This window comes from Buteo buteo, chromosome 4 (genome assembly GCF_964188355.1).
Source record: "Buteo buteo chromosome 4, bButBut1.hap1.1, whole genome shotgun sequence".
NCBI classification, from domain to species: Eukaryota; Metazoa; Chordata; class Aves; order Accipitriformes; family Accipitridae; genus Buteo; species Buteo buteo.
This window is the reverse complement of record NC_134174.1, coordinates 60,135,092-60,254,696: the sequence shown is the minus strand read 5'-3', so window position 1 is coordinate 60,254,696 and position 119,605 is coordinate 60,135,092. Positions and strand designations below refer to the sequence as shown.

General features: G+C 39.7%; 3 protein-coding genes across 11 annotated transcripts; 1 reads left to right on the top strand and 2 right to left on the bottom strand.

Moving 5' to 3' along the window:
* Positions 1-4,156: 4,156 nt before the first annotated feature.
* CASP7 (caspase 7) lies at positions 4,157-26,980 on the bottom strand. 4 transcript variants are annotated; one of them, XM_075026436.1, is made up of 7 exons: positions 26,879-26,980; positions 24,995-25,107; positions 9,720-9,868; positions 8,701-8,829; positions 8,027-8,202; positions 6,397-6,535; positions 4,157-5,765 (listed from the first exon to the last, which is right to left on the bottom strand). In XM_075026436.1, the coding sequence occupies exons 2-7, from the start codon at positions 25,105-25,107 to the stop codon at positions 5,542-5,544; spliced, it is 930 nt and encodes a 309-aa protein (XP_074882537.1). In that variant the 5' UTR covers positions 26,879-26,980; the 3' UTR covers positions 4,157-5,541. The 4 variants fall into 4 exon arrangements, with proteins under 4 accessions (XP_074882537.1, XP_074882538.1, XP_074882536.1 ...); XM_075026437.1 differs by lacking the exon at positions 26,879-26,980 and adding an exon at positions 26,340-26,381; XM_075026435.1 differs by lacking the exon at positions 26,879-26,980 and adding an exon at positions 25,245-25,493.
* A 5,774-nt stretch (positions 26,981-32,754) lies between these two features.
* NRAP (nebulin related anchoring protein) lies at positions 32,755-85,916 on the top strand. 6 transcript variants are annotated; one of them, XM_075026428.1, is made up of 42 exons: positions 32,755-33,016; positions 33,283-33,377; positions 34,071-34,149; positions 37,266-37,370; positions 37,915-38,019; positions 38,656-38,763; positions 39,583-39,687; positions 40,249-40,356; positions 41,884-41,988; positions 44,726-44,830; positions 46,727-46,843; positions 48,596-48,700; positions 49,632-49,739; positions 50,446-50,550; positions 52,954-53,052; positions 53,573-53,677; positions 55,290-55,397; positions 56,215-56,316; positions 56,824-57,021; positions 57,245-57,349; positions 59,641-59,739; positions 61,789-61,893; positions 62,348-62,455; positions 63,096-63,407; positions 64,469-64,573; positions 66,723-66,821; positions 68,644-68,748; positions 69,143-69,250; positions 70,024-70,137; positions 71,582-71,779; positions 73,635-73,739; positions 74,784-74,882; positions 75,554-75,658; positions 76,018-76,125; positions 77,793-78,104; positions 80,098-80,202; positions 80,890-80,988; positions 81,105-81,209; positions 82,725-82,832; positions 83,502-83,813; positions 84,061-84,213; positions 85,479-85,916. In XM_075026428.1, exons 1-42 carry the CDS (start codon positions 32,945-32,947, stop codon positions 85,578-85,580), a joined length of 5,205 nt encoding a protein of 1,734 aa, XP_074882529.1. In that variant the 5' UTR covers positions 32,755-32,944; the 3' UTR covers positions 85,581-85,916. The 6 variants fall into 6 exon arrangements, with proteins under 6 accessions (XP_074882529.1, XP_074882530.1, XP_074882528.1 ...); XM_075026429.1 differs by having other exon boundaries at positions 34,071-34,158; positions 37,915-37,989; XM_075026427.1 differs by having other exon boundaries at positions 34,071-34,158.
* A 1,179-nt stretch (positions 85,917-87,095) lies between these two features.
* On the bottom strand, positions 87,096-109,215 carry HABP2 (hyaluronan binding protein 2). Its single transcript, XM_075026434.1, has 13 exons — positions 109,081-109,215; positions 100,952-100,988; positions 95,781-95,909; positions 94,505-94,615; positions 93,931-94,047; positions 93,444-93,563; positions 92,351-92,522; positions 91,816-91,910; positions 91,444-91,690; positions 90,409-90,551; positions 89,926-90,060; positions 88,262-88,407; positions 87,096-87,355 (listed from the first exon to the last, which is right to left on the bottom strand). The coding sequence occupies exons 1-13, from the start codon at positions 109,147-109,149 to the stop codon at positions 87,179-87,181; spliced, it is 1,698 nt and encodes a 565-aa protein (XP_074882535.1). The 5' UTR covers positions 109,150-109,215; the 3' UTR covers positions 87,096-87,178.
* Positions 109,216-119,605: the final 10,390 nt, after the last annotated feature.

Here is a 119,605-nt window from a genome sequence, read left to right as displayed (position 1 = left end):
ATTTTTGCAACATCTCCTCCAATATTACCAGGGAAATGGGACTCTTACTGTAAACCTAAGAAGAAGTTAAATAACCTACTCATTGGCGTAGCCAGGCTGGTGCAGAGATGGGAATAGAGGCTGGCAGGAAGGCAGAATGCACTGCTGCATTTTCATGGAATTCTCTGAAGTTTTGTTAAATAACCCTTTAACAAAACAAGCAGGCCGCAGTCTGTGGGATTTGATAAGTGCAGGAACACAGAGGCAGAGTATTTAGAAAGTAAAAGGTGGGTTAATGGGCTTCCACTGGGATTTTTTTTTTGAACTAATTTGCCTCTTGGTGCTTTCCTTTGAGAAGAACACCACCTGGGTGTCAGGATAACAGTGCCAGACCTCCAAAGCACTGCTATTTCTTTGCAATTTGTATGTGACCTCTGCACTCCTCCCAATCGACTGCATGCACAATACTACATTTTGCACACTTGACAGTTTATTATTATCTCACAATTGTTTTCTTGTTTATTTAAAATCAGATCTAGTTTCTCTCATATACTTACCTTTCTGGTTTGTAATTCCATGTCTGTTTGTAACATAATTTAGGAAACTTTTCAAAAGTTTCCCTTTGCCTTACCCCAAAGCTCTCATTCCTTGCAAAATCAAATACTTTCCTTTTAGTAACTTGGCTTGAAGTTGTCTGTTAGCTACAATGAGGTTACCCGGTCTCCAACGTGTGCCACCTGAAGCTGCAGAGCCTTTTCTGGGAAAATCTGAAGGATTGCAAGTGCTGTTCTTTAGTTCTTTGCTGAGCTCCCTGGCTGGACTAAGAGATTTAAGGTGTTTCCTTTCTTCTGTTTCTTCGGTGATTTACTCCATGGTGCCAGAAGTAAACATGGTATGGTCAGAAATGATTGGTTATTTTCTGGCCTCACTCACCTGACATGGGATTGGTTACACACAAAATTTTACCTCTGACACACAACTAAAGCTATAGACTTCCACACATCCTGTTCCAGGCAATACCATGGTATAAATGAAAATGACTCACTGCAAATTTAGGTCCACTGGAGATCTTTGCAGAGCATTTCTGCCTGTATTTTTGTTGTTGTTAGGTTTTTTTTAAGGAAACCTTTGTGATTTTGCCTTTTTGGGAAAAAGATTTGTTGTACAATGCTATGACAGACTGTTATAAAATTTACTGCTAGGGCTTTCACCTATTGCCTACCATAAAAAAGGACAAAAAAGCAACTTCCAAAACTAAAAATGACTGCACACAAAGTCAAATTGTTAGTGTCAATAGCAGGGGCACATGCCTGGGGTTGCAATGAAAGGCAATGTAATATTCTTTTCAATGTGACTGACAGAGTCACCGTGACTGGCAAATGATACAGTTCTTGCAAAACAACGTTCCAAGAGCCTGTAACAGGATAAAAGTCTCTTCTAGGTTTCAGTAAAAGTCAAGATTTGCAGGTGGGAAGATAAAAACCTGTGAGATTACTGTTGTGCTACCTCACTCTGCATTTTGGGAAAAAGTTTTTAATTGTTGCATTTAATTGCCTTTTCTCTTCAATGGAAAGCAACATTTTTACACAGGTTATGTCTAATTCAGAATAGACAATGCCAATTCCATGATTATACCCCCTCAGATTTTTGTATTCCTGGCATTAAGATTGCTTGATTGCTTTCAACCTTTTGAAAGGCAATGAGGCACTTCAGTAAAAATGCAAATAAAATGCTTCAAATTATTAAGATGTAGGCTATTATAAAACTTCAAAAATATAATACCAAGATAAGGAAAACAAACTGTGTTAATACTTACAGGCAAAATGTCTTTATGATGTAAGAGGTTTTAGAGAAACACACCTTTAAGTATTTCCAGATAACCTGTATTGCGTCCTGCAGCAAAACATGATGTGTCCTTGCCCTGTATCGTGACTGCCTTCTTATAGTCTGTGTATAAATACAAACACCCTGAAATATGACCCACAAGGAAATTCCTGTTTCTGCCATGGGAAGCAAATAAAAGACTGTTCTGAAAGGGGAATCCAGAAGATTAATATTCACTTACAAGCAATGAAAAAATATGCACATTTGAGGCAGCCATGAATGTCTCCCATGCAGAAAAAATGCCTGGAGACAGCTTGTTTTTTGTTGGTTCAGCTTTCTAAACAGTCCCTTCATTTCCCCTGAGCTGTGTCTAAAATATAATATCCACCCATGACTGGAAGATAAAGCAACATTAAGAACCCTAAAAGATAGTAAAATACTAAAAAATGTAATCAAGTTCGGAGTTAAAGAACAGCATTTACTAAAACATACAATGGTGAAGCAGGATTTCTCATGCTACCTATGTAATGACAATGTACTTTCATTGTAGGGTCAGCGTCTGTCTTGGTTATAGGTGAATTATTTTGATTCTCTCCAGAAACATCCAGCATATCAATAATGATAATGATTTTACACACTAAACCATTTGGCTAATCCTGCAGATGGCAAGGGAATTGCTTTTAGACAGAAAATAGTTATAAATTTGATCAGGAAATAAGTTAAAATGCCCTACAGCTTGTAAGTCACTATTCAGCTACCTGCCCTTGCTCAAGTAAAAGGGTCAGGCTTCCTTATTCTGAATGGGTTCCTTCAGGTCTTGGGCTGGCACAGCCCTCAGCATGTAAACATCACCAGTCAGACATGATGTCTGTCAGTGGGAAGTTTTCTTCTTAAATAATTTTAATGTTTTTTGGACACGATCTAAAGCAATGCTCCATCTAGCAGACACAGTGGTCCCCACACAAGGGAGTTTTTCTCTCTTTCTTTTACTGCTACTCTAAATTATCTTCCCAAGTTGCTTTCCTCTCTGGCAGTGTCTTCAGGTATTTTATGCTGATCTTTGTATATTTCATATACTAGAACTAGTCCAAAGGTTGTTTAAGATTCAGCCTCAACTTCTTCCTTTCATTGTAAGTCAGCAGGTAGAATTGCTGTGCTCCTTTGTGCCACACTATCATCTTTTTCCAGGAAACCTTTGGTCTACCAGGAGACCTCTTGCAAATGTAGAGCGTGCCTTGTTAGCTTGCCACATTAGAGCACTGAACAGCTTCAAATAACATTACTACTTTGCCTTTTTTCTTAGACAGACAGCTACCATTTCACCTATTAGTTGGAAATTCCCAAGCTGTGCTTACTTAGTGTCTGTCATGGTAAATGTACAACAAAATCTGATAAAGACCTGCTCTGTCCACCTTTTTTTTTTTTTTACTTTTAGACATTATGTCCAATAGGGCAAATAGTTTTTCCTACTGACAGAGGAAACTCCCTAATATTAACAACTCCTCTGATTCTTTCTCAGCACTCCCTTGTAGACTAGGGACTATTTCTGGTAATTTTTATATTTTCCCAATGCTTTTATGCTAAGACAAATTTGCTATAGCTTTTTTAAAAACAAAATATCATTCTCAAAGAACCTTTGAGAAAAAAGCACTACACAAAAGGAAATGTGCTCCTTACCTGTTATGCTGTTACATTCCTTGGCATTATATTAAAAACTTAAATGACCTGTTTCAGAGCCCCTACTTGCTCCTTTATTGTTCCCAAGGCTCTCTGGCTTCAGAGCTACAATGCATCTGAATAAAAGGATAGTTTTGGAGACAGGGGAATACTGTTAACAGAAATTTAAAAACAGGCTAAACCTTAAGCAAATAAACACCAACGAACTATAGAGACATGAAAGAGCTTCCAGAGAAGTAATGAATACTGAAATGTTGACTGGACACTTTTCTCACAGTAAAACAAGAATATCTCCAATGCCAGAAAATAGTTTAAGATGGAGCTATTTGCCAGAAGTAATAAGAAGAACATTTTCATACGAACTGCTAGACCACTGTACAGTTTACTGTATAAAGACATTTTATATACAGGGCAAGATTAAGCACTGGTAGGTCAGGATATTTCCATTAAAATATTTTCAATAATTTTGGTTTACTGTAAGAGAGGATGTGGCCTGCCTAACCTAAGTCACCCAATGCCAGCTTACTTTTCTAAACTACTTTTCAACTGACACTGTAAACCTCATCTTGAAAAGATGCTGAAGACCATTTGCATTCTTGGCTGAGAAAGGTTTTGGGATGTATTTTGGTTGGTTTTCACTTCACCAGATTGAGTGACAAACATGCAGATATTCATAGGAAATTTAAAAAAAGGTCTTTATTGATTTCATGCTCAAGATATCCATAAAACAGTCATTTATTTAATTCAAACAACTGTAAATTTGACTTATAAAAAAAAAAATGCCTCACTATGCCACAGTATTTGTAAGAAAATAAACTTTATATTTCGTAACTTGGCTTTAATAGTATGCACTTATTTTCTTAGAAGATTTCAAAAGAGTACAGAGTACATTAACTGGGAAAAGGGTGAACAACTAACCATTTATCAGTTTAAACAAATCATTAAACTTACTTTTTTGAGCTAGCTACCAACTTTAAAGAGAATATAAAAAGTAGGAATATAAACATCACCGACATAGCTCCAAAATACAAAATCAAGACTGTGCAGTAACTAAAAAGGCACTTCTGGTTTCTGATTCAAGTAAGTATTTCCAGTCTTGGCAAAATTCCTCACAAATAGAAGCTATATCTAAACATACATTTGTTACTGGAACATATAATTCTATGATTTCAACATTAAATTTTAATGTTTTATAACAAAGCCTTGGCATTAACTTTCTGTTGGTTCAAAACTTCTGAATCAACAAGCAGACGTTTTTATTTCTGCAAGCAGAAAAACTGCAATACCACTGTTTCAGGCTGTTCTGTCAGTCAATTGTCATTTGCAAGGCAAAAATCTTTACAATGACACTTTAATAAGGCATCATCCAATTACAGTTTGCCAATCTTTTACAAAGATTTTCATTTTAATTTTTCTATTTGTTACATTTCCATACTACTCAGGCAAATAATCTACAAATATTGATTTTTTAATTATTCATCTTATGCTAGAGTGATACCTAAGTAAATTGACTTCCAGATTAAGCACAGAGCAACCATTAGTCTTCATTAATAATGTTCATAAAAAGGAAATATATTAGACTAAGAAACACCCTTTTAAATAGCTACAAACTGTTTCATCACTGGACATACCCATAATATGATGGTCTTTGCAAATTTCTGAGGAAGTTATAGTTCCATGAGCTAGCAGTGAAAGAAAAGATGGAGTCTCACGATTAAATTTTTTTGTTCTTAATTTACAGTCTGTTTTCTGGAATAAACCTTTATGGGTCAGGTAGCTGACTCTCAGAACATCTTCAGTAGCCATAAATCATGACAGCCACACTAAGGGAAATCAAGATACAGTAATTAGTATTAGCTGTCAGGCTGGCCCACAGCATTTATTTATTTCTTTTCTAAAATCTTGCATATTGTCCATCCCTCAGATACCCCAGCTTATACAATATAAAAATCTAGTGTAATTACATTTCTGTTATTAAGAATGTGTTACTCCAGTTTATATCAAATCTCTACCCAAAACCATATCCTGATCTTTCATCACTGGCTGCCTTAAAATACACTTTCAGAAGTAAAGTTCCTTAGTGAGCATAGAGACCACGCAGGGAATCTGCTTCTTCTCACTGAAGCGTGGATCATCAGACTGTGATTCAAAATTTGTGGCAACCACATAGTTGACCCGTGTGAGGATCTGCATGATCTCAAGTTGTTTTCCATGCTCATTTAGTACAGAGCACAGAGACTGCACAAACCAGGAGCCTCTTCCAGGATTCCTCCAGGAGTAATAACCTTACAGGGAAGAGATCAGAAAGTACATGGGGTTATTTTTCCTCTTTTTTCTTATTATCTTGTGCTGAAGAATAGAATGGCAGAGAGATATGTACTAATTTGTGTGAAAGATTCTGAACAAAGAGTAACTGCACACACAGAAAGTTTAATTCTTATCATTTGTGTCATATATCCTACTTCATTGAAGTGGAGAATAATGTGTATTAACTCTGCAGACCTCACACTACTCAAGTACCATTCTGCATTTGGGAAAGTGCAAGGAGAAAGATTTCATGTTTTTCCTCTCTAAGAGTAAGTCCTGTGCTCTAACTGTTCCTCTTCCTGCCTTCATCACATATTCAACATACTCAGTGAACTAGGATATGGAAGGCCAGGATTCCCAGAAAATAGTAATGCCTTTGCAACCTGTAATGTCTGTGTCTTCTCACCTGCCAAATCTGGGCTTTCTTCTGTTTCTGCTATAGCTAGTGTAAAAGGGGTGGATTCAACACACTGGCCCAACATGCAGCGGGCCTTAGTGTTTTGTCCATCAGTGTACAACGTATCATCAATGAGCGTCAGTCTACAATCAAGTCAATATGAGTGATAAATTTTTAGGCTTCTATCCCCACCCTGACTCCCTTTTCTTTACCTGGCACTGTGGAATATGCAAACAGAAAATCTGCTTCTACTGGGATTTTGTATCTCGGATTGGCATCTGTTTCTAGAGTGTCATTTGCAGGTCCAGAGTCAGTTTGTATACCTTCATCAAATTCAGAGCCTCTGCATGCCTGAAAGCAGTGAAGACAAAGAGAACTTGTCCAATAAGGAGAAACGGTGTTATAAAAATAAATATTAATTAACATTTTTTAATGGATACAGTTTAAGCAATACTTTGCATGTATTAGAAGCAGAAATGCAATTCTGGGAGACATCTAATTTTCAGTGATAAAGTTACTAGCTTACCCATTTTAAAATATACATCCCGTACAGTAAAGGGAGTTAATGGTGTTGCAGGCTGTGGATCTCAGTGGATTGTCAAAGTGCCAAGTCAGCATTAGCTTATTCTAACCATGACTAATTTTACTAGTCTAGAGTCATCCTCAGCACTCAATTACTACATAATGTCTTTTGCAGTGTGACTTCTGGACATTTTCTTTACAGGCAACTACACATTGTCTTTGGTTCCTGACATGCATTGCTGTAGCACTACATTTCACAGAGTAACAAAATCACATCCCAAGACTATCTAGTCCAATCCCCCTTCTCAAGCAAGGATAGCTACAGCAGATGTTCAGGACCATGTCCAGCTGGGTTTCGAATATCTCCACAAACGGAGACTCTACAGTCTGGGCAACCTGTTCCAGTGTTTGACTACCCATTTCAAGCATATTGCATTTTTAACATTTTTCCATTTATCTCTTTTATTCTTAATTTCCTCTTAATCATGTGCTTTTGCTAAAGGGCACACTGGAAACACAGTCCAGGTTGGTAAGTTTCAGCTCTCGATCAGTAGCTTTGACCGACAGCTCTTGCAAAAGAAATAGCAGTCTGATGGGCTTAGTTGCTTGCCTTTCTTAAGATAACTTTAAAGGCAAAAAATACCCATTCCAAACCTACAGTTAAAAGAAACATCACTTTAGTAGTATCAAGAGCCTAAAATAGACACAGTTTTCACTTTGAGGTTGAGGATTAATTGATGGAACAACCTAGGGAAAACCACATCTGCTGCAACTCCCATATATACATAACACTATGATAAAAAAGTGCAATTCAGACCCATGGTATGTCAGTTAATACTGTTTGAAACAGCTGTCTTTAAAAGCTTAAGTAATATACAATTAATCATATGCTAATGCAATAATGCAATATAAATTTTTAGGCTACTGAGGGAGAGAGAAAATATTTCATTTAGCAGAATGCAGTGATTTGTAGAGACAGCCTTTATTCAAATAGGCCTGGACAGTCCTCAGCTCTGTCTACACAAGAGGGAGTTTATCTTTCTGCTTTGAAGTTTATATATTACCAAGCATAAAGAGAAACTATGTACAAAATTACAATGACAATATGTTCTTTACATCTGTGAATCTTGTGTATAAATTATCTTTTAAAAACAAACAATACAAGTCACCCATACTCAACTTCTCTCAACACATTTTTTCACAAAACCTCCAGCAAAGTTCAGTAAGTTAACCTACAGGGCTCTTCCAGAGCAGACAACCAACACAGCATGTTTTCCTCACTGCAGCAGTAGGATACTATATTTACCTTAGGGCTATTACCTGAATGAAAAATAATTTGGGTTTGCCTATAAGGCTTTTACACTTGTCTCCTCTGAATAGCGCAGTCAAACTCTTGATAGCCATGGGTCCATCAGTGCCATAGATGAGGCCTTCCTCCCCATGGCTTAGAAGGATACAGGCAAAACAAGCAGCATCACTGTGATTCTCCTCAGCAGCTACAAATCAAATATGTCTTAGCCAAAAGGAAGCAACATTTTAAATTAAAATTATATTTAGCAAACACAGTTTTCTGAGACTACATATACATTGGGCCTGTATTAAGAAGGAGTGGATAAAGATGACACAACCCACTTTTTAGTAATGTGGTGAGTACCTTGAATGCATGAATGCGTCCTTCACTTGACTCCAAGTCTAGCCCACAGGAGTCAACAGGCTGGACTCTTTATCTAATATGACAAGGCTCTTCACCTAATACACAGGACAGGTGCTTCACCTAATATGACAAGAAAACTGTATTTCTGAATTGATGTTGGCAGAAGAGGTGGGGAATTAAGCCTAATCCATTCAGAAACTTAATCCTTCTATCCAGAAAACTGTATGTAGTGGGGCCTAAGCAATCTGCTCTAATTTGACCTGCCTTGAGCAGGGGATAGATTTGGTGACTTCCAGGGGTCTGTTCCACTCTAAATTATTCTATGATTCTAAATTTTTACCTTGCTTCAGTAATTTTTCCATATCATCACGGCTTCGGTCATTGTATATGCAAACATCAAAACCTAAGTTTCTAAAACTCTTAGCTAGATCTCCAGCATCTTTATCAGTGCCATTGCGTGTACCCATTCCTGCCAGAAAACAAAGAATATGGTTGATTGCACATTACACAATTCAAAATAATTCACGTGTTCAAAGGTAAATTTTTAGGTTTATAATTAATAAAACTAAACAATGTCATGGTGACATGATTTTAAAACAATCCTCTAACAGTATTCTCAGCATTGAGAACAAATTGTGAGATTTGTTTTAAAATAAAATAATGCAAGGTTCAATGTTAACACCTATCTTACCCTGAAAAATGTTGGCATGCCTCCAGCACCTTGCAACATAGGACCTCTATGGATGATTCTATCTCTTTTTGGTTATGCAGTGTAACATATGCATAAAGCACCCCAAGACAAAACTGTTGAAAAGAGTCCCTGTGATACCCACATAAAAGAAACTAATGAAAATTCTTTGGAGTAAACACTTCATTTAGTGTGTTTGCCAAGTGTACAGGAAAAGACCTATAAAGTTGACTATAACACAAGTATCTGTCTGCTTTGAAACCATACATGGTCTGAAAAGTTAAATGCAGGAGTGTAAACAGAGCACAGCTACAGCTATTAGCTTTTGTAGCTCATAGCTGTAGCTCAGGGACAGAGAAGATATAGTATGGGCTGCAGATGCCAAAGTTCAAATTTTAACAACACAGCCTTAAACTCTGGGACAAAGGTTTATTTTGAAGTTGGTAGAGCAAGGTGACATGCTCTTTGAAAAATATACTGCAAAGAAGCTGCAAAGAGCTACTCTAATACAAGTGTTAAAGAACAGGAATAAATTGTAGGAACAACTACTTCTCAAAAAAGATAAATACATTAATTAAAATTTCATGTCCTAAAAATAAAATACTTATTGCTTAATGAAAGTATAAAAATTCTAAAGTCTGTAATGAGTATCATCAAAGAAAGAACATTACCTGTTTTGTCTTCAAAATTTTTGTTGTTTATAATAATACATTTGCCAACTTTCTTGTAGTCCATATTATACTGGAATGTAGGCGTAACAATTCGGTACTGATTACTGAGAGAAGACTTTGGCTGTTCTTCTTCTCCATTCTTCTTTTTTCTAGGTGAACCAAATGAAATTATTTTCAGTGGACAGTCACATGCAGTGTGCCTATTTATCTTAATTCAAACCATTCAGGCAGCCCTACCCAATGTTCCTTCTTCTCTAATGTTTGTTTTCTTCTTTCTTATTTCAGATCAAGGCATAAAGATCTTGTGATTGCCATGAAGTGATTATTGTACATGATTGGATTCTGATAATGGTAAAACAACTCTAGAGTGAACTGCAGCCAGCACTAGTATACCCAGATCCCACAGATAAAACAAATAGCCTAAACATGAAGTCAGGCTGACAGTAACCTTTTGCAAACTATGGTTCTGGACATATTTCACTTTTACTATAAATAATTCATGGAAGGACAGACAGATCTCCCTTAATAACTATTGCAAGCACAGGAAGATATGCAGTTTACCCAATGGCGTGATAGGATTTGTTTATTGAATCATCATCGTGCCTAAATTTTCTGGAGATTAAGACAGAGCAGTAGGTAGTTTCTACTGATAAAGGTTACAGATACAAACAGGTCATGTTAATTTGGTCTGCCAAACAGCAGTCTGAACCTATGCAAAAAACTAAGCACATTTTAGTGTAATCATCAATACCTGAACCTCACTTAAAAAACCCAAACCAAACCAAACCAAACTATAAATATTATCTGTTAATATGACTATGTACTGATGTTTCTGCAGAAGTCTTAGACTGGATTAGAAAGGGATGCAATTTATTTTCATTGAAGTATTAAGAACAAATCAATTACAGCCAGCATGCACACCTGAAGTACAAGCATGAGGAACTCAGCAGTACTTGCTTTTAAAGGTGGACTTTTTGGTCCAAGCAGGTGGCTTCAAATGTTGGCAAGATCTCCTCAAGCAGAACTGAAGCCAGTGAGAGCCTATAAAGGGTCTGATTCAACCTCAGAACTATAAACAAGCTTTGGAGCAAGCCCAGTTAAAAACAATGCTCAGGAAAGGGCAGAAGAAGTTATGAGTATGTCTCTTACTTATTTGGTCCAGCATCCTGCTTCTAATAGTATTTATTGCTGATGTCTGAGAGGAAAACATAACCTACTTTTGCAGCACAAATAACTGTATAATACAGTTTGCTTTTAACAAAATTAGATTTTTCCCACAATCTCGATTAATATAAGTACTTTCACTATTCTCACTCTGACATCTTTCTAAAGAATTACTAAGCTATTTGCTTCAATAATAGCCTGTAGACATGAGATTGCTGTGAACTGATTAAATGTTTAGGTAATCTACTTTCTTACCTTCCTGATTTAACGATTGTTGTCTTTCAGCTTTAAGTGTCCTCTTTTTTATTACTAAAGGACAAGACTAATTGTAAACTACAACAAACCTTCTCTAGATGATTCATAGTGTTTAAATGCTACTGCAATTCAATTTTAAAACAGCTTCTTTGAGTGTCCTCGTGGTCTGTTATAAAGGGCCAAATCAAATAGCTGCAGCTGGCAGGCTTTCTCTGTACTCTTTCTGTATGTGACCACCCTAATATCATCTCCTCTCTTAGACTTCTCTTAGAGACTACAAAACAAGGTATTGAATCATATCTACTTGAGGATTTTGTCTGATACTCTGGAAGTACAGTTTTTCCTGGCAAGTCGCAAGTATTGGTATTCCCCTCACATACTGCTTCTTGAGGGCTCTGGGAGCAATAATTAAACATGCTTTGCCTCAAGAAAAGATTTTAACCATTTTAAAGAATTATCCACAGCTGTATGATGTTAATATTACATTTGACTTTCAAAGAGGTCTTGGATTCTTATTTTAGCCTAAAATTCCCCCTGGTCCTACATCACTAGACAGCTCTCTGGCAAAGACAGAAAAAAGAATTTCAAAACAACAAATAAACACTCAGGTCAATGAAGAGGCTAATTTCCTCAGTCCACACTGGATTCAAGTTTCTACAGATTTACCTGGCTTCACTGACTTCCTGAAAAAGCTGTATGACTAACAATGGCTGTTACACACAATAGGATATTTTCAAGGGGATTGTACACAAATTTCTGTTTATGTTCAACCCCTGAACAGTGAACACTCAGGACCCCTGTGAACACTCAGGACAGATCCACATGAGCACCATGGTATCATGTTTGCACTGTCTGCTCTGCTAAAATGCTGGAAGTAATCTAATTCTAGTCCAGAAGTACGTAGCCATGTTACCCCACAAAAAGCCTCACTGAAAACAGCAACTAGGGTTAAGTGGCATAATAACGTAGCCACACAACTTCTCTGAAACCACTTCACTTCTGAGTTCAATAGTTTGCACTCATTCATGCAGAAATACTTGGGAGTTTAAGGGATGTAGCTACTACTGCTGGTATTCCCAAAAGTACGCAAGAAGCTCTATGCCAGTCAATGTCAAATGTCACAGACAAGCCTTGTCAGCACAGTAGCACACATAACTCAATCATTTCCCCATTTCTTTACAAAGGATAGTATATCTTTGTTCTAATGATTCCTTCCAAGCTGATCAGGCTAATGAGATACTAAGCAATCAGAGCATGCTTTGTAGGGTTACGCCTACCATTTCTTTACTGGCAGACAACAAAAAGTTCCAGAAATCTTTTGGTATCTGTCCAAACTGAACAAATAAGGAAGCAAAGGTTGTGCAGTATACATATCCTGGGCCTGCAGTCCAGAGAGAAATAGTTTTTTTGAAGATTCAGTTTTCTGTGCCAACACAGCGCAATATAGGAATTGCCTGACTGGATTAAATTGACAGTATAAGGTCCAACTCTTCAGTTTCAACAAGCTAAATCAGACCTTGTAATAATGACTAATAAAGTAATAAATATGAAATCATCAGTCCTTAAGGGAAACGCCCTGTCAGTGACAGGCTGGCTTATGACTGAAAGCCTAAAGCTTTCCAGCTAAATATTTATTTTCTAAGCTTTGAACTGGACACATGTTAATATAAATGTTTACTGCTGTTGTTCTTAGTAAGCTTTCTAATTACCGTATTTTCCAAAAGGGTTTCTACAGGTTACTTATGTGGTGTTATAAAATGTTTTAAACTATTTGCCCTCAGTTTTACTTCATCCTGCTTCTCTGACATCCAGTGTCTTTAATTTCCCTCTTTTGGGATTCAAACTTGCTCAGACTAAATAGAAACTTGAGTTTTATGACTGTTTACTCTTTCTTCAGCTTTTAATTACAACTGTGCCATAACTCCTCACTCCGCTAGTGGTCACTGATCTTTCCCTTAGACAGAAATATTCTGGCTATCAGTGCTCTCACATATTTCATGTTCTCTCCCTTTGGTCAAGAGTTCAGCAAAATTGAAACTCCACTCTGGCACCTTCATATAGCTTGCACATTTTCACCCTTACTGTGTTTGTAAATCCATGCCTTAGGCTTGACAAGAGTATGTCTGGGAATGTGATTTCATCAAGTCTAGACTTAATCGGTGTCAACCCTGGGAAAATCATTATTATCAAGTCTCACTTTTCAAATATAAAATTAAAGTTACTCATACTATTTATCATTTTGTTATTGAACTTTTAAATAGTAAAGGCCAAGCTTCTTATCACGAGTGGCTAAAATTCTGTCAGAGTCAATGGAGATACATCACTTGCACCAATAGTGAACTCGATTGTCTAAAGGACTGCTACTTATCACAACAAACCTTTTCTGTTACACTTTGGGTAAATTATGATTTCAGTATGTAGGGATATCAAGATTTAAGGATAAAAATATCACTGTTAACATTTAACTATACCTAAAGATTATTTTCAATAACAATTTTACTGAAAGCAATGCCTCAGCAGCTGCCATTTCCTCTCCTTTGGGTTCCTTTCTACTGGCATCATCCTGCACTTTCTTTGCTACCACATCTTAGTATGACACACCAACACACTAAGAATCCATGTGCAGGAGAATCTCTTCCTTGGGTGTTGCAGTCTCTCATCATCTCTTTCACCTGCTATAGCCAAGGTCTCGGTCTCAGGTCTGCCAACCCTCCAGAGTAACAAGTATTTCAGTGAGAACCAGCTGCTTAACTTAAAGTGTAGTGTGATTTATTTCCATGGGGAGGGTCTTCACTTCCCATCACATTACGTAATTAATGTCAGCTGTGTAGTCTGGTATTGCCTACCTTTGTGCAAGGTGCAAAGGCCAGTGACTGTAAAAAAACCTTCTGCTCTAAGCAAGCTGGTCTGCTGTAACTATATAGACTCCCCTTGGAACAGTACTAGCTGGCATAGTGCAGGGAAAGTTCTGAAAGGAAGAGTGGAGGAAAGGGAAACATTAAGAAGAAAGTGCAATCTCTAAGTAGAAACAGTTATACCAATCCATTTACTAAACCTCAACATTAACAATGATTAAAAAGAGGGTGATAGTAACTGACAGCCAATACAGCTCTTCTGAAAACATGAGCTGCTTGGCCTTAAAAGCAATGTGACAGCACATGGAAGAAACAGATCTGCCTAGAAGGATAGATGAGTAAAGACAAATTTTACAGTCATCACTTCCCAGTCACAGGATGGGAGGAGTTTCCTGTTTGTTTTTCTCCTGTTTGTTTGCTTTTCTAAGAGGAAATTAATGTGTCAATCCAAATAAACTCTAAAAATGATATTACAGAGGGATATCCGGGCTTTGAAAACAGCTATAATCCCTTTCTCGCCTAGGAAAGTTAGGGACTTTTGTTGCTGTACTGAAAAATGTAAGCAGATAAAAAAATTCTGCAATTATGATACTATTCAATTTAAGGAAGTTGACATTCAGAGGTGGGTGGAAAAGGCTAAAGTGATTACATTGATTTGTATTTGAAGTACACACACACAAAAGACGAGAACTCTGTCTTGCTCTATGAAGTTCAGTAATTTGGGCTTTACTTGATAAGGAATATCACAGAACATTGTGGTAGTTTTTACCCTGGCATGCTTCTTTAATACAATGTGCGATCATATATCATTTTTGAACGACTGATAACAGGTTTCTGTTAAAAAGAAAATTTGCATTAAAAAACATGCTATCTTTACAGAACACATCACCTCAGGATCCCTTCTGGAGTCCCCATGCTTTTTGACATTGGAGAACAGTTTTATTCTAGTTTCCGTCACGTTGTCAGCCTTTCTGTTGACTCTAGGCAAGAAGATTATAGCAGTGGTACAGTGACAAAGTCCTTAGTACAAATCTTCTCAGGTAATCCATCAACATCCACCGGAACTTTCATACACTTTATGTTGTGGGATGCAAGGTATCTTAAACCTGCAATGCTCTTTATTCTATTACAAACAACTGACATGTTTCGCTCATGACTTTTACATTTGGGGATCTCTTTAAAGGCTTCATTTGAATAAATTCCCCGTTAAGTTACAATACTGTGGAGTAAGTGTACGGGACAATACATGAATTTTAAGACCTCTGAAGAAACTTACATAGCCTATATTGCTGATTTAATTTTATGCAGTTTGTGTCACTCTCTGATGCTCTTTCTGTCTAAAAACCCCCACTCCTTCCATTATTGCATGCACAGTATAAATGGCATTTGCAACTACTGCTCATCACAAGTGCTATGTTTGCTCTCCTGGGGAAAAATCCTGGATTGGATTTATTTTTTTAAATAGGTAGTTAAAGGATAGATAGGAAAAAATGAAAATGAAAAGAGGATTGTGTTTGAATTCACAAAGCATCACCAAGCTATATGTAGTAAAACTGAGTCTGCTGGAGACCAATTCAGAGTTATTCTTCCAAAAGAAGTGAACAGGAAACAAAATTCATAAATTAGACAATCAAGGTTCAATATTTTGTTCTATGTTTCTACTTTAGTCTCAATAATTAGGGGTCTATTCATACGTCTGATGCTTTCTGATGATTATGCATTAGTATGTCTTACTCCTACATAACCTTCTCTCCAAACTGCCAGCTTTAATACTTCTATTCAGCTTTAATACTTTTATCCAGTCTAATTTCACAATATTTAGTACACCTCTAATTACTGTACACTCTCCCCTCTTTGAATTTTTTTTCTCTTGAAACCTATTGGCAATAACAAGCAAAAGACACTTGTTAAACCTGACTAGAGCTTTTTAGATCTTAAGTTCTTTAAGGCAGACTCTTTGTTCTTTGTCAGATTCATTTTGGTAAAGTGTCACGCAGATTTAGAGCTGCATGCAAATAATAGATTATCCTGTTGCCTTTTCCCATTAATATTGCATCAGGTTTGCAGAGCAGCAACATTTCTGGACAAGAAGAATGTGTCATCACTTGAATTGTCTTTTATAAAACCTAATATTCCTTTACTGTTAAAAATCAGAAAGCACAAATTATATGGGATAAGGACTATGCGTTAACCATAAGGGCTAGTCCAAATACTAAAACTGTATTATACTGCATTTGATGGTGTGATCCTGGGTCACACACTGAAAAGGCAGCATGCTAGAATACTAAGTGAAGCCTACAATAAACACTAACAGGAGCCACTGCAGAAGACGTTGGCATTTAGGTCTCAGTTCTGTTTCCAACCTGACTGTCACTTGCTATGGCCTCACAGACATTTTCTCCTGAATATACTCCAATGGCAGGTAAAATTTCCATCTCTCTCTTTTCAGACAGAAAACACCTTACCAAGGACTCTTTTGAAAGAGGTTAAATATAATTGTAAACCAAGAAAATAAATACTATCCCTCACAATCTTTTTTTAAACAAAGGTTACTCAGGCTTCCAAATTATGTGCCAGTAGATAAACTGAAAATCAGCTTAATAGCTGAAGCAAAAATCTCCTGAGGAAAAAGTGGCAATACTAATTATGTAGGAGGAAGTTCAAGAAAATATTGCATACTTTCAATTTCCCTACTGAAAGTTATTAGCAAATGACTGCCGACTTTGATAGACTAGCACCAAAAAAATAACCAGTCCTTAGAAGGCTATTTTTAAATATGCTCCAGATAAATGTCAAAAGAAAATTTAAAAAATTTCTAATATTAAAGTCAGACTCTTTTCAACATAATAGAAAGTCTTAATTTAGAAGAGACAAGAAAAGTAGTCCTAGAAAACTGAACATAAAAGTTCCCCCAAAAGCATCTAAACATTATTCCACCTATATTGCTTACTATGGCAAGGAGGTGTCTTACACAAAAGGCGTGAAAACTGGCAGTTGCAATTTGGAATAGCAAACATAAACAACACAATACAACATGCCCCCCACCCCCCAAACATTAAAACACAAAACCCAGTCAAACAGTCCTAGATTTCTGTTCCCTTTAATGGTCTTGTTTTTTTCTGTTAAAGAAATTTTAAATCATGGTGAAACATGCCAGACTGATAATACTGGAGTCTAAAATTCATATTTATCAATGACTTAGAATGTCTGTGCAACCCCTGCATCTTCATATGCTACTCTGCTGAAGTGCCAAAACCTTGAAAGTCATATTTGGAAGGAGTGCAATAAAAGGAAATGGCAAGTGTGCTTACTCGAACACCACAGACCCTAATGAAAGCACCCCGCTTTCCTTCTGGGAGCAGGCCTACTAAAAGCAACAGGACTAGTCAGACAGTAAAATAATGCCTGCTTGTAACTGTTCTCAAGATCAGGGCCATAGTAATTATTTAGCCTACAGCTTCTTTTTGAACCACCAATTAGTTCATGACTTCTTAAGGACATCTTTGGAATTAGATCGTCAGCTGACTAAACAAAGCCAGTTTAAAACTCACCAGGGGCAAAGCCTTTTGCTTGAATGAACCTGAAACTAGGAAGCTAATGAGACAGTGTCTCTTGTTTCTTTGTTTCTTGTTTCTTTGGAAACCCATGTCCCAAGCCCTCCTTATAACTGTAAACACACTAATTTTGAAAGGAAAATATTGCTGTAGCAGTCTTGAAAGAAAGGAGTTAGGTAAACAATGGGATTATTTCCTTGAATTTATAAAGATAATAATAGAGCTGGGGAAGGCCTAAACTACCATTAACAAATTCTTTGCCCATGACAGGACTGAGTTCATTCATCCATTAAAACAGTATGATATTAAAAACCCTTATTGAGCAGTTTCTACAAACCTTCAGCTTCTGTTTAATCTGCAAAACATCTTTTAGATTTATAATGAACCTTTTTTTAAAAGATCCATTTATGGATCCATTGGATTAATTTATGAATTCTTTTCTTCCAAAAAGAGCCTCCTATCTTCTGATCTTCCATCACCTATATATTTGTACAGTACACTACATATTTGTACAGTACACTACATATTTGTACAGTACAAGCAATTGTCTTTCAACTTCAGTTAGAGAAATTAAAGACATTTTAAATCCCTCATTATAAGATACTTTTCAGATCCTGAGCTACTCTTTTAGCTTTTTTGTCCCATTTTTGTTTCAGACCCTTCTCCAGTTAGGAGGGAGAATCCTCTCTAGGAACTTGGAAAACAGAGAAACCCAGTCCAGGACAACTGGAAACTCAGTGTGTAATGAAAGCAGTTGAGCTGTTTGAAAGAGCAAGCTTCAGACTACAACTTGTGGCATACTTTGTATGTTATATATATCTTTGCATGTTATATATATCTTTGGAGTTCTGACAGTTACACCTAAATATGTCTTCCTCTCCTTTTAACTGCATATTAGTGATGGTCTTAACATAATTAAAATCAAAACCATGGCTGCAATTTTATTTATTACATACAAATTAAGCAGACAAAGCGCACTGGGGCTAAGCCAGCAGCACTTTGTAAAAAAAGTTTCAATGCAGACTATTATGTCTAATGTTGTCCACATTTTGCATCAGTTAAAAAAAGAAAAGAGGGAAAGAAAAATAAACAGTATCAGTAAAGTAGCAGTATCCTAGTCTTTGTGCACTTAAAATATTAAGTATCATTTACAGCCTACATGACAATTTTGTGGTGTAATGCCTGCAGCAGAGAGGACCAAAACAGAGTAAGTTCTAACTCTCAACCGTCAATTTGTAATTCATCTTCAGCTTCCTAATTAGTTGCATGGTATCTGCTGTGCAGGCCTCACAATATTGCATGCAACATAATATTCAAATGGTAAAATTTTACAAATAAAGAATATTGCTTGCTGAAAGGCTTTCTGCTCATTTCTAGAAAACCTGCACATACATGGGTGTTCTGGAAACTGAAATTTTGCATGATCATATCCTAAGTAGTATAATGTACATAGGCAATTGCCAATTACATGAAAAAAAACATGAAGCCTCTCTTATCTATCATAGGTACTAAGAGCAATTAACAGGTATATATATTGCTATATGGACTGCTTGGAAAATGATTCAAAATAAAGCAACCCCCCTCAATACTATTTCTCAGAGAACACTCTGGCTAGGATTAGCAATTGCAAAATGCCAGTAGAGTTATAATTAGCTTGATATAAGCACTGAAACTACACTCTTTTAGGGTATTCATTCATGAGATTTCCAAACAGGTGTCAGAGAAGGAAGGAGATAAATAACATTCTACAGTACCTTGGCTCATCATCAAATGGTACTCCACACTGCATCTGAAAACAGCTTCAGCTTGTCCTCAAGAGCAAGTCTAACCTTCTTTGCTAATGCTAGGAGCCCACCATGCTCAGGGTTACATTGGAGAGTGAAACAGGATGCTCTCTGTGTTCAGGCCCAAAGATTCGCATGTGTCAGCAGTGGGTCACGCTGGACTTTTCTATGGGGGCTATTCAAACCCTCATAGCTATCACCCTGCAAGCTGAGGTCATGCAGGCCTGATCTACCTTTGCTGACAAGCGGAAAACACACTCCCATCGCTCTGATTCTATCACTGTTCCTATGTAAGAGTGTAGGAAAATACAGCAGATCTTGAGATGGAGGTGGGACAGCAGACTTCACTTTGTAATATGTCTGTCTGTCTTCTCTCAAAACCTGATCCACCATTACTACAATATTTACACAATGAATATTTCTCAGAAAATAATGCAAAGGAACACGCACAGTTTACAAAACCTCTTTGTATTCTAATTCATAGAACTATTTCTTGTATATTTACCCTTAAACAGTTTTGGTTTATTATAAATTTGGCTTAATTTGGTTTTGCTTACTTTGAAAGCTTAAAAATGATACTACTGAATAGCTTTCCTCCAAATTTTGTATGATGACAGCCCAGAGTTTGCTGTAATGAAGGAAATAAATTACTACACTGAAAAGGAATTAGGATACTTGACTCACTGTTGTGATTGCTACAGCTACAGTTCATGGTTAACCCAGTGTTTGCTATGCTTCACAAGACAAAGTCTCTAAGGAGAGTGGAAACAAATACTGACTGTGAATTAATGAGTTCTTATACTTTAGACTAGACACTATTTCAAGACACTTGGGCATTTCCTGTACGGTACCTCCAGTCAGTGTCCAAGGGAAAGTACAAACACTGACCACAATTTTCACTAATTGTTAAATACTCCTGCAGTGTTCTCCAGAAGTTGAGTTCCAGATCTAACAAAAACTGCAATAACAAAGAATAAAAAACCCACCAACCTCTGGCTTAAAAGAGAGTAATGAAAATGAAACATCTATGTTGCTCTTTGTTAAAATCTTTTCACTGTCTTTGTAGGAATTAACTTTAACAGACTATGGATGTCAGAACCTATTGCTTCCGAAATTTTAGGTTCAGCGCTTCAGGGGAAAATACACTGATATTTAGCTTGTGCAAAGCAGAACCCACAAACTCCAAACAAAATTAAAATTATATTGTGCTAGACTTTGGAGTTAGGATAGTAAGAGAAAAGATCACTAGCCATTTACAGGACAGACTAAGGCACACACTGATTTGCTTAGAGACATAAAGAAAATGTGAGGCTGAACCAAGAGTTTAGTTCAGACCTCTGAGTTGCAGCCCAGAGCATAACTTCAGATAATGATTCATCAGCTGTTATTTGTTTTACAGTAACTTGCTATTTTTATTCTAAGGATAAAAGAGATACTTTACTTAGCAATATTTATTTTTGAAAGGTCTGTAATATTCTGTCTCTGAAAAACCTGTAACAGAACTGCATTTTTAATTTTAAAACCGTAAAAGTTATGATAAAAAAGATGAGGTATCATTCAAGGCATCATCTGGATTTGAACACATTAATTTCAAGGCAAGAACAGCTGACATTCATGCAGTGGAGGCCAATATGGTTTCTTTGTAAGCATACGGTGCTAGCAGTAGTACTTTTTCTACAAAGCAAGCAATTATAATTTACAAGATCAGTGTACTGTGTTTGTGTGGCAAGGTTTTGGTAGCAGGGAGGCTACAGGGGTGGCTTCTGTGAGAAGCTGCTAGAGCTTTCCCTGTATCCAACAGAGCCAATGCCAGCCGGCTCCATGATGGACCCACTGCTGGCCAAGGCTGAGCCCATCAGCAACAGTGGTACCGCCTCTGGGAGAACATATTTAAGAAGAGGCAAAAAAACCCCCAGCAACTGCAGCTGGGAGAGAGGAGTGAGAATATGTGAGAGAAACAACTCTGCAGACACCAAGAGCAGTGAAGAAGGAGGGGGAGGAGGTGCTCCAGATGCCAGAGCAGAGATTCCCCTGCAGCCCGTGGTGAAGACCATGGTGAGGCAGGCTGTCCCCCTAGTACAAGTAGTACTGTTGGTAACTACATGTCAGTGTACCCTACAAGCCTCTCAAATTCCTCAACGGGATTTTCTTACAATATATTTCATGTTTCTGCATTAAGGGCACTACAGAATCACAGTTTCAATTGTAACTAGGTATATGTAAAAATTCTTAAATATATATTTAAATTATGTTTTCTGTTTCCAGATGAGAAGGGGAATATTGACTGTAAAACAAGACAGTAGAGCTGGAGTAGATAAAAGTAACCAGAGACCAAATGGTTCTATACAATTAAATTAGAATAAAACTGGTACCTAGATACTACTAACAACCACCCTTTTCTGCATTATGCTTCTTCACTGAAGCCCGCAGTCATGGTTATTGACAGCGCACGTGTGAGTCTACCAAGCCTTGGGAATTTTTAGATGGAGCATTTTAAAAAAAAACAACTTAGGAGTAAGAGAAATTTTAGCTTTGCTTAATACAGTGGAACCACAATTTTATTCTGTTTCATGTTACACTATGTTTCCTGGATGCTAAAATAGGTTTGCTGCTATCAATCTCCCTAGCAGACTTCCCCAATAAAAGACAAAAGATACCAAATGAAGATATTAAATCATCCTGTGGAGAAGTGAGAATATTTTTAAGGCCTTGAAAGTGTAACAGACGCACATACAGCACAGAAAAGAAAAATTTCTATGGGAAGAATTTTATTCATTTCTAACTATGACATAAAGAATTAAAATACATGTTTGAAATCCTCAGCTCAATCTTTGTTTAACCACGTTTTAAAATTTTATTGTGCACAGGCTTGCCAGAGTGTATTCTGCTATTTCTGCTTTCTAAACCACAACTTTTTGCTCAGCTGCAACTCTCCCTAATTTTTGTCCCTTTTGGCAATAAACAAAACTGATACCCTCCTGCCATCTAGTGGCTAAAAAAAACGCTAAACCAAACACCACCAGCAGATGCTAATTCAAAACTTACTTCTTTCAACTCTTTTCCCCACCAAACAGTTTTTCCCCACCAAACAGTTTTTCCCCACCAACATTAACTATGTACTAGCACTTTTTCAAAGAAAAAGAAATACATAGAAGATAATTTCCCTAAACTGGTGAAGCCAGAAGAACCTGCCCACTCCATGGCTTGTTCTGAGCATCGTGGCCTCCACAGTAAAGCAGGCTCACAGACTTGTCGGAGAGCAATACGCTGTAGTGAATAAGATTTTCACTTATTTCTACTTACTGCTCTTGCTAGATAAATTTCCGGTCACAGCCAGAGAATGGTGACTTGGAGCTGTGAAGCTACTAGAAACAGCTGGTCTTTCTGTACAGCTCTGAATTCAGTTTCTCACTACCCTGTTCTCTTAAATGAAAACTAATGGGCTTATTTAACAATACAAGTTACTTTTTTACCAATTGAGTTTATATATTTTAAGCAATAATAAATGAAATACAATGTAGAATTTCACTGAAAGTACTGCACAGCTGGTAAAAACTGGGTTGCCAAAACAAAACAAGGGACCATAAAATTGTAGTCAATCTAAAGCTTTCTAGACATCTTATTTTACAGCTATTAATTTCACGTTGCCAAAATTAAGCCTTGGCAATCAAGACATAGAGCCATGCTGGTTCCAGCTAAAAGTACATTTAGCCAAGTATCTGCTACTGACTAGTAATGAGTTTTAAGAAAACAAACAAAAGAAACTGGATATAGAATATATTCTCACAGAAACAGGATTCAGGAATGTCTTGCACCAAAGATTTTAACATCAATATTCCTACTGGACTTTCCCTACATAAATACATCTAATCTCTTCTGAACTCATCTAAAATCTTGACATCTGCATATCTTGTGACTTTAAGTTCTACAATTGCATTCTGCACTATGTGAAAATTACATCTCATCAGTTGTTTTAAACCTATGGCATGAACCTTTCATTGGATGTGCCCTAGATTTCCAGTGAGGCACAAGGAACGATCATTCTCTAGTCACTTTCTCCTCCATTACGGTCATGATTTAAAATCATATCCCATCTTCCTTTATCCTCTCACATTCCTCTCCTATCTTCCTTCAGGCCAAAGAGTTTTTGTTTCTGTAAGACAAAGACCTTGTCACTGTGCTTGGATTTTTAAGACCTTCGCTGTCAACCAGCTCATTCCTCTTTAGGCAATCATCACCACCTTCACGAAACTCTGGTAGATTTCTCAGACTTACTTTTTTTCAACAAAATCTAAGTTGAATCTTCCCAATTACCTCATATTTAATTTGAGCAATTTCTTACTTCTAAAGAAAAATGTTTCAAATTGTATCTTCAAGGAGTTCCCAAAAGATGAATGTCTCAAACTGATGCATAGCCAAATTATTTGAAAAATTTCTTATAGAAAAAAGTGATAGAAATGCTGATTATTGCCTTCCCTTCAGGAATTATTAACTTTGAGTTGCATAATTTAATAATAGTATTAGCATATCGCCTCTTATAAAGAAGACCAATTCAGATATTAAACCACACATTTTATAAAGTTTAAAAGAAACCTTTGAAAAATGTTTGGCAAGATTTAGAAACAAATGTTACATTTTCTATTTTGCGTGACGTGATTCTGTTAAAATTAATAATACACATAAGAAAACATACTTGAGGAATGATAAAATGAGACAGAGAAAGCAAAGTGATTTGCTTAACAGCACATCAAAAGTCTTCTAAGACTAAAGCATCTTTACTTCTCTTACAGATTTGTTACCCCCATTAGACTCATAAGCAGCTAAAATAAAATTATATTCTCCATGTACTTTCTCTGAACTATACTGTTCACTTGAATGTGAATGTCCAATAGTAAAGAAAAAAAAAAATCAAAACCTCTCTGTAAATCCAATAGTCTTTGTAATAAACACCTCTAATTAAATCTCTCTAAATCCATGAAGTTCAGAATGTGAAGTAGCCATTTGCTGACATTCAATAGTATTTGTAAATTTTGCATGTTCATTTTTCATCTTTTTCATTTTCAGTCACATTTATCTAGTGTTTTCAGCAGTACAGACAAGCATTACATAGTTCTTGCTTCCTATACATTTAACAAAATTGAGCTTATGCTTCAGTGAGACTACTATGTTTTAAAATTAAAGGCTTTTAATTTATTCTGTAATGGGTTACATCTCTAGACTCAGTGAGGCTTCTTTGTGCTACAACCTAGATGGCACATCCAGGCTTTAAACTAACTTAAATAGTCAGCAGGGGATTCCAATGATACAGGAGATTAGCTGAGCTGAATGCAGTAAAACAGGTAATTAATGGCATATTTAATTCTCAGCTCCACCAAAGGGCAATGTTTAAGATGAAGGGCTATAATTGGTGCTAAATGAACTTAGTGGTCTCTTGACTACCAAATAAAGCTTATGGGATATACTGTAGGTCTCACTATCGGGAGATACTATAGAGAGATGCTCTAAGGTACAGACCAGATACATTAAACCTATACAACATAAACCACCTCCCTATCCAGACCATCCATGACATTGTGGACATGGCAAACTGAACACCAAAATCCCATTAGAAGGGTAGCACGACAGCCAATACAACAATAACAGGAATAAAAGTAGTAACTTACTTTCCCAAAAGTGAGAATCTGCTGCTTCTGTCTGGCTTTGCATCAACTACATCACCGTGATCTTCATCACCTCCCTCTTGTGTAGAGCTATCAACATGCTGATCTCCTGACATCTACAAATAAAGGTACAAGAATGTAAGTGTCCCTCAATGAACTCTATCATTTTAGAAATACTTCTATAAACCAAACCATTAAATGAGATACATGTGGGGTTGTTAGTCAGTTATACTGTATAATGTATAATACTTACCTTCAAGTAAGAGTGGCTATAGGTTTCTGGCCCTGAATTAACATGACATTGCACATGCTCAGCCGTCTGTATTACCTTGTGGCAGTTACCAAAAGTGACTTGTCTAATACCACTCTCAAATATGCAGATAAGAACAAAAGTAAAAATTATTTTATGGGGAGAGATCTTACGACTAATTCCCAGAAAATTTTTCATGGTCTGGAAAGAAGTAGGTTGGGAAGAAGGCAAGGACAACTAACATCAAAATATTTGTAACTGCAATCCTACCCAGTACTGAGACACCAAGAGAGCTCCTGTGTTTTCATTTGCATATACACAGTCAATTGTGCATAAGAGAAAAACCCCTGTACTACCTTCCATGGATGGGATCTTAGGTTTTCATTTCTCCATTTTGTCTACATCAACACTTAATATGAATTTTATATTCTTCTAATAATTAACTAATATATGTGTACAGTTGCTAGGGAAAAAAACCCCAGTTGTGAAGTGTTTCTTGGAAATTAAAAGGTATTTTCATTACATGAAGCAGCCTCTTACACTAATTGCTGTATTTCTGTCAATTTTTTTTCCCGTTACCCCACTATAAGCTTGGAACATCTTCACTCATCTCAAAAGCGACACGGGGCACCGCTAGACAACAAGGCAGACCTGACCTAGTGACTTTTTCCTGACAAAAAAATGGCGTCTCTCTCCTCTTCTTCCAGGTACTGAGCTGCCCACTGAGGAAGTTTATTTAGATCATTAAGCCAGCAGAAGATGACAAGAAGAAAGGAGTCATTTTTCTGATAGCACAATGACCTGCACCAGCTCGGCGGAGGCCGAGAAGGGCAGTGGAGAAGGCAGCGCGGGACCCCCACCTTCGCTGGCGGTGGGATGCGCTGAGCCACCTTCTCCAACTCCAGCTCCAGGTTTTCATGAGGAAAACCAGCGGCCATTCTTGCCCCTTCCTCATATTTAGGCAGATAAAACTTGCTTTGATAATACATTTACTCAGAAAAGCACATGTTTACACCTAGCTCGAAAACCGCCCTGGTGACCTTGCCGCAGCTCGGAGGCCACCAGCTAGGCCCTGCAGCCGGCGGCCGGGTCACTGACCGGCGTTTCCGAGTTCCCCGAGAGTAACAGCACGTCCCGAAAGCTGGGCTCTAGATTCGGCTTTGACAAACAAATACATCTTTTTCAAAACGTGAGGATCGGAGGGCGCGCAGGCCTCAGGTGGGCAGTCAGGCGGCCGAGGAGGAGCGCGGAGCGGGGAGGGGGGGGAAGCAGCCCCACGCCGAGGCAGACGGAGCCCCGACGCTCCCAACTACACGGACCGCAAGCCCCGCTGCGAGGACTTCTGCCCTCGCTCGGGACACGGTTGCGTAGCCAGGGCCGCCCAAGCATCCCGTGCTGAGGGAGAGCCGCTTCCTTCCACCCCTCTGCCGCGGGCGTCAGGTAAGGGCGGCGGGCCGGGCCCGCGGGGTGAGTCGGGGACAGGAGGAGCGGGCAGGCGGGAAGGCGACGGCCGGCTGAGGGGAGGGCGGGAGGCGGGAAGGGAGCGGAGCGGAGAGGGCTTCTCTCAGGCGAGCAAGGGAGCGAAGCGGAGGAGCAGGGGGGGCTGGGAAGGAGCCGGGACCGCGGCCGGTGCTTGCCTTGGCGCTGGGCTCCGGCGACGCAGAAGCGAAAGCGAAAGCGGGCGGGGTGTGTGCCCCGCCGGCCGGCAGCGGGGCGGGACGGGACGGGACAGGCTCCGCCGGCCCGGTCCCGTCCCGGCGGGACTGAGGGCCCGTCCCCCGGGGCGAGGGGGGGGGGCCTCGGCCTCTGCCTTCGCCCTGTGGGGCGGGTGCGGGGTTGGGGGAGGCGAGGGCTCCTCCCCCCCCCGGCTGAGGGGCTCGGGTGCTGCCCCCGGGCCCTTCCTCGCTTCCCTGGTAATGACGGCTTCCTCGCGGCAAAAAGGAAATTACCGCTTCTTAACAGCTGTGCTCCGTCACACCCCCGCGAAAGAAGAGCCTTAAGTTTCATGGTGACACGAGACTGTCTAGATCTAAGGCAATATTTTCCCTTCTATAAACTTCAGTGGCGCTTCCTTATCTGTCCAATTATTCAGTGTGTTGCATCTCTGCTAATTACGATATCCTACTGTGTAGCCGTTGCATCAGGCCCAGCAGTCCAGTACACGGACTGAAGACTGGCACGGTCTTGCTAATTACTCCTGGATGCGGGCTCCAATCCTGCAAAATCATACACCTACCCAGCAGTGCGTGGTGTTTAACATTCACTACCTGAAGAGATTTACATCAAAGCGACATTTTTCAGTGTAACTGCCTCGTAATTGGCACAAAACACAGGCATGGTAACAAACAGCCTTTTGCTTCACGACAGGTCACTGCTTCAATGTGATGGAGGAGCATCTGAACGGCGCAGCGGCTCTTGCCGTGTGTCTGCATGCTGCTGCTGGGGCCGGTCTCTGCTTCGTGGGATTATGCCTGTAGCTCCTGGTTGGATACGTAGCCAAAGTTTTCTCCTGAAAATCAAACTAGCAGAATCCCATGGTTCCTCTCATGCCATCTGTTAGCTGCTTCTTTTCAAGAAGACAGCACCACTTCTAAATCCATAATGGATCATTATGGACAACAGAGACGCTGGAAATGTGTAGATCTTCAAGTAAATGCGTGTAGAGATGAGGGAGACTGTGCCATCACCAGCAATGACTGGCAGTGGCACCTGAACTTCAGCAAATCCAAATGTGGTTTCCTGATGATGTGTATGGGGGTTATCTAGGAAATCCAGAAGCTATTTGCCAGCTGTGACCTTCTATATCTTGATGAAAATGTTTATCCATTGCCATCTGGCTCTCACAGCAGAATTAGCAGACATAGAAATGGCTTTTTTCTAAAAGTCATTGTATTGCTATTGAAAAAGTGATACTGTATCTTGTAATGCTTGCCAATTTTAAAGAGTTTGCTAACAGAATTGTGTATGGGGAATTTCTGACTCAAACTGTTGATGAACCCCCTATTTCTATTTTCTTTTCAGGTTGATTGCTGGCATTTACAAAGAGAAAGGTTGATTCCTCCGTATGCTGCAATACTTTTCTTAACTACATGTTAGATTAACCAATTTTAATGCAGTGTGAGGTGCTAGATTTTTCAGAAAATCTTGCTTGTTTTCAGTAATGAGTAAGGGAGAAATTAAAAAGATAGTAGAAGGAAGTATCTTGCTTCAGGGCACAGAGTGATTGCTATCTGGGGAAGGGTCAGGAAGGAAAAAATTTCTCATGTATAACATTGCACAGCTGGCCGAATGCATTACTGGGCAGGGGGAAGAGCCAGCAATGTGATACCTATAGCATCAGCATTCCTTTTCTTATCCCCAGAGACTCACTCTACTCCCTAAAAACATTAATAATGAAGCCTTTGACTGGATATTTGCATTGTAGAAAATAAGTTTTTAACTACCACGTAAGCAGCTGCAGTATGACAATGGAGCGTGCCTTTGGGAAATTGAAAGGTAGATGGCAGGTACAAACTAGAAGGCTTGAGGCAACTAAATAGTACTTGTCTGGAATAATAACTGTGTGCTGTGTTCTGCACAACATCTGTGAAAGAAAGGATGGGGCTTTGCTGAGACCTGGGAGGCAGGTGTGGGGATACTTTGAGGATGGAGGATTTGAGCGACTCGCAAGGTGTTCCCTTCTAAATGACAGTTTTTAGAATTTTATATATTTTGCAAGAAAGGATGGATGGTTTTGATATGCTGTGGGGAATATGGGGGCTGCACAGTGTGATTTGGCACACCACAGTTTCATGAAATTCAGTAAAATAATGCGTCTCAGTTTGGTGTATAAGTTTGCGTGGGATTTCTCTAATCAAGCAGAGGTGATCTGTTGCAGATGCCATGTTTTACAAGTTTTAAAATTGGGTCTTTTTTAGGTTCTAATACATGATAAATGGACATCGACACTGAAGGTCTCATTGTAGGCACGTGGGCTCTGCTGTGCATGCTTTGCACACATTTCTTCAAGCTTTCAGCTTAAATTGTAGCACATCCTCACCATTTCTTTCTCTGCTGTGTAACAGTGATGCATTCTTGGCCTGTTGGTTCTTTTTTCCATTCCTCTCTACTCCCTCTCTTGCTTTCTTTGCTCTGGTAGAAGCACTTGCAAAATCTCCACACCCTCAAGTTTTCCTGACACTAGCAACAAAGGGAAAGTGTAAGCACAAATCCTTTTAGTCATGAAATGTAAACAGTTGTTGGTTGGTTTCCAAAACAGCAAAAATGTAAAAAGCTACTGTACAAGTTTGGAAGGCAGTTCCTTAGAGGTTTTTCTTCAAGTCTTGGGAGATCCTGGTGTTGATAAGTCTTTTCCAGCTTTCTTTCAATATTTTTGCAAGCTGGATTTGCTACTATGCTAAATTTGATTAGCATGGCGAGGCTATATGAGGCAAAAGGCCCTGAGACCAGGTAACTAATTAACCACGTAGTTCAGAGAAGGTTATGATGAGTCTGGTCTAGTGTTTGAACGTTTACAGGCAGCTTTTAACAGTGGATAACACCCCCAGTTTGTGTAGTGAAACGGAAGCTTTTTTTTTTTTTTGCAAACAGAGGGAAGATAGGGTTGCTGTAATTTGTGGTATCTGGCTTCCCACTAGTCATGTGGCTGGAAGGGCACAGCCACTATTCAGGAGTGACAGAGAAGGTGGCCCTGACTTGAATGTCTGTTGAGAGGTTACTTTGTGTAACTAATGTGTGCTTTTAAAATTCGCATTCAGGATGCAGACATGCTCCGTTTTCTATGCAGCTAATTCAATGAATTTAAGGAGGTTGGAGAGGTAACAATGTTTCTTCCTACTAATTTGCACTTTCAAGGTACTGTCTCCTTGTACTTTACACGTAACTGCAGTACTTTTAAACCGCATTGATTAAGGTTCTACTGTTAAGTAAAGCCTTTTAAGATTTTCATTGATATCAAAAGCCTTTATGGGGCCTTACTAAAGGAGGAAAAAAGCCACAATGAGCTTTTAACTGAAGAGAAAATGTCTTGCTAAGATTTGTCAAGATAACAAACTTGCACTGGTTTTGTGATTTAATTCCTTACATGATCAAAATGCAGTGCGCACTTTGTAATGAGACCATACAATGCTTGTTTTTCAATAAACTCTCTTTTCTGTTAGCAAATCAGTTTTAATCCTGGGTAGTGAAGAACAGACCCTGCAACAGGACAGTTTTGAGGTGCTCAGAAATGGCAAAATCTTCAATAGACTCCAGCAGAACTGTCACACAATGGATGTGAGGGAAGTAGCGTGGCTGAGAAAGGCAGTAGCTGTATAGGGCACTGTGCCTTACCATGCTTCTCTTGAACATGCTGTAACTTGGGAGAAGCAGGAGAACTTGGAAAATGTGTTTGCTGACTTCCAGCCGAGGTGGTAATATGTGTCACTGAAAAGAAACAAACAGGTTTTGTATATCTTGAAATGAACTAAGTTTTATCTGTGAAATAAAGGACTTCTAGCTGTCTGACAGGCCTCTTGGAAGGAACACATGGTCTCATTCTTCTCAAGGACCTCTAGTATGCTCTCTGGGTGCACAGTGCATATGGGCTGTATATACTGATGCTTCAGGCTGGAGTCCTGTCCAGATCATCAGTGTTCAGGTGACTCCTGGATGAATGATTTGTTCTGTAGTTGCCAAGTCTTTATGTTTTGGTGTGGTTCAGGGATGTCGTGCTTTCAGCACCTCTCAGAACTCATTTCAGGAGGGCCTTAAACAATGTATTGTGTGTGCTGGGACAGGAGCAGGTCATGCATCTTTGTTCTTGCCAAAGTGTGAGACAAGGGCTCTAGCATGGATTGAGACAGCATGAAGAGAACCAGGACTATTGAGAAAATATACAATATGGTGACTCTTGGAGTAGATGAGAGGCAGCAGCTAGTAGTGTGCCCAGTGCTAAATAAGGAGGGGACAGCCTGGCCACTGTGACCCTAACATAGGTCACTTGCATAAACAGAATGGCAGTCTGGGACAAGATGAAAACCTGTGTGAGAAGGGAACTGGAAGACTTCCAAACTATTTTGTTTCACAGGTGTGAGCAGGATGGATATTATTGTGATGTAACTTGGTCAACATAAAATAACTCCTGATCCCCAAAAGGTACATGAGGTAACTCAGCAGTTATTTTAATACAAGGAATTATGTTCTGTGAACGTGTTTTTTTTTAAATGAAAATACGTCTGTTTATATACTGATATTAATTACTTTGAAGGGCCTCAAGTGTTTTCAGGACTTTGTGCCATACCCATTGCTCTTCAGATTAGAGACTCTATTTTCAGCACACCAGTTGCTGACAGTACGTGGTGCCAGTACATTGTCAGCATTCAGTAAAAGTAGTAATAATAAGTTAAGCAGAACTGTGTATCTCTATGGAGAGGTGAATAGGAGGCTCTCTAAGCATACCAGAAGGTTTAGACAGAAATTATTTTGTTTTAATGGTTTGTAATTTATAGAAAAGGAAAGTGCTTAGCAATATCCCAGGACTGCTGCAGGAATGGGAAGTGGTGCAGATCCATGGATGACTAAGTAGACTTTTACCTGGATTGAGATAACTCTTAGCTCTGTCCCAGGGTTATGGAGCCCTGCAGCTGGAGGTATTATAATTAAGTGAGATGTAAGTCTCAAATTCTGACCATTTGTAGCGGTAGAGTTTAATAGCTTCTTTTGTTCAGAGCAGACTTCACAACCTTAATAATGTGCTTGAATCCTAATATCAAGCATAATAATTCCTTATCGTTATTTGGCAAAGGAATTTTTATATTCTGATCTATGCCAGCCTACTCTTTGTGAACACTGTTAAAGAGCTGCTTTGTTCATTCTATTCAAAAGTAAATGGTTCCTTTCTGAAGTTTTTCCTGTAGGAGATAGATGTTTGGGTTTGTACCCATCATGTTTAGAACTCTCGGAGATAAGAGGCTCTGCCCATTTCACTGTGTGTCCTCCTACACCTGGAGATGTAGTGATAGATTGATGAAACAGAAAGACATGAGAAATGAGTGTGCTCTGTTCTGCTGCCCATAACATACAAGGTGAAACTGAGCTGGCACCAAGGGAAAAAAGTAGTGACTTGGCTGGAACGATGGTGGTGTACCTCTTCTAGATCCAACAAAGGGTCAGGAAGCTCCAAACCCATCTCTGGCCTGTGTCTCTGATGGTACCTCCTTCTAATATGAGGCTGTTCCTAAACACAGAGTAGTCCTTCATGAGGTCACTTGCTGTATATCAGGGTGACGAGAGACTATGATAAATTGCTGCTGCTGCTTGTATATACTTTTCATCCTGGGCTTATGACAACTGGCTTTACAGCAAATCTGAAATACTAAATGATCAGACTCTAACGTTCACATGGACGTGATTTGTTTCTGTGAGTTCATTCTTCTATTTAGAGAAAGATATTGCTACCCTCCCTTATGCACTGACACAGTTGCCAAAATAACCGCTCTTACTAACTGGCAGCTTTAAAAGCCAGCCTGCAGCTGACTTTGAAACAGAAGGTCAGCAAACGGAGCAACAGACTTCAATTCAGAGCTTTAATGGGAGCCATTGACCACAGCAAAAGGCCTTGACTGGAGTGTCTAGAGTGTGCTTTGCACAGGCCAAAAAGTCACTTTCATACTCTTTGAACCTTTTGTATAAACCTATATATTTTTCACTCTGTGGATTTCAAGATGAATGTGCAGCCGTGTGCTAGATGTGGCTATGGGGTTTACCCTGCTGAGAAGATTAACTGTATAGATCAGGTCAGTTCTCTTTCTTTATTATTTTGGACTATAATAAATGTACAGATTGGCACTTTTAACACAGTGCAAATCTCTCGGTTCCAAAAATTCTTTACTCATAACTGGGTTCAGAACTGAAATGAGTTAATAATAGGCATATATTTGAAGAAGAATTCTTCAAATTAATGAAATTAATGTTAAGGATCAATACTGAGATTTAAAAATTAACAGAGTAATAATGAAATACAAATCATGTCTGTTTGGTTTCTGTTTTGTGGTATTTCCAGACATGGCATAAAGCCTGTTTTCACTGTGAAGTATGCAAGATGATGTTAACAGTAAACAACTTTGTTAGTCATGAGAAGAAGCCTTACTGTCAAGCGTAAGTGTGTTTCCTTTTCTTTTTTTTTAAAGCAAAGGTTTAAAATGCCAAGTCATTTTAATGTAATAGAAGATCACCATTTGGACTCAGCCTGGTCCCATGTGTGATGTGAAATTACGTATTGTTAGTGCCTTCATGCGTATCTTTGGGATATACAAATGATGGGAAACTCTTGTTACTGTGTATAAAGCTTCCTCATTTGTCCAATGCGTTAAAACGTACCGAATTAAGTTCCATTTCAGTATTGTGGGAAGAAAATAAACCAAACCATAAAATTCAGTGCTTTCCAAATCTGCGGTTAAGAGTTAACAAGGTTGAGCTAATCATCAGGAAAATGTATAAAATGCAGATTTTGGAGTTGGTTTGTTCTAGGAAGTTTTTATTTTATAATGATCAATTCCTGTCAAATTTGTCAGCAGAAAAAGGAGAGATGACAGTTGTTTTTTATTCTATTATTCTCTTTTGTTATTAGAAACACAGCATTGATATGACGATCATTAAAATTAATTTTGCTCTAGGCACCTACTCCATACAATAATAACTTGAATATAATCTGAAATCTGTGTGTGAGTCAGGGAAAAGTTATGTATGGAGGGCTATAAGCTGGTATTGTGTTTTTGAGTGCTCACAGAGAACCTTTCTGGTGGGCTGTCTCGTACATTCCTAATATACTTTCACACTTTCCTTTTTTAGGCATAATCCAAAAACCAATGCATTCACAAGTGTATTTGAGACACCAATAAATATGAATGCAAAAAAACTGTCGGAAGTGGTAAGTGAGGTAAGAAGCTGGAGGGCCAAATGTATTTAGCTTTGTTTTACATTTTAATACCATATTCGTGTCTTGTTTTGGAAGTAAATATGTATTCTTTACTTACCCTCCTGTGTTCTTTTAGAGCAGTAGGATCTCAGCCTGGGTTTGAATCATAATTTTTAAAATGCATTTACTCATGAGTAAGAAAGGTTAGATCTGAATTTGCTTCTATTTTCAGAAAGAAAAATGGATAGCAGTTTCTCACCTGCCATATCTGATAATCTACATGGAAGCATTGTTCGCATAAACTGCCCAGAGCTATGTAAACTTAGTAACTAAATCAGGGGGATTTACACAGCCGTTGGGGACAAGAATGACCTACTCGCTCTATGATCTCTTATGAAACAGATATTAAAGGGCACGAAACAAAAAATAAATTCTGTCTCAGTGGGACATAGGCAAAAGTTCTCATAAACACTTTGTCAAGTATTTCTGGCAAACCTGAGATGACAAAACACGAAGTCCAGGGAGTTTTGCATGGTTATACCGTAAACGTTTTGCTAACGCGTTCAGCATGGACTAGCTTTCCATGCCCTTTTAACTGCATCAATCCTCTAAAAGGCTGCTGTGCCCCGGCAAACCTCTAGGGGTGCTCAAAGTCTTCTTTCTTTTCAAATGTCATTCTTTTGTGTCTTGCATTGTTTTCCTCCAGATACATTTGTTTCAAACTTGCATTTCTAAGAATTTTATGAAATGAGAAATACAGAAACAGCCAATAATTGATATCTATCTCATGTCTATGTGTAATGCTATTTTCTTGAATGTCATGTCTTCTAATACTCTAAAATAGTACTATTCATTGCATGACTATATTTAGTAGGCAAACCAATGTGTTTTGATGCGATTAGCCATCATTAAAATAAAATAAAAAAGTTGTATTTCTTAGATTATAGCATGCTAAATTCATTCTGATGTCCTGTATTAGCTGTACAAAGTTGATATACATTAATAGCCTTTATCAGACACTGTATATTTTATCATTCTTGTACAGTATTCTTATATATCAGTTTTTGCAACATCATAGGCAGTAACTATTTCAGCAGTGACTATCACACTTACTTTAAACTGTGTGTGACAGATCTGGTTGGGAATGAGTCTGGGATTACGGCAGGTTCTATTTCTGTTTTTAGGCAGTGATATGAGACTCTGATACTTCCAGTGCATGTGAATATACACGCCAGACAAATTATAGCTCAAAGATCACTTTCCCTTGTTTTTTACACCTAAAGCACCTTCTGTCCTTTTCAATCACATAATGAGGTTCTGCTCCAGAGAGAAAATTGCTAAGGGTAGTAAAGAAGCTGATTCTGCAGTACTTACTTAAAGGGAGTACTTCTGTAGAAATTCTGAGTGCAGGAAAGTTTTGCATTAGTAAATGTAGAAAACAATGCTAACTTGGGAAAAGGTTTCACTTGCTACTGTAGCAATTTAAATTGAATTGTTGGGTTTTTTTAAGTAAGAATATTTCTTATGCAGAAAATGTAACATCTTTCTTCAATCCTAACATGATGTTCTCACATAAGTCTTATGTTGAGAGACCAACTTGAATGCAGAGATAAAAATTCAGCTCACTCCCTCTACACAGAATTTCTATGTGAGCAGACAAATCATTCAAATCTCTGTACCTCTGTACTTAATTTATAAAATGGGAATAATGGTATACCTGCTCAGTGATTTTTCTGTCCAGTCAGTTTAGATTTTGCACTCTTCGGGACAGGGACTGTTATTTTCTGCATTTGTAGAGTGAGTTGTATAGCAGAGCTGTGATTTCATTTGGACTTCTGTATGCTGTCATGATAAACGTAACAGCAGGAAAATGATGACCCAGGTCTAAATATAATAGTCATTTATATTTACACAGTCATGACACTTCGTGGACACTGTGCAGGGAAATAGGAGAGTAGAATATTGCCCACCAGGTAATAGTTCTTTCATCTAATGCTGCATTGATATATTCTGCTTAAAATTTCTTAGAGATTTCAATCCTCATAGATTATTTCCCCCCAAAGTATTATCTAAAGACCGAAATATTCTTTCAGAACTTCATGCCAGATTTCAGGTGTAATATGCTGCTCCTTTACAGATGTGCAGTTCCAATAATAGCAAAAATCTTAGGGAGAAGTTGGGTGTGGATTAGAGAGTAGCGTTTTGACCTTAGGGCTAAATGCAGTCTTCTCTTCCATGAAAACTCCTTTGCCAAGAATGGGTGGCATGGAGGAAGTACTTGTGTAGTCTTTGCATGGAGCTACAGGTGATGTGGCCTTTTTGTACACAACCAGACTGTAAGTGGTGTTGATCTAAAGAGGGTGAAGAAGGAAAAGATGGACAGTTTTGCAAGCTCTCAGAAGGTCATTGATATTGTCTTGTGAGTTGTGGAGATTTGGTAGATCATGTGTGCTTGTCATAGTCCCTTGGATTCTGCATTCATATTATATATAAATGTGTCTTCAGGGTGAAATTATTAGTTGGCACTGAAAACTAGGCTGGTCTGTAGCAGTTGGAGATCTAACAGACAGACACAGTTAAACATTATGAACAGAGTAAATAATCTTAAACTGAGTTGTGTTGATGCTGTCACCCAGAAGATTAGTTCTGTGTAGTCACATTGTTCCTCTGCTTCTCTTATGTTGGTATTGGTGATTTTTGCAGTGAGGCCGATGAAGGAACTGATACAGCTGAAAGCTAACACACCAAAAGTCTACATACTAATTCCCTGATCTAATTTGCCCAATGGCTGCCTGGCTGATGGTGACAGTGTGTGATAGACAAGAAGAAGGGTCACCTAGTAGGGCCAGAGGTGTTTTTGGAAGTAGCCTTACTTTAGACTGGTTTAAGGTGCAGCCCGAACTAGCAGGCACTGAAGTGGATTTGTTATGGTGGGAATTGCACTGTATTTGTTGTTTTGTCTTGCATTCATCTCCTTTTGTTGCTGCAGTTCTTGCAGACTCCGTATCACTGTGGACTGAGAGACTGTTCACCTTGTTTTTCTCCCTTCTTGTTCTTCTCTTATGAGGGGGGTGTGGTAGTCTGTAGTAATAAACTACTAATCCAAAGTCTTTTTTTTTTTTTTTAAGATAAAATATCGAGAAGAGGGTGAACAATTCAAATCAGTCTTTCAATGGGATGTAAGGTCCAGAGAAATTGAAGCTGCCTATAAAGCCCAACAACTGGCCACCCAGGTAAGAAATATCCAAGTCTCCAAGCCACTAGCCTTCAGGAGACCAAGAATTGGCCTTGGCAGTCCTGATTGTTAGGGTTTTACTCACAGCATTTAAATTCTAAAAAAGCCATTGCTTCTCATTTGGCTAAACTTTTCAAGGCAGCATAGCTCGGTTATAGCTTAGAGTGCAAGAATCAGAAGATGAGGAAGGAAGAGTGTATCTTTACAGTTAGCTGTTCGGACCGCTGCGTGTACAGCCATACTTAATGTGTCTTCTTTCTACTAGCACTGAAGCTTCACAACAAGTGATCTGATTCCCAGGGGGAGTTATTTGAGTCTCACTCCAGGATCCCAGGTCCTGACATCTTGATGTCAGTTCTTGTTATACAAGTTCTGCCCTAGCATTCTGAAGGTATATGGAGTGTAGGCCTTGTGCTATATGTCTGCAGAGAGTAAATTTCACTTCCACAGCATTGTGTGTGTTTCCTTTTTTCTGTCAGATCAGATGGTTGTGTATTAAAACAAGGGTGAAGATTGCTAGTTATTTAATTTTTGTTTTGTAGAATGCTTACTATGCTGCCTATGAGGAAGGAAAACCGTGGTACTCAGGAACCATCCCGGATCCTGAGATGGTCAAGGTAACACAGGCAGAGAAGACTCTGAGTGATGTAAGTGGGCTGATGTTTGGAATAGCTCTATTTTCATGGTCTATCATAATCTGAAGACTTACCAGTGCACCAAAGCCAACCTTTGGTAAGATGTTACTAGAGGAGAGACTGACATGTTTACTTCTGTCAATAACAGTATTTAACCATGTAAGTGATTAAAGTCACATAACAGTGCTATTGCCCATCCTGGAAATCATAAATTAATATATTTATGTAATTGCGAAGCACTTAAACTACTGACCAATGATATCTGAGGTGACCTGATCTAGCAGGCAGTGCTGTTTCCCTCAGTAGAGCAGAACTCGTGATGGAAAACATGTCTTATTTTCCGCAGAGTAGACCTTTCATTGACTGTATTTCCATGACTGATTAAAATCACTTCTGAATTATGACTGATTGTATATGCCCAGTCAACATAGCCAATTAACAGTGGATAACTGATATGAATGGGGGATGTTTTCTGTTGTATGTAGGAAATATTTCTACCTAACAAACTTATAAGGTATAAGTTCTTTAATTTGTTTACTTTTAAATAAAGTGATACATACTTTTAGGAAGTAGGCATTAAAAGAGGAATCACATCAAACTACAGTGGGTTCTTCTGTAACAACAAACCAAAAAATATTCATTTTCTAGTTTCAATATACAGAAGAATATGAGCCACGGAGAGGCAAAGGCAGCTTTCCTGCTATGATCACTCCAGGTTATCAGGTTGCTAAGAGAGCCACCCAGCTAAGCAGTAATGTAAGTTGCAGGTTTTTTAATTGTATGTTAGACTTCTGAATTTGGAGAATCCTGGGTTTAGGCCATTCACTTTAGACAGTAAGTTCTATGATGAATATTTGTTGTACTGTTAATTCTACAAAGTGAGAAAAGTTTAACATGATGCAGGAAATGGGTTTAACAAACTACTTGGCTTGGGAGTACAATCATATAGGATAAATGACAATATAGATATTTCCTGAAAGGTGTAGCACCTTTTGCTGTAATTTATCCCAACTCGAAAAAGATTGTGAATCACTCTAAAATTTTTATTTAATTCGTTACCTTTATTTTCACTTTATTAATCTATTTACATCTGAAATTTTTTGCCTTCTTTATTATTTGAAGTTAAATACCTGTAATACTGAGTTTAATTCATATACAAGCTACTTTAAATATATACACAGAAAATTGCTTATTTATAAAAATAACAATTCAACTGAAAAAGATAAAGTAAAAATAAATCCTGTAGAAATTATTTTAAAGTATTGCATTGTTTTCTGCAAACACTGTCTGCATTGGTATTGTAGTATGATCTTAGTTGGGCAGTTAATGACTATTATGATGATATTTTAATCAAATGTATGGCTCACATAAATCTAGTACAATTAGAAAATGTGATTGTCTGGGTCCATTTCTGTCTGCTTCTGGCATTCACTTTAAGATAATTGGGCCTTAAATATACTGATAGCTTGACTGTACAGTGGGAAGTGTTGTGGCTGCTGTTGCTCATTTTCTCTTGAAGCCTTCTGATAGAAAATGCATTTGTTTGTAATGTGTATTTTGTATTTTCTCCCCCAGGTAGAATATAAGAGGGGACATGAAGAGAGAATTTCGAAGTTCACCTCTGTTGTAGACACTCCAGATATACTTCATGCAAAGGTTGGAGGACAGCTTTCAAGTGGGGTAAGTGAAACAAAATAGGTTGACCTGGTTTTGACTCCACAATTGGCTCTTAGGACATTTATAAATCACTTAAAAATATGAACATAGAGAAAAGTAAAAAAAAAAATATTTTAAAGGCAGATTCATTTTACCATTTAGTATTTAATACTTCCAGTTATAAAGAACATATTCAGTTCCAGGCCATTTTAGGGACTAGCTGGCTGTCAGAACTGAAGGCAGGGAACTAGTCTGTTCTATACCCAGCAACTGGGTGCCATGCAATATAAAGAAGGAAGCTGCCTGACTAATATAAACAGAGCAGGCATCTTGCAGACAACTTTAGTATTTTTTTTAAGTGACTGTGATCCATCCTGTACTCTGAATAAGACACAGAGGTCCTGCAGAAGATACGTGGTCATGCAGATGAAGGCTACACTATAAAGATTCAGACTTCATGGTTCATCTTCCTTTTGGGAGATGACAGCCATCGAACACCTGACTTCGCAACTTTAAGAATTGATTATGTGTGCAATCAAGATACATTTGATCTAATTGGTCCTGAACTGTCTTGGATTTTTACAGTTGAAATACACAGAAGACTTCGAAGAACAGAAAGGGAAAGGCAGCTTTCCTGCTATGATCACTCCAGCTTATCAAATAGCCAAGAGAGCGAATGAATTAGCCAGTGATGTAAGTGTCCAAAGCGAAGTCTCTTTTTGGGAAGAAAAGAATAAATTGTCACACAAATTTTGGATTAAAATGTTTATCATTGTGGAGTTATGCTAGAAGTGCACTTCATACACAGATTTTTCAAGTGATTGTCTTTTGCAGGGACAAAGTTGAGTTTTATGCACAAAGAGAAAATCAGGTATTTCATTTGTGAATCGACACTCTAGATTTACCCAGCCTCCTGTTGCATACAACTGAGAAGGAAGAGAATATGGAGTCAGCCAGAGGTCTTTGATTTTATTCTGCCCAACTCAGTATGAGTTAGAGGGGCTGAAGTGCAGCTCTAATTTACACAGCCACAATATTTCTGGGTGACCTTGTATCAGGGGAGGGCTGTGTTTGCAGAGCTCTGCTTTGCTGTGACTTTCCATGCTCCCAGTGGGTCCTTACAGTTCAAATTCTTCTGTTCCTTCTTATGTGCTGTTGCAGGATGAGGCTTTTATGAGCACAAGAAACTACCTTCTTGAATAGCAATTACATATATAAAGTATATACACACACATACACACACACAAACACATGCATACATTTGACATAGGTATAGATTTATAAAACATAGCTTTCTATTCTGCTCATTTTACTCTCCTTACTGTTGGGGTTTTTTTTTTAAACTCCATGGTGTACTGATCTTTATTGGCTTTCTTTTCCTCTCCAAACACAACAAAACCACAACACAGCTGTATTCTTTAAAAAGCATTGTAAAAAGACATCAGTATTGCTTCAAACTGTACAGTTAATTGTGTTTTGTCATTGGAGGCTGAAAGGAAGACTGTTGGAGAGAATAACATATTGTGCTAACTCAATGGAAGTGAATGTAAAACATTATTAAGAGTCATTGAGGAAAATAAGAGATCTGTAATTTTGAAGGCAAAAGAAACTGACTCTAAAACATTTAAATGTTTTTGTTTGCCTTTGATCTGTGGAAAACCCTTCATTTGTGTCAGCAAACACACATGGTGATTAAAGGGCAGCATCAGGTTACAGGCATTATTTTGACTTCAGCAAAGGTAGTGCAAATCTTGTTCTCAACTTGAAGGTTCATTGCCTAAAATTCCCTTGATCATTGAGGAGATCAGCATCTTTCAGAAACAAGCCCATTTATTAATGGCGTTCAGATGACCCTGTGGTAAAAAAAGTGCTCTGTGGTAACCATGGATTTACATTACAATCAGTTCTATTTTTTTAACCTGCCGGAGCATCAGGGATTAGCCACTGACAAGCAGGTGGTACTGAACACACTGAACTAATGGTCTGGGTTGAAATGGCAAGTCCCATGTTTCTACTGCATTATTAAAAAGCATACCACTATTTTTGTTTTTATATCTTCAAGTGGCTTATTTGACCTCTGTACATTGGTGGCAATGGGAATTTTGACAATCTTTTATTGTCAACATGTGCATGTCATTGATTATTACTTATTATGCAGCATCTGTGTACCAGACTAAATTAATCCAGATGATTCTTTTCCTTTTTGTTTTTTCCTGTTAGGTAAAGTATCATCTAAGATATGAAAAAGAGATCAAGGGAAAAGCCAGCCATACAGCTGGAACAGATGTTACTTCTGCAAGAGAAAATATAGATCAATATGGCCAGGTATGCAACATCCGAGAGATACCCATGCTGATGTTGATCATTACTATGGCTGATTGCTCAAGACTTTAGAAACTGCAGTGAGACCTATTTTCACTTTGCTTTCCTGTACGAGAAAGCAAGGTCTCAAAGGAAAAGATGGTGTGCACAGCACCATGCTCTGAATGTGTAATATATTTGACATTGGCACTTACAAGATGAGACTACAAGGTGCATGCACTGTCACTGTGTGATCCTTATGGTAGGGTCTTTCCAAAAGGTAAGCCTTACCTCGGCAAATTTTATCTGTGTACATGTATGCACTATGCATTTCTATTGTGGTGTTTTTACGTATTATGCTGAAATGTGTTTACTTGTGGAAACTTTCCCATTCCATGAGAAAGAAAATGTAAATTCAGTTAGGAGAAAAAGTGAAAGAGCTGTGAAATGGTAGAAAGTTAGTAGATAGTTAAGCATCTTTCCTCTGCCAGTATTTTTAGAAATCTTAGAAGCTTTGCAGCTCTAAATATGTGCAAGTGGCACTAAAAATCATACACGATCTCTTAAATTTCAGCTCTTCTACAAAAGTGGTATTGTAAGCTTGACAAATGGTAGTTCTGCATTTGTGGAACCAAATAGGCTTTAGCTCTGTTTTGGTCTGTGGCATTTGTTTTGCTTTTATTTAAGTTTTAAGGGAATGCAATTATTTTTGTGGTCTCCCGAAATGCATCCAAATTTCTATTCCAATTAAGTTAGAGAAAGAATACCGCTAAATAGAACTGAATACAGCTAAAGGGAATTTGAAAGGAATTGAATAGTGGGTTTGTATAAACAGAACTGTATGGTTAATCTTAGGTTTTTCATCATAGCTCCTCCTAAGACCCATATACTTTGGAGAAATGAAGGAACAGGGAATATATTTTTATAAGACATTTGGGAGTTTTATGTTTCTTCATTCTGTCCAAGTGTACGCCATGTAAAGAGTGAAAAGCAAACCATCCTTCAAGAATATGAGTTGAGAATAAGTAGCATTGAAGCCTTCAATTAGTTTCTGTCTTTTGAACTACTACAAGTTTTAGTAAGAATAAACAAATAAAATGAATTTGAAAAAGTGCTAATTGCATTTTCAACCATTGGAATGCTGCTATCTTTAGAATTAATTTAATGTTTTTTTCTTTGAAAGTATCTTTGAAACTTCAGTCACAGACTTCAAATTTAATTTGAGTTTTAATCTTCATAGATTGGATTCTGATATTTTTATTCAAATAAAACAGAGCCACTGAAATTAATGGATCTTTCTGAGTGAAGTGTGACTTAACATGGGTAAAGGGATTAGATTTCTAACTGTCGAGATCATGAGGGTACATCATACAGATATATACATAACATAAGACGATGTAAGGAATCTGACCGTAAAATTCCTGTGTGCTGAACACCTGTTTTGTTCATGTTTAAAAATCTTAAAACTGGCTAATGTTAATTATCTGGAACTTTGAAAATACTGTTTTGTAATACAAGCAATATTAGAAATTATGTAAAAATGTATTTGAGAAAGAAGAAAAAGAAAATGGCAAATTAGTTTGAAGAATTCAGACTCATAAATAGCATTTTAAGAAACTCAGCTGATTAGTCAGGGATATTTTTTGTTTTCTGTGCCTGTTTATAGAATAATTTAGATGCAATAACTATAATTACATTATATTGTTCGCAAACTTATGATATGACCTATTATTATGTGACATTGGTGGTGCACAAAATGACCTACAATGGATCGTTTTGCATGGAGAAGTCACAAGACAGATACCCCAAATATTTACAGTCCTTTCTAGCTGTGCTTTCCATGACATTCTTGACATGCCACACATTCTTTTTTCACTTAAACTGGCTCTTTACTACAATGGATTTACAAAATATTACAGAGAAGACACATTACACTATATCTTTACCTTTTTGTGTACTTGCTATATTCTCCCCAGATCTTGCCACAGAAAGCTTTGGGATGGTCATTGTGTAATACCATTTTTGAAAAAAGCTCCAGTATTTTGTCACTAAATTATCAAAATGCTTTTCAAATTGTCAAACATTTACACATAATCCTTTCTATAGATAAATTTAAGAGTATTAATTCCACAACAATTGTTTTCTTATACCAAGCAAATGGAATTTTGTGATTTTGTTCCCTCAGGTATTTACCACTTTAATATCTAGGTATTTCTGCTTCATTAATGAATCCCTCTTCAAAATATATCACTGCACTAGAGAAATACTATTTTTGGTCAGCTGTGGTGTAAGAAATGGCCACAGAGAGATCGAGAGACTTCTGTCATGTCACAGAGGAAGGCTGACCCTACATTAAACTTGGAAAGTTTAAGCAAATCTCCTGGCTGCCTACACCATTAGATATTTTTACAGTTTTCCAGGGAAACACATATTGACAAAGAGAGGGACTAGCAGATATAATCTCTGTAAGAACTGAGGTGAGATTAGAAGGTTGTATATCATTGTATACTTGAATGCTATCTTGACTACAGCTAATTGCTACCTAAATTTCTCTTGCAATGCAACACAAATTATTTTACAGGCACAGTTAATTTAATGGGTGATTTTATTCTTACAGTTGGTAATTTTATTCTCTTTTTCATAAAACAAAATAAAATTAAGCAATGAACTTTCTTACTAACAAGGAATATGGGGCTTTGTGAAATCACCCATGGCCCCACCTGCTCATGTATGATGAGTAAACACTCTGAATTTTCTTCAGGATTATATGGATGAGTATGAAGAACGCAGAGGGAAAGGAAGCTTTCCTGCTATGATCACTCCAGCTTATCAAAATGCCAAGAAAGCAAATGAACTGGCAAGTGATGTAAGTATGAAACCTGAATCAATACAGTTCATAAACAATTAAAACCAGCAGTTTGTCAGAGCAATGCCTGGGAGGAGAATGCTAAAATTACACTTGAGCAGTAAACAACAACGACATTTCACTGCATTGCTGGGAACTGGATGGCTCAGGGGATTAATAATATCCATTAATAGAAGGGGACACATCTCCAACTTGCATGAGGGAGGAGATGGATGTAGCAACTAATGGGGTTCCCTACTGTTAGGTTAACCCTCCTGGCAAATCTGCACCTGTATTATTAATGAAACCTTCAACTGCCTTAATCATCCTGTGGACTACTGTGGTATTCCCAGTAGTGAATAAATGGAGGATGAATGAGCTGAACTGGTTTTGATATTTTGATGTATCATGCCTCTAGCGCAAAGCAAGTCATATGGAGGAAAGGAAACCATAGACTACGACACTGTCACTTCACAAGACTGAGCTTATTTCTAGGCTGGGGATTTTGTTTTGGGTAGTAAGCTAAAAAATCTGCAAAGAAAGTGGTGATGTGTGATTCTTGCATGCAGCCCGTTGATAAAAGAGCCTCAGTCCTATTTGAGGAGACTGTTTCTAGTAGTGACAAAAAATGGGTCAGGCTGTAGGTCATTACCATGTGGCTGCTGTGAAGGTTTCCTGCGACTGACAACCTTCGTAGTATGGACACCTGTCCCTCATGGGGCTATATGAGCTGATGGGCTCAGTCTGTTTTCTGGGGAGCTAACAAATGGTTGAGTCTTTCAGCTTGTACTAGCCTGGACTAGACACTAGCAGTAAACTAGAGTGAAAGGATCAGTCATATTCTGTTAGCTGAGCTTATGACTGAGAGAATATAAAAAACCTGAAACCTTCTGTGACCAGTCCCTATTTGGATGACAAACTCAGTGATGCCCTGTTTAAACAAGAAATATTGAACCTTCCCAGATGAAGATGGCAGTTTTATAGGTTTTAAGAATGCTAATGGTCAGTAGTTTACTTATTAATTTGTAATACCTGGAGCGAGGAGAAGGGTTGGTTCATGGCAGTAACATTTGCACGCGAGCACTTACCAAGCTGCTACATGTCTTTAAAGCCTGAGAAACTGAGTGCAGACTTAGAAAATAAAAACCCCAAACACTTTGTGCTGCAACACACTTAAAATAATTTCTTATTTTGTACATTATGAATCTGATTTTTGAAGCAGTAACATAAGATGAAGAACATAAGCATCTCCTTGTATGCAAGAACTATAGAAATGTATTCCCAACAGGGTTTTTCCTGGACAAAGTTTGGAAAAAGGCCAATATAAGTATTATCTCTCTTCACCCATCTGAGCCCAATTTAAGTCAACAACCTCATGTCTAAATTAAATTAACAGTTCTCTTATTTCTATCTTGATTTGGTAGAGAAATAGAATTCCCTTAAGAACATTGTAAGTGCAAAAAGATACAGCTTTTTTGAAAAGCTGGTTTCTACAAAAGGAAAAGTTCACAGAGCACTTGATAACTATCTGTAATTCTCTGACTAGATATCTAAAATTAAAGTACTGAGAATTAACTTCAGTAATAGAAGAGCACACAAGCTTCAACCCGTCACCAGCCAAAAATCTGCTAGTTATCTGTTCAAGCTATGAACAACAACCAGTGCTGTTCAATCTATGTAAAAATTGGATTTTAAAAAAGCTGTCAAGTGAAGTGGCTTGACTGGGATTGTTAGGGCTGTGATTTTATACATGGTTTTTTTCAGGAACTAACAACTTGCATTGTTTCAACTTAGCAAGTTCTATTTGCTTATCAAAGCAAGAACAGGAAAAACCTTATCCCAACTCATGAAGTCAGTCTAAATAGCAATGGTGGAAAGGTAGACATCTATTTTATAATTTTCTCTACTTCTTTTCAGATAAAATACAAGAAAGATCTTTCCAAGATGAAAGGTGCAGCTCACTTTCACTCCCTAATGGCTGAAGACAACTTAGTCCTTAAACAAGCCCAAAGTGTTAACAAGCTTGTCAGTGAGGTAAGGGGTTGAATCGATCTGTTAACGACTTTGAGAGGAGAGCAGCCCATACAAACATTTGTGTCTGGTGGGTAAGGACTACAGATATAAAAAGCTGTTGTTCTTATTACCCCATATGTAACAAAAATACCTGTGTGTAGCACAGTAACTGGAGAGAAAGGTGCAAGAACAGATCTTCAGGTGCTGCTATCTGGCACTTCCAATGATCTGCATGAAAGTATGGGAAATTAACCCCAGAAGATTAATTCTAATTCTGGCCACATGAAGAACAGAGATCTAAAAAAAACCCTGAATTGTGCTCTTAATGTGCTGTGAAGGTATAATAGTAAATGCTTTAGGATGACTTGGGTGTGTACCTTAGAGTGTTTCAAAGATGGGTTTACTGATAATTAAGAAATAACACCAACAAAGCCAAAATTTGTACCATTCTGTTAATACAGATTTCTGTTTTCTTCCATCTTGTGAAAGACTGTGAGTTACTGATAACGCATTATTCTTCTGCTTGGCAAGGGAAGACTGCTGAGGAATTCTCAGTAGATTCTGAATTATTGATTTATTTATAGTGTCATATCAGCTATAAAGCTATTAATAAATGTGAGTTTCTAGAGCTTCCCCATGGCAGTTTAAAAACTTATACTCTTGAGATGTCAAAGTATAAAACCTTCAATAATGAAAAACCCCTGGAAGTAGCACTGGAAGGGGCCTCCTGGGCCATTGATTCCTGATTCCTGCTGTTTAGGCACAGTATCATGTAATCCTCTTCTTCTAATTTCTAGCCTACATTTATTCCTGTCCACTTTATTAATATTGTGTTTTGTGCCAACATTGCCCTTTAGTTTAAAAGTTTTTCTCCCTGCATGATTACCTTTCTGAGATGTTTACAAATGGATATAATTTTCTTCTCTCTGCCTTTGTTTTCCTAGACTAACCAAGCCAAATTCTTCTCATCTCTCACAGTCTTTCACTGCAGCTGTTACAGGCTGAGTACATGTTCCTTAAACAGGAATGACTGTAAGAGTACATAAGTTCTTGATGAGGTCTTGCTGGAACCTGGTATAAAGCACATGCACTTCCTAGTGCCTGCTCAAAAGTCTTTTTCTCCTGCATTGGACTGCATTTGCGCTTTTCATGGCTGTGTAACTTTGGCATCTTGCCATCTTTCTGTGGTCAGCCTACATATAAACAGTTTTCTCTTTCTTAGCCTTTCCAGGTGATGGCTGAAATTTTTATGACTACTCCCTATGTATATTAACCTCTACATTGCTGAATTTAGTCCCATTTCTTTTACCCCATTTAATATCACCCTCAACATTCCTACTTAAGAGCGAAGGTACTTAATGGGAATATTAAACCAGTTCTGTATTTAAACTTCCTCTGAGGAATTCTGCTGGTAAACTTCCCTGTGTTCAATGCTTCCTGTTGAAAAGTACCCATTGCTTTCTCTGCTTTCATTTGCACCACACTCACCTTAAAATTCCTGCATAGATCCTTGTTTTTGTTAATAATTTTCCTCATGGCACTGTCTCATACACTTTGCTGAGGTCCCAATGGATGAAGTTGATTGCATTTCTTTTGTCTATAAAATGAGAAGTGAGTATATGAAAATCACCTTCTTATTAATTTTCATCATATGCCGTCTGACGAAATTCATGTATCAAAATCTCTGAATAGTGGGTCTGGCTAATAAAAAGTGTGTGAAGGAACTTGATATGGTTTTACCATATCTTTCTCTTGTGCATTTTTGTCACTAAGGTGGAGTATAAGAAGGATCTCGAAAACAACAAAGGCTACAGCATGAACTACTGTGATACTCCACAATTCAAGAATGTGAGCAAGATCTCAAAATTCACCAGTGATGTAAGTTTTCAGTACCTCGTGTGTGGCTTGCTTAACCCACTAGCTGCTGGAATCGCAAGTCACCTGTGTGTTTCAGATAAGCCTGCGCTGGGAATTTGATTATAACTGATTTTAACCCATGCCTGTACAGCACCTATCCTAGTCTGTCCTGATGGATAACTGGGGCTCATTTTATATAGGATTATGAAAAGAACTATTATGATATATGGAAGAGAGGTTGTTTACAATGGACTGCTAATCTAGACAAGTAGCTGTCAATTGTTAGCATTATCTATCATAATTATTACTTATTTCATTGTGTAGGTCCATTTCCTGACTGGAAATGTAGGCAGAAGATACTTTACCAGAGTTCATGTGAGAGGAACATGTTTGCTGTGGGAAAGTAATCAATATTAATAATTACATGGCTTGTATCTCATGATACTGAAGCATAATGTTGCTTGCTACCATTCTCTGAAATCCAGGAGGAATAAATATTTTGCCATACAGATGAGATGGTAGAGTGATTAATTTATCTTGTTGTCAAATTCCCTATTCTGGGCCTGGTAAAAGCTGCACCAAAATGGTCCAGTTTTGGTACATGATAATCTGTTCATTTGTTGATGTACAAATAATGCTTCCCTGCAACTTTGTTCTAATATTTATTTCTGATGAAATAATATGCAGCAATGGAAGGCGGAAGTATCACCTTTATGTGGTATCCAGGTGATCTGAAGAATATGTAAACGACATCTTGTAAAATAGGAAACTCACAGAGGGTTTTAGTTTTTATCTTTTAAAGTACAAAGGTTATTCTGAACTCGTGAGTTTCTGTAGTGGTGCAACACTAGTAGACCACAGGTGTAGTAATTTGTCCCACTGCTGTAATATATGAAAACTCATAGAAAAACTAAATATATTTTCTCAGAGTATTTTTGCTTTTTTTGTACAGCTAAAATACAAAGAAACCTACCAGAACCAGATGAAAGGTCATTATGTAGGTATCGGCATGGACAAGCGAATGCTACATGCCATGAAAGTTGGCAGTTTGGCAAGCAATGTAAGTCTTTTTTAATCACACTTATATGGTTGTTGCTTTCCTGTCTTTAAGTTTTTCCAGAATTAAGTTGATAGAAAACTTTAGATCATATTGTACTGGAGATCTGAAGGATAGATATGTTGAGAAGGGGGGAAATTCTGGAAACCCTTTTGTACTGATTTATAGCTCACTGTGTGGAAGAAGTTAAAATAAGCAAATTCAGTGATCTGGCAACATACTGAGCTCTTTCAGTTTTCTTTGACATCAGTAGGATGCTGAAGGTTGCTTGCCACGACCCTCAGGGTCAGACCTTTGCTGAAAAAACAGCCTTTAATGAAGATTTCTGGATTCCAATTTAATTTACTGGGTTAGTCAAGAAGCTATTTCGTTACATACCATTCCTTCAAGTACATTATTTACAAATCTGTAAGAAGCTTGAGAACTAAGCAGAAAGATAAAAGAGATGTGTCATAGGTGGAAGTTAACTTAATGCTCCCACTGTTGGCATTGGATTAATTGAGGAGCTGAAAAAGAATCAATTAGTGGCTAAACTATGCAAATAATTTCATTTTCTTTGTCACTCATGACATTGAACTTACTTTGTTTCCTGCATTTAATATTAATATTATTGTTTCTCCTTTCCTCTTGACTGATAATTATTCAAACAAATGACAGCTTAAAAAAAAAAGATGTGTTTTTTTTTTTTTTTGTTCTCCCTGTGTTTCAGATAGCCTATAAATCTGATTACAAACATGACGTTGTTGACTACAATTACCCAGCTACTCTCACTCCTTCATATCAGACAACAAGGAAGTTGGTCCCTTTGAAAGATGTAAATAATTTTATGGTTTTTTTTTCTCCTATGACTTGCATGGCTTATCATCTCTCTGTAGGAGAGATTGTGATAGATTGCATGTGTGAAATGATGATTTAATCATGGAAGCAAACAGCTAGTGATAACAAAGTTAAAGGAAAAAAGTGCAGGGAGTCAAGAGGGCTCAGAGGAATAGAAAGTGCTGCCACCTCCTGTCATTGGCTTCAGTTCAGCACAGATTGTACAGTGGTGTGAAATGAGTGAGTTCTGCCCTATCCCTGGTCTGTGTTGCAAAATGCCTCACCATCCTGGGCAGCTTCAACAGCAGCATCAAGCTCTGAAAGGACAGGGAGACTTAAGTAGGCTTCTCATCATTTGCGAATTCCCTGAAGATAGGTGTTCCCCTTTGAAGGGGAACTAATTGGTCACATAACCTTTCTTATGCCCGTGGTCTGTGCGAGAGGTGCCCTCTGTGCTTGGGGTTAAGTTACTGATTCAACAATGTGAAGAAATTTGTGTACTGCTGTAGCTATATGTGCTCTACAGATAAATGCAGGATGTCAGACTGCAGAGGATACCATACTTTCACCTCTCACAACCATTAAAGGCTGAGATGATCTCATCTGCCATTGGGAACTTAACCTGTGCCTTAGTTAGGAGCACAGCATTACTTACAAAATCAAAAGGAAGAGAGCAGCACCTCTGCAGGGCATTTCTGACTATGTAAGATGTGTATAAACTGTCATTCCATTGAAATTGCAAGAAACCAGGGGCAAGATGCCTTAGAGAGGCCATTAACGTTATATGAGATTTATCTGGGCCTAAATACCTCTTCCAAGAAAAAGATGGTAGCATGAAGAGGTAGAATTGAGAACCCTGAAGTTTTTGAGGAAGTACTTGATATACTTCAACTGTAAGATGCACTATTGCCTCTTCAGCAGTAATTTCAGCTTTGTCTTTGAAAAAGATTAGAAAAGTAAAGTTCAATGTTTGATTGCTTAGTGTGTGAGAGAGCTTCGAGTGTGTGTAAGAACTCTTAAAGAGGTCAAAGTCAGCATGAATTCGTGTCCAAAGTGTAAAAATTAGTTCTACCCACTCTAAACATTTCAGCACTACTTGGGGCTCTACAATTCATAGTCAGCATCTGGGTTTGGAGCATGTAAATCAATTGGCCAGAGACTCAGTTGCACTAGTTATGATCATCATCTAGTAGTTTGAAACAGTCCCAGGACTCGTCTGCTCACCGATAACCAACATGCTTACTTTGAACTCTAAGAATACAACTCTCTCACACACTAAGTAATCACAAGTAGCAATAAATACACAGTTTCAGTTAAAAAGAAATGATCCCCTTCTGTGGAATTAAAATTCTTTCTGTCTCTGTAAAGAAACAAATGAACTGCTTTAAGTACCCTGATCACTTGGACCTGTGAGATAATTCAGGCTTTTTTTCCTAGTTTTTGTCCTTATGGCAGAAAGAACAAGTTTACATGAGGGTACCCGAGATAAGAAGGTTTGCATTAAAATAGTGGCAGTAACTCAAAGTCTCTAGAAATATATTCCACTTTACTGGAAAAAAATTTCTTAAGAAACTAGTTTTAAGTGATGTGATTTGCAGTGTTTGCAAAGTGGTGATTAACTACAGTGAATATTAATTAAGGCCTACAGAGAATAATAATTGCGTCCGGCAGTGTAGCACTGAGTCCTTTGGCAGCAACAGGTTTGAAAGAAAGCTTCTCTATGATTTTTTTGTCTTGCATAATTTTGGGATTTAATATATTTATTTTATAGCTTATTATTGCTGCTACCATGTTAATGTGTTAGGAATTTAGTAGGCTCCAATCCTATCAATGGCTGACATTAAAATGACCTTTTTTGTACCATAAATATGTATTTTTCTTCTCTCATGATCCACACAAAACTCTTACCACACAGGGAAATTCTGTGATTATTACATTAAAAGTCAGTAAAGACAAAGTGTAGGAGAGTTCATTTACTCTGCACAGCATTGCACTAGACAGACCTCTTAATAGGCAGTTGCAATGTTCCATTATAAAGATAGTCTGACAAAGATAAAAGTAGTCTAAGTGATGGTTAAGAATATCAGTTTTATAGGAATGCTTTGGGGGACCAGCTGAAACTGCATCTTTTTAAGAATTTGTGGTTTTGAGGTGGAGGGGTTATAAATGAAGTTCATTTTCAAAGTGGAATAAAAACTGTGACCTCAGACTAGGAAATTTTCAGAGCATTAACTCAGATCTCATCCAACACATCCTAGCATTTTTCCTCACCTCAGTTTATTATGGTATAAGTAATGATTTATCCAGAGCATTAGCTAACAAAACTTTGTCTACTTAATCTCTCTTTTTCCAGTCTGAACATTTCTTCCTTTATTAAATCTTTTATTTTATCTTAAATTAGGTAAACTACAGGCAAAGTATAGACAAGCTGAAGTACAGCTCTGTTGCCAGCACTCCACAAATTGCTCAAGCCAAAATAAATGCACAGCAGCTCAGTGATGTAAGTTCTGTCACCATTAGCCACCATTGTTTATTAGAATTATGAGATAATTTTATTTCATAGCATTTGTAGCACTTAAGTGTTTTTATTCTTGATAGTTCATCAGCAGATTTACAACCAAAACAAGAATACTAATGGAATGAAATCACTTCCAAAAATGTGCCAAGCAGACTAGCAGATCTAATATCTTCCTCCATTTTTAAGATTTGTATTAGTGTGCTTTGTTAGGGATTTAACTTCTGTGTATTTGTTAATGCATGCTTTTTAATAATATATTTTCTACTTATAGATAAACAGTAGCTATTCTGTTTATAGAATAATTATTCTACTTCCTAGTACCTAGGTAAAAGTTATAATTGCTTTATTGCCCTCATATTTATGTCAGCCATACCTATAAGTGTATCTATAACATATGGCACTAATAGCCTGAAATTCAACAACAGTCAATCAGTGTAATGGTCATAATTTTAGTGAGTAAAAAATAACTGAGTTTGTTGTTGACTTTTTCAATATATGGCAGTTGAACTACCGAGCCCAGTACGAGAAGACAAAAACAAATTACACTCTACCTCAGGACGTACCTCAGTTAGTCAAGGCAAAAGCCAATGCTGAGTTATACAGTGAGGTAAGCCAAGCGATGTGGAAATATTGGTATTCATGATGCTGTTAATAGACAAAAATAAATGTAAAGATGATGATGCTGTCTCTGGAAGCAGTTGATGTTTATCATTGGTCTTTACTAAACAGGATGAAATATGGGAACCAGAATAGGTAGGGATACAATCTTAAGTACAGTGAAACTGATAGACTTTTTTTTCAAGACCTTTTCAGATGATTTGAATTTGTTTAGTAAATCAGTGTTCACTTCAGAAAATTAACTGCTTCTGAGATGGTATTTTTATGGAGAACCAACATTTGCACAGTTCTAATAACTCAAAGCCCACTGAAGTCAATGGAAAGAAACACAGTGACTTCAGTGAATTTGGATCAAGCCCCCTGTTGCTGCCATTCATAATTCATGACAATATGTAGTGATTTACTTAGAGACCTGGGTGTTAAAGTCAAGCACTTGCAGGAAAAGTTTAACCTCTATTTAATTTTTAAAGTATTTTTCAGGCCTCCATTGTTGTAGATAGTTTTGGAGGGAAAAAAGCCCAACAAGACAAATAAAGGCAAAACCAGAAAAAAACTCCAGACTTATTACTGGTGTGACTGTTATTTTTGAATCAGTTTCATAATTTTTCATGGTTGTGAGTTGGCATTACTGCAAGTTTTTCCTGGCATATTCATAGCTTGTGTTCTTCCCCAAAGTTTTATTTGAGTTGCATTGGTGGAGTGTTGTGGAGCAGCACTCTTTGTGGCTATAATGTGTTGGGATGCATGCTCATTGTTAGATACTAGGAAAATATAACGATACAAAAAGACAAATCCAGAGATCAGGGCTTCCTGGACACTTCATTATGTGCATGCATAGTATGCATGAAGGCATACTTGATCCTGCTCTAATAGAATTTCAAGTAGAATCTTGAAAAAGAGCTCAAACAACTAGTACTTTAATGTCCATTAACTTTCAGAAGTTAAGCATGTGATTCTCATACATTTCATCTACATTTGTGATATGGTGTACCTCATGAGTGTGTTTCTGAAGCAAATTGGATTATAAGGGTTTCTTCATTGAGCTTTGCTTCACATTGTGGCGTGGTCTCAGTGCTCATGAGCTGGATTCCTTTTGAATGCAGCCAAACCGAAAGATGCTCTCCAGGAGCTCACATAAAGAACTGCAGCTACAAATAGGCATTCAGTGCATGTGACCTGACTAGCTCTAGTTTGGGGGTGGGGGGGAAAGAAAAATCCTGAAATGAGTAGTGTGATGTCTGATTCTGAGCACCAGCTGTTCTGCCTATAGATCAGTTCCTATTGATCTACACTATTTGCGTATGTAGACACAACCACAAGCACTTTTGAAGAACCTTCCCTCCTTCATGCCTGTTTGAAATTGAGAGCTATTGGTGCATGTTCTGGGATTTAAAGTGCCTGTAAACTCCAAGAATAAGATTCTTGACTCAATCCTGGCCAATTAATTAGCTCAAAATGATAATGAACTCTGACTTAAGAAGGTTCCAATTTGTGGACTGAGCATATTTATACTTCTGTTTTGCTCTTAGTAATTTTCATGTTCATTTGAAGATCTTGTGTGTTTATGGGTTAGCAACATGTTGCTGTCTTTCCTTTCTCAGATTAAGTACAAAGAAGGCTGGGAGAAGAGTAAGGGCCGGGGCTTTGAAATGAAACTTGATTCTCTGCCTTTACTTGCTGCCAAAGCTTCAAGGGATCTTGCCAGTGATGTATGTTATATTTAATTACCTAGGAATTATTCTTTACATAAGTTGCTGTAGCACAGGGAAATAAAGTTTAGCTCACTTCATCTAGATTTTTAAGTCCTGCATTTGGCTGTCCATCTTTCTCAATGGCTGATGAACAGTTGGAAACTTTCTCAGACTCTGCTATGAAATTTCACTCTCTGAAAATTATTTTTTTAAATACAGGTGTACAGAAGGAAACAAAATTTGCAAAATAATCCCTTAGTAAAATTCAGTGGTTTGAATTGTTTATAGCCTCAAAAATACTGCTATCATCCACTGCAAAAGGAATGCATATTTCTTTAGTCTGCTTCTTTAACATAAACACATGGATATAAAAAAAATTCCAAACAAAATCCTAAGCAGCTTATCTCATGATTCTTAACCTGTGGAGAGGCAGAAAAAGAAGAAACTTTTCCTGCAGCTGGAAAGTGTTCAGCAATGATGGTGATTCTGAAATCCCACCTCATTAAGAAAATAAAATCTTGAATTCCTTGTTTGGTTTTTACATGATTGTTTTCTTATCTTTTGCTTTAAGAATCAGATAATTTAGCTAATCAGAAGACTTTAAATTTATAAGCATATCCACCTCAGAGGAGTGAGCCTTAAAGAATTAGGTTAATGACAACATAAATGAGACCAACCTTGTACCTCTGAGAAAATCTGGGAAATCTGAAGTGACAAAGTGAGAATCAGACTAAGCCCTTGTAAATTTTAACCATCCAAATGCCAGTGGAGAACATATTGCTTATGTGTTGGGTAATTGGAAATGTTCTTTGACTTAAACTATTTTTTTTCACAGATTAAATATAAAGAAGAATATGAAAAAACAAAAGGAAAAGCGATTGGAACCAAAGATTCAAGACTTTTGCACTCTCTGCAGGTGGCCAAGATGAGTAGTGAGGTAAATTATTTATTTCTCTTACTCAAAAGGTGTTTTTCATAATTATGAATCTTTCAGCAACGATATGCAATCTACCACTGTTACTGCTTTCACTATAAGAAATTCTTGGAAGCATTTAACAAAAATTTGTTTCCTTCCTCCATCTGTTAATCTGCAATGATTGCACAGTATTTTTGTTCTCATAGGGACTTTTGGGTTGATGGTGTCCTTATTTTGGGGCAGGAAAATAAAATCCTATTAAAACCCCAGTATAAACACTTCTACATAAAACTTTCAAGCAGATAAAGGTATGTTTAAAAGTAAGATGTCCTGTAATAGAGAAGATGTCTCCAGAGTCAATAAAATTCATCCTGCCATCTGTTTTGTGGATCTCTCATAGGACCTGATTGGTACATGTGCTTTTTGCCTAAGCTGCATAAGGACCTAAACAAGAGTGGAGATTTAAGATGGCTTTGGCTTTGCAATACACTAGTACAGACAACTTATTTTAATTCCTTCTATTTCTAGATTGCCTACAAAAAAGATTTTGAGGAGAGTAAGAGCCATTTCCATCTGCCTATGGATATGATAAACCTGAGACATGCTAAGAAGGCCCAGGCACTTGCTAGTGACTTAGATTATAGAAAGAGACTGCATGAATACACAGTGGTTCCAGAAGATATGAAGACCAAATGGGCAAAGAAGGCCTATGGTCTCCAGAGTGATGTAAGATGATGTATACTCAGCTTAACTGTTACAAGCAGTATGAGTGTTTATAACCTTTTTCAATTTGACATTAATTCTCATTTCATATGGATGCTGTTTGATTTGCACTATGCCTTTTTAAAATGTCTTTGCAATGTCTTTGAAATGGGAAAGGGTGCACAAGTTCACATGCAAACATTGTACCTGTGTTCCCCATATCAATAAATGTCATTTTCCTCTACAGCTTCAATATAGAGCAGATCTGATGTGGATGAAAGGAGCTGGGTGTATCACAGAAGGAAGTCTTAATATACAACAAGCCAAAAAGGCAGGAGATTTGGTCAGTGAGGTAAGCAAAGTGCTCAGGCTTCTGTCTGTTGTTTATTCAAAGGTTTATTATGTGGAATAGGTAAGGAATTCCTAATATGGAAAATCTGAGAAATGGAGGAACTGATGGACATCATTTAGTTATTCTACAGTTTAGGAGATCCTGGGTTAGAGGTTAAAAATGTGTTTTCCCATTATATGATTATTGTGTCAAGTCTGTGAGGCAGAAGTCCCCATAACTGTGCTTCTACCTCTTTTCATTCACCTGCCCATTTTGCAGAGCGGCATTGAAAGGAATTAGAATTTCCTGTGGTACATGCTACATGAAGTGCATAGAGTTTTAAGGAACAGTGTTGAAAAATTAAATATTTGTTAACCATGTTTGGAAATTTCCTTGCTCTTTGGGAAATAAGGGCTATGGCTCTACTGGCAGCTTCAGCTTGTGCTGCTTTTCATTTCTTTCGCTTGATTAATTAATGGTTTTGCTCTGCCATTAACCTTATGGAAGGACACGTCCTCAGCTGCTTGGTTATGGTTGAGTTGTCTCACTAGTGCTAGGAAAACTAGAGGAGAGATAGAAGAATAAATCAGGGGAAGTTTGACAAGAAGGATAAAATCCCACTTAGTGCTGGAGGAAGGAATAGAAGCCAGTTAGTTACTGGAGATCACACTCTCTGATACCTTGGGTCTCTGACATCCTCTTCCTACTCCTGCAAGGGGAAAAAATACATCTTAGAAACAAAAGAAGAGCAGCTACTCTCAGATCTGGTGTCTTGCTAGGGATAGACTGACATCTGCTGCTGTGGTGTGCTGTAGTAATAATCACTTCCACAAATATTTAATCCATAATGATCTGCCTTTTCATTCCAGTGCTGTGTAAGTCCAAGAGATGGCTGACAGTCACTTAAACTGGAGACTGGTGGATATTATTTTAGAGATCTCTATTGCCATACAGAGCCTGGCATTTTGTCATTTCTTTGCAGAATGTCACTACATTGTGTTCCATGCAATGTGACAAAACATGCTGGTTTTAATCTGCCTCCCTCCCTTCCAGGTTCCTAAAATAAAGCCATGAGTGCCTCTTTGAAGTGTTGCATGCTTTTTTAACTTGTATTTTGTGTTCCCCTACCAGAGACACAGTGTAAACTGATCTGTTCACCCATCAGTTTAAATAGAAGGATTTCCCTCCTGAAATGCCAGACAATGAAAAAATGCATTTATACCCTTCCTGGGTGGAATACCCCACTTCATTCATGGTTGAACTGTTAGAATAAGAATTCGACTAAAGTATACAAGAGGTGTTTGCTTGGTCTCCCCTATCATACTGTGGTCTTGAAACAGGGTGCTGCATTTCCTTGTAGTGTCTCAAAGATAGAAAGAGGTGCTTAGCTTGCTCTCAAATGAGTGATGCAAAAGGCTGAGGCAGAGACATTGATTCAAAACAGGCCTGATCCAAAGCCCAATGAAGTCAGTGGAAGTTTTCCATTCACTTTGGTGTGTTTCAGATATAAACCAAAAAGTAAGGTGGAATAAAAGTAAGGGCAGTCTTATTTACCAAACTAGAAACTTTAGTCTCTATGCAAATTTGTCCATTCAGATAGATTTTATATAAGTACTGGTACCAGAGGATGAATGAAGTACGATGTTTTCTCCTACATCCAAGACTTGAGCCTTGTGGAGGCCTCTCATAGCTATTGCTCCCAGGAAGGCTTGACTGCAATGTCTACACTGAGCTCTGCTTTGAAAAGAACTGGGAGATGGTGGGGAAGGTTTTGAATTTAAGTTACTTGCAGGACCCTGAAATTGCCTGTTCTAATTTAATTGATAGTTTAGAAATATCTTAATAATTTACAAATATCTCAGTAACATATGTTCAGTGATTTGAACAACACATGCATATGCTTGAGAAAGCTCATGTAAGAAAATGAGATAGTAATATTGACTGTCTAGTTTATGAGGTCTCTTGGGTCCTGACTTAATTCATAGCTGGTTTGTGAAGGACACTCATTGGTTGGTGTGCAACCTAGATCTTGTAAGATATGTAGCTGGTACATCTGGCATGAAAGAGTATCCATGCTTGCAGTGTCAGCAACAATGCGTTTGGCATACCCTTGCACTACCCTCCTTGCCTTGAAAATACTAGCACTGGGTAGTATTTGGAAGCTTATTTTGTTGATACCCATGCTAAAACTGTCTTGGGAATTACAGGAGACTTTTGGCTCTATCAGTCATGTATTTTTGAAAGCACTACATTTTTGGGGGGAAGGTAAATATTGTAGAAACTTTTGTGTAACCTGCTTTAATTTGATGTAGAAAAAGTACAGACAGAAGGCTGATGCTCTGAAGTTCACCAGTGTGGCTGACAGTTCTCAGATCAAGCATGCCAAGAAAAGCCAGGAACTGCAAAGTGATGTGAGTACTTGACTGAATTTGTGTCTTTGCAAGTAGCTTACTCATAATGTGACGACTCCTTAGATATGTACACTGGGGAGTGGGGTGAGTGGTGGAAGAGAACCCAGTCATGAAACCTTTCAATGTATGAAATTTATTGAGATTTATTTCTAAGGGTTTTTATTTGTTTATTTGATGAATTCTCTGATTGAATTCTCTGTACTAGAACAACAACAACAAAAATCAAACCCCAATGGGAATGGAAATAGACAAGTGAGGCTTCTTATAAATGAAGTCAAAGGCTGGGTGGGTGGGGGGATGCCTCTACAAGACAGTCTTGGTGACAATCTTGTGGGTGGTGCAGGCTGGATTCAAGTATGGCTGAAATGTGTTCATGAGAGGATACCTGAGTATTCCTGAGACATTAATGTCATCTGCATGAAAATTGGTTATCCATGAGGTAGTAAAAGTGGAGGAAAGAAGCTGGAGGGAAAACAGTATTTCCCAGCTGATCCTCAGGCAGTGCTTCAAAGCTAGTTAAGCGTTAGCACAGGGACTGATACACATCCATCCCAGGTTCTGTATTTCTCTCCACTGAGGGCCCTGTCATACTACTTAAAGCTATATCAGCCTTGTTAGGTCACATGTTCTTCAGCTATTGCCATTGAAGTACTTTACCTTTACTTACTTTACTAAAAGACTTTACTTTTTGATTCTATGATTTGGTAAAATGCTAAATTGGCATATTTTCCTAAACTGGGTGCCTTCAGAATGCTCCCTATTCTTTTTTGGGGCTGGGTGACCCTGTCAGATAGAATAGACTAGAAAAGACTATTTCAGTTGGAAGGGACCTACAATCGTCATCTAGTCCAACTGCCTGACCTCTTCAGGGCTGAGATGGTACTTCAGAACTCCTTGGCAGGACTTAGCTGACAGCAACTCACTTTCAAGTTTTCAAAAGAAGGGGAACCTGTTGTTAAAATTGCTGAGCAACTAATTTTGGAACAGTAGTGACTTGCCAAGGTTTTTTTAAAATTACTTTTAATATGTTGTGCCTTGAAATGAAGATACTGTCAGCTTCTCAGCTGTTATGTGAATGAAGAATTATTGCTTCTTGATTGATCTTTTTTTAGGCAGCTACCATGTTTCCTTTTTTTGCTCCTCTGCATCAATAAAAACCTGGCACTTACTTGTATAAGTGTTGTGTGTCTCAAAGATGACACCAAATTGAATCAGAGGAGAATGCTGGTCTCCTGAGTCCTCTTACTTATCTCCTGTGTACTGGACAATGCTGCCTTTCTGTATGTGTGTTGCAGTCAGAATAGTAACCATGAATTTAGAGCTTTATAGTAGGGATATTTTTTTTCTTTTTCTGTGAGATGTAAGAAACGTAACACTTTGTGAAATGGGACATCTTTTCGTAGCTTTTCAACAGCTCCTCCGACAGTTTTATGGGCTTCTGAAACAGAGCAGTTCAATTCTCTGTTGATGTTACCCTGGGATATGCGATGGAGATGTTTGCTACTTGGATTATAAAAGGTCCTTGATATTTTCATTTAAAGTTGGAATGTTAGTCCTCACTGGAATATTATGTCAGCAATTACATTTAGGTCACAAATTTTCTATGCAGATTCAATTGCTTAGTGTTCTTCATTTCATGCCTAAAATTCACTATTTCTCTGTCCTATTAAAGACTTTCATTCCACCTAGAAAGTAGCTGCAGTTTAATATTGGATGAAATGTATTCTTGCATACATTTTGTAGAGAGTATGAATTACTGTCAGCTTTATAGCCAGTTAAGTACCTAACTTTAGGAAAGAGGATTGAAGTATCCTGATATGTATGTTGTTTCATCACTTCCCTGAAATTTAACCATGAGTAATTTGGTCAACCTGACTCTGTGGGTCAGCTTTTAAATTCATATTTGACAAAAAAAGTCATGATACTGAAGACTTACCAAATAAATTAACTGTAAAAAATCCTTGAATATTTGGGGTGTTTTAATCAGTATTCTTTCAACATTAAACACAGACTACTGCTTGTTAACCATGCTTTGCTTTCTGTGTACAGGTTGCCTACAGGTCAGGAAAAGAGCAGTTTCTTCATCAGTACACCATCAGCAAAGATGATCCTGTCTTCATACTGGCCAAAACAAATGCTGCCAATATCAGTGAGGTACTGTGTAAGACAGAGGTTTGGACTCCCTCACTCTTGTGAATAGTTACAGCTGCTGTTGAAATGTTTTTTCTGTAGGTAAAACTTAGGTTCTTTCTCTGAAAAGGTCCAAATGTTTTAGATGTAAAAAAATTTATATCTAAATTTAATTCATTGCCCTGTTCTGAAGACTTGTCACTTTCAGAGTTTGAAGCTGTGTATTTTCCACATGCTTCCAGATGAGTGGCACATCAGCAGTTTCACTGGAACCAATGAGATAATGGGGTTACAGTGTCCATAATATCCACAGTTACAGTATGTAAATGAAGACACCATTATCTGATCCTTAGACATATGGTTGCTGGGCATGGAGTGTACGCTGGTCTGACGTTACCTGAGAGCTTTCACTGTGACTCTAGAACAAATAGAATATACTGATAGTAATAAAGAGACTGTGTTATTGTCATCTCTTTAGAAACTCTACAAGAGTAGCTGGGAGAAGCAGAAGGAAAAAGGATTTGTTCTTCGTCTGGATGCTTTGTCATTCTTGACAGCTAAGGCAAAGAGGGATCTGGCAAGTGATGTGAGTATGGACTCCATCAGCCTTCTTTATTCTTAGGACAGGTGACAGTCCAGGTTGCTACCAGAGTGTTGGGGATGTGTCACATATGTCTCAGTGCTCTGAGCCATCCTCACTCAATTCGTGCTAAGGAGCAATGGAGAAGTTGTCTGGGTGACTGGCATTCTGTAATTAGTCAGAAGGTTTGCTCTGAGCAATTCAGAGTTTTTCTCCACATGCTGACTGTGTTTTCCCTATTCTCATTTTGACCAGAGGGTGAATTTTAGAACTCAAAATGAAGTGGAAATCTCCTGTGAAACAACATAGCTTAGTACATCTATGCCTGGCCAGAAAATTCCTCAAAGAACCATCTGACCTCAGTGCTTACAGAATGTTATTTTTCCTATAGAGAACCAGAAAGAGAAGATTTCTTACAGATTTTTGTGAACAATTTTTGTGAACATATTATTATTGAGAAAGGGTTTATTCTTTATAAACACTAATTTCTAAGGCATTCAATTTCTCTTTTGCAAATGGACTTCTTACTTGCTTGTATTGAGGACCAACCATGTCACAATACTGATAGACCATTGCTTTACTACTAGCAGAGCTGTCAGTTTGGCAGCCTAGATCATTTACTCACAGTCTATTTTTTTCTTCACAGATTAAATATAAGGAAGGTTATGAGAAGATGAAGGGTAAGCTGATTGGAGTAAAGGCTGTGGAGGAAGATTCGCAGATGGCTCATTCCCTTCAAATGTCAAAGTTGCAGAGTGATCTGGAGTACAAGAAGGCATTTGAGGACACAAAGAACCAGTTCCATGTCTCCATGGATATGGTTAACCTTGTCCATGCCAAAAAGGCTCAGAATTTGGCCACAGACAGAGGATACAAGACAGCTCTCCATCACTACACAGCCCTGCCTACTGACATGAAAGTAGCATGGGCCAAGTGGGCCTATGGATTGCAAAGCGATGTAAGTCCAAAGCTTAATATATTTCAATACCCTTTCACTCAACCCCTTCAGACACTTAGGGCTGAGTTTCTTCAGATGTTTATGCTTTTAATGTCATGACATATTTATGCAGCTAATTTTTCATCTATTAAACAGTTGATATTAAAACAGTAACTATTAACCACTTATTTGCTCAAGAGATATGTTTAAGATGTGCAGTGTTTGAGGAGAGTTATAATCCTGTTTATGAGCATGGCTTATTCAAAGCCTACTTCAAATGTTAATAAAACACTAGGATTCATATATGATGGAATTTTTTTTTTTTTTACCTAATGTGCGGGGAGGTTAAATAATTTATGGTGATAAAATTGCATATGGAGACCACATGCTCAGCTGTAACCATCAGATTAACTGAACTGTCTGATACTGTAAATGGTTACTATCAGTTAGACTTTCCATTCTGAGGTTTTAAGTCAGAACTTTTCAAGGAGACTAAGATAGATATGTGCACAGGTCTTGTTGAGGTATAGCTGCTGAAACCCTTCTGGCTTCTTTGAGAAACCCAGCTGTAGTGCTTGCATAAGCTTTTGGAATTCAGTAGACTGTTGGTAGGAAAGATTTGTGAGGAAAGTGAGACGTATTCCTGTACTCTTCCTCCCTAAAGACACATGGACAAAACAAAACAAAATGCTTTCCCTCCAGTATAACAAAAGGATAGGGGTTGGGAAATGCTAAATATAATTTTCTTATCATTGCAAATCATTAATAATCTTTTAAACAGTGCACTATATACCATAAAACTGAAGTTTTTGCCATGTTAGAATAAAAATTACAAATGACAGTAAGGTGTAGACCATTTCTAAAAATTACCTTGCAAAGCATATTGCACAAGTGCTAGTGAGTCTTGATACTTCTATTTCTTTCCGTAATTTTTTTTGCTTTCCTTGCAACTGTGCAATAGTGAATAAAACAAAAGCGGGCACTAATTTGATTTGGTTGCTGTTCCTGAGATGTCTGAATCCTTTAATGGCATTTTAAGTATATGAACACCAACAATAGGACTTTTTTTTTTTCTTTGTCAGAACCGATACAGAGCAGATTTGAACTGGATGAAAGGAGTTGGATGGATAGCCACTGGGTCATTAAATGTGGAGCAGGCTAAGAAGGCAGGAGAACTCATTAGTGAGGTGAGATTTCATGACAGCATGTAACAGAATTTGCTGCATAATGCGTGCAAAATGTCTGTATAAAATTAAAATAATTTCCACTCAAAGGGGAAAGAAAAAGGCATACCACATGAAAGCCCTCAAAACCAGGGATAGGACTGGTAATTAGAGGGAAACCAGATACCAAACACACACCAGTAGGAGTCCATATAGCCTTTGCAAAAACAAAGTAGGTGACAAATGATATTATGAATAATAATGGCAATCAAACAGTGCTCAATTGCTACCCACTAACCTACCTTTTTAATGAAGCGAAACAAGAGAGATGATGAAAAGATGCAGTCATTGGACCCAGAACCTTCTTCTGTAATGGATACACATTCCTTCTTGCTCCTTTTTCATATATATTCACGTTAGCTATTGAAATTCATTAGATATCTCTGTCTGTAGCTATCTATTGGCCCAAGTAGTTTTCATCCTTATTTCTCTCTATAAGCAATATCACTTACAGGAAAAAGCGAACTCCAGAATCCTTTGAATGAGGCCTTCAAAGGAGGTTCTGGTGGAAATGGTTAAAAGGTTCATAGTATTCTGTTTCTGTTATTTCAGAGGAAGTCCTACTGGTCAAATCTGCTGCAGCAGGAGACTGAATCCTGTGATTTTTTTAGATAATCGCTGGTGATACAGGAATCATCTGTCCACTCAATAACAGTAAAACCACTGGTGTAGTGTCTCAGAAAAATATGGTCATCCTTTCACATCTGCTTGATTGCTAACACTATTTTTTTCCTGTGTAATCATCTACAGTGAAGAAGGATGGGTTTTTTAGACACAATAAACTAGATCCTCAACTAGTGTAAAGCAAGGTAGCTTCATAAAAGCTAGTACAGCAATGCTGCTGGAATAGTACCTGTGAATCTGTATAGGTATACCATTTTGATGTTATAGTAGTGAAAACTGCCGAGTAGAAATTTGACCTACTAGGTTGTTAATCTCAACCTTTTTGTGAGTACTAAATAATTTTAGGTGGCTATGAGCCTCCTCCCTTCTTATATACACACAATGACTAGCCCTTGTAATACTGCTACAAAGCAATTGCCAGAATATATTTTCTAGGATTTTTACGTAGAGATGTTCTGGTCAACTCTTACTGGTCTGTACAGCTGATCAGGACAAAGCATAAACCACTTTTGTCCCCAGTTAAACTTAGTAAGATTGCTCATTTTTAAGGGATTTCTTTCTGAAACCAAAACATTGCTTAAAAAGCTTGTAATGCCTTAAAAGAGTTAATGTGTTTTACTTTGGTGTTTTGAGTCCACAGTCAAGATGTTGCCTCAAATAAACTGCTGTGGATCACAGCTCAATTTAGAGGAGAATGACTTCCCTTTAGACTTGAACATTGAGATATAAACAATTTCCAGAAGAGTCATGGACATGCTTATTGAATTGGGAGTTCATTATAGGCATTGGGAAAATTTGCTATGTACTATTTGGAGAAGAGATAAGAGTATTGATGGGTATAGGACAACTCATGGAGGAAGGGAAGGTTTTATTGACCTGGCCATATGGAAAAAGTGTCATTTTGCCATCAAACAGCCTTCATTTTAATCATGTAAATATAACAAGATCTCTGGGAAGCTACTATGGGTCCTTTCAAGCAACAAGAATCAATATCATTATCTAGAAGACATACCATAACAATTAGGCACAGTGTTAATGGCTGCACTGATTTCCTGTAGATTTTAGGAGGAAACCTAAACCCTGAAACAATAAGTTAAATGGTTGCCATTATTAACACACTACAATTGTATGTCATTTCTTGCTTAAAGAAACTATAAATAAAAAATATAATCAGTCATATGGTATTTGAAGTAATCTGAAAAAGATTTTAAAATCCTGAGTTCCAGAGTATTTAGGTAGGCAGAATCTGATTTTGAAATGTTTTCCTTATATTTAGGGAGAAATACTTTAATATTAATTGGCAAAAGGTTATTGTTAAATCGAAACAAATATTAATCTGAAAGTACCTAGGACATAAAGATGAGGAAAGAGGAATAATAATTATGTTCACAAATTCACTCTAATCTCCAGCAACCTATGATTTTTCTCTTTCAAATAGCATGAAAGAGCAGCACAAAATTCACAGCTTTGATCTTTTTCTGCTCAACAGAAGAAGTACCGTCAGCATCCATATGCTTTGAAGTTTACCAGTATTAAAGACACTCCTGAGATGATCCAGGCTAGAATTAGTTATAACCAGGCTGTGGATGTAAGTTATAATGTATATACATTATGATTATAAGAGTGGTATCCTCTTTGAACGACCTGATTGAAGCACTGGCTTTCTCTCTTTTTCTTTCTCTGAGATTATCATTGGGAACCATGAAACTTCTGTGTTCTGGTGTGGTGCATCTCACAAAGAGCATGTTTCTAACTCGGAATGGGAAGTCATAGAGATCCCACTGAAGTGAATGGGAGTTTCATGTAAAAAGGAGTTTCTTGTCCAATTTTTTTTTTCAGAAGTAAAATTTAGGAGTAAGGCTGACCTTTGACCTTTAGAGACTTTTGGCTTTTTTATATTCATTGAGGAAGAACACATTTGGGGTTCTTTCCTCTTTTCAAACAGATCTTTCAAATTTCAGTTTCTGCATATTCTTTGGAAACAAAATGTAAGGCAGCATGACAAGGAAGAAAAAATAAATTATTTCAAGCTGTCATCCTGCTGAGAGAGAAATCCAGGAGGGGAAACCTTAAAGGGAAGAATTGAGGTTGTTTCGTGTTTAAACATGTTTATTTTTAATAGAAGAGCGATTTAAAAATATTGTAGACTTAACTGGGATAATACAGAAGTGAATAATAAGCAAAAGTCACTCAAAAAAGACAAGTTTCAAACATGAGAGGATGTTTTATTGTGAAAATAGATATTTTTAAAGTGAAGAAGAAGATGAAAGACTTTGTGTAAAACACATGCTATTGTAATACTTATAGTGTCTATGCCTTTGGTTTAATTAATAAGATCCAAAATGCTTACATCTCAGGCAGGATAAATATAAATCATTTTGTTCCACTGAGCCACAGTCAAAATCTGTCTGCTGCTCTATTTCTTCACACATGGAGTTCACATTAATTTTCCTCTTATGGAGCTGCAATACAAGTGGGCCTACTTGCTAAAGAAAGTTGCAGCTGGGTGAAATGGAGAGGTTCATCATAATCTAGAGGGTCTCAAACACTCACACTGGGAAAGGCAAGTCAGGTGGTCAAGACATGGGTCATATCTAAGGCCAAAACTAGTGGTAGCTGTCTGTACTCATCTGAAAATTACAGTGTCAATGTAAGAAAAAACTAAGCTAGGAAAGGAAAATAATGTGAAAGAGGTGAACTCTGCATAGCCGTTGTAGGGGAAGTTCCAGTTAACTGCATAGAACTCCTCTTATCTGTCTGCAGACATCCAAAAGTTAGCTAGTTCTGGGACAACCCTATATTCTTCCTCCAAAGATTGATAGGAGTAGCTCACATAGACACCTGTTTTACAATGGGATTAGTCATCTTCTGAGTTTTTTATAACCTCTTGCCACTGACTATTAAGCAGCCCATTGCAACTAGCTCTGGAAATAAATTCAGATTAATTGCACAGATAATTACCATCATATTTATCTGCTAAAAATGAACAACTTTGGAGAGATGTGTTTGGGGAACTTCAACTCCCCAGACTTCTGTGGAATTTCAAAGTGTTGGTGGGCCACTCATGGCTGCACATCCTTAATAAATGCTGTTTATTCTCCCTCTCCCTATTCACATATGTTGGAAGTCTTATCAAATTAATATTGAAATATCTGAATTTTCATATACATAGATTTATACACTCAAAACTTCAAGGAGTTCCTCTCTAGCATACTCTAGCTGGTAGGTGTATCGGACTCCCAAAGCTTTTTGAATACTTTCTGACTGATACAATTGCCTGTATTTATTAATGCTGCTGTCACTTTTGTGTAGTCTTTGCTTTCCATAAATCTATTTGTTAATGTTTTTGTTTGAACTAGTGATTGAATGTGTAGTGAGTACTTGCTGCTGAAATTCACCTCTATTTGCAGAGGCTGTACAAGGAGCATGGAGAGAGTGTAAAGCATCAGTATACACCAACGACAGATCTTCCTGAAATCCTTCAGGCCAAATTAAATTCTATGAATATCAGTGAGGTATAAATACGATGTTTAATACTTTAAAGAAAAGTGAAAAAGTTGATAGTGCTTTGCTATTTGTCCTACACAGGAAATCATACTACATTTCTTTTCTTTCCCCAGTACATGATCATACTATGGTCTAAATGTTTCTGAAGTAATATGAGAAATCAAACTTCTTATCAAACTTGTCCTAAGTTAGAAAGATTAAGAATGAACAAACAAATACATTTTTTTAATGGACATTTGTCATGTGATTATTCTTGTTGTGTATTGATAGTTGGATTTATGTTAGCCCTCTGCATCAGAATAGAATGAAACTAATGTGGTAGCATTGCTAGGATAGCAATAATGCTGCAGTGTCAACCCTCTGAACAGCAACTCTGCTTTATTCCTGTTCCATGTTTCCTAGATTCGCTATAAGGAGTCCTGGGGAAAGATGAAAGATGGTGGCTATCAACTGAGACTAGATGCCATTCCCTTCCAGGCAGCAAAGGCTTCGGGTGAAATCATAAGTGATGTAAGTGAACTTACTGCTGATATTGTCCAGTAGGTATGTCAGTCACTCCAGACTGTTTCTGCTCTGCTGAGTGACTCTTGATGGAAACATCATGTCCAGCCAACTCTACATCTGGGAGACATCTGGCCTCGGTCTAGTTAGTTGTACTTTCGGTGGAGCAGCAACAACAAAGTGTTATTGGTAACTAAGCAAAGGAAGGTTTGCAAAAGCAAACATCCATTATCAAAGTTGACCAACTTGCTGTAGTGACTGGGTAATCACAGGCATTGTTCAGGAGCTGTCAGCCACTGTTAGTTAGGCAAGTTTTGGAAGGGAGATCTTGCTCAGGACGTTCTACCCTTAGGGGTTTGTCTTGGGTGTCCTTTAAAGGTTGTTGAGATATACAGATTAATTTCAAGAGTAGGAGACCAGTTGTTCTGACTTTGCTAGAGAGCTGATGGAGAGAGGCTCCTCAGAGGTTGATTCTGAGCACCTGCACCAGGTTCTTGTCTTCCACGACCTGTGCAATAGCAGGTAACTAACCCAAGCTATTTGGGTTTGTTGGTGTATTTTTGTGTGTTTCTCTCTAAATAGGATAGAATATTAAAATGTTTGCACAGATGAGGTCTTCCTAGCATGCAGTAAAGGTTCATTCAGATTTATTATAATATTGAGTATAGACAGAATTTATTGTCCATGGCTCTCTTTCTGTAATATGAAACACCTTTTATTCAGGTTTTAACAATCTGACTAATACTTATTTCTCTTCACTCCTATTCTTATTTCCTTTTTAGCATAAGTATAAGGAGGCATTTCAGAAAATGAAAGGACAGATGGTTGGCTCATGTGGCCTGGATGGTGATATTCATATTGCTCATTCAGTCCATGCAGCATCGCTGCAGAGTGATGTAAGTAAAAGAAAGAAGATGTGGGCTTTTTGGATTTGGTTCTAACAGTTAGTAGTTCCCCATGGAAGATGCACTTAGCTGTGGACTAGCTGTTGAATAGCTTACTATTTAAAACTTAGGGCTTTCTCTCCCACTTTCCAAATATTTTGATATAATATGATATTCTTTCCTTTCTTTTACATTATTTACAATAACGTTAATTTGACAATAAAAGAAGACTGTATTCTTGCACAATCCCGATGCATACCAGTGTTGCCTAGCACAGAATATTTTACTCTGTAAAAGTATCACTCAGAGGCAGGTCTAATTGAGAATTAGTGGTGGTCTTTGTACAGAAGTAAATTAAATTTGGTAGAGATACAAAGTTATTCAGTGATTATTTTCAATTTACTGTTTTCCTGAAAGACTAAAGGATGAATGAGTATGGAATTTCAAGTTGGACTTTTTTGATTGGGGGATGGTTCTCACTTGGTCTTGGGTTATGCTAAGAATCATATAATTTGTTCATTGTCTATAAGAATTGTAACTGTTCAGTGCATTTTGAACACTGTGGCTTGATCCAGAAAGCAGTGACATATTTGTCTGACTTTAAGCACATAAATAATCTAAGAACTATTTATCTTCTTACCAAAACTGTCCATAGTGAGCTGGATTGTGGATATAGATGGAAGAGTGTTCATAGATTTGAGTGAGTGCTGGGCTTGTACTGGGATTCTTTCTTGTGTGATGGTATGCTTAGACATACAGGTAACAATAAATGTCCGAAGAATTAATCCATCTGTCAGGTTACTCTAAGTCAGTTTGGTGATCATCAATAACTCTAGATGCTCATTATTTGGATGAACAGCCTGAACATCTCAAATTTGCATAATCTGATAGGGAAATGTCATGTGAAAAATGTTCTTTGAAGATTTCTACACCTTTCTTTTCCTGGACAGAGACAAGAAGTGAAAAAAACCCCACCACTAAAGAAGACATTTAAAAATATGAAATGAAACTGGCTAAATCAATGGGACCAACAAATATTTTGAGTGGGGATTTGTACTAATTCTAATATAAATATGGCTGTTTGCATTTTATCCTCAGGCAGTAGCTTCACCTTTTTGTTGTGCTTTCTAGAAATGCATTGAATTAAGATTTCATTTATCAGTTTGGTAACTCTATAGATTTAATGTATCCAGTTTTAACAAAAAAAATTATAAATACTATCTCAGCTAAATTGAATATAATGTAGATGGTTACTATTTTGATGAAGAATAGGCTGCCACATATTCTAATTATAAGTATCAATCATTCACAGTATAGTTAAACAAGTTAGGGAACTTCTAAAAAGAATAATTTATACTGGAAAATGGAAGAAATATGTAGAATGTCTCTTCTGATTAAAACCTGAATTCTAATTACTGTGCTGTTATATCTATGTGATCTGTTTTTAATCTGATAGGTGAAATATAAGCAAGGTTTTGAGGATACAAAGACTCACTTCCACCTGCCACTGGATATGATAAACTTGGTACATGCCAGGAAAGCCCAGTCTTTGGTCAGTGAACAAGAATATAGACAGCTGCTACACCAGTACACTTCTTTGACTGATGATGTGAGATTGCGGTGTGCCAAGAATGCATACAAACTACAGAGTGAGGTAATTGCAAAATTTCCCAGCGATATTTCCCTGTTGGATCTCATGCAAGATAGTTCTGTTCCAAATCATGACAGCTGACAGTATGTATTTGAGCAGCAGCTGAGGGATCAACAATGGCTGTTCCCCCTTGATTACATTCAGGAATGAGACATTTATCTTATTGGGCAGTTGTACAACATGTGTGATCACACTATAATGAGAGATAAAGTACAGTAGTCTTTGATGATTGGGCAGAGAAGCGCTTGCAAGTGAGGATGATTGCATTGTTGGTGAAATACTCTTTCTAAGATCTTGCTAACTGTGCAAACCGTTTACCAAGTGGTATTTGAGTTGGTTTGCATCTAGGTGAAATTTGTGTGTACTTCCACAAGAATGGTGCCTATTGTTAAAAATCTGATTTGTAAGAGACTTACAAACTCTGGCCCAAGACATAAGCACTGAAATTCTAAGGATGAGTTTAGCTCTCTATGTAATTTTGAGTAAAATTAACCGGATAATGCCTTACAAATTCAAGGGTAGCAAAGGGCTTTTAATAGATTACATTGCCTCTGGAGACCTCAGGAGGGGCTGTATCTTAAAAACACATCCAGCCCCCAAATGCTACTTTATATCAATTTAACACTTTCAGCCAACAGTCTTAAAGATGGCAGACTGTGCTCAAACAAGTGTAAATATCACCTGCCAGTTGTGCTGCCCACAATTCAGGTGAAAACACAGGTAATCAGAGATTCTGAGGCAGGTTTCCATCCACGCCTCTCTCAGTTGGGAGTGAAATGCTGATTGGCAGCAACACATCTCAGGGTGCAGAGTTTACTCTCTTACCAGCTAGTGCTAATAGCTGACAAGAGCTAGTGTTGTCCTCTTTTACCTTCTGACTCACAAAGGATATTTCCTGTAAGCAGCACCATGATGCCTTTGAGTCTAGAGATTAGCACTGGACAGACCCGGATGGAAGAGGAGCTGGTTCTGTTCTCCTAGGCAGCTGAATAAAATGAAGGCATAGTCCATTTCCATTATAAGTGGTTGGCTGAACCAAAACGCCTTATTAACTAAAGCTAGTTCTTCCCTCAGTAAGCAGTAGCAGTTTCCACATATCCATCAAGTAGGCAAATCTGTTTGTAGTGGATCAAACTAGTTGTTTGGTCTTTATAGCTCTTTTGAAGCAGAAAATAAGATGATCCTCCTTCTCCTCACCCTTCTCATCATCAAATGAAATAATATTTGTCAGAATATATCTACCAGTAACCTACTGGTAACTTTTGAAAAAGTAATACTTACAATGAGTCACTGCTGGGTTTGGTGGTCTGGAAAATATTTTAACAAGGTCTGTACAGTGACTTAGTGCTATTTTTCCTTAGTATTGCCTACTTACATTATGATATTCAGAACTGTTGAAAACCAAGGCTATTTTGTCTGCAATTTCACTTATTAAAAAGTTACCAGCATTTATTTAAAAATATTTTTATACACTTTTATAAACTGGTCTTATTTTATATATATTTATAAATAAATAATATCTAGCTGTGATTTATGTATAATACATGAAGAAAATTCATGTATCTAGGAAAAGTTTTTTCAAGGTTACAAATGGAAGTTAGGAGTCCAAGTATCATTCAGTGTTTCATGAGACTTAGTACTCCTCAGAATCTTTCATCTGTACTGTAGATCTGTCAGGGCTGTATGCACACGGACACATATATAAACACAAGAACATAGGGTAATGTATATGAACTCTCTGTGGTAGATACTAATTTTAATGGATTTATTTGAATACCGTTATTGTGTGGTTTTGGACGAATAAATATAGGGCATCTCAAATGCAAACTTGTAATTACTTCTGCTTGGTTTTCCTTAGAATTTATACCGGTCTGACATGAACTTTATGCGAGGAGTTGGATGTATTACTTCAGGGGCCCTAGAGATTGAAGGAAAGAAGAAAGCTTCTGAACTCATCAGCGAGGTAACAAAAGAGGGTTTTGATTTCTCCACTACAAACAAGAGTTTGCCAGATATCTTTCTATTAAACTGGGCTGGCAAAGTGACTCACTGGATAATGCTAGGCTCCCTCCCCTTGCATTTGATCATTCCATTCGTGTCCTAACTGCAGATGGGTGAACCTGATGGAGTTCAAGGTTTTGCAGACTTTGCTAACTGTTTTTGCAAATATTTTCTCCTGTGTTTCAGACCCAGGAGGTTATTATTTTATGTTATTTATTTTAGAATTAAAATGGGCTTTTTCAACTAAAAATAAGGGCTGTGTCTCTCTCTAATACATACCTCGTACTGTTTCTCCAAAGTTAGACTGACCTGTGGAGTGCCCAATATATTACACTGTCCTCAGCTCTGCTCCTGCTTTACAGTTAGTCTGTTTTTCACTTGCTGCTTTTGTGTGCTATTTTTTTGTCCCCTCTGTAACTAGATTTTTATTTCCTCTGCTGTGTTCTCTTCTTACAGTCTCTCCCAGTTTCAAATCTTGAATCTATTGCCCATAGTTACATAGATGTGAAATTAAAAAAAATAAAAGTCCTTTTCCTAGTTGTGTTGAACAGATCCCTGCTTGCAGTGATCTTGCAGTTATTTTGTTCACAATTCTGACATAGGACTACAGGCTAGGTGGAACCTAATTTTTCTCACAGAAAAGTTCAGTGTGCTTGTGCAGCACCTTCCCTCTGGATTGGATTGCCTTTACTATAATTCCACTAGCCAGGGTTAATGACACGAAGGCGTGAAATAACCTTATTACTGTATTCAGCATAGCAGCACCTTGTTGTTTTTTTTTAACACCTTATTCCTTATTTACTTTTCATTTCCCCTTTGAGACTTGAATGCACCAAATTCAGAGTAGCAAAAGGTAAATTAGTCTAATTGTTAATAGACACATACCCTTTGCAAAGTAGAATTTTAAGCACAAGAAACGATACTATACCACTGGTATTGGAAGAAGTCCCTCATCTGACAAGACAATTTAGTTATTCTGTTCATTTTTCTTTGTGTGTGAACTCAGAGTAAATATCGTCAGCAGCCACATTCCTTCAAGTACACATCGGTGACAGACTCTCCTGGCCTCCTTCATGCAAAATTCAGCAATATGATTGCTAATGAGGTAGGCTCTCCTAACGTGAATCAGAAAATATGCTTTTCAAAATGCAGCAAGCGAGAGATGGAGGAGTGGGAAAGAGACAACCCTTTTCTGAAAAAAAAAAAAAGGCGTCAAAAAGAAAGCAAGCATCACTCATTTGTGTTTTTTCACAGTTAGATCACATTTTATTATTTCCAAACACTTAATACCATGTTCAATTCAATCATTTTCATAGTATGGTCCACTTTAGAGGGTTCCTAAACAAAGAATTGCTTTTCTAATTTTTGAAAAAGCAAGACAAAGCCCACAGGCAAATTATCAAAATCACCTATAATAACATGAGGAGAAATCCAAGCTAGAAAATATGGCCAGTCTACCAGAAATGCCTACCCTTTTGTTTAACACACATTTATGATGCCCTTAATGTTCTTAGGTCTACTTTTGGCCTGCTGAGAACATAACAATGCAAGGCTAAGAATGTAGTGCGTTGGCATCCTGATATATGTATAAAAATTAATGTAAAAGTTTTTTATGCCCAGAAAAAAACCCCATGCAATTGCAATTGCAATGGTATATTCTTAGCTGGTTTTTGTGCTGGCTGACTATAGTTGTCATAATCATAAACAACTTAGTACTGCTGTTATTGAAACAATAGAGAAAATTAATTGCAGTTGTCTTTTTGATCTCTTTCTTAGCGCCTGTATAAAGCAGCGGGAGAGGACAGTCAACATCACTATACACCAACAGTGGGTCTGCCTGAGTTTACACGGGCAAGAATAAATGCAGCCAACCTCAGTGATGTAAGAGTTTGTTCTGTATTTCTTACACTTGGGATGGAGGATGAATTGTGCAGTGGCAAGGAAGATGGATAAGTAGAATACTTTTTAGGTCTATTCTAATTATGCTTTCCCTGATTTGATTATAATGATATTTGTCTCCATTAGCATATATACGTTTGTGAGTAATTTATATCTACATAAAGAACGAGACATGTTTTGTCTGAGTTAGTAGGATTTCCCAAAGATAATTTAAAAAAAATCCTTTGATTATGAAGAATGAGACTGTAACGCAGAATAACAAATGAAAGAGGGTTCCTTTGTTTGTTCCTTTGTGCATTTAAAAGTGAAACAGCAATCTACATGTGCCTTTCCTACTTTAGGCAAAATACAGAGAATCTTGGCATAATCTACGTGCTCAAGGCTACAAGCTGACAACGGAAGCACTCCCGTTCCAGACTGCCAGGGCCTCCAGAGAAATTGCCAGTGATGTGAGTTGAATGATTCAACCTTCCTTCTTGCCTAATTTCTGTTAACTTCATGTAAAACAATGTCTAAAGCAGATTGTACTGAATTAAAGCAACTCCATAACCATGTGAGACAAGTGTGAGACAGAATATATTACTTATGAATGAGTTTCTTTGTGTGAATTAAAAAAAAAAAAAAAAAAAAGAAGAGGAAGAATCACTGCTAATCGGGAACCAAGCTCGGTTAAACATCTTCCAGTGGGAAATAGCTGAATTAAAGTATTTGCAGACAGACAAATCAGAGGGATTCTGCTCCTTTGCAGGCTTTCAGCTCCTCATATTATAAAGTGCCCACTAATTCTGTCCACCCTGCTTTGAGCTGACATTTGGAAGTGCTTAGTGCTCCTGAATTGAAATGAAGTCAGAAGAAGCTGAGCGTTCTTTGAATCTCTGAAAATCAGAAACTGCCTGTCTGGTTAAGAAGTGAAGATCAGTGGATGCTCCTATAAATATGTGTCCCCTTAATTTCTGAAACAGAGGAAACAAATCTTCTTACCCTTAAAAATATTGTCTCATTTGGATTGCTGTTTGCAAAACACTCAGATGTGGTGGTATCCATTTCTCAGAAAGCCTAAGTTCATCCCTTCCTCACAAGAAATTTAATAAATTCTAGGAAACACTGACAATTAAGGTAAATTTAGTAAAAAAAGTCTTCATTTTGTGCAGTATTTAGTTGCATATTTTATCTCTAATGTGATAAAATATGAATATATTTCATATGTATTTGTTTTATGAAGTAACTATTTCTAGCAGTAATTTATGATGTATACTTAAACATATTTTGCAGAGTGCTTTTGGTTACAGCTTCAGATCTGCTCTAAAGGGTACAAGTCCATAATAGAATTACATCCACTTACAACATATCTGAATTTGGCCCTTCATCTTGGAAGCACTTTATAAACATTAGCTACTGTAATTTAATCCCTACAACTCTCTTGTGTGGTAGATAAGTGTTATTATCCCATTTCAACTACATTATGAACTCTTCAGGGCCCAGGCCTTCCCTTTAAAGTTCCAAGCACTCTGTTGATGCTGTATAAATAATCATTATCATCATCATCACTATTTCACAGAGAGGATAAATGCAAGATGATAGGGAGAGTCATAGTCCCAGCTAAGATAAGAATGAGGGGTTGCTCGTGCTTATTCTTGTGCTCAGACCACCATCTTAGGCTTCTCAACATAGTTATTGATCCAGGAAAACTGAATTTACTCTTTGAAATAGCTGGGTGGCATTTGCAAATCTGAAGGCTACAGAGTGCATAATGTTTCTCTTTTGTATAGATTTTTTTTCTTCTGTCTTTTGTTTGTTTCTCTTATGTTCTCATTCCTAGTGATGGGAATAAAATTCTATGAGAGATAATAAAAGTACATGATATGAGGTTAAACATGATCAATGCTTTGGGCATATTCAGAGAATGTATTGAGATGTGCTTGACTTTAATGTTGCAGCTACTGCAGTATTTAAATTTGAGAGCAATGAGAGATTCAAACAATTACTTTCTAGTGCTGCGTACCTTGGCTGTTCTTACGGACAACATAGATGTTTTAGTGACTTACCCTAAGTTAGTTAGCTAGAGTAGCCAGTCTAAGTTTGGCACTTTTTCACTTTTACCCTTTTCTGTTTTTAGTACCAATATAAACACAACTTTGTGATGGAGAGAGGAAAGCACATTGGTGCCAGAAGTGTTCTGGATGACACCAGGTTGCTGCATTGCTTGCATGCTGCCAAATTACAGAGTGAACAGGAGTATAAGAAGGGATCCCAAGAAGTCTGGTCTCAGTACCACCTGCCCATGGACATGGTGAATCTTGTCCATGCCAGGAAAGCCCAAGCCTTAGCGAGTGATCAAGATTACAGAAAGAGACTCCATGAATTTACAGCACTCCCGGAAGACATGAAGATGAAGTGGGCCAAAAGAGCCCACATGCTACAGAGCGAGGTAAAGACTTTCCTTCTGTTAACAGCAAATTTAATTTAGCAATAACAAAGCTTTGTGTGACTGGCACGAATTGTATATTGATGTTGGGCAGTGTTTTTAGAAAGACTGTTTGTAAACTTATGTATGTGTAGCAGCAAGATATCTGATTGCTCCTCACATATGGAATATATGGAACACAGAGGTTCTCGTGTTGTGAACCTGACATAAAATCACTGTGGTCCATGTTACTCCTTCTAGAGCCAAGGGATATACACAATCATCTCTCAGCTGTTTGGATCACAGCCAGTCAGTGATTTGACAGCCACTACTCTACATGCAGAATTCTTTGAGCAGAAGGTTAAATGCTCAGAGGCTGATTTAGGATACGCTCAGAGGTTGATTTGGGGTATGTTAGAAGGTCATTTTGCAAACAGAAATGGTCATATCAAATAACCGGTTCCCCAGATGTGTTTGCAGAAATTACTTATGCAAATGTAAATTCAGACAAACTTTGATGACAGAAATGATGGAATCTCAGCATGGGCCACGTCCATGCTCACTTTGCCTTAACCTGTACCTTTGTCCAGGGACAAGCCATTGTCTGCATGTGCTTTCAAACAGATGTAGATCTTGAGTGCATGCATAAAGCTGCATGGATGCAGACAGCTGTATTTTGACAGTTTAGGGTCCAGTGTCATTAGCTGCTCTGTAGCAGGAAGCTCTGTTAGGGTGTTTTTTGTTTTGTAAGAAAAGAGAATGACTCATTCAGCAGGGAAGTGAAAAAGTTTGTTCAGAAAGTTATGCTAACTCTTTATAGGTCTTTAGAGAGCTGATCATTTACTGAGCTCAGGATTTCATTGTGAGACAAAGTGATGGGATATTTGTTGGATTTATTCAGATCTGACGAGCAGATATTAACAGATATTCCAGCTATGAAAGTCAGAGTGGCAGTCAAAGCACCAGAGAGCTTGTATCCTTTCTTACTTGGTGTACTTGCTATCTGGTATCCCAAATGTACTATTAATTGCCAGAACTTTTTGGGGATATTCTTGAGATGGTATAGAAGCTGATGCTAGATGCAGTTCTTTGCCCTTCCAACTCCCATTCCTGCCTTCTCCTGTAATAGCTAAGAGATTGGATTAGGGGTAGTTAGATCCAGGAAGGCAGGATTTTTTACTATTTACTGATGTGTGATGGTGGCTCATGTGATAGGAAAGAGGCATTTCTAGGGTCTCAGTCCTTAGACCCTAACAGCATGTACTTCAGAGCTTGCCTACAAAGGGACAGGATAGAAGATGAATAAGAACCTCAGCACTTGGCTCCCTGCCTTTAGACCCCACAGGTTAGGAATCCAGAGAAATGATGAAGGTGGTTTTGTCTGATACGGTCACTATCTAGTAGAGTAAAATACAACACGCTTGAGCTAGCTAGCTGTTATGTACTTTTGCATATAGGGGAGAAAAAACCAACCCTGAAAAAATGGATGGTTGGATTGAAGTCACACAGTGACCCACTGTCACTCTGAAGGAGAAGTCAGAATTGTTGGGATTGTGGGTACTTTACTGGCTTTCACTTTTTATTGGGTCTGCCTTGTTTTCTTTACTGGATTAGGAGGTAGAGCAAGCCTTTAATATGAGTAAAGAGTAATGTGTCGTCCTAGAAATGGGGTTAATGAGGAAGCATGCACCAGATAAAATAATTAGTATTCCTGACTTGAACTCACCTCAGAAAAATTATTTCAAAAGGGGTTCTTTTACGCCCAGTACAAACAGGTTATTACTTACTGCTTTGAGTCATACTAATTCACTCACGGGGCCTTCTCTTGTAACTTGCATATGATACATTATTTAATTCCTAGTGGAATGAACAAATGCAAACAGTTTGGCTTTACGATGTGATATGTGCATGGCAAATGAAAAACCTCAAAATGTTAATATGAATCAGGGAGTCTTTTTTTAAAACCTTAATAGCTGTGGATAAAAAACTGATAGCTAATGATTTTCATTTTTAACAGCATCGCTATAAATCAGACCTGAACTTCATGAAAGGAGTTGGTTGGATGGCTCTGAGATCTCCGCAGATAGAAAGTGTAAAGAAGGCTGGAGAGCTCATCAGCGAGGTAACTGATAAATCTTTCATGGGATAGCACGTCTGTAGGAATTGTTTACCATCAAGGCTCCTCGTTACATGACACTTACGAATGTAGCTTATCATTTCCTTTTGATGTGGGAGCCTGTTTATACAAGGTGTAAGTTACCAAGAAGCAGTACAGGAGATGCAAGTCCACTGTGTGACACCTGCTGAATATTTTCCATTCCGAATGAAACACAAGAGTATAAACAAGACATGTAGCAATAAATAAATGCAGTAAACTCCATTATGAAATTCTAAGCAGGTGGTTATGGAAGTGATATAGAAAGATACAGCATTGACAACCACACTGAAGGGGCATTTCCCTGCTCAGTATCATGCATTAATGGAGAAAAATTATGAGCTGTCAAAAGTGTAGTGTTCAAAAGATTTTTGCATGTGAATTTTCAGTGGGAAGTCCTTCTTGCACACAAACAAAAAAAGAAGTTTGGTGCCTGGGCACCACAGCAATCATACAGTGGCATCCCCATTCCTTAGCTGAAAGAGCAACTGAGACTAAAGCAGAACATTATGTTTTTAATACTGTGTCTTCAGGAAGGTGGCTTTTATGTTTTATTCCAATTATCCACACTTGGAATTGTGACATATCATTAACAGAAATGTCCTGTGTTTTTTTTTTCCTTTGTTTGTTTTTGTTGCCTCCTCCCCCTCTTAGATAAAATACCGCCAGAAGCCAGAAAGTTTGAAGTTCACTGCCGTGGTTGACTCTCCAGATTTGATTCATGCTAAAACCAGCTATCTCCAGTGCAGTGACGTAGGTTTCATTTTACTATAAGTAATCTTAACTTTTGTTGTACTACAATGCATAAAAGAATTGATCTCGACATTGCTTCCAGTATCAGATGCATTCAATGACTTTTGACTCCACAGAGATTATACAAGGCTGGAGGCTCAGAAGCCAGGCACAGGTACACCCTGCCGCCTGATCATCCAGACTTTATCCGAGCCCGCCAGAATGCACTTCACATCAGCGATGTAAGTAAGCCTTTTACTCTGGGGAGTTGACTTGGTAAACTTGCTTGGGAATGAAAAACTTTCATACATATGTAGAAGCCAGGTTCTCTGAGCCTGACCAAAACTAAAAAAGCCAGAGGCTGTGGACAGCCAACATGTTGCTAGGTTTGGGCTGGAGGGATCAGGAAAAGTCTGTTGATTTTTCTTTTGAGAATTGGTTCTGCTTTCTAGGTCAGGAAACTATTATTAAGGATTTCAGTCCTTTAATATAGGTATGGTTAGTTACAAATTTAAATCTTTTTACTTATGTTTGGGTGGGGAAGGAGGGAGAATCCTCTTTCCTTGACTATCTACTGTCATCAAGCTGCAACACTGTGTTGAACTGTGTGCCCTTAGGCACAGTTGTCATCAACCTGGATGCAACTGAATCAGGTTTAAAAGGATTTTGTTTCCATATTATCCCAGACAGAGGCACTCAGTCTATTCCTAATCTACTGTTCCCTGATTAAATTAGCTGTTGTCTTTAACTGTAGGGTCAGAGCAACCTTTGTAAGAAGCTTTGAGTTCCTTGTTTGGTGATAGGTGCTCTGTAGGTGAAAGAAACAAGTAGGATTTACATTCTCTGAAGCGATAGAAGAGAAGTTAAAAAGGCAAAGGTCAGCCCTAGACCTGTTGGCAGGGTGTACAGTAATGCTTGCATTGCTTCTACCCAGGCTGTCTTGCAGGATTTCTGGCATCTCAGTTTACCTTCAGATTTAGCACCACCTAGCACTAAATTCACTAGTGAAACAGAAGAACATCTTTTAAAATGTGAAGTGGATTTTGTGCTTGTTTTCATATGGTCACAAACCCCAGAAAGGATGAATCAAAGAATTACAGAAAGCAAATGAATAAAATCAGAAAGGGACAAGCCAAAAGTGTCAGCTAAGATACCATGGCTGTGCAGCCGGACCTGCAGACTGGAAGCTATTTTAAGAAAGCTACTAATGGAAGAAGAACTAAATCTAAAGCATTTTCTCTTCAGGATGTAAATGTATTTCACATCCTCAAAGTCACATTAAATATGTTAGAACCGGCTGTTATTCCATATGAGTTAATGAAGCCACATGTGGCTGGGGATAGAGACAGGGATCATTTGAAAAGCTTGAAATAACTGGTATTGAAATTATGATGCCACGAAACCCAAGATACTGCAAGTGGATGCATCAAAAGAGAGAATAAGGGCAATATCAATGCAATATTGATGTGACTGATGCCTCACAGTTTCTAATAGAAATTAAATCACATCAAAACCAACGACATTCAAGTACAAAAGGAAACCCTGGTGGCACTTTTCAGATGAGGCATTTTATCATTATGGTGAATGGAAAAGAAGTTGAAGTGCTATAGAACTGGATCAAAACCTTGGAGATGGTACTGATGACTCTTGATACAAATAAGCCCAGTAGGATAAAACATTTATTATTGCAGTTATGGGACTGCATTTAAGAAACTGCAGGGGGAAATGACTGTTTTGTTCTTTTCTTTTCAACACAGAAATTGTATAAAACATCTTGGGAACAGACAAGGGCATCTGGCTATGATTTTAGGATTGACGCCATCCCATTCCAGACAGCAAAGGCTTCAAGAGAGATTGCTAGTGATGTAAGAATTGTTCTGTTTCACACACTTCCCAACCCTCTTCCCATGCCACCCCCACCCTGTAAAAATGGGTGAATTCTCACATAACTCTGAACCTTGTTCTGGCTCTTGTTTGGAAAATTGGTGACCCAGAGTAACCAAATGTGAGTTAAGTGCAAAGATTTCCAACTAAAGGCTACCATTAATAATGTCCAATACCAGGCTGCTCTGTTTCACTTCAAAGAGTTATTCTTGGGAAGGAGGCATATTATGATGTAGTTAAATAAAATAGGTACTAGGCTATGAATAGTTAAAGCATGGTCTAGAATAAAGTGGGTCACCTTTGAACACAGAAGACCACAGTTGGCAAGAAAACTGAAGATGCAGGAACTTCATTGGTTGAGCTGTGTATTGGGTGCACCCGAGTGCAACAATAAGAGGACCTCTGATTGCTTTTGAGGGATCAGTAATTTGGGGTCCCTAAGTCTTCCTACTCCTTTAAAAATTAGAACAAAGAGCATTCTTCTGAAGTGTCTTGTTAGATTAGGAGATGTAGTTTGATATCAAACAAACACTTGGTCTTTGGGTACTACAGGAGCATGAACGGTAGCTAGGGGAGGGTAAGTTATTTCATAACAGAATTTGAAGGTAATCTGAATGTGAAAATGAGATTTTCCTCTGCACTTCCTGCAGTACAAATACAGAGAAGCCTTCCTGAGAGACAGAGGCCAGCAGATTGGATTCCTCAGTGCAAATGATGATCCCAAAATCAGGCATGTCCTCAGAGTGGGGAAACTCCAGAGTGACAACCAATACAGGAGTGGATATGCCCAAAACAGGGCACAGTTCCAGAGTCACATCAACCAGCCAGGATTCCTTCATGCTAAGAGAAGCCAGCAGCTTGCAAGCAATGTTAACTACAGGCAGCCTTTGCACCAATACACTTGTGATCCTGAGCAGCTGAATGTGAAGCATGCAAAGCAGGCCTACAAGCTGCAGAGTGATGTAAGTATAGCTGAGCAACACTGTCCTTCCAAGTGCTAGGAGCTGCCTGTGGCAATGTGCTTCACAGACTTTACCTACCAACAAAATCACACTCTTGAAAGAACTACAGTCTGCTTGCTGAAAATGAATAGCTTGTTTATTATCGACTCTGTTGCTCTTTATATGCTCTCTCTTGAATACACAGGACATGTGGTTTGATTAGAGCCAAACAAAATAATGCACACTGGTGTATGGTTCATTCTCTCAGGTAAAATACAAGTCTGACTTGAACTGGCTCAGAGGCATTGGCTGGACTCCCCCAGGTTCTCACAAAGTCGAAATGGCAAGAAGAGCTGCTGAGTTGGCATACATTCGGGAAATGGGATTGCAGGGTGCTTCTGCTCAGTATGGACCTGGAGTTGTAAGTAGAGTAGACTGTTCTTCTCACAAATCCCAACAGCACTGTTCTCCAGAAGGCAGACAGGCACACATCCTGTTTAATGCTTTTGAATACTCCCTGGAGTCAACAGTTGTCCCTTTTATTTGAACAGAATACGTATACTTCCCTTGCAAAGCTTAGTGGCTTTGTGTACACCTTAACTTGAAGGAACCTCTCAAGAGAATTCAGCACTGTCATGGGTGAGGAATTCCTGTAGGGACTAGAAAGTGCCACAGAATAGGATTTACTTATACTATGGGATGTGTTTCCCTTAACTTGTGGATGTTGTCAGATCTCCAAAAGTCCTGGTACCTCCATGGAAAGCAGAAGTAGAGGCAGAAGGGACTTCCTGTACAACTGCCCTTCTCTTTTCCTAATTTCAGCAAGACACCATGTGTTGCCATGTAATTACATGTTGCCATGTAATCTCCACTGGCAACTGTATTGACAGGCTCAGTGTAGACTCCTAACAGCATAATCTGTGCTGTGGGAGGCTCCCCAATACTGTGGGAGGCTTTTTGCAAAGGGGGAATGCTCCAGCCTCCTCCATCTCTGTCCAGATCAAGAGGCAAGAAATTACAACCTGGGATCTTCCAGGTTTTCCTTCTCCCTGCCTCCACAGGGGTGACTCCTAACCTGCACAAGAAAGCAGAAGTCTATATAGGGACCTTGTAGCCCCTACAGTTAGGAAGCATTAAATTACAATAAAAGAGAAGCTCTGGACTTTAAATACTTGTTTCATTTAAGTTTTAACTTTGGCAACAAGTCAAACAATAATCCAGCCCAAGAAAAATGGGACATATCCATGATTTACATTCCCATCTGAAAGGTTACTCCAGAAATAAATTATAACTGTGGTTGAGTAATGCAGGCAGTGGTGACTGCAGGCAATATCTTAAGCCCTACGTATGATAATGATCTGATGGTTCCAGGGAAATCTACAGGTGTGCAATCCATCTGGAACACAGGTGTTTGCTAGTTTGCTCTTTATTTAGGGCTCAAATGAGAAATTAGGACTTGAGCACATTCAGTCCTTTGGTATGTGTAGTATCTAACTTATATAAACGGCTCCATTTTTTGCACTTTTCCACTGTAGAGATTTGCTCAGTGCAGAGCAGTGATGCAGATTTTGCTCACTTGTTTGCCAGTTGTGGTAATTTTTAATATGCAAATATTTTTATGGGATACTAGTTAAAACCTCCTGTCCACTGGCTGTCCTCACAATTTACTTGGGTTTGATTTTACAGGACGAATTGGAGACAGAAGGATCTCAGCAGGTCACAGTCAACCCTGATGCTTCAGAAATTCTGCAATTCAAGAGAAGGAAAATGCAGCTGTATCAGAAGTAAACAGAAACATGACATAACACAAATAGATTTTCATCTTGTTCTGCAAATCCTGTAGCTTTTCCAGTTTTCTGGGAAGCACAATAGATGGCGTCTAAGAACTTTTTGTTTTAAAAAGCAACCTAAACATTGCAATTTATAAGTGATTGTTTTATTTTTGTGTGGATACTTTGTGATTTACCTTTGTATGTATTACAGAATCTGATATTTATTTAAAGCTGTAAATGAAATTAATACTAGGTGACTGGCAGGCTCAGCTTTGTACTACAGATGAATGAACCTGATTGGTAGAATATAAAATAATTTGTAATGAATAAATCAGATTAATCTTATTCCACACTTGTAATCTTTGGAGATTTTTATGTTCCTGGATTATTGGCACCATTGACCTAAGAGAATAAAAAAGTGTGATTCAGGTGGTTTAACAGATGAACGAGACAAAGGCCAGTGGAAGCAAAGTTATCATGGACTAACGAAGGGCATGCCTTTTAGCAGACGTCAAAGAATTTGTTCTTGATTAACATGATGTATTCATATCGCAATTAATTCTTCAGTCTTTTTCAAATCTTCCAAAGCAAAAAAATCAGAATTAGTTTGTTAGAAATTATCACAATAAGGGTAGCTATTGATAGATTACGTAGCTGCTTAGAGAAGGTTGTAAACCCTGGAATTCAGATGAAAAGGACATTACTATTTTAAGGAATTGACTCTTCAAAAACACATCTATTCTTTATATCCTGATTTAATACCAATCCTCTGTTTTTCAAATTTCTGTACAGAATCATTGGGCAAAATTTACACAATTTGACTTGCAAAACTTATGAAAACCCAAGAATTATCCAATGGCTTTAGACCCATATTTTTTAATGGGCTTTAATACCACTTAAGTCTCACTGATATTGAAGTTAAGCACACGTATACCATTGTCGATCTGGAGCATAAAAAGTAATTATCCTCTAATCAGGAATAAAGTGGATAATTCTAATATTGAATTTTTTTTTTGCTTTTTCAATCTGGAGTCCATCACTGGTGGAATTTGTCCTACAGAAGTGCTTTTAAAAACAATTCTTCTGCCTGATCCTCCCTCCTCAGATAGTTCTAATGGCTGCAGTCTTGCAAACATAGGCACATGATGATTTTTATATATGTGAAAAATGGTACTGGCTTTAGGAGCACACACCAATAGCTTTGAGGTGTCAGGGTCCAATGTGTCCAGAAAAAACACACCTTAGCCTGGGACATGAGGGCAAGAGGGACAGGGTGGCAGCAGCTGAGCCTGCAGAATTTTCAAGGCTTGAAAACCAAACCTGAAACATTGGCAACTGTGGCTCTGATTGATTTGGGGAAGAACTGGAGTTGCTTTACTTTCTGATCTGTTTTGCATACAAAATGTGGGCTTATTTCAAAGTCCCCAACAAGAAAACTGTCACTGACATTCTAGTAAATGCTCAAAGGCTATTTTCAAGATGGTGGTGAAGGATGCTCCATGTAGGCCATGAGGAAATATCAATAATAGTTTTGGTCAAAGAGGAGGCATTTGGGGAAATGATAAAAATAAGTAAATATCTCAAGCTTACCATTTGTCATTCCAAAGCTGTCTCCTAATGAAGTGACCTTGACTCAGACTGAATTTTGGATTTAATCCAACTGAGAAATGTTGTCACCTGGGTATAAACTCCTGGCTTGTTCTTTAACCCACATCCATCACCCCAGCTCACAAGGCCATATACATAGTAGGACCCATTTTCTACACAAGTTAGTGGGCCTCCGGAGTCTCCCTGATGAGAAAAAGCACACACGTTCAAAATATGGAGCAAAACATTGACCAAAATAAGAATGTTCCCCTCCCATTATAGGGCTTTGAAGCTGTAATGATTTTTTTTTTCCTATCAGATGTACTATCAGATGCTGCTCAGTCCCTGAATAGGCTTGCAGTTCTGGAACCAGGTCAAATGATACCAGACTTTTTGGATTTAAGTTTTTGTTTGTTCAAGTCTGTGACGTATATCTGACAAGGTCACATGAAATTTCCCAGGCATGAAAGTACCAGGCATTAAGAACCTCACCTCAGAAAGATAAAGATGTGATCCTTGACATAAATGAAAACACTTGATCTCTCCCACACCCCTCAAAATAACTTTATTCTGAGCTGGTTGGTCTCATTTTTTTGTTTGTTTTATTGGTGATTTCTATTGTGAAGTATGTTTGCAGTGGTAGTTTGCATGTCAGGAAGCACTGTTCAAACTCTTCCCTATCTTACAACAGTATAAATATGAACTTGCTTCACATTTGCACTAGCTGTAGTGAAAAGAAATACCAGTCCTGAGTTTCCCTGCAAGTCTTAGCTCTGATACTGAAAATCAGATTAGAATTGGTGCTCATAGCAGAGGCCATAATAAAATTGAGAGAAAAAAGGCAAGTTTCCAGGTTATTATGACAAACTGCCTCAGAAGCCAAACTTTCCAGGCTAGTCTTTAGCTTCCATAGATCTGCCTGTGGCTGACAGTGACAATATTAGCTCTAGGGATATACATCTCAAACTGTACTGAAGAAAGATGGTCGCTGTTGAAATACACTGATGGGAGAAACAGATACATATGCAGCACCCTGCCAAAGCTATTACTCTGCACAGCCTGACTATTTACACAAAAAATTAGTGTTCAAATACAGAAAAAGCAACAGACCTGACAAGAATCGGCTCTGGGTCTCCGAAGATTTCCTGCACAAAACATGCTTTCATCCAGTATGTGATCATATGCTCTGGGTGCATTGCATTTCTTCTGTGAAATCAGCTTGACATTGGCATCTAGCAGCTGATGGGATTCTTCATCTACAGGATGCGCACCAAAAAAAATGGAGTCACCTTCCTTCCAATCCTGTTACATGTTGTCTTTGTTCAAAATACGAGCTTGCTTGCCATTTGGATGGGAAGGGGGAATAGCGAGCGCGGGGCGGGGGGAATGCATGTGCTAGCCTGGGAAGTAAAGAAGTACCTGTCTGAAATAATAAGGGTTAGAGTTGGAGCCTGGAAGCTTCACTCAGGATACCAAGCTGTTGCTTGAATAAAAGCACAAGGTCAAGTATTCAGAATTTGGCTCCAATCAGCTCTACCCGTGTAATCCTGCTTTTCAAAGGTGCTGGTTGTCTGCAGCTCCCACAGGTCCCCATGGGGCTTTGAGCTGCTCAGCACTTCTCAGACTGGTGCGATTAGATGTTTTAACACACAAGTTAATGAAACAGATGAAAACTGAAAATCATACAATATTTAAGGGCAATGATTAATTACAGTGAATCTAAAGACATAACTTGACATCTAAAGGCAATAGCCAGAGTTTCAAAGCACTACATCTGTAGATAATCAAAGGTGGTTTATAAGTTTGGTTCTGCTTGAGTTTCAGGAAATATTCCATTTCTGCAGTGATTTCCTGAAATGCTAATAATAGCTCTGCTCAAAGAAGTAGCCATCTAGTGTGAACATGTACAGGGTACTTGATATCTTTGTTGGGGGGAAAAAAAAAAAAATCCCCGTACCCTTTTTAAGAGAGACTTTTTATTTGGAACTTTTAAAAAATGTCCATTAAATTCTGTTGGTGCATTCTGATCAAATGAACACGCTTGTCTCTTGTGGACTTCAATGAGGGTTACATCAGAAGGGAGAATTTGGTCCTATGTATCGTATCAGGCTGTATCAGTCACAAAGCACGAGGACACCTACTGCAGCCTCAGTGACACATTTTCCTTCTGCTGCTTTACAGCAACACATCAATCAGAACATGAGAAAATGCATTTTTCAGAAAATTGCCATTATCTTTTTTTAAGCATAGTAATTTCTCCCCTTAGGATTTACTGTGGGCAAGAAAGGTTTTGGATAGAGCTGGTTGAACTTGAAAAGCTTTGGGATTTTTTATTTTTCAGTGCATCTAAAGATCCAGATGCTGCTTCTGAAAAGCTTTATCTGACCCAATGGGCTGGAAAACCATGTGAAAGTTCCCATCTTTCTTGGTCCTGTCTTGAAACACACAAACTATACAATAGCCTCTCTCTTGATACCTTCTTGCTTCTATTGCTGGCTTCAGGTGAAACCATGACATGGTGTGTCAGATGGCGAGCAAAAAAAAATGCATCAGAGATTTTTTCAGAACTCTGAAAGGTTTGGTTGGTCTAGCAGTTGGAGATTTCTCCTAATGAGTCATTTCCATGGCAGGGTTTATCTGTCCTTTGTTTTGAATCCCATATCTTGTTTTCACTAAGTGCCTAGGTCCACATTTGGGTCTGGCAATTGCTACTGAAAGCACCAGCCCACCTTGCCATGGAAGTACCCACCAAAATCCAGCTAGGCCACAAATACCTGTCTCTGTCAAGCCCCATCCAGAAATGAAGCAGTCGGTCCCAACGGGAAAGAAGAAGTGAGGCAGACACGCTGTTTTCACATACTTTGTTTCCACTGCACAGTGACCATCAACTGGCTTCAATTTCAGTAGTGCTGGAGAGACGATAAACAACAACAAAAAGTATTTGTAGCTAATTTTAATCCCTAACCATCGTTACCAGTCTGTGACACAACCCCACGCAAAACTGCATATACCTGACGTGCTATTTGCACTATATGCTGGACCTGTCCCTGTTGTTTTGCTCCTCCCACACAGCGACTTCTGCCTGCCCATCACAATTCACATCCTAAAGATTCAAATGGGTCTAAACCTCAATTTGGCCTAATTATTTCCAGAATATAGTCTCAATGGACATTTTACATTGACTTGAGTTGGAAAGAGGCGTTCAAATAACTGAGGTTGGAGGTGAGCCACATGAATATTCAATAAATGGAATTTACCGATATCATTGTGTGGAACACCATCCTTCTCTCTGTATTTGTAATGTACGATGATCTTCTCCACATCAAATATTTGCTCTTGATGCTCTCTCTTCTTGAGGTTTTGCTTTCCAAGGGCTACCTGAAGATTTTCTGCTGGTTGTCTGCAAAAAAAAAAAAAAAAAAAAAAAAGGTAAATTACATACAGACATTGTCTATCAGTGGTGGTGAAAACCTGCACCTTTAGTATCTGGAAGTCAAGATATTGCTTCTTGTTGTAGAGCATGGCCAGAAGATTTCCTAAGATTGTTATAGGAGGGCTTAGTCAGGGAAGTGGTGGTGTTGGACAATACATGTGCTCTTAACTTGCTGCAATCATGAAATAAAGTGATTTAAAGCTGCGCAAACATTGTTTTCTTTGCATTTTAGTGCAGAGTAGCAGTGCACACAGTCTGTTACTATAGCTATGATGATGAACGGCAACTCATGGAGCCATGGGGGTACAATTGCTTGCCATTGTCTGGGCATGTGTAAAATCATCTGAGCTGGAATGATCTCCAGAGTGTAATTTACCAGTTTCCAAGTATGGTGGTTTCCAACCTATTCAACAAAAATGTTGAAGGGAATGTCATATTCTAAGCTAGCTGGCACATAAACAATTGAAAGCACAATGCATATTTTGGCTGTTCTGGAGATCTTAACTATGATGCAATACGTGATGATGTTTATGGTATCCCAATATCCCCTGAAGTTCTCATACATTCTTTTATACATTGCAAAACTTTGTTACTTTCCTCCTTTTTTTTCCTCTCACACAACTATTTTAGCTCATTTTGGTTTAGTGGGGGGTAAGTTTAATTTGTTATTCCAGCAAGCACCATCTTCAAGTATATACATATTTTCATGTACGTGTTCATTTTTTCACATATAAGTTTTCCTTTCAATTTGATTCCCAGCAATCATTTAGATTGCAAATAGTTTGAATTCCAAACTGCCTTTAATAACCATCCTGATTTTGATACATTTATCTACCCTAGGCGTAGGACATGCACCTACTCAATGCAGTGCCCGGCAGTAAGAACCCAGCATGCTTGAATTAGCACTCCACCACAGAAATGTGTGTTCCTTTTTGAAGTCTTTATCTGCAGAGATGCCACCCAGGGATGTTTGCCAGCTGTAGTCTTAGCTCCACCATAGATCCTCGTGAGTGGCCTTCGAATTTCTGGTTGTCCACATCTTTTGAATATTTCATTTGATCCAGGTGGGTCTGTTGAGCTGTCTGTTGGCCATAGGCTCTCTTCAGCTGCATTGGAAGAGACAGCAGATGTATAATGCAGAGATAATATCGGACTGGAGGAGTTAAGTAACAGGGAGTTACCTGTTGCTCTGGACCACCTACATGCTGCCAAACAACTTCTGATTCTTTACCTGTTCCTGAGCAGGGTGAAACATCACAGAAGTCCCATTCCACTTTGTGACTTTTTCTGATGTAGCACCAGGGTTTTTCATCCTCATCGGGGTTCCTGAAGGGAACATTTGAGAGCATCAGCCAGCAGGAATGGGGAAATCTCCACGAAACCAGTGAAGGATCTGAGGATGCTTAGGGAAGCAGCCTCATGCTCCCATATGACAGCCAAGCTTTCAAAGATACTCTTTCATAAGATTTGACAAGGAAGATACCTGAGATAAGAAAGCAGGGCTTCTGCCATTTTATTATTGCCATACCCATCTTAACCCTAAGAAAAATGAGGGGCTGATTCAGGGAAATGAGGGCTGCTTCTGGAAACCTCACCTCAGTACAGTGACTTAGGGAATGCACCTCTAACATCCTGGTATTTTATAGACAAGCGGTGTCTAGAAAGACGTGAGATCTTAACACCATCAGTTTGCCAAATTCATGAGCAGTTTTTCCTCAGTGCTCTCTTTGATATAGACCTCCACAGTTGCTTCTTCAAAATATTACCTGCAGAAGTTATGTTCACCGATGCCATAAGAGTCAGCGTCCTCCATAAAGGCATTAATAGGGTAGTCCAAGAGAACGTGGGAATTCCAGTGCAGGCAGGTCTTGCCATTCACCGCTTGGTTCACGCTTCCTCTGTACTTAGAGGAGGCCTTTTCATAACAATCATCTAGTCCTGTAGGAAGACAATGCTGATATGAAAATTATTTTTGTGTTTTTCCTTGCCCAAAGTGGTTCCTCTTCCTTCCCGTCCTTGCCCTATGTTAATTTTATGGAGGATCAGAAGGACCTACTGGGTCATGTAATCATATCCCTTATCCTACACAGGCCAGAAATAAGAGTAATGTCCCAACATCTGTCCAGCTTGAAGCTTGATTGACTTCAAATGCCTGAAACCTCTTCGCATGGAAAAGACCTAGCAGCTAAGAGGTGTCTTAATGTCAAAGCTGAATCTGTCTATCCGTGGCCTGGGCAAGAAATGGTATCAGCAGGATTAGACAGAAGTGGGCATAGAGCTGCTGTCATTCTAGGGCAATGGATGAGCCAAAAGGAAGGTTGTGGGGTTGTGAACCTAACCTGTAGGCGAGGTGGAGGAAAAGTCACCTGCAATGTGGAGCACGTAACGGTACATAGAGTTTGAAGTGCAATCAACTTTTAAAAGAGAAAGAAAGAAATCCTTCTCCTTGGAAACATGCGTGGAGTGTGGTGCCCATGGTGGTGCTGCAGGGGCAGAAGGCTCTCCACGCAGGCTGGGGTAATCCCACGCCCTTGGCCACCCATCCGTGTAGCAGTGGCTGTCCCCTCAGCCTGGGGAGTCACAGGCAACTGGGCATGAATCTTTACTACATCAGCTTTCGAGTGTTTAAGGAAAGCCCGACGCTCCTACCCCATGGGACACATGCAACCTCTGCGAAATGTGTGCTCATTCGTTATATACCAGCGAGGCCTTGCTGAAGCACACTTAGAAAACATCATTATGGGACCTGTTTGGAGTCCCTTTGCTAATGGTGGCTGCAGAAGTCAGCTTCTTCCTCCAATGCTCTCCCCAAGGAGGCCAGTGCCCCGGGTGTGTTCGGCGCTTGGCGTGGTGACGTACCGATCTCGCAGAACCTCCCGCTGAAAGGTTCAGGGCACTTGCAGGTGAATTTGGATCTGATTCTGTGCCGTATGCAGATACCTCCGTTTTTGCAAGGGTTTGGCCTGCACGGTGAAGATGCTGTCAATGTGGAAAACACAGAACAGCTTTGGCGCTCTGCTGAACACTATACAGCCATTTGCATGCCCAATGGAAACTGGGAGAGCTCCCACTTAGCCTGTTGGCATCAAGTTCTTATGAACTCTTGAAAAACACTTATCACTGGGGGGTTTACCAGTGACTGAACCACCACCCTATAAATCAAGCATCATTCATCACTGACCAGCCCCACGGATGGGAGCTGTAGCAGACTCAGGCTGGACAACCAGGGCAGGACCACCCTCTGCAGTGGGCTTTTTGTGATTTCCCACCTCTGACCAGCCGTGGTGAGGTGACCCCACCGTGCTGTCCCCACCACAGTTCACTCAGCATCCTGCTGAGTGCTCACCTCGTTGGCAGTCGGGTTTCTTGTAGGGATGATTGCATCTGCACTGAAAATAAGGTGGGGTTAATGTAATCAGGCAGTCTCCACCATGGCAACGCTTCTCCAGACACATGTTCTTCACTGTGTGAAACAGAGACACGAGGTACTTCATCAGCATTTGTGTGTGTGCAAGAGCTGTGCCCTTGCAGGGACCATGGGAAGACATGCTTTCTCCTGACGTTCTGAGGAGGCTTTCATTTGGCTGGTGTGGACTTGGGGTTTCTCTTCTTGTTCACAGTATCTATGGCAAAAAGTCCGCAGGACCAACGAGCAGCTCCCCACTGCCCACCTGGCAGGGGATAGAGGAGCGCTTCCTGCACACCTGAACTCTATTTTATTGGATACTGCTTTAGACAGACCTTGATCTGGATGAGGAGCTAAGCGTGAGACCTATGAACATGACTGCAGTGGGGTGTCAAAACCCTCAGCCTAGCAAACAGTGGGTTTATAAAGCCCTGTGTTTGCTTCCATTGACAGAGCTGTAACAGTAACATCGGTTGCCAACAGAAGGAGTGTAAGTCAGCAAAAGAGCGATTACCTTTCTCACACGTAGTCCCAGCGTATGGCTCGGGGCAGAGACAGCTGAAGCTGCTTCCTCTGTTTTCACACCTACCGTTGTTCTTGCAGGGGTTGGAGGAGCATGGGTCTGCTGGGGTAAGGATGGAGAACTTTTAGTTTTATTTTCGGCTTCTCCACCTCCATCACCTGCTTTTTCTTCTCACATTTTCTAATTGCAGAAGGCTGCCTTGCTGGGCACAGCATCCCGTGTAACACATACTGTGCTTATGCATCAGCTCAGCAGCCATAGGAGCAGCTATGAATTGCTGCAGAGCTTATTGCAAGCTGTAACAGCTCATGGCTTTGGGTCTGGAGCTCCTCAGCTTCCTTTGCCATGTCTATGATAGAGCTGTAATGGGGCAAGCCCCTTCCTTTGCTCAGGGACAGATTTAACTCTATGGCAGCGGCAGAAGCAGATGCCTTAAAAACTAAAGCTGGCCCTGGGCATGTGCCTTCATGCGCTTAGTGTGGAGGGGTCAGGATTTGGCATTGCCCTGGGCAGTACATCTCCCCTGCAATAGCCATCCGCCACCATTATACCGTATAATACCTCCTGGTGTTATTGCTATTGCTCCAAGGGAGCAGGCACCTGCTGAGAGTCACTGGAGTGCTGCTCCTTACTCCATGCTCAACCTCTCCGCTCCACTCCAGGCTGCCAGGAGCAATGTGTACTGGGGACAGTCACATACCAGCTCTGCTTTCTTTGTACCAGGGGATAACCCAGGGGATGTTACAGGCAACTTCCCTGTCTCTCCTTTTGTGTTCCCTGAGCAATCTCAAGGAACCTTTCCTGCTTTCCTGAAGTTTGGCAAAACAGGAAAAGAAGAGAAAAAAAGAAAAGAAAAAAGAGAAGAAAAGAAAAGAGAAAAGGACACCCTGCAACTGAGAAGAAATAAAAAAAAAAAAAGGAAGCCTGCTCTACATTTGGTTCCCAGCATAAATACAGAACATATATCCCATGAAAACAGCAATTACATCTTACAGTGTCTATAGACAAATAAGCCTGTGCTTTTTTGTAGTAGCAATCAGAAATGTTCTGCATGATCAGAATCCATCCTGTGAAACCCGGAGATAAAACACAGGCTCCTTACAAGAGAAATACAAAGGAGAACACTGCAAACAATCCTCCTAACTCATCTCTTTGATGCAGGCATTTCGAGAGCAGGCTGGCAGCCGAGGCCTGCCACGCTCCTGCTGCAAGCGCAGGGCTGGGATTTTACCCCTTCCTCACCTCCCTGCCCACCCCTCAGAGGTACCTCGTCCAGTATCGCTGTAGCCAAAAAATGCCTCGAACCAGTCGGGGTCCTCCGAGGACTGCTGCTGGAGGAGGGGGTCCTGCTCCGGTTGCGTGTACTCGTCGTAGTACTCGTATTCATCAGCCTGGTCTGCAGGGAGGGGACAGAAGGGGGTGGAAGAACAGAGGAATTAAAACTGCTCGAAGGAGAGAGGGTATCAAAGAAGTTGTTCCCTGGGATGCCCAGTCCTTTTCTCCTTCAGCTTGTTTGGGACACCAGCGGGTCCAGAGCTCGCACCGCCTGGAGGACCGAAGGTGCTGTTCAGCTCTTCCTTGGCGTGCACAGAGCTCACCCAGCGCACCACCGGTCCGCTGCTGGAGGGTGCTGGGGTCCTGGCTGCTCAGCCAGTTCCCACGGTGGCAACCGGGATGCCCCGGAGGGGGACGCAGGCGGGGGGCTCTGCAGACACGGGCACGAGCCCCCCGCACGGCCCCACGGCCGGGAGAGGTGCTGATGGCTGTTAGCGGCACAGTGAGAAAAGGAGATTTAGATTCCTACGAGAAGAAGGGTTTTTCTTTGTCCAGCTGCCTTGGCCACCAGCATCGCCGCCGCCGCAGCGCAAGGCAAGACCTTCATCAGCACGTGGGTGCCTGCTGCGCGTGGGGACACAGAAGCCCATTTTGGGGGAAATCGGAGGGGGACGAGGGCCCAAGGCACCCGCAAACCTACGTGGCTCCCCGTCCACAAAGCCCCCGCGGAGGAGCGAGGGTCGGGCACAGCAGACGTGCCGAAAAACCCAACCTTGCCTCCGCGGAGCCTGCAGCCTCCCAGCAGCCGGCGTCCTCCCCGGGAGCCTGGCGCTGGCAGGACCCGCAGCTTTGCCAGCCCGCGTTTGGGGGGGTCGGTTGATTAAAGTGGGCTGGCAGCTCCTTGCACAGGTACGGCCGCTGCCGGTGGAAGCCACTCCGGTGTTTCAAAGACAAGCTATGGTAATGAGCAAAGCTAAGCTACGTACAGAGACATTTTAAAAAGCTCTCCCCTAGGGCCGGACCGATGGCCCCATGGATAATGCTCTGCCTTGAACTGATTATCGACTGCATTATCTTAGTTTTCTCTCCTCATTCATTCGCTTGCAGCCTTTATCTTTATTCTTTCTTTGCTTCTGAAAAAAAAAAAAGAAATTCCACTTTTGTACAATGGGTGTTTTATATTTCATATTAAAATAGAACTGTCTTTTTTTCTTCTTTTTTTCCTACATGCCAACTCTCATTTCTCACCAAAAAAAAAAAAAAGAGGAAAGTTTCACCTCATTTATTGCTATGTCAAGTCAAGACTCCTTTTCCTCAGCTCATTATTTCCACAGGAGCTGAGTCTCGACAGTGTGCAAGTGTTGCAGAAGTGTGTGCCTTGCTGAGGAACAGAAGGATCTCACTGGAAGATAAGGACATTGTCTACAGTGAACAAAATTAAATTTAATGTGATGTAGTTAAGAAAGGAAAACAAAAAGAGGGTTTTGCCTGAAATGCAGCCTGCAAGCTCACTTTGTCGGAGGGGAGATTTTGCAAGAGGACTTGAGTTTGAGGGAACTGTCTGAACAAGTCTGATTTTGTTTCCCCTGTTTATTTTCAAAATCTTAGTGGGGAATGTTCGCTTTTATTCCACAGATGCTTTAAAGAAGTATCCTGAGGGATGGGGTAGCCCTTTGTATAAAAAAGATATACCTGTTAAAAGTTATGAAGGATGAACAGGGGAGTTACAGCTGTCAAAAGCAGACTGCAGAGACTCCCAGCATGTTTTACAGAGGCTGGTGAGGACTCTCTTGAGTTGACAGAGGAAAAACAAGTGCTCAGAATGAGCACAAATAGCTAAGCCATTGTAGAAGCCTCTACCATGATTTTTAAATCAACTGCTCGGTGTAAGTATGGTGTTAAGAAATTACAATACTGTCACTTCATTTTGTTACACTGGCATAATTTCTTAGCAATGGATTAATCATTTATTAACAACACTTACGAAATTACTTGTTGACCCATTATGGACTATTTTAAGTGCATCTCTGCAGTAAACCCCAAGTTGGCCAAGCTGCAATTCACATTTTGCAAGATGTCTGCTTCTGGCAGCTCTGCGAGGTGGAGGAGCACAACCCTCTGTTTGCACTGATGAGGCAGATGACCCCTGGGCAGTTTTGGGACAGGCTAATGCACACCTGAGGCCAGGCTGGCACCCAGCAGCCCTCGAGGACAGCACCTTTGGGTGGCCAGGGCTAAAGTCGAGCAGGTGGCACTGAGCAACCCCCTCACAGGCTGGCGATTACCATTAAGGGAAACTTTATGGCCAAGCTGTGGAGTTAAGGGCACACGCGGAAAGGGCTCAGAAGACATCAGCAAACCCTTTTGGGTACCCTGGCCCCTCGTGTGAGTAGTGGGAGTCGTGGAGCTGAGCTGCCTGGCTGGGAGACCAGCCACGGCGATGTGAGAGTGCAGCCAATCTGAGAAATCACCAGCGTCCCTGCTTTCTCCATTGGCATCCCTCTTTATGAAACTGTGAAACAGAAATAGCTTCTACGGGTCACGTGAGCGATGCTTCCTATCTCCCAGCTACTCCGTGTCCTCCCCAGCCACACGAAGCGGTGAAAAACAAAGAACAGAATACCCTGACTTGGGTACGTGACATCAAACTAAAAGATGTCTTCTCATTTATCATTGCTTCAACACTAAATCACTATTTGGCTTCCACATCTCTTATTTAAGAAGTGTTCCCATTCCATTTTTTTAATTATTCATAACAAGCTATAGGTTTAGTAAAGCAAAAACAACACTTTTTTTTTATCTGAGCACATAATTAACGCACAAAGTCTGATACACTGGTTGATTTAAACATATTACTAAATCAGAGTGTTCATTCTTTGTAAGTGCTGGAAAACCTTAACATGCTTAAAAAAAGCAGTGATCTGACATTTGTCACTGAAATGTGACTATTACATGAAATTAAATTAGACATCCTGCATGCAAATTTTCAAAGAATAACTTTCCTCTGTGTAGTACAAAAAAATCCCCCCCTAATTGATAGGCAGAGATTGACTTTTAAAGCTTCAAATCAGCTTTGAGGTCTGGGTGATCTTTTAAACTGCTCAAGCTTTCATCTGCAGTTTTTCACATTGCCAAGAGCTGTCAATCAAGCGATGGATTTCTGATCAATATCCCCTTGTTCATTAGCTTACACGGGCTCTCTGTTATGGAGAGAACAGATATCCCAATGCCGGCAGTCACACTGTTTTCAAAACCTTCACTGGATCAAGTCATGACTAATGTTCCGAGTGGGAAAGTGATGCATTAGGATGCCATCGAGTGACCTGAATTGTGAGGTAACTTTGTTGGACTGCAGTTGTCAAGGTGAGTGATGTGTAAAGTTAAAGCATATTGCCAACACACATCAAGAGCACCAGAAAGTACCCAGCATTTATTCAAGCTCTCTGAACCTCTGGGGACTGACTGAAATCTGGCCTAATTTAAGCAGGATGAGTTTTTCTACCACCTCTCTAAATACTTTTTGTCTCCAGCTCTGAGAATAATGTAGTGTTATTTTTATGAGGCTGAAATCCTGACTGTATTTTAAATAACGAGATGTTCCCCATTTACTTCTGCAGAGATGAGACCTCACGGTATTTCCTCCCTTCCACGCGGGTTGTGGCTGGGACTATCTGTGGCTTCAGAAAGAACTTGTGAAAGAAGTGAGACCAGCTAACAACAAAGCCAGCAAGCCTTTCAAATAGTTTTGTGGCTGTTACTTAAAAAGCAGTTTTGCAGCACCTTTTCCTTGGAGGGACGGGCGCTGGGCGAAGGCGGCCGATGTCGGCTGAAGGAGTGGGGACTTGCGGGAAGATGGGGAGTGGGAGAATGCAGGGACGGTGGAGGGACAGAGGTAAGGACCATAACACATGAGGGAGGGAATGAATTAAGAAACGGTGAAAGGGATTACTCTACCATCAAAAGGCAAATCAACCGGTTTGCACAAGGCTTGTGCGTAAAGCCTGAAGCCAAGGACATGACTCTGTGGCCAAATACTTGCAGAAGCCAAATACTGAGCTCAGATGCACAATGTTTTGGAAACTTGTTTTCCACAAACATCTTGTTAGAAGAGTAACATTGATTTGCGGAAAGAAGCAGTCATGTACGACCTACAAGGCTGCTAGGCTTGCAGGTTTGCCCTGGAAGCCAAAATGCCACTGGATGAACCAAAATGCAGATGAGTAATGAGTGCATAGTAAAAGCCACACACTTTTTTGCAGGAAAATGAGAAAAATTAATGTAATACTTTATTAGCTATAAATTATAAATGCATATCTAAGAGCCACTGAAATCAAGAAAAGGAGGAGCAGGGCTTACTTGCAAAAATACTAAATTTATCAATAAAACCATAATCTTCTACGTGGACCAAGCAGGCTGTGAAAGGATGTACAAATCCTCACACAATCTACACATCCTCACACAACATTTATCACAGCGTTTCTCTTATCAACATCTTAATGCTACATAGCCTTTAATGATTTTTTACTTGCATGAGCTTTTGAACCTTCTTGCACTTTGGACAAAACCTTGCGGAAATAAGTCCCACAGTTAGTTGTATGCTGCAAGGGAAAGTTAGCCTTCATTTATTTGACCTTCAATTTTTTGTGCACAGCAAGACTCTTTGCTTATCCTTCTGTGAGGTTTGCAGCCCAGCACCACGACCTCTCCTCCAGCCCATGACCCACAGTGTCACCCATGGGTCTCCAAAACTGTGTTGAGCACATGAAGCCGCAGAGTGGCAGAAAAGTGCTGGATTGGAACGGAGCTGTGAGTTGCAGGTGCTGTTTAGGAGTACCCCATGATCAGCTGCAAGCTGGTACTGCTGCCGTACCTCTGTTTTGGGCTCCAGCGTGCCGGACACGCTCCTGGCTGCAATCTGACGCAGGGCTGTCTCCTGCACTGACAGAGAGCACACGGGGAGGTCTGAAAGTGCTCACCATGTCACTTGTCCAAAGTCAAACAGACTTTCTGCTTGATCACAGGCCTTATTCTGAGCTCAGCAAAGCTGTGTATGAAGTTCATAAAATTCAATGCTGGGCACTAGCAAAGACTCTTGATGGACCAGGTTGCCAGCCTCTCATTTTTGTATGCAGAAGTTAAAATGAAGAAATTGAAACCACTTACCATGCAGCAGGTCGATAGAGAAGAAGAAATGGGAAGCCTGCATGAGATAAAAGAGGGCAGAGGGTCAGTTTGTGGAAAAACAAAAGCCAGCACAGAGCCAGGTTTATAGCACAGAGTTTGTTTGCCCCCAGTGCTGGACATTCAGATAAGCTCATTACTCACTTTGTAGCTAACTGGGCTGGATTTTAAGAGCTCTTTCAAAAGATTAACAAAATGTCTTAAAACACCCCCTGCTCCCAACAACCGGCGTGGGAGCTCTGGCTTTTCTGAGCATCCAGCCCACGCTGCTGGGCTGGTGTGATTTGGGAAAAACCTGTCCTGAACAAGTTAAATTGCCTCTTTTCTTATTAAGTGACGGCGCACTGACTATCTGTCTAACTTCTGAGTACCGACGGAGACCGCTCGGGCAGGGCAGAGCGGAGGTCGGGCAGCACGGCCCGGCCCGGGAGCCTACGTCTGCTGCAGGCGGTGGGATCCGGACCTCCGAGCTGGAAGGCTGTCGACCACCTTTGGATGGAGGAGAACATTTCTGGCACTTCCCATGAGGAAATGCCACGTGTCTGACCTCCGACGTGGGGCTCCAGCCTTTCCTGTTTGGCTCATGATCAAGGGCAAGCGACAAAAGGGAACAGAAGAAGAAGGAAAACAGCTCCCAGCCTTTGAAGAGTGTGAGTGAGGTTTGTCTGAAAGGAGACACACAGACTCCACACCGGGATGCATCCCCTGCGTGACGATTTCAGCTCTTGCTCTAAATCCCAGCTGCGGACAGGATTACCTGCCTGCGACGACAACATGCATGCTAACAGTGGAGGTAAAGAAAGAGATTTGGAGCTGCTCTTCTTCATCCCTCTCATGATTTGGTGGAAGAAAACATGTTTCCAAACAATTTCACACACGTAATAAAGACAGTGTACATACACACACGATCATTATGTGCACTTACGCATTGCTACAGATACAATTAACTGTAAATATAAGCCCTGGTTAGTTGAGCGTTATATATAGAAACGGTATACAGAAGAAAGACATACTCAGCTAACGCTGGTTGTGACTAAGAACGAATGAATCAGAAGCAATGACTAAGAAACAGGACAAAAAATGCTCAGAATTCACATTTGCGAATATTATCTGGAATATATAAATGAGTTTTTGCTTCAGGCATGTTTGCGTCCCTCTTGTGTTTGAGCCAGGGAGAACAGACACTCCAGCTCTCCCCTTCCCACTGACTTTAATGAGAACGATGTCCCCTGAACCGCTCAGCAGAGCCCCTTTCCAGGTGCACTTAAGTGAGCCACACACATACAGAAGTAAATCCTTTGCAGCTGGAAGGACACACGCACTCGCACAATTGCCCCTCCTGAATGAGTGCGGAGATGACAGTAAATGAGAAGGCTGTAAAAGCTCTGCCCTTGGTGTCTGTGTTTCTTGAGTGCAGGTACAGGGTTCGTCAGATCCTTTGCCAGACCCCGATGGAGCCTGTATAAAGAAAAGGTCTAATTGCTCCATTTACAATTAGTGGTAGCGTTCATCCATAAACACAGACCAAAACAAACCCTGCAAGTGTACTCCTTTCTTTTGGAGGAACAGACGAAACAAAGAGCAAGGAAGCAGCAATGGGAGCAGGATGAAGGAAGAAACATTTCATCTCCCTCCCCAGCTCTCCGCAGCACCCTGTTGTGCTGTTCACCCGATGGGATTGGAAAGGGTTTGGGGGCAGAAGGGTTTGAGTTCAGCGAGGTTGCCCCGGCACTTGGGGCAGCCCTTGGCACCACACGGGAATGCCAGAGGGTTTCAGCCCAGGCTGAGTGAGGTGCAGGACATGACTGCATCATGCTCTTCCGTGCCTCAGTTTCCCCCACTGTAAGCAGAGACGATAGTCTTGCAGTGCCCAAGGGGATGACTCACACACTGAGAAAAGAAGAAAGACGAGAGACCAAGCACTTTGCTACACTACTTTCTTTTCCAGGTTACCCACCTATCCCTCCTGTCCAAGCACTCTTCCAATGGGCAGAGCTGACTGCAAGAGGGCAGATATCCTAAACTCCCACTTGCAATAAACTGGGGCCCTAAAAAATGTGCAGGTTTCCAATAATATCCTTCAGAGCAGGCAGTCGCTTGTACTCTAGGGTGGCTGAGTCCCGAATTTTGATTCCTGCTTTTGGATGAAAGCCTCTGTCTGCTGCCACAGTACAAATGTTACTGGGAACAAAAGCTCCCGGGGCACCTGGCACGGGGAGACAAAGAGTTAAACCCAATCTTTACCTTAAGGCCCTGGTGTCCCGTTTTGTCCTGGAGCTTTTCCCAGTCACAAGTGGAGCCACAGGGGACAAAACCCCAGGCAGAGCTGACCTCTCAGCACGGAGACTTTTCTCCTCCCTTTCGAGGTCCACTGGACCACTCACCAAGACCACACTGGTTTTGAAGCCTTTTCACCCCCACTAGCCACCACAGGGCCAAATTTAAGCCTTTTGGCTCCCTGCATGAAGCTTTCCATGGTGGTGGGCAGCAGAGGGAGAAGCGCTCACCTCCTTCCCTCCTGCCCGCTTGAGCTCGCCCCTTCCTGCGGGATGCGGGATGCGGGATGCGGGATGCAGGATGCGGGATGCGGGATGCGGGATGCAGAAGGAGGCTGTTAGGAGGGGGACACAGGTTGGGGGCTGCAGGGTGGGGGGGGTCCAGGAGGGGGCTGCAGGTTTTTTTTTGGGGGGGGGCTGCAGGCTGGGGGCTGCAGGTGGGGGTGCAGGCAGGGGCAGTGAAGGCAGGGCCTCCTGCCTGCAGTGCCGTATTTGCTCATGGCCAGCAGAGGAGGATCTTGTCCTTCCGACGAGGTGCAATACTGAGCCCAACCAGGAGCAGGATTCAAACAAAAGGGGGGGTGGATGGGGAGAGAAGAAATTAGGCTGTGGGGCTGGTTTCACCAAACGGTCTCCTTGCTGCAGCTCGACACTGATACTTTGTGTGCTCTCTCAAGAGGGAATAAAATCGCTGGATCCTGTTTGTAGCAGGTCCGCAGAGATGGGGGACGAAGCTGGAAAAATGTGCGGAGAGCAATTTTAAATTTTATTACTTTAGGCTCATAAAAAAGAAACCTTGCAAAAAAAAAAAAAAAAGATATCTGGGAGAGACATTTTATATGGGTACTGATGCATTGCTGAGTGTGGAGCCGATTACATTTATAGGGCTTCTAGAAAAAATGGTGGAAAAATGGCTGAAATTCAAAATATCTTAATTTCACCTGACCTTTGTTGTCTGTCGTCATCATCGTAATGATTAGCACTTCACTAAAACTTTCTTTCTCCAAAGAACCATCAAAACTTTGCTAATTGGGTTTTGTACCAAGGTTAAACACTGCAGGTACATGATACTCTTCATTTTTCCATTTCAACTCCTCACGAGAGAGACACGAATGAAATGTAATAGATTTGAAACAGTAATGCCAGAACCATGAGCTTTCTTGGTCTCAGGACAGAATCCTACAGCTCTTTCTCAGACAAAAATGTCCAGTTAATCTCGGGTGATTCTTTCTGAATAAAGCCGGGAAGATTTGACCTCAAATTCAAAGGAAATTATTTACAGCTGCCAACGGCATTCTGCAGTTGAACTGTTTATTGTGTCTTGGGTACATTTGCTACCCCTTATTACAATCAAAAAGAATAATTAAAACACAAAAGCAGGTGGAGAAACGGGCAGCACAAAGACAACAACCCCGCGCTAGGCTGTGAATTTACATGTGTGCAGAACAGAAGTAATTCTAGAGAAAACAGTGTAGCTACTCAAGCTGGCATGACAGACGAGCAGAGCGATGAAAACTACCTCTACACATACACACGCTTTGCAACAAAGCACTACAGGCGTTCAAACATTAAACTACATTGGTAAGAATAGGCCTATTCACTTAATTACTCTAAGTCCCGCAAATTCTCCCGCAACTTGCTGCAAAGTGGCCTCCGCAGCAAAAACCCAAATATTACCCCTTTCATTAGCTCTTCTGTGCACTCACAGCTTTGCAGCCGAGAAGGAGGTGGGATGGGGATGAACTGGAGAATAAGGATGGATATTTGATCAACTTCCATCCACGACTGACATAAGGCATGAAGGAGCCATGAGGGCAGACACAACTACTGCCTTTTCGTAGTGAACCCCTTGATCCTGCTGACAGCTCTCAGTGGGAACCTTTGTCTGGGCTTCCCGCCAAAGGAGGAGGGAATCGACAGTTCTGATGCTCTTACAATCGGCCAGATTTTTGCCTGCAACCATCTTGGGTAGTGACAGTCTTTGAACTTCAAGGGAAAGTGGCTTTTCCAGCAATGACATTGTATTTCTCAGCCAAGGCCATGGTTGCAGTATAATGAAAGCAGGGCATATTATCATCTGGAGCACACATGCAACACATGTTGTATTTTTAGCCTGGGAAACCATTCTCTGAAAGGATTCCACCAAAACCTCTGAGTTCTTCACCTCTCTGCTAGCAAGACATCTCCTGCCTCCACACTGAACTGCAGCATGTGCCTCAGACTAAATGACAGAGTCCTTATTGACTGGTCCCTGGGTGCCCAGAGAAGTTTACATTTAACGTCTTTATTTGGCTGATTATTCAGCTGTGAACCTTTCCCATGGTAGCACCTGATACAAAAACCATAAGGATGCAGGAAAAAGGCAACAGCCCTTGGAGGTGCTGCTGAAACCAGCTTGGAGGAGTTACCTGCTCCTGTTTTCCCAGCGATCAAAGTTCCCAAGTTAATCTTTGTACCGCGAGAGGTGACCTGGTAGCAGCTGGCTGTTTTTAAAGTTCCTTACTGGTGGATGAGGTGTGCTTGTGCTCCCAGGTGGAAAATGGGGTCAGCCTTGGATGCCACAGCAAGGGGAAGCTACAAAATCTGTTTCACGGGGGCTGCGGGAGCCAGCTTTGTCACACTAACATGAGCGTGCTGCACTATCAAACGCTTTTGCAGCTGGTGCCGGGAATGCAGGTTATACTGCTAGACTTAAAGCTTATGCAAAGTCATTAAGTCCCTTTAGTTACACGGGATATCAACCTGCACGCTTCAGGGCATAAGCTGATTGCCTTCAGGGGTCAGTGAGGAACGCTTCCCTCTCTGAGAGCACGGTGCACAATTAGCTGGGGGCACTCCCAAGGCTTTGTCGCTTTCCTGCTGCATCAGGCAAATTTAGGCGAGCGCGGCAGAAGGGCATTACACCTGATGGGCCACAAATCGAGTCGGCCTTGACAGCATTCACTTCTCTTTGCAGTGATCGGTTTGCGACGCAGTGGAGCGTAAAGCCCTTGCGCGTGTGGTGCAGCACTGGAGAGAGGGTGAGGGGAGCAGAATTGGGAGTTTACTATAGGAATAGATCTGTTGGTGGGTACGAAAAGATGTCAGACAGACTTGACTTTGGGACACCCCAAAATGTTGGTCTCCAAGCACTTGAGGCAAGGAAAGACCTGTACTGCTGGTAACAGTTTCCTACCTGATGTGGACCAGCTATGAGATAGGCACCGATGATAAGTTTTCTTCGCAACTGTTTGATCTTAATGTGATACTTTAATCTTTCCCTTTCCACTACTAAGTGCACTGGATATCGGGATGGGCATGGCTAGTCACTACTTCAGAACACTCTCCATCACAACTAAGCTGACATCAATTTTTTGAAGTTCTGGAATATTCAGTGAAGAGCCACCTCTGCTGCTCTCATGCCCCTGCATGTCTTCCTCTCTGCTGCCAGGGGTGTTGAGGTTGCAGGAAACTCTGATATGAGGAAAAAGCCTGATCTGAACATCTGTTGATTTAAAAAGCACTTTTTTTTTTTTTTTCCTGCGAGCATGTGAGCACTTGAGAGCATTGTTAAATGGGAGCTGCAGCCTGGTGTATGAGCAGCTCCATCACCGGAGTGTTGTGGGATCCAGCTTGGCCTTGTCCTGTTGCAGATTTCTCTAGCCCAAGTCAGCACAACATTTAAGCATACCATTTAAATCTATGTGTATTTCAGAAAAGTTGCCTCAATACAAGTTTCAGTAAGGGAGGATGTGCAGCTGAATTGCACAACCTGCTGCAGCAGAGCTCTTCATTTTTCTCTTTGGCTAAGTAAGGAATACTTAGCAAACCAATATCTTATGGCAGGCACATTTCTACTACAGTATCTTGCTGAGCAGAAGTGTAATTAAAAGTGGAAAAAAACCCCCCAACCTGAGAAGTCTTGTCATGTCTAAAGACAATCTTTGGTTCAGTTGCATCATATATGCTAAAATAAAGGACCAAATTTTGTTCTCGCTTGCACCCATCATGCTGCTTTATGCCTTTTATGGAAATAGTTTGAATTCATGCAGGTGAAATCAGTTTCTCTTCAGGTAACATGAAAGAACCAAATAGAAATTTTTGCTGTAGGATCCTGCTCCAGACCCACTGGATCCATGAATGTCCGAGTGCTTTCCTGTTCTATTTTGACTGACTCCACATGAACTACTGTCTAAATCTGCCTTTGACTTCTGGAATATTTCGCCAATAACATGTATTAATCAGAATGTTACTTATAAAAACTCCTAAAACTAGATTCGAATAAAAATGAGAATTGTGAAGAAATAGGAATTTAAGGGTGTTTTCCATGGTTTCAGCAAAGTACAACGTCTTTTCTTTTTTCATTCGAACTATTTCAGTGTAACTTTTTTTTTGGAACAAATCATTAAGGCAAAAATGTTCTCTCATAACATGTTTGTCATGCAATGGTCACGTCACGGCGACTCATTCCCCTCTTTTTTTTTTCTGGGATCCATGCCAAGTGCTAAGCCAGAAAACCTTGTTATATTAATTATGAAGAAAAAACATGTTTTATTAAAAACTAGCCTGCTGAATATTCTGTCGTGCTGCTTTTCAGTGACAGCAGAATTGCTTTTGCATTTTAGCAATGTTAATGAATTTTCAGGGGCGGGGGGAGGTATACACTACCTTTTCCACAGCAGTATTTAGAGCAAAGTCAGATAAGGATTGTCAGAGCTAATGAATCAATCTAACACTTAGGACTAGTTAGTAAAAACCTGTGCAAGACTTTGTGTTGTCTAGGACTGCACCTACACCTTCTTCACTGAGTGTGAATTAACACAACCAATTCATTATGAGCTTATTTATATTAGATTGGGTTCCCACAATGTCTGTACAACTGGCATTGAACTATCCTAGAACTGATCCCCTCAGTAAGCTGTCACATGTACCAGTGAATCAAGTGTGCCACATCCACTGTTGTCAGAGAATAGATAGCCCTGATGATACACTAATTAATAAATACCCTATTGTGTTGCAAAAATCAGTGATCACAAATTCACTGAGCTCTTCAAAAAGATCTATAACCCATTAAAACCCCTCACTCTATGTTTTTCCCAAAGGACTCAATTTGAACATGTCAACATCTGAAATTTTTCAATGCATTTCAGTAAATATGAACCTGCTTGCATAGGAACCATCATTAAGAAAGCAGAGGTTTGAAAAAACCTCAGATTCCTTCATGAGAAAAGCTACTTGATCACAGTGCTTGGAGGAACAGAAGAAATGTTTTTAAAACTGACTTTAAACTTTGCTTTGGTTACAAGTCATTCTTTCAGTCTTCTTTAAAGAGGAGATGAACAAATTTGGGAAAATATATCAAGCTCTACCGGAGCAGGGCTGTGGCTACCTCTAGCTGAGTTGAATATTTTGCCATTAACCTTCCTTCAACATTAGCGGCAATGATAATCCAGCCATCTAAAACACGTGGCTGGGGTAAATTTTACCTTTAACTAAAGAGCTTGCAAAAATCCCAAGCCCATGCATACCCCTGACCTGTTTAATCTGCTATCTATCCAGTCCCTTCGCCATGAAGATGACCATCCATGCTGCAGCCCTCTGGTTTGGAGCATCTCTTGGTGCCCAGGGCTGGGGGAGCAACTGCAGTCCCCACCCGGGACCCGGGTGGGACATTCCTTGTCACTGTAGGTATCTGCTCCAAAAAACCACGGGGCTTCCCTCTTATGCAGCGTTTGCTTGGGCATCTCAGTGTCCTGAAATGCAGATCCTCAGCTAAATGCTCCAGCTGCCCGGGAAGGGCTCAGCAAGGAGCAGAGCTGGCACGTGGCAAGAAAAGTAATATAAAAACATACTCACGCACAAATGTGTGTTCCCTAGGAGAACGACCAGTGGAAGAACCTGAAGGGTCAAAGCGCTGTTAACCATCCTTGCGCTCGTTTTTTTCTTGAAATTAGCTTTTTCTTCTTGCCTACGTTTTTTCAGACAAGCCACAATCATTCGAGGGTGAGCTAATTCAGTGCAAATAATTAACCGGGCTTCAAATACTGTTTAATGTTCAACAGAGTGCCCTGATCAAATAAGCGCATCCTGTCCAGGTAATCACTGAATTGACCGCTGGTAAATGTTTCAAATCAGTAAGTATCAAAGATAGGACTAGTATAAATTAAAAATGAAAGAAAATATTTTCCTTTTATCAGAATTATTTTTCGACTATTATTGTCAATTAAAAAAAAGTATGAATCAGACTTACTTCTCTCCCTTCCACCTGAAAAAATAGTGAGATCTAGCTATAAAATACAAGATTTTTAAAAACATGAAAGTGTGCTTTTTATTATTTTCTAAATTTCAGATATCAGGGTTCATGTTCTCAAGTATTTGTCCACAAATTAACATTTTTTTTTTTAATAAAAATCGAAATTCTTGAGTAACCCCCAGTTTCCAGAAGCTGAAGCATTTGTAACAACAGTAGCAACCGAGGAAATCACAATATTATTGCAAGAATAAACAACCCTCTCTGACAAATGCTGGCAAACTTTTACCGATCAGATCTTGTTTGTGCTAAATGTTATGAAAACAAGTGAAAAGACATGTTCTTTCTCCCAGATAGTTTAGAGCCTGAGTAGGAAGAAGGAAAAGGGTGATAGAAATACAGTGTTTTCACATCACAGCCCAAATTCATAAGGAATTCCCCAGCAATATGTTTTCTTTATGGTTATAAAACAGTTAAATAGGATAGTGCTGAGCACATTATACAACACCAGGAGAAAAATGAATATGGTTGTCCGCTCAGGAGGACCTGAATAGTGAACAGTAAATAAAACAGATGGGTGGGGTTTCTGCATGTTGAAATATGAGGAAGAAAACAGTGAAATCACAAGGGCCTCATCATTCCCCAACCTGAATGGGATTTTCTGGTGAAAAAGGTAAGATGTGAGCACTTGATTACAGACTCCGCGACAAGTGCTGAAATTTGGATGTCAAGGAACCTTATTTCTGATGATACCTCACTTTGGGGTCTGAACATGCTACAGGAGATTTCAGACATCAAAAAATACACAAAGAATTTAGGTATGCTAATTATGCCACACGTGCATAATTTAAGCAGGTGCCTACAAGCAAAACTTGTTTGAGATTTAGTATGTTGGTGGCCACACATACAAGTTTAAGAGATTCCAGATTCTTTAACTAGTTAGAAAGACAGCAAGATAAAAGGAGTTAGATAACACACGACTTTATGTAATGTGTCCTTGAGTAAGCTGATTTGCACTGAATTTTAATAGAGCCCTGATTCATCAAAACTTAAACAGAATTAAGGTATGGACTGGGTCCTAATAACATCATGCTTTATATCCATGAAAGATAAATTAAAGGATGCAAAACTGCTATTGACAAACATTGATTATATGTACTTTGATGGACTTTGAAGTTGTGCCAGATGCGTCTTGTCAGCCTCCAAAGTTTTCTTTTAAATCTCATTGCATAAGGCTTTTACTTTTTAATTATTTTTTTCCCTCAGCCTCTTTGATCAAGGAAAAATGTAGATCATATTTGCGTGATGCTATTTCCTATGCATTTTATTTAGATATGCCCTTGTGCACAGCTCATGATATGTAAAAAGCGTTACATGGCACATAGTCATCTTACCCTGTTATCCTGGGTGCTATTTAACACTTAGTTGACCTTCTCAAGCTGCTGAGTGAAATCTCGCCTGTGCAGAGGACTGGCACAATGCTCATATCTTTTTGTGCCACATAAATCTACAGAATAAGATGCAAGCAACAAGGTTGCTGGGTCTCTCTTTGTTCCCAGGAGAATTTTGACCGATGAGAATGTTCTATGGATTCATTTCATTCTGCCCCTCGGTCTGTGGCAAAGTGGTCCTCCTGTCAGACCCTATGGAGGGGCAAACCTGCTTGCAACTTCTGCTGATTTTAGAAGATGGACTAAAGTTTAAATAAGTGAAACTCCTTCCTCTTTTCTATGTGTGGAAATGTCTTGTCGGTAGGGACAAGAAACTGAAAAGAAGCTTTGAAGCCATTTTGATTCTTAAAAGTTGTGAGCCCACATATACCATCTTGCTTTCCTTGTCCATCAGGATATGGCAAACCCTTTCGGGGCATGGGAGTGCATAAAGTATGTTGCTGTGCATGGCAAAAGACTTCAAAAGTGGTGCAGGATTTGGGCGCAGATGTTCTTTTTTGGGAATGGACCCATTCCCTACATCTCCAAGCCCATCTTAGTGCTGATGGCTTGCTCAGCAGACACGAAGCACTTCTCTGTGACAGTCTAGGTGTCTTCAGACAAAAAATTTGGAGAAAAAAATAGATAAGAACCATCAAAACTTTTTAAATTGAGAATAAATAGATGAAAACAAATGTTTTAAGTACTGGATCAGAACTGTGGTGGCCTGGGGGGGTTCTGCATAGCCATCTATACTGCCTTGAACAAATCATTTACTCTCAATATGCCATCAATCCCACCTGAAGAGTGTGGGTAGTAACTTCTCTTCATTCATTATGTGTTGCCTGTTTAGGTAATAAACTCTTCTGGCTCAGTATTTTTTCCTATATTAATGAGCAGCTCCAAGCACAAGAGGTGCCCTGTCTTGGTTGTGATGTCTAGTATAAAAGAAGGAAAAGATTAACCTATAAGACTTTAGTCTAATAATTTATTATTGATATCTTAACTATCAATATTTAAGTATTGTACTCTATAATGCTTGAGTAGTTTTGGTTTCCAAAATAAACAGCAGAAATAGTACTTTGTGTCCCGTCCGTCCGTCCCCCGCCGCCCCCCCGAAATGGGAATTTCCACTGAAAAATATTTCCCTTGGACATTTTTCTGCCACTGTGCACAACATTTGAATTCTGATCCTGGAAAGCATTTCAAGCTCTTCCTGGCTGATAACTATTCTCCATCCTTCAACTTGAATAAATATTCTGTGCTGGATCTACCTATGTGTGTCTGGTGTGTGTGGATTTTTAAGGTGTTAGATGAACTAACTGCAGATCTAGTTACTAACACCAGAAGAAACAAATCACTACAGCTGTAAGTGAAGAGCAAATTTCCTAAGGTAAAATAAAAATAAAAATATCGATTATGCAACATTAATAAAAACGGTGATTCTAGAAATACTTGCCTGCATAAGACATGAGCACCATGCCCACAAGAGCATAAGCCAGTCTCTTTGAGGTCAGGACATCTTTCTTCAGACGCAAAGACTGATGCTTTGACTTTGGCCTTTTCCACTGCTACCATTTTGTGGCTTTCTTTAATTAACTTACGAACTCAAAAGCCCTATACATGTTCATGCTTCCTTTTTAGTGTTCCCTCCACTTCCATTAAATACAAGCCTTTTTCAAACGGCAAATGAAAATAAGAAGGCAGAAGCCCTATTATTCCTCTTTATACAGAAGGACCAGAGTTGAGTAGGAGTATAGGGAATTCACTTTTAATATAAAATCTGGGAAGGGGAGGAGGGGTATTCTGTTTGTGAAATTCATTTTGGTGCAGAAAGCCAGCATGAGGTCTAGACACCACTTAAATCAACATTTAAAGTGTTGCGGTTGCATTTTGTTTCATAATTCTCTCTAGCAGCACATTCCCAGTGATGGTTTCAATTCTTGGGTGCAGATCAAAAGCACAGTAAAAATTTAAAGACAAGCAAACAAACAAAAAACAGAATAAGTGCAGGCAGCAGAAAGTTCTGTTGGACGTGCAAAAGGGCTCTTCCCTCATCCCCGCCGCTATAACCCAGAAGTAACTCTTCAAAGGCTTTATGCAAGCTCAAAGCTAGTGCAAGAAGAGGCTCAGCTAGTTAGGAAAAGAGGCGATCCCACTCCAGTGGTACACACCAGGACCAGCAACCTCTCTCTGACGCTGATTTGGTACCCGACTCTTCCTCTGAAGGTGCATAAACACCACTGAGCCCCTGAAGAACAACCTGCCATGGTGGAGCTTTGTTCCTGTCCTCAGTCAAAGACTGGCGTATGCCCTGGCCAAAAGGTTTTCTGTCCTCTTTTGGCCTCTTGGGTGTTCTTTTAAATCTTTCCTGTAACAGCTCCAGATATTCTTGTTAGCTGTGCAGCTTTTCTGAGCCCATTTTGTGTCTTGGAGCTGCCTGCTAAAAGCATTAAAATTGTAAAGTGGTGGATGAAGGAAGACAGTTTTGCTTTCAAGCTGAAAAACATGCATCAAAGCCCCTGTAGTAAATTTACAGAGTATTAAAAACAAACAAAATCTGACCGTAGGGTAACATCATTTTAGGAAAGATGCGATGGCCTACCTCAAAGCCTGCATTTAATGTGCACAGTTCTCACTTAACCTGCCTAGGCTATAAATCCCAAGGGCCAAATTCTGTCCAACCATCCTAAACCAGGGATATTTTTACACTGCAAAGGTAGAGCTAATATAGTCTCTCTGCTCTGGTTACCAAACACCTCCTCCACAGGCTCCGTTGGTCCTTCTCCAGACAAAGTGCAGGACAGGGACCATCAGTCCGAGGGAACACGTACAAGCCGTGCACCCATCAGGTAATCTTTGATGGGATTGTTAGTTAGAGGTGGAGCAGAGACAGGGGAGAGCTGGCAAGAGCTGGCAGTGCCATCCTGCTGCTTTGGGGGAAAAGATGGGTTTTCTGAATGGTGCAGCATTCGGCTTTTAACCTGACGGCAGCAATAAAAGCATAGGAAGGAAAGAAGAAGCTGTAACAGCAAAACCCAAGTGCTCCCAGACCTGAAGAAGCCTGACACTAGGGCCTGGCACTGCAGCCATGAGGATTTTCTTCACCAGGGGGTGAGGAGCAGCAGCCCAGGAGGGTGGCTGGGCTCAGCAGGGCACCAGGCAGCAGCTTGCACAGAGGTGCACGGACCTACCCCACGCTGGTCAGAGCCAGGCACCTCCAAAACACGTCAAATAGCAGCTGGCAAGTCAACTGAAGGTAGGAGCCTCTGCCACCCTCCCGAAAGGTGGCCCTTGTAGTACGGTGGCACAAACCAGTTGCTGTGGGCTGCGTTTGGCAGCCCAGCCTGAGGTGGTCCTTGGCCCACAGACTCACAAGCTGCACGGGATTGAGAGGGGGCAAAAGGGGGTTAGGCAGAGGTGCATGGATTTCTGGGGAATCTCCATCTCCGTTCTGTACTCTGAGAAAGGCACAGAGCCCTCTGGACGCGCAGGGCTGCAGAGCTGTGAAACGCTTCTGCAGTCTTGGGTGCTGCCCAACTGCAGGAGTTGTCACACATCTTGGTGCTGCTTCAGCCAGCATCCGTGTCTTTTTTCCTCTCACACTGCAGTGTAGATGACACCACCCTCATTACTGATTTATTTTTGCAATGCCCAAACAAGCTGAACGTAATGAACATTGTGGTAAATACCTTTTTCCTGTTGAAGAAGAAAAGCCATAGTGAAGTCTGACCCCCATTCTAGTTTGCATGCATTTAGAGGCAAGCACAAACTAGGAAACACTTGGATTTTTTTTTTTAAAAAGTGCCTCCAAAATAGGTCTTTAAAAAAAAATTATTGTAATTTTTTGAATGATTTCCTTCCCCATTCATTGTAGTGTTGTTACTTTAAACAGGAGTCACACATTTTCAGTGGGACAGTGAGATATCTGTTTCCAGGAGGGGAATCCAACAGGAGGTCATACAGTTATACATATACTAAATATCTGCGAATTCTTTGGCAGAATAATTTGGTACGCTGTTCAATGAATTGTCTAAATGACTAAAATAACAGAGACAAATAACTTCAGGTGCAACGATGCACAAGTGTTATGCGTACAGCTATGCAGTTCTGGTAGAGCCAACAAATCTTCCTTGAGTAAGCACTACACAACTACTTTATTCTCTTCAGGTGTTCAGTTTTCCTTGTGCAGTACTCTGAATAAGAATATATAAAAGATTTCCAATTTTCATCTATTTACTAATGTCCATTACTACACATTGACAGTTAGCCATCTGAGCGGCCAGCTGAAAGGATGCACAACTGAAGCAGCACACAGTTGTAACCCCTGCCTTACCTCCTTGGTTCCCATACATGGAGGTGATGAAATGTGTAACAGCTCTTGTACTCATGTCATGTTTATCTTGGCTTCGTCTTTAACTTGGCTGGCCTAGTGTGATGAGCGGGGCCAATTTGGTTGAGCATAAAGATGATGATTTCATTTCAAGCCCAGCTTCCCCAGGTTACAATTCTTCTTTTTGATCCATCACCTTAGATCTATACTTTGACCCTGGATTTTCTTTCTGAAAAGCAATTTTTCTATGGACACTGATCCAGTATTCCAGCTCATTTTCTACATAGTTGAAGTCAAACAAGTATTTTTTTAATTTAAGTCTCTCTGAAACTTATAACAGAAGCAGCACAGCACTGTTTGCACTTTTCCCCATGTAGCAGTGGCAACCACAAGTAAAATTGATTATGGCTTTTATAAGACTGTCTGGGATAAGAAAGCTGTCTCTTGAGCAGCAATGCTAAATGTAAGCTCCAGATCGATAGCAGCAGGGCTAATAGCTTGTAAATTAGTCACTGGAATTGTGAGCGGATCCTACGGGATTTTGTGTCCTGCTCCCACTGAATTCCCCCTTACCTTCCTTTGAAAACTCCAACCACTGTTCCTCCCCCTTGTTCACTGCATTCAGCACTATTTCCCTGCTTCCCTACGGTCCTCTTTAACTGGCCCTTTTTTGACTAAGCTGCTCCCAAATCTCTTTGTTCCCTTTTCCACTCTCCACTTTCTATTCTTCTCATTGCAGTCAAACCAGTCATCCTGCAGGCTTTAAAGCTACACCGATGGTAGGTACCCAGAGCCAGACCCAGCAAAAGCAAAGGGAACAAGATGCTCTCAGCCCAGGGTGTCTCTGCACCCACCCCACTAGCACAGCCTCTGAAGGGCCAGACTGGGAAGGGACAGACCCGGCACCATGAAAAATCAGCGTCTGGGGTTCATAAAGGGAAATGCAGACACTGTCCAGGGAGACTTCTCTCATCAGCAGCCAACAACTGTATCAGCTCACTGGAAAGTCAGCATGGTTTTCCTGGTTCAGAGTCCTAAACCAAAAAACTGAATGTTTTTAAGGTTGGGAAACTTTGATATGAGCCTACCATCACAATGTTTCATGGCAGCAATAGTCAAGTTCCTCCTCCCCTAACCCTCAGCAGCAACACGGACCTCCTGGTTGGCAATCCTCCTGTGATGCATCGTAGTCTCCCAAAAAACAGAGAAGAGGTAAGAGTCACCATGCTCCTATGAAATGCTTCACAAAAAGGGTATCAGTGAATCTGTTTGGCTGTTGTTAAAAAGAACTTTCTGGGAGGAAGTTGACATTTTGTGTGGAAAGCAGCACTTTTTATGTGTTTAGACAGGCACCTAACTTTTCACTGCAAATTTTGAACGTTGAGGTGCTGGTATGGGTGACAGCATGTATCAGTGTTTACATTAGAAGTAATTACAGTGATGTTATAATCATCCCTAAGCCAGGCATTGCAAAACTGAATAATTTATTGTTAAACTTAATTCAAACATGCTCCAAAGTAGAACTGATTCCTGAACAGCCTGAGCTTGGCTGTATAATGACATCTTGAAGCCAACTAAGCGATATGGTTACATTATTTTAAAGTCTGTGGTCTGTGCTTAGAGTGCACCACTTTTTAAATGTGTATTTATTTCCTCTTTTCCCTTTCCCATGGTGCCCCCATAAGCACAAAGGTTTCTCCACTCTGACACCCGTTCCCAGCCATCCTCTCCTCTCCTCTCCCCTAGCACCCTCCGCGCACAGCGCTCACGCAGCACACAGCTCTGCTACAGCACCTCCACCTCAGTCCCCGTCCTTTGGGCTCCTCTTCTTGCTGCTCCCTGCACATTGATGCCCTGCTCGCTGGGCTGCCTCGAGGAACGGCTGAGTGGAGGCAATGGCTCCAGTTCACCTCTCCAGCTCCCAGAGGAAACCTGTCACGCCTTGTCCTTGCCTACGCTAGTGCTCTCACTTGTGCACCTAATTGAGCGGGACCCAAAAAGTCAAAGCGAATGACCCCCATGAGGGAAAGAGCTTTCACACCACGTACAGGATGCTTTGGGAGAGGAGGCTCCAGGTGGGAGGACAAGCTGGAAACCCCAGCTACCTTGGCCCCTGAAGCTGGTCCTGAAGCCGAAGTTCCCATGGGAGAGCTGCCCAACTCCTGGCATCACATCCCGAAAGGGGTCTGACAGGCAGGCACTGCACGTAAACCCCCTTCGCTCTGCATGTCTTTGGGACCATCCTTCCAGCAACCCAACCCATATATTTGGTGCTAAACCAAATTCCCGGGGAAGGAAAAAGCATGTCTGAAATTACCCCTTCCCTTTCCTCCTTTGCCCTTCCCTCCCCAAGCAGATGCACATGTTCCAGGGCCCACATTTGCAAACTTTTTGCTTCTTTGAGCAATTTTCATACTCCAAAACAGCACCATTGAATGTTGCTTAGTTAAGGCAAGACGGCTCATGTCAGAAAATGTTTGCTAGATTGGGTCTCATTTTGTAACATTTCCCCTCAAAGGATCATTCAATGATGTATCTTAGAATCAGATTCCAGAGAGGGAACTAAAAGAAACATCAATAAAAAAAGAAACTGTGAGGAAACTAAATATAGAACAGGCCAATATGAATTAAACAACATCCTAGAAATCTTCACACAATAATTGATTTGCTCATTTGTACTTCTTTCTATTCTTTAATCTTTCAGCAGGGCTTCAATCCTCCCCCCATTGCTTTTTTAATATTCTCTGTTCATCTGTTGTCTACAATATTGTTTCTGATCTCTCTCATCCCATCAATCATCTATAAAAAGAGACTAGTCCACACACTCTGGTCTCCAATCCTAATGACTGTAAAGAACTAATCACCTAAACTGAGTGATGTTCATTGTTGTAAGTGTCTCTTTGATTTATTAAACATCTCTGTATAAATTCCTGCATGTTTTGCAAGTTGTTTCCTAGAACCTGTATGAAGGCACTTTGAAATCCTAAAACTGTCTGCTTATGGGGTTTTTCGTTCACCTAATAAATGGATTCTTGTCATGAAAAATGAGCTTTTACATAACTGAAAGGACCACTCAATTCCAAATTCAGGTCAGATCCTCAGTTTGAGCTTTCTCTGAATACACAGCAAACTTACAAAGGCCACTCATACACACTTTATATTAATGTGAAAATACTGTGTGCATCACTTCAGCATGTCTGCCTGCTGACGGAGAGCCATAGACACGATGGAAATACTCCTAATGATGGCATTTTCCCTAGCTGTCACTTTCACATGCTGTTGCAAGCTCTTCAGTTGAGCAAGGAGACTTCCAATCTGATTAAATAAAGTTTAAGAACTGAATATGTTCACACTCTGTCTTAGTCAAAACGGCATATTCAGCACCATGGTGTCAGTGTGCAACCATTGCTCGCAGTGACAAGGTTTGATACGAGTGCTGAAGTTGACCTCTTTGACCACACGCCAATGGTGAGGCCACCAAATCCCCACCAAAGGATCTGGGTGTCACCAAATTTGGGCATTCTCAAAGGCGAGCGAGACCCAGATTCTGCCAGTCACGTTGAGGACTGCCACCCTATCTATCCTGGTCTCACTTGAAAGAAAAAGAGGTACTAAGGACAGAGCAGAATTCAACATGAGCAAGGTGTCTCTGAAGACGGCAGGAGGCTTTTGAAAGAACCTGACGTGATATTCTCATAAGCTAATTGTGAAAATGGGAACTAGACAAAATATTATACGGGCACGGCTGTTGGTCGAACCACACTCAGGGGACAACACTCAAAATGGGGGACCAGTTTGACCAACAACTCATCTCTGGGCCTGCCCTAAGACTTGTGCTGTTCATGTGTTTTTTCACTGGCACCTTAGGGTGCAGGGTTAAAAGGAAAAGGTATAAAAAGCTTGAATGATGCCATTCTGGGAAGGATTCTTTGCCAACGAGATATTTATAAATTCCGTTCCCCTTTCCCATGCTGAATTTGCACAGAATATTGAGTGCCTGTTAAAAATAAATGCATATTCCTTAATGTTCACCACACTCTTTACAGCAGTCCCTGCCAATGAACCAGCTACTGTTACAGGCGGGTAAGTTTCACGCATTGATTGCCTTAGTGCCTCATACTAAGTAAAAAAGATGTTAATAATCTTATTATTACAGAAACATCATGGAAACTCATAAATATAGATTCAACAGTTAACATCACAAATCTGTGAAAACCCTTTTTTCAGCACAGTATGGGCATAGTTATGCTGGCAGGCAAAAGAAATGGGGAAAAATTATGTATAATTTATTCTATAGATTTGCCCACTTTTTCTGTTTACAAAATGTGCATTAATACCTTACAGCCTTTGCGTTTTGTAACCATTAGC

Coding starts and splice junctions, on each gene's coding strand:
- CASP7 (XM_075026435.1), bottom strand. CDS start 25,439: ATGAAAAATTTTCTGGGAATTAGTCGTAAGATCTCTCCCCATAAAATA. Junction 25,108..25,244: donor ATAGCCACTCTTACTTGAAG/GTAAGTATTATA, acceptor CTTTATTTGTAG/ATGTCAGGAGATCAGCATGT. Junction 9,869..24,994: donor AGATTCTCACTTTTGGGAAA/GTAAGTTACTAC, acceptor TGGTTCACCTAG/AAAAAAGAAGAATGGAGAAG.
- NRAP (XM_075026427.1), top strand. CDS start 32,945: ATGAATGTGCAGCCGTGTGCTAGATGTGGCTATGGGGTTTACCCTGCT. Junction 37,371..37,914: donor CCCAACAACTGGCCACCCAG/GTAAGAAATATC, acceptor TTTGTTTTGTAG/AATGCTTACTATGCTGCCTA. Junction 82,833..83,501: donor CAAGAGAGATTGCTAGTGAT/GTAAGAATTGTT, acceptor CACTTCCTGCAG/TACAAATACAGAGAAGCCTT.
- HABP2 (XM_075026434.1), bottom strand. CDS start 109,149: ATGGTTAACAGCGCTTTGACCCTTCAGGTTCTTCCACTGGTCGTTCTC. Junction 100,989..109,080: donor TAGGGAACACACATTTGTGC/GTGAGTATGTTT, acceptor TATCTCATGCAG/GCTTCCCATTTCTTCTTCTC. Junction 87,356..88,261: donor CCAGAGCCGATTCTTGTCAG/GTCTGTTGCTTT, acceptor TTTTCTCATCAG/GGAGACTCCGGAGGCCCACT.